This window comes from Cherax quadricarinatus, chromosome 24, assembly GCF_038502225.1.
Source record: "Cherax quadricarinatus isolate ZL_2023a chromosome 24, ASM3850222v1, whole genome shotgun sequence".
Classification (NCBI taxonomy): Eukaryota; Metazoa; Arthropoda; class Malacostraca; order Decapoda; family Parastacidae; genus Cherax; species Cherax quadricarinatus.
This window is the reverse complement of record NC_091315.1, coordinates 34,397,478-34,541,656: the sequence shown is the minus strand read 5'-3', so window position 1 is coordinate 34,541,656 and position 144,179 is coordinate 34,397,478. Positions and strand designations below refer to the sequence as shown.

Here is a 144,179-nt window from a genome sequence, read left to right as displayed (position 1 = left end):
GGGCCGCAGACGTGGCTTATATACTGTAGTGAGGTGACGTGAAGCAGATGGAGGCGGGGTCATAGTGGTACCATCCACTAGTCGAAGTAGGTCTTCGTCCAAAGGTTGAACAAGTGTTGAAGAATTCTTTGTAACAAGACCCCATGATGCTGCCGTGTCTGACAGTTGTGATGAATGGTTTGAAAAACCGACAAGTTGAAGATTGAGACACTTATGCAGCATATGGGAATCTTTATTCAGGAAACGTTTCGCCACACAGTGGCTTCATCAGTCCAATACAAAGAGGAAGGCGTAAGGAGAGGAGGAGAATGAGGTAATCAGTCCCTCAACCTGGAGTCGATGTGTTCAGTCCATCAATCTTGTAGAATGTACAGCATAGGGCCGCAGACGTGGCTTATATACTGTAGTGAGGTGACGTGAAGCAGATGGAGGCGGGGTCATAGTGGTACCATCCACTAGTCGAAGTAGGTCTTCGTCCAAAGGTTGAACAAGTGTTGAAGAATTCTTTGTAACAAGACCCCATGATGCTGCCGTCTCTGACAGTTGTGATGAATGGTTTGAAAAACCGACAAGTTGAAGATTGAGACACTTATGCAGCATATGGGAATCTTTATTCAGGAAACGTTTCGCCACACAGTGGCTTCATCAGTCCAATACAAAGAAGAAGGCGTAAGGAGAGGAGGAGAATGAGGTAATCAGTCCCTCAACCTGGAGTCGATGTGTTCAGTCCATCAATCTTGTAGAATGTACAGCATAGGGCCGCAGACGTGGCTTATATACTGTAGTGAGGTGACGTGAAGCAGATGGAGGCGGGGTCATAGTGGTACCATCCACTAGTCGAAGTAGGTCTTCGTCCAAAGGTTGAACAAGTGTTGAAGAATTCTTTGTAACAAGACCCCATGATGCTGCCGTGTCTGACAGTTGTGATGAATGGTTTGAAAAACCGACAAGTTGAAGATTGAGACACTTATGCAGCATATGGGAATCTTTATTCAGGAAGTTGAAAACCGATCAGTTGAGATTGAGACACTATGAACATATGAACTTTATTCGGAACGCGCCACACCAGTGGCTCAAGTCCAATCAAAGAGGAAGGCATTAGGAGCGAGAACTGAGGTAATCAGTCCTCAAACCCGAGCTCGCTTGTCAGTCCATCAATCTGAGAATGACAGATAGCCGCAGACGTGGCTTTATACTTGACCGTAGTGACCGTACGCGATGGAGCTGCGGGTCATAGTGGTACCATCCACTAGTCGGTAGGTTTCGCCAAAGGTTGAACAAGTTTTAAGAATCTTGATAAGATTCTCCAACTTCATGATGGGTTTGGACAGTTGTGACTAGGTTGAAAACTCTACTTGAAAATTGAGAAAAATCAGCATGACAGGACTTTTTCGAATCGTCCCAACAGTGGCTTCAGTAGTGCACAATACAACAGAAGGAATATTGAAGAGGTAGTAATGAGGAACAATCCCAACCTGAGTCATATGTTAGTCATCAATTCATGAATTGGGGTATTTGAAGACCTGCGTTCTAGCTTAGGATCAATGTCTCTACTTGCATGGTCTTAGAGTAAAACACACACATGAGGCCAGGAGCTGTGAATCGACCCTTGCAACCACAAATAGGTGAGTGCACACATGCACACCTTCTCAGAAGAATATCTTGAATAATGTATACTTGCAAACACAATTCAAACACTTATCACTATGTTGATGTTTGCTTGGTCAGATGACTCTGTGGTGACAAGTCATGGAGAAAAAGTTCCACTGAGGACGGTGGAGCACCATGCAAGTATCATCCAGCAGCTAAGACATGATGTCAGCCAGGGAGCACTGCAAGACTATTATGGCAGGTCACTGGGTGACTTCTACGCTCACAGGTTGGTGATCATTGCTTCTGCCTCACCGCACATTTATGTATCATAGATGATATTATGTGTCAGTTAGCATAGATGATATTGAATTTAATTCAGAGTAGGATTATTATTATTATTTATTTTTTATTACACATCGACTGTTTTTCACCAAGCCAGGGTGGCCCGAAAAAGAAGAAACACTCAATCATTATTCACTCCATCGCTGTCTTGCCAGAGGTGTGCCTACACTACAATTAAAAAACTGAAACATATCAAAACTCCTCCTTCAGAGTGCAGGCACTGTACTTCCCACCTCCAGGACTCAAGTCTGGCTAACTGGTTTCCCTGAATCCCTTCATAAATATTACTTTGTTCACACTCCAACAGCACATCAAGTCATAAAAATCATTTGTCTCCACTCGCTCTTATCACACTCACGCATGCTTGCTGGAAGTCCAAGCTCTTCACACACAAAACCTCCAACCTATCCTAGGATGACCCTTACCCACCTTCCTTCCACTACAGATTTATATGCCCTCCAAGTCATTTTATTCTGTTCCGTCCTCTCTAAATGTCCAAGCCACCTCAACAACCTTTCCTCTGCCTTATGGATAACACTTAGAAACCCTGCACCTTCTAATCTCCAAGCTACAGATTCTCTGTATTATATTCACAATGCACATTTCCCTCAAACACGATGTCTCCACTGCCACCAGCCTTTTCCTAGTTGCAACATTCACCACCCATGCTTCACATCCATATAAAAGCACTGGTACCACTGTATTCTCATACATTCCCCATTTTGCTTCTATGAATAATGTTCTTTGTCTCCACAGACTCCTCACTGCTCCACTCACCTTTTTCCCCTTATAAATTCTGTGATCCACCTCATCTTTCATAGACCTACTTGCTGACAAAGTCCACTCCCAAATATCTGAATACATTCACTTCCTCCATACTCCCTCCCTCCAATCTGATTTTCAGTCTTTCGTTACCTAATTTTTTTTATTCTCATCACCTTGCTCTCTCCTACATTCACTTTTAATTGCCTTTTTTTTACATACTCTTCTAAACTCGTTTGCCAACCTCTGCAACCTCTCTTCAGAATCTCCCAAAAGCATAGTGTTATCAGCAAAAAGCAACTGTGATAACTCCCACATATGTGAGATTATCTCATACCTCTTTCTAACACCCAAGCATTCACTTCTCTTACAACCTCATCTGTAAATATATTGAATAACCATGATGACATCACGCATCCCTGTCTAAGACCTACTTTTACTGGGAAATAATCTTCCTCTCTCCTACATACTCTAACCTGAACCCCACTATCCTCGTAAAAACCCTAAGACCTACTTTTACTGGGAAATAATCTCCCTCTCTCTTACATACTCTAACCTGAACCTCACTATTCTTGTAAAAACTCTTAACTGCTTTCAGTAACCTACCACCTATTCCATACATTTACAACATTTGCCACATTGCTGTCCTATGCCTTTCCTAAATCCATAAATACAATGAAAACCCCATTACCCTTATCTAAATACTGTTCACCTATATGCTTCACTGTAAACACTTGGTCTACAAACCCCCTACTCTTCCTAAAGCCTCCTTGTTCATCTACGATTCTGCTCTCCATCTTACTTTTAATTCTTTCAGTAATAACTCGACCATACACTCTACCAGGTATACTCAACAGGCTTATTTCCCTATAATTTTTACACTCTTTTGCTCCCTTTGCCTTTATACAAAGGAACTAAGCTTGCTTTCTCCCAGTCCCTACATACCTTTCCCTCTTCCATACATTTATTAAATAGAAGCACCAACTATTCCAAAACTATACCCCACCTGCTTTTAACATTTCTGTCTATTATTATTACTGAAAATTGCTAATCCTATAAGGGTCATGGGAGGCCATCAGGTTTGATGCAAGGGAAGCTCAAATTTTCTGAATCAAGAGCCCCTCACTGACATCAAGGGACCTCCCTTGAAGGCAAGAAAAATATAATTAAAGCAAGATTAAGGAGTTACTGAAATCTTTAATGTTATTTTTTCAGGTTTAAAGAGCTATGGAGTAGAGAGAGTGATGCAGATGACAGAAAAGCTTCAATGTATATCCTCCATCAGGTTAGTTTATCTCAACATATTTTTCTTATATAATTTCTACTACAGTAGAAGTATATCATTGTAGTAAGGCTGCTTAGAGATGTTCTTATGGAGTTGTAGAGATGCAGCAGTTTAAGACATTATCGCATGTGGGCCTACCCACATGTGACGTAAGTCAGGTCTTTTCCCACTATTACTTAATTACTAAAGCTAAGGCCCACCTTATGGGCTTGACCTACTTCAAATAGTGGAGCCCACCCATCTGTGATGATGTCTTCAGCTGTTGCACCACTCTTCTGTCTCAATTTGAATTTGAAGTACATAGGCTTCCCAAATACACTACATTAGATTTATCAAGGCTGAAGGACTGGACAGCTTTCAAGGCTGAGGGGCTGGACACTTAAAAATTACTTCTCCACTTCTTCCAGCATTTCCAGTGTTCTTTGTATTGGAGTGTGGCCTGTGGCAAAGCTCTCTTCACACGCTGAGGGTCTGGGTTTGATTCCCGGCAAAGGTGGAAAGATAGGGCTTGTTTCCTTACACCTGCTGTCCATGTTCACCCATCAGTAAAATGTGTAGGGTATTAGTTGGCTGGTGTGGGTTGCATCCTGGACAAAACTGACTTAATTTGCCTGAAATGCTCTGCATAACAAAGAACTTCTATGTATATAGTAGTATGTCATTGATGTCAGCTGCACCTGTATACCTTGTATATGAACTTGTAGAAATAAAGATGTTATTATTATTAAAAAAAATATTATTGAAAAAGCCACTGGTGGGCAAAACATTTCAACAGTAAGTGTCTTATTGATGAAACCTGTTGTGCAGACAAAACCTCTCAATAAAAATACACAGTTGTTGCATACATCTTATACATAAACTTCTTGCCTTAACATGAATGATAACCATAACTTTTTATCTTAATCTGATTGATAACCATGTCTTCTTACCTTAATATGAATGATAACATCAGACCTTATTTTTTTTTTTAAACATGCTGGCTATCTCCCAAGGCAGGGTGACATTAATATAAACAATAATTACTACTTTTGGCTTTAAAGTATATGATAACCATAACTACTTAACTAGTAACTCCTATTGTAATACTTTATAATGATAACCATTTCGTCTTATCTTAATATCAAGGGTGACTGCCCCAAAAGTTAAGATATATATTCCCACGTGTCAGCAACCTCGTTATCAAATTCCTGCAGGAAGTGAGCAACAAGTTTGGGGTGAACAGCTGGTTCAACATGTCTGCCAGAGATGCTGACAATTTCATCAGCCTTGGACAAGACTACACGTGGAAGGGTGGCATGGATGGTCTTATTCAGTACCTGATGGTGAGGCTCTGCTCCCTCTCTCTACTCTTAAGTCATATTCTTCCTTTCCTGTTTTATTTTTTACATAATAATACTATTATTAAATTCATGGGTAATCACTAAACCAGCAGGGGCCATACAACACCTGGGGAAATGGGAGGCACTCATGTTCAGTCCAAGAAAGGGGAAGCTAGGTCCAATTCCATGGATCAAGAACCCCTCACCGGCATCAAGAAACCTCTGGTGAGGAGTTTTAAAATTGTAGAAATGCTTCTTATGCCAACAATTTCTCCCTTTCTACTTATTTTACATCAGATTTTTCTCATATAAAAATACCAACACTGATTTGTTATATGGATGTACAGTACAGTATTACTGAGGATGTGTAAATATTATTTTATCATGACTTGGTAAATCAACAATGCTTTCACTTATTCATGTGCTAAAATTTATTCCTAGATATCCATCCTGCTCATATACCTCATCCCTTGTAATCACTACTCTTCAAGGACGAGATTCCTCAGCAGCAGGTACGACTGCTAAGTCCTGTGTGTAAAGTGTTCTGGGAGATATCTAGCAGGAAGAATATCCTGGTGGTGACAGCTGATGGTTCCTCATACCTCACTGACTACTTGATTGTCACCTTGCCTCTGGGTGTGCTCAGAGAAAGACATCTTGAAACCTTTGTACCTGCACTTCCCAATACTTTCTCCAGAGCCCTCCAGGTATGTTGGTCTCAGCTTTTTATGCATCTATTATTATTATTATATTTACAATTATTATTATTACCCATGGAAAAGTACTAAACAAATAGGAAACATAGAGAGTCTGGGAATGGGAAACAGGTTCAATCCAAGGAAAAGACAGGAATATTTCAAAAGCCTCTCACCAGCATTAAGACACCTTCTCAAGGGGATTAAATTCACAAAAGCATTCAACTTATGTGTCATACAGTGTTTTTGTATTTTTAATACTGTGTTTTACTCTTTCTTTTTACTTGTATATTTTTTAATATTCTTTTAATTCACCTAGTTAATAGTGTGTGTAAAGGTAGAAAGTTGAAAGTGAACATAGAAAAGAGTAAGGTGATGAAGGTATCAAATGATTTAGATAAAGAAAAATTGGATATCAAATTGGGGAGGAGGAGTATGGAAGAAGTGAATGTTTTCAGATATTTGGAAGTTGACGTGTCAGTGGATGGATTTATGAAGGATGAGGTTAATCATAGAACTGATGAAGGAAAAAAGGTGAGTGGTGCATTGAGGTATGTGTGGAGACAAAAAATGTTATCTATGGAGGCAAAGAAGGGAATGTATGAAAGTATAGTAGTACCAACACTCTTATATGGGTGTGAAGCTTGGGTTGTAAATGCTGCAGCGAGGAGGCGGTTGGAGGCAGTGGAGATGTCCTGTCTAAGGGCAATGTTAAAAAAAAAAAAAAAATAAGTACTGTACCTGTAGGTTTGTTTTGTGTTATGTCAATTGCCTATATTAGTGCTTGTATTTTTGGAGATGTGCTAAACCCATTAGTCATACAGTGCCTGGGAAGAGAGAAGTATTGTAACCAGGTTTGATCTGAGGGCAGGATAGCTCCAATTCCTTGGATAAAGAGAGCTTTACCAGCAACATATATCCCCATTCCTTGAAGAGTCTTTTCCCTGAGCCTTATTACAATCAAACTTTTGTAAGTCTTTGAAGACAATGACTTACAAAAATCACTTTGTCTCTATCATGGCCACTAGGTATCATGTGGTGGTCAATGGATACATAACAAAATTAATACATTGGAAATCAAAATGCTTTAAAAATTCCAGTCATGTGTTGATATTCAGGATACTTTATGCTATTGATATATACGTACATATTTTTTTGCCTTCACATAGTAATAAAACATTCTTGTAACTGTAATGGAAAGACGTCTTTAGTTTCTCGCTTATCTAGACTCTTCTGCAACAGTAAACATTAAATATAGTACTGTACTGTATCTAAATATCTAATCTTAAAACCAGGCTGTTACAAATTATAATTAACAGTAATTTATAATTTCATTGAAGGGTGTGCAGTCAGGTGCTGTCAACAGGATATCTTTGGGTTGGGTGATGCCGTGGTGGGGAAATAAGCCTTTTAGTATGCAGATCTTCTGGAAGGATTACTATTTTCCAAAGGAAATGGTAGGCATCAAATAATAATGTTAAATTTTTATTATCAAACACCCAAATGTCTTGTGCACATTTAACAAATCTATTACTTCTACTTGCACTTAGGTCACACTACACATACTTGTACATGTTTATTTATACACACTCATCTCATTTGATTTTATCTTAATAGTTCTTGGTCTTATTACTTTTCCTTTTATATCCATGGGGAAGTGGAATTAGAATCTTTCCTCCGTAAGCCATGCGTGTTGTAAAAGTCAACTAAAATGCCCGGAACAATGGGCTAGTAACCCCTTTTCCTGTAAAGATTACTAAAAAGAATAAGAAGAAAATTGTCAAAGTGGGAAGTCTGAATGTGCGTGGATGTTGTGCAAATGATAAGAAAGAGATGATTGTGGATGTTATGAATGAGAAGAAGCTGGATGTCCTGGCTTTAAGTGAAACAAAGCTGAAGGGGGTGGGAGAGTTTCAGTGGAGAGGAATAAATGGGATTAGGTCAGGGGTTTCAAATAGAGTTAGAGCTAAAGAAGGAGTAGCAATAATGTTGAAGGATAAGATATGGCAGGAAAAGAGGGACTATAAATGTATTAATTCAAGGATTATGTAGAGTAAAATAAAGGTTGGATGTGAAAAGTGGGTTATAGTAAGTGTATATGCACCTGGAGAAGAGAGAAGTGTAGAGGAGAGAGAGAGAGATTTTGGGAAATGTTGAGTGAATGCGTGGGGAGTTTTGAACCAAGTATGAGAGTACTTGTGGTTGGGGATTTCAATGCTAAAGTGGATAAAAATGTTGTGGAGGGAGTAGTAGGTAAATCTGGGGTGCCAGGGGTAAATGTAAATGGGGAGCCTTTAATTGAGCTATGTGTAGAAAGAGATTTGGTAATAAGTAATACATATTTTATGAAAAAGAGGATAAAGAAATATACAAGGTATGATGTAGCACATAATGAAAGTAGTTTGTTAGATTATGTATTGGTGGATAAAAGGTTAATGGGTAGGCTCCAGGATGTACATGTTTATAGAGGGGCAACTGATATATCGGATCATTATCTAGTTGTAGCTACAGTTAGAGTAAGAGGTAGATGGGACAAGAGGAAGGTGGCAACAACAAGTAGGAGGGAAGTGAAAGTGTATAAACTAAGGGAGGAGGAAGTTCGGGTGAGATATAAGCGACTATTGGCAGAAAGGTGGGCTAGTGCAAAGATGAGTAGTGGGGGGGGGTTGAAGAGGGCTGGATGAGTTTTAAAAATGCAGTATTAGAATGTGGGGCAGAAGTTTGTGGTTATAGGAGGGTGGGGGCAGGAGGAAAGAGGAGTGATTGGTGGAATGATGAAGTAAAGATGTGATAAAAGAGAAAAAGTTAGTTTATGAGAGATTTTTACAAAGCAGAAGTGTTATAAGAAGAGCAGAGTATATGGAGAGTAAAAGAAAGGTGAAGAGAGTGGTGAGAGAGTGCAAAAGGAGAGCAGATGATAGAGTGGGAGAGGCATTGTCAAGAAATTTTAATGAAAATAAGAAAAAATTTTGAAGTGAGTTAAGCAAGTTAAGAAAGCCTAGGGAACATATGGATTTGTCAGTTAAAAACAGAGTAGGGGAGTTAGTAGATGGGGAGAGGGAGGTATTGGGTAGATGGCGAGAATATTTTGAGGAACTTTTAAATGTTGAGGAAGAAAGGGAGGCGGTAATTTCATGCACTGGGCAGGGAGGTATACCATCTTTTAGGAGTGAAGAAGAGCAGAATGTAAGTGTGGGGGAGGTACGTGAGGCATTACGTAGAATGAAAGGGGGTAAAGCAGCTGGAACTGATGGGATCATGAAGAAATGTTAAAAGCAGGGGGGGATATAGTGTTGGAGTGGTTGGTACTTTTGTTTAATAAATGTATGAAAGAGGGGAAGGTACCTAGGGATTGGCAGAGAGCATGTATAGTCCCTTTATATAAAGGGAAGGGGGACAAAAGAGATTGTAAAAATTATAGAGGAATAAGTTTATTGAGTATACCAGGAAAAGTGTACGGTAGCGTTATTATTGAAAGAATTAGAGGTAAGACAGAATGTAGGATTGCGGATGAGCAAGGAGGTTTCAGAGTGGGTAGGGGATGTGTAGATCAAGTGTTTACATTGAAGCATATATGTGAACAGTATTTAGATAAAGGTAGGGAAGTTTTTATTACATTTATGGATTTAGAAAAGGCATATATGATAGAGTGGATAGGGGAGCAATGTGGCAGATGTTGCAAGTATATGGAATAGGTGGTAAGTTACTAAATGCTGTAAAGAGTTTTTATGAGGATAGTGAGGCTCAGGTTAGGGTGTGTTGAAGAGGGGGAGACTACTTCCTGGTAAAAGCAGGTCTTAGACAGGGATGTGTAATGTCACCATGGTTGTTCAATATATTTATAGATGGGGTTGTAAAAGAAGTAAATGCTAGGGTGTTCGGAAGAAGGGTGAGATTAAATTTTGGGGAATCAAATACAAAATGGGAATTGACACAGTTACTTTTTGCTGATGATACTGTGCTTGTGGGAGATTCTAAAGAAAAACTGCAAAGGTTAGTGGATGAGTTTGGGAGTGTGTGTAAAGGTAGAAAGTTGAAAGTGAACAAAGAAAAGAGTAAGGTGATGAGGGTATCAAATGATTTAGATAAAGAAAAATTGGATATCAAATTGGGGAGGAGGAGTATGGAAGAAGTGAATGTTTTCAGATACTTGGGAGTTGACGTGTCAGCGGATGGATTTATGAAGGATGAGGTTAATCATAGAATTGATGAAGGAAAAAAGGTGAGTGATGCGTTGAGGTACATGTGGAGTCAAAAAACGTTATCTATGGAGGCAAAGAAGGGAATGTATGAAAGTATAGTAGTACCAACACTCTTGTATGGGTGTGAAGCTTGGGCTATGAATGCAGCAGCGAGGAGGCGGTTGGAGGCAGTGGAGATGTCCTGACTAAGGGCAATGTGTGGTGTAAATATTATGCAGAAAATTCTGCGTGTGGAAATTAGGAGAAGGTGTGGAGTTAATAAAAGTATTAGTCAGAGGGCTGAAGAGGGGTTGTTGAGGTGGTTTGGTCATTTAGAGAGAATGGATCAAAGTAGAATGACATGGAGAGCATTTAAATCTGTAGGAGAAGGAAGGCGGGGTATGGGTCGTCCTCGAAAAGGTTGGAAGGGGTAAGGGAGGTTTTGTGGGCGAGGGGCTTGGACTTCCAGCAGGCGTGCATGAGCGTTTTCGATAGGAGTGAATGGAGACGAATGGTATTTGGGACCTGACGATCTGTTGGAGTGTGAGCAGGGTAATATTTAGTGAAGGGATTCAGGGAAACCAGTTGTTTTTATATAGCCGGACATGAGTCCTGGAAATGGGAAGCACAATGCCTGCACTCTAAAGGAGGGGTTTTGGGATATTAGCAGTTTGGGGGGATATGTTGTGTATCTTTATACGTATATGCTTCTAAACTGTTGTGTTCTGAGCACCTCTGCAAAAACAGTGATTATGTGTGAGTGAGGTGAAAGTGTTGAATGATGATGAAAGTATTTTCTTTTTGGGGATTTTCTTTCTTTTTGGGTCACCCTGCCTCGGTGGGAGACAGCCGACTTGTTGAAAAAAAAAAATTACGAAACATTCAATTACTCCAGTACTGTAGTTAACTTTTTACTTGATTGTCATATTTATAATTGATTATAGTCTTTGCAAGGTATTTTTATATACAGTATGTATGTTAGAGAATGATCAGTGTTTTAAACCACTGGTTACACAATTGAGTGTTTTGTTAGGAAAATAAATAGTTTTGTTATTTGGTATTCAAGGTTAATTTATAATAACAAATTATTAAAATTTTAAGCAAATGATTTGTTAACTTATCCTGCTAATCTTTGGGGACAATAACTCATTCAGGTGAGAGGACAATAAGCACCTTTGCTCTTACCAATTTCTGTACTGTATATGTACCAGAAATCCCTCATTTTATGTATACATATATTCCAGGGCCATGGTAGCTGTGCTAAGCTCATTCCAGTCATATACACTTAATTACACATAAAAAGAATTTTCAGTATGTTTTGCTAGCTGCACTGACCACATTGAGAATGTATATTGCACATACTGAATTACCAATAGAACAAGGACATTGCATAATAGTGAAGTTGAATAAAGCGAAGGACACTAGTACTGTACAGTACAGTAATTTTCAAAACAGTAACTCCATTGTTCATCAATCTTATCCCAGACATTTGGTGCTATTCAAGAATAAAAACTCCATAACTACAGTAATTTTAAAACTTACTGTAAATGTTGACTATGCTTAGCAAGCCGGAAGAAGCTTATTTAATACAAACATGCTTATATGAGGACTAGTTTGCAACTGTGCCATAAAAATGCACATACTATGTTTTTTCCAAATACAGGAATGGGTGTCAAGTATTGTGCAGATAAGGAGCTTGCCTCATCACCAGGGTCAACTGGAGATGACATTAACAGGGGAAGCCTCTTTGGTAATGGAGAAGCTGGATCCCGAGACTATCATCTCTCATCTGGTCACTTTTCTCAGGACCATAAACAGGGATTTTATTGTGCCACTCCCTCTATTTTTTCACAGGTCAGCACCAAGGCTCTTGCTACCTTAAAAAAACCTGTCAGTCAATTGAATTGTTATACACTTCATTGAAGAATGCTCCCACAAAAGTTGCCACTTTCATTCGATTGATTATACAGTTATGTCATACTAGGTACAGTATTATGTACAAAGGCAAATAAATACTGGTACCCTGCTCACACTCCAACAGCTTGCCAAATACCAAACACTGTCTATCGCCATTCATTTCTATGTAACACGTTCACACATGGACATACAGCAGGCATGTGTGAGCATGTCAGGAGTGATGGAGATGAATGGTTTTTGGGACTTGACAAGCTGTTGGAGTGTGAGTGGGGTAATATTTGGTGAAGGGATTCAGGAAAACCAGTTAGCCAGACTTGAGTCCTGGAGGTGGAAGGTACAGTGCCTGCACTTTAAAGGAGGGGTTTGGGATATTGGCTGTTTGAAGTGACATCTGAACTGTCGTTGGCCTGGATGTCACAGAGTTGCTCATTTTCACAGAATTACTAAACACCTCAAATGATGTAGTTGAAGTTTTGGCAGTAAAGATTGAAAACCAAAACCTTGTCATTGTGGTTGTATACAAGCCTCCTGATGCAACTTCCCAACAATTCCAGGAACAGTTTTTGAAAATTGACCACTGTCTGGAAAATCAATTAGTTCCTGCCAGAAATGGGGGGTCAACCCTCTCAAGGTATATTCCAGGTATCCAGGTATATTCTACAAAGACAGTGATTATGTGTGAATGCTGGTGAAAGTGTTGAAGGATGGTGAAAGTGTTTCTTTCTTTTTTTGGATCACCCTGCCTCGGTGGGAGGCAGCTGATGTGTTAAAAAAAAAAACTATATCAGTACAGCATTTAACTTTAATTCCAAGTATAGTGAAGGGTAGTGTATTTTCTTGTAGAGTGGGTTCGTTTAGTGTTGCCTGGTGTATTGTAGTTTTTCAATACTGTATACAATAAGTATTTTATACACCTTTATACAGGAAGTATAACAGGATATAATTTATAGCATTTTAAAAACAATATAGTGCATTGTTAGAAAAAGGAATGCATCAACATTATCTTTTCTAATGCAATAAATGCATTTGACAATTTGTTCATATTAATATTTAAGAAGACTTTTCATCACCACTTGAAGCAAGTACAAACATTATTAACAGGTCTCGCTGGTGTCACAACCTATGGTCACGTGGCTCCTACCAGTCCTTCATGACCAATACAGAAGCCTCACACCACCTCCAGGATCGTAGTGCTTTGACTCCAAAGCTCATCAATGCTAAAGGCCAGCAGGTGAGATTGGGCCAAGGAGGAAAATACATATACAATATTCAGTCTAGCCTAGGGTTGATGTGATGAAATATATACTATGCTCATGAGTTGGCTGTAAATGAGGTAACACACTGTCAAGTCTTGTCATTGCAGCAAATACTTTGAGTAGCACTATTATTATTACTTGTATTACCCTATAAACAGTATTAATAAGGAATGACAAACCAGGATGGATCATTCAGAATTGCGAGTAGCTTTAAAAATAAATCAAATATAACACACGAGCAAGAATGATTACTGCTTCTCTGTTTTCAGGCTAACAGTAAGATTTTGTATATAAAATAATGGAGTTCCGTTCTTAAGACCACGTCAGTAAACGAATTCATTGCTAAGTGAGGAGCATACTACAAATAATGGTAGTGGGTTTGTGTCAACTATCAATGATACTGTTTTAATGTCACCTTTGCACCATTTATAACATTTTTGGTATATTTTTATGTTTATACAGCAGTGTACTGTATTTTGTAATAAACAGAATAGAGAAAATCAACTCTAATATACATTATTTCGGTATGTATACTGGCCAGAGAGCCCGTCGTAAGTCCGAGTTGTTGGTAAATGCGTACGTTGCTACGTGAGGAGTGGCTGTACTTGTGTTTTGCTCCCAGCACTATGATATAAGGCTCTGATACAGTCTGTAGGGATATTATTATTATAATCAAAACCAAGCACTAAACCCACAAGTCATACACTGCTGCTCTGTAGGCATAGTGATGTACAATACTAGCATTAATTTCTTATTGTAATAAATTTAAAAGCTAAATCTGAAAGAGCTGTACAGCACTGCATTATTATTACATTCATGGAGGAGAATGAAACCTGTATGGGTTTAGCACTCCCCTGGGCAAATAGAAGGCATTCAGATTTGATTCAAAGAATTGTAGCACAGGTCTTATTTCTTAGATCAAAAGCCCCTAACCAGCATCAAGGAACCTCACTTGAGGGAATACAGTGCCACATGGAGGGATGTGCTCAAGCAGGAATGTGCAAAGGGGAGGAGTGAGGGAGGGGCAGGAGTGTGTAAGGATTAGAGTGAGTGAAGGTAGGAGATAGTGCTGGAGTAAAATTTAAATAAAAGTTGGTGCAATGGGTTAGCTTATTTTTTTTTTTTTTTTTTTTCAACAAGTCGGCCGTCTCCCACCGAGGCAGGGTGACCCAAAAAAGAAAGAAAATCCCCAAAAAGAAAATACTTTCATCATCATTCAACACTTTCACCACACTCGCACATTATCACTGTTTTTGCAGAGGTGCTCAGAATACAACAGTCTAGAAGCATAAACATATAAAGATACACAACATATCCCTCCAAACTGCCAATAGCTTATGCTGTATTTAAAAAAAAATAAAACAGAGATTGAGTCTTTCAAAGGTAGGACTTTCAGCAAGGAGGTCAGTCAGTGAAAGTGAATACAATACTAGAAAAAAATAGCTTAAAAGGTATTTATATTTGCTCAAATCCTTATTGCCTAGGAGTACCTAATTATTTTCAAGTACACCCAGTATATGGGAAAGTGTTAAAGGATTATACAGTGCCTGAGAGTGGGAAGTAATCAGGTTTAATCCAAGGAAAGAGAGGATAGCTACAATTGATTGAATCAAGAGCTCTTTGCCAGCACAGGGTGCCCCCCACTGAAGGGTTACGAATGTTAAAATTGTTAGATATACTGATCAACAAATTTAAATACAGTGGACCCCCGCTTTACGATCACCTCCCAATGAGACCAATTATGTAAGTGTATTTATGTAAGTGCGTTTGTACGTGTATGTTTGGGGGTCTGAAATGGACTAATTTAATTCACAATATTCCTTATGGGAACAAATTTGTTCAGTACTGGCACTTGAACATACTTCTGGAATGAAATAATATTGTAAACCGGGGGTCCACTGTATTTATTTGTTATACATACTAACAAACTCATTATGAATAAAACTCATATAGATGTGTCCGAGGTACACTACATAATTGGTCAATCTTGTAAATTATTCATAAATTTTTTGTCTTCGTCAGTCCCTGTTCTTCGGAGGTGAGCACTCATCAAGTGATCGATATGGAACTGTTGATGGAGCCTTGCTGTCAGGGGCACGAGCTGCTCACTGGGTGGTGGAAGAACATATCAGAAGATCCACTAAGGTATGGCAGTACAGGTCTCCCTCAACATTCGCGAGGGTTAGGGGATCAAGAGCCTTGCGAATGTTAAAAAACCGTGAATGTTTGGTGCCCCAATATATTGCAGGGAAATATATTACAATACTGCTTCCTTAACTTGTTGAACCATGAATAATCATAAAATACATGAAAATGTCGTAAATTGTACTAAATATATACATGTTATGCTTTAATAACATATGTTATTTAATAACATGTATGTTAATAACATGTATGTTATTAAATACCACAGACTCCACCACTGCCTCCACCACTGCGAGTCCGTACTACCCTCCCTACGACCCCCGCAACTGGCAGCCAGCCCTCCCACCACTCAGTGTGGTGAGTGTTTTGTTTGTTCATTATTTGCTATTAAACTACAGAATAAATAATGTAAACCCATTCATGACTGCATATTGGAATGGCTATTAGGAAAGGTATTAGACGGTGACATCATGTGTTTACTCTTGAACACAGCAAAGAATCGAACATTTCTGCTATTGCTAATAATAACAATAGTAATAATAATAATAATAATAATAATAAATACGATATAATTGAAGAAGGAAATTGTACAAAAATACGAGGGAGTGGTTGACACATCGTCAGTGTGACTTTGTTTATGCTGGAGTGAACATTAGTCTCCCTGCTCTTCCAAACATTTCACAATAATTCAGCGGTTGAGGCAGTGGTATTTAATAACATATATGTTATAAATAATAATAGTACATGTTATTATTAATAACATGTATTATTATTAACATGTATGTATTTAATAACATATCTGTTATAAATAATAATAGTACATATTATTAATAACATGTATTATTGTTAACATGTATGTTATTAAATACCAATGCCTCAATCACTGCCTCTACCACTCCAGTCACACTCAATCTACAAGCACCAAACACAATGAATTATTGTGAAATGTTTGGAAGAGCAGGGAGACTAATGTTCACTCCAGCATAAACAAAGTCACACTGACGATGTGTCAACCACTCCCTCGTATTTTTGTACAATTTCCTTCTTCAATTATATCATATTTATTATTATTATTATTATTATTATTACTATTGTTATTATTAGCTGTAGCAGAAATGTTTAATTCTTTGCAGTGTTCAAGAGTAAACATATGATGTCACCGTCTAATACCTGTCTGAATAGCCATTCCAATATGCAGTCATGAATGGGTTTACATTATTTATACTGTAGTTTAATAGCAAATAATGAACAAACAAAACACTCACCACACTGAGTGGTGGGAGGGGTGGCTGCCAGTTGCGGGGGTCGGAGGGAGGGTAGTAGGGACTCGCAGGTGGCGGGAAACTTAAATATGATTTGGCGGCTGGGAATTTGGTGGCTGGGAATTTGGCAGTTGGGAATTTGTGAATGTGTGAAGCCCGTGAAAGTTGAAAACGTGAATGTTGAGGGAGACCTGTACTGTACTTTGCTTTACTCTTTATTGTACTTCCAAACTGTAATGACAACTGTTGAGTTCTTGGCTAATTAGCAATGGCAGATGCGGAATATTGTAAGCTGTATTCAAAATCTCATATTTTGTGCATTTATGTCAACTTTGATTAACCAGAGTATATTATTAATAATGCTGGCTGGGTTTATGATGGAATGACAGACAAAGTACAGACTGATAGGATATAACAGAGGAGGAGGAGGAGGCTGGAAGAAATGGAGATGTTATGACTGCGGGCAATGTATAGTGTGAACCTTGTGGAGAAAATTTGGAGCTTGGAGATTAGAAAGATTGGGGTTACCAAAAATATTATTTAGAGGACTGAGGAGGGGATGTTGAGGTGGTTTGGACATTTTGAGAGAAGAGAGTAAATTAGGATGACTAGAGGTTATATAAACTCAGGGTAGATGGAAAGAGAGTGAAGGGTCATTCTAGGAAAGGTTGGAGAGAAGAGGTAAAGGCTTGTGTAAGCATGCTAGATAGGAATGTGTGGGGGCAAGTAGTTTTTGTGACTTGACCTACTGTTAGAGTGTGGGGAAGGTAACATGCATGAAGGTGTTCAGGAAAACCAGCCAGCTGGACTTGAGTCCTGGAGGTGGGAAGTACAGTACCTACACTCTGGGGATGCTGTGGTTTTGAAGTCATTTCAACTAAAATGTTAGCATGCTTCTGGCAACTGAATATAAACTTTATCAAGAGCTAAGAGAAAAATAAAATTAGAAGTGTTATATCCCATCACAGGGTGAGAAGAGTTACTGGGCATTTCATTGAGATTTTAACAAGGGATTAAGTGAGTAACAGTGAAAGTGTTTTCTTTTATCAGGTCACCCTGTCTTGATGGGAGACAACCAGGGTGTTATATACAAAAATGATGTTATTATGACAAGTGTTCAAGAACACTGATGTCAGTCCCCTGTATGACACCATCACACTTTGTGACACCTCTTGTCACTAACTGTGATAAGAGATATAAGTTAGAGTTGTATGTTTCTCTGCAAGACTTGATAACTCACCCTTGAGGAGAACACTGCCCAGTCTGAACTGGATTATGATCTAATGTAAAACCTAAAAAAATGGTAAAGCTTGAAGTACTGTGCTGTATATGCATAACTGATAGGAAATTTTTCTCAAATAATTTTCAAATTTTAGATTGGATATGATGACACATTCATTGGTGACTCACTGATCACATTTAATTTTATTATCTCCAGTTATATAGGGTGTCCACAAAGTCATTTTAATTTTTATAACAAAATGGTAACATATGAAATGCAGTTTTCTGCCTATGATAGCTGAGGTAAGTTGTATATAGCCAAACTATTGTTTGTTTTATTCCTATTTGTATATACTATTTTATATAGCTGTGTGTGTTGAGTGGCCTAGGTGGTCAATGTAAATGTCAAAATTAATACTACTACTACAGCTTGACAGTTGTCTTCTCTATGGAAGTGGATGAACACTACATGACAGTATGCTAAAAGAATTTATAAAATGCAGGGATATGTGCCCTTGTATCACTTGTGCCATTAAGGCACGACTAGTTAAAAAAAAAAATTGTGATCATGTACATTTTTTCTTAATTTTAATTTTTTGTATCTCATTGCTAGTTTTCTTTTTAAAACCTTTATCTTTTAACTTTCAGAAATTTAGAAAAGGAAGCAAAACAAGCAGAATTATTCCTCAAAATAATAAGCCAGTCAACTACTACGAAGTTTTCCAAAACTCTACCATGTTTTACCACTGGAATGGGACTTACTCTGACTCTGAATATACCAGTGAGAGACAAGATAAAAATAAAAATGCCAAGGTGAAAAGTAAAAAAATTAAACAAGAAAGAAGAAGAATAAAGAAGATAAAACAACAGATAAAACGTAGCCAGCAACTGTTCAAAGGCCAACAACATGAACCATTAAAGATGGCCCATCATAATGAAAAACATATTATTACACACGTGCCACAATATGTGAATTTTAATAATGGAAGCCAGTTGCTCACTATCTTGCCTATGAATCTTGTGAATGGAAAGTTAAATCAATCTGTGGATGACAAAAGTACAAAGACTACCATTGTCTATACTGATAAAGAAGCTAAAATTCCAGTTGAAGGAGACATTTCTCAGTTGTCAAGAATTATTGATGCTCTGAGGTTGGATGATGCAGAATCGAGAGGTAAAAGCAGTAGTGTGCCATCACCTGAAATAGATATTCAAACTCTTATAGACCACCTTAATCCTGAAGTTGATTCAAAAGACAAAAGACATAGACAAAGCAAAATTTGCACCTCAAACAAATGCAAAAGTCAAAGAAAAACTAGAAGAAATAAAAACAACAAAAAAAGTAAGAGAAAGAATAAAAACAAAAGTGAAACTAAGCAAAGGAGCAAGAAGAACAAAACTAAGAAAAAACAACAGGCATCAGAGCAAGAGCTCCCTTCCCTGCAAAAAAATAGCCATGAGCATTCACATCAAATTGCTGCTGGTGATATAAAATATTCAGCTCCATTTCGTGTTGACCCTAGTAATATTCACTTTTATCATTTATATAAAAATCCAAATCTTCATCATGGAATTCACTCATCTGAACTATTTAGTAATATGTATTCCAAAACTGGTTCTCCTGTACATATCTTTGAAGTAGCTGACACATCTAAATTACCCGATACTAAACCATCAGTTATAACAAGTGCTTATGTCAAGGCTGAAAATCTAAAATCACAACAACAAATATCAGGTTTTGATACATATTCCAGTCATCACAGTCTGAATTTGGACCCAGACAGAAGCCAATTCAACATTGCTTCCCTTTCACAGAGGATAAATGCTCCACAACATGGTTCAATTATCCAGTCTTTTTCTAGTCAGTTGACTCCCCATTTAACATCAAAGACAGATACATTTCCAAATCTCCAAAATTCTCAGGCACTAATTGATCATGACTCGGGGGTAAAAATACACCCAAATCAATTTACTCCATCTTACATTACTCCTAACCAGCAAGGCCCTCAAATGCACTCAACATCCAATCAACAAAGCTTGAGCATACAGCTAAATAATCCTCAAAACACAGCAAGGCCTCTGCATATAACACAAAATAGCAATAGCATAGGAAATAGCAATGTTTATAGTCAACAAAATCCAGACTTCAAAATGTCTCACATTCAAGCTTCTAATACAAAAATAACTGAAGGCCAAACTTCAGGTTTTACACAGCAACATAATCACCAAAACTTTGGACCTCCATCTGAAAATCGCATTTCAGGTGTCTTTTATGGTCAAATTGAAAAAAACAATCGGCAACATGTAGGACAGAATTCACACCAGACATTTGTGGATTCACTCGAAAAAAAAATTTATCCCACTGAACAATTAAACACAGATACAATGTATAATATTCAAAAACCAAGTTCCCTGGTTGAAGATCAAGGAAGTGAAAAATTTTCACCTGACAGTTTTTTTACAAACGAAAAATTTCCTCAGATATATTCTGGTCATGATAGTAAAAATGATAACATTAAAACACAACCTACACTTCCATTTTTGTACAGGATAAAACTTAAAAGACGACAAAATAAAAGGCGAAGAAATGAGATAAAAAAGAAAAGAAATAAGCAGAGAGGCAATACACTACATAAAAGAACAAAAGTTAAACCTAGTCAGCATAGATATATTAACAGTGACCAGCCTGCCCCTCACAGTAAGTCAGAGAAGGAAATGGATGATGTGGGCAAAGTAGAAAAATATAATGAAGAAAAATTAGCTAACTCCACTGTGTCACTAGATAATGTAGGTCAAAATCAGAAAGATTTAGAAAAGCGTGAATATATAGTGAAGAATTATCCTTCAAATATTCAACCATTACATCTTTACTCCCACTTTCCTGTTATACACCCATTGCCTTATACTGGATCCCTTGTAAAAAACTACAGTACTCTCTTAATTCCTCCCAGAAAAGTGGAGTTCAAAGAAGTTACTCATAAATATTCAGAAATGCTTAATGCTGAGAAACAGGAAGTGATCCCTGTATTAGAAGCTCACAACCATTCCCTCTCAGTTCCTCAGCAAGACAAAACTAAGGGTGATGATATCCGTACACGCCCATATTCTAAACTCCTTCAGGAATACAAGATAACAGCTTCTGAAATGCTGCCCTTAAAAGGGATAATAAATGGTCAACCTGTAGATGAAGTGGAAATTAAAAGTTTGCCAGGTAATAATACATCATTTACAGATATGCTGAAGGACAAAAATTCTTTGTCTGATAAAAACAAAGATGTAGAAGACAGGCAAAATTTGGATGCAACAGTAAAACCAGTTCAAGAAGAAACATAAATTGAGTTGTTTAAAGTACAATTAAACCTTATATGGGTACCAACATTGCTAACAGACTTTAAAAAATATACTTTAACTCATATTCAAGACGTCAGTGTGATTAGAGAATCATTAAAAACAGTTCATTACAGTCAGGATGACTACAATGAATGATTGTAGTTAATAAAATAATTAAGCCATGATCATCATTCATTCAACTGTTGTCTTTCCAAAAGTGTGCTGACATCACAATCATTATACCCTCCTACTGTAGTATTTCCACCCTCTTTCAGAGTGCAGGCACTATTTTATTATTATTATTATTATTAGTAGTAGTAGTAGTATTAAAGACAAGAGACTCAGAAGGCAGAATAAGCAAGTTGGGGTATTGCAAGTGGTTGAAAATGAAGCCTTGAATACTCTGATAAATGGGACAATCTAAAAGAAACATGCAATCCTTCATGTATATATTTATACCATATACATGCCCAGTAACCCCTTCCCTGCAACATGTACACTATCTGCTGAAGTGTGTTTCTAACTGAAGTTGAAATATAGATTTCTTTTTACCCGTGTTTAATTTTTCTTTCTCTGCAACATACACACTACTGAAGAGTGTTTCTAAGTGAAGTTGAAATATACATTTTTTTTATATGTACCTGTTAAATTTTTTAGTCTTGTTTATTTATTAAATCTTTTCTCATTATTTATGGTAAAATTTATAATCAAAACTGTTAATTAATTTTCTTACTGAATAAACTGCAGAAAGGAGTCTATACTTATTTTTTGCACAAAACTTTTTTTCATAACCACACAATAATGAATGACAATGTACAACTAGATTGCTAAACACAGTGAGCTGGTTGCTCCAAATGAAGTTTAATATAATTAAAGGATTACTTAATGACACCCCTAAACCAGGATCTATTTATTAAAATTCTGCTGAATTAAACAGAACTTAAGTATGCTATACTGTATGTAATACAAGGCTATGTATAAAGAACAAATTTACATAAAACACTAAAGTATTTATATACATACAGTACACTTTTTATAACATAATTTAATACTTTACATAAAACTATTTTCTGAGTAACTTAGCTTCTCTTTTTTCTTTTAGCTCGGCTAGTTGTTCTTCAACAACTGTTGAACGTTCCATAAGAAATTCTCCATATTCCTTTGGATCCAAATCCTTTACAACCTGGAAATAAAGTACAAATGTACTGCAGGCTACAGAAACTTTTATTTCTGTTGGAGGAAAAAAAAACTTTAGTAACATTTATCAAGTGTCAGTAAGTACAATGGTAGATAGTTTGATCACATGAAAGCATTAGAGAGGTAACCCCAGTCTATGCAGGTAAATTTCACTGAACATTAAGGGTTCATCTCTGAAAACCACATTGTTAAATGAAGAAATGTGTGTCTTATGTGCATTATCCAACTGAACCCATTATAAAAGTTTGGTCAGTTTTACTTGAAACTAATTAGTCGGCTATTTTGTATACAAACTGGCAAGGTGCATTGTAGAGTGTAAATTTAAATGCATGTTGGTTAATCAAGTGACCTATTTAACTTTATTGATGATGTTGAACAAATTGCTCATGAATATTTTTTTCCCCACTCAGCATTAGCAACAAGCTGTGATTTATATTATTTTTATTAAGTTAAAAATAATTCAGTAATATCTAATATATTTTTTTACATTAAAAACACTGCAGAATTTATTATGATTTAAATACTGAAACTAGCTCTTTAAACAAGATCATTAATGACAGCTGTAAAGAAACAATGAAATCACTTACACATACCTCAACACCACACGAATGAGCTGAACCAATGACTAACTCGCAGATTTGTTTAAGGGGTGTGAGGTGTAGTGGTGGGTCCTGCTGTTTGATCTTAGCTATTTCATAAACATGTTTAAGGGTTATTTTGCCACTCACTTCCTGACCTATAAAGAAATATTGCAAATTAATTCACAAATTATGGTAAAACATTATTTTGGGTTTTATGCAAATAAGGTACAGTACGTTTCCTTAAACAAGAATGTGGAAATTGTAAAAAAAAAAAAAAAAAAAAAAAAAAAATCCAATCATAACTAATCATAACTAACATACTGCAAAAAATCTAATCTTTTGTTCATACCAGCCTTCATTGCACCTCTTTGAATCCCAGCTGCTTGTTTAATAAAGTATGTTGAAGGAGGGTTGTGTATTACTAATTCATAGGATCTGTCAGGCCGAACTTTTACTCGGCACGGAAGGGGAACACCTTCTATATAGTGTGCAGTTCGAGTGTTAAAATCCTTACAGAAGGCTGCAATGTTTATACCACGCTGGGGAGAAAAAGGAAAGTGAAACATTATACAGTACAAGAGAATTACAGTACTATTGTGTGATGTGCTTTTTCTAAATTTACTGGGACCTCTAGGAATACAGCCCAACAAGTTTTAAGGAATCACTCTTTAATCACATGCACAGACATATCAGATAAAAAATAAAAATAATACAATAAAATTTTATTATCGTGTAGTTACCTGTCCTAACGTGGGTCCCAGGTGAGTTCCCGCCATGCCGGCAGGAATGGTGGTACGCATCACTTTTGAGTGCTTTACTTTCTCCATCATCTTATTCATCATTCGCATTTTACTTCCTGCCCGTGACATTGTTGCAAACCTAGAATAATTATGAGAATCTACATTAGAATAAGTAGAGAAAATAATGCAGCAAAATGTAGATTCAGCCAAAAGGAAAGTAAACAAATCTTACTTGTATTACCTCTCAAGGGAGGTTCCTTTGATGCTGGTGAGGTGCTCTTGATCTTGGGAATTGGATCTGTGCTGTGATCCCTGAAATGAGCCTGAATACCTTCTATCTCCCCCCATGCACTGTATAATCCTATGGGTTTAGCACTCCCCCATATTATAATAATAACAATTACATGTATTAACTACAGTCTTGTTTTAATTTAATAAACCAAATTGTCGGCAAAACATCAATGATGGTCCCATATAACGGCATTTGTGTGTTTTTACCAAAGTGTCTCGCATCAATGCATAATCTACCCACCTGTTATTCCTATTCAACTAGCAGTATGTAAGGTAAGATTTTATGGGGATTTTAAACCCAGAGGGTTAGCCACCAAGGATAACCCAATAAATTCAGCGCATCAATAAGGACTGTCCCTGTATGACCCTAGTGGGTTTAGCGCTTATTTCTCTTGTTGTCCTTTAATCTTGGCATCTAATATGACCCACATTATTATTATAATCAAGGGGAAGCGCTAAACCCGGAGGATTATACAGCGCCTGGGGGGGGGGGGGATGTGGAAGGCATTCAGGCTTAATTCGGGGAACTGGAGCACAGATCCAATTCCCTAAATCAAGGAACCTTCCTTGAGGGAAATATGACCCACAACAGTCAACACCCAGGAAATATGTCCATTTCCACCCATGCCAGGGATTGATCCCAGGATTGATGCCAGACCCTGAGTGTGTGAGCTGAGGACGCTACCAACCAAGCCATGAGCACCTGGGTGTTAGCCAACTGTTGTGGGTCATATAAAGGACCTCAATAAAAATAAATCCCACCCACTGACATTCATGGGTTATCCTGGAATAGTAATTCCCTGAGATAGCTAATAATTATTACCAGCATAAACCCTGCTTAATTTATTGTTACGTTCATAGGGAATGCCGAAGTTTGGGGAATGGGAAGCATTAAATCCACAGTGGTCATGCATGGTCTGGTGGAAGTGGAAAATGCAGGTTTGATGCAAAGGACAAGTCCTAATTCCTCGCATCAAGAGCCCCTTACCAGCATCAAGATGCCTTCCTCGAGGGACTAACGAATGAGAGGTAATAAACTTTGGAACCAAGGAAAAGGAGGGTAGCTCCAATTTTTGGTTTAAGAGCCCTACTCCGGTGTCAAACGACCTCTCTTGAGGGTTCAAAATAAGTACAAAAGGCTCTCTGGGAGACAGACAAGCAAAAAAAATCACCTTAAAACAAGCTTTAACACTCCTATTTGCTCGTGTTGTTGGGTTTATAAAGTCCACTAACAGCTTACAGGAGCCGGGAATAAAGGTTGCGAAGTTTTTTATTTTTTTTTTTTTATTTATTTCCAATTTGTGCACACATACAGAGGTACAAAAAAAATACAGATAAGAGCAGTATGCCAAAGCCACTTATACTATGCATAGCATTACGGGCTGGCTTAAAATTAACTTAAGATTAACTAAGCAATGATTATTATTATTATTATAATCAAAAAGAAGCGCTAAGCCACAAGGACTATACAGCGCTGCTACTAAGCAATGATGAAATCAGTGATAAAACATTAATGTAAACAGATAACTATAAAGCACAAGTGAGTATTACAAAGACAGGTCATATGGTTGCATTCAGTTAGGTAGTGATTCTGTTAGGTAGTGTATTTAAAAAATAATAAAGTTAGATTGGGTTTTAGGTTTAACATTTATGTGATATAATTGTGAGAAACATTTAAGATATACAATTTATAATGTTCAGTTATTCAGTATTTATTTGGTTTTGGGTGAGTAAGTAATCTTTGAGAAGAGACTTGAATTTATAAACAGGTTGTGTTTCTTTTATATTTACAGGTAATGAATTCCAGATTTTAGGGCCTTTTATGTGCATTGAGTTTTTGCATAGTGTGAGATGGACACGAGGAACATCAAAGAGTGATCTGTGCCTTGTGTTATGGTCATGTGTTCTGTTGAGGTTGGCAAGGAGATGTTTGAGGGGAGGGTTAATATCAGAGTTAAGTGTTCTATGTATGTAATAGGTGCAGTAATAAGTATGGATGTTTTGTATGGTGAGTAGGTTTAGTGTATTGAATATTGGTGGAGTGTGCTGCCTGTAGTGAGAATTTGTTATCATTCTAACTGCAGCCTTTTGTTGGGTAATTAGTGGTCTGAGATGGTTAATTGTTGTTGAGCCCCATGCACAAATTCCATAGGTGAGATAGGGGTAAATAAGAGAGTGATATAGGGCCAGGAGGGCTGACTGTGGAACATAGTACCGTATCTTCGATAGTATGCCTACAGTCTTGGAAATTTTCTTAGAAATTTGATGTATATGTGTATGAAATTTGAGTCTATTATCAAGGTGGATTCCTAAGAATTTTCCCTCTGTTAGTTTTGTGATAGGTGATCCATTTATCATTATGTTAAGAGGGACATCTGTAGCTCTGTTACCAAACTGAATGAAGTAGGTTTTGTCAATGTTTAGTGTAAGTTTGCTAGTCCTCATCCAGGTAGATATTTTCTGTAATTCGGTATTTACAGTATTGGCTAGCGTGACTGGGCTCGGGTGAGAGAAGACGTATGTAGTGTCATCTGCAAATAGTGTGGGTTTGAGTAATTGCGAAGCATTTGGAAGGTCATTTATGTATAGGAGAAAGAGAAGAGGGCCAAGGACACTTCCCTGTGGGACACCAACTGTAATTGGTTGTGCAGAAGAGTTTGCCCCATTTGCGTACACATATTGGCTTCTGTTGCTGAGGTAAGACTTGAGGTAGTTGAGGGAGTGCCCTCTTATACCATAGTGTGACAATTTTACGTGGAGCAAGTCATGGTCAACTGTATCAAAAGCTTCACGTAAGTCAATGAAGATCCCCAGTGGGACTTCTTTTTTCTCTATTGCAGTGTATATATGTTCTAGCATGTGTATAATAGCATCATTAGTATTTTTATTAGGCCTGAATCCAAATTGGCAGGGGTTGAGTATGTTTTGGGAGATAAGGTAGGAGTAGATTCGTTTATGAATTAATTTTTCGAAGATTTTTGAGAGAGGGTGTAAGTTGGATATTGGCCTATAGTTATTCAACTCTGTTTGGTCTCCTCCTTTGTGGATCGGGGTGACCCTTGCTATTTTGAGTACTGTAGGGAAGGTGGAGGATTCAATGGATTTGTTAAAGAGTGTTGCAATGATTGGTGATAGCACTTGTGACACTTTTTTGTATATAAGGGGTGGTAAGGTATTTAAATCTCCTGCCTTGTTTTTTAGTGCGTTGATAATAAGGGAGACTTCGTATGGGTTAGTCGGAGCTAGGAACAGTGTGTTCGGGTAGTTGCCGGTGAGGTAGTCATTTGGTGGGGTATCTGAGCTTGGGATTTTATTGGCAAGGTTTTGTCCTATAGTGGAGAAGAAATCATTGAGTCTGTTTGCTGTTTCTGTTGGTGGGAGTTGGGGTTCATCTGTTTTTGCTAATTTTATTTCGCTATTTCGTGATATCTTTTTTGTTCCCAGAATTTCTGATAGGGTTTTCCAGGTCTTTTTTATATCACCTCGTAAGTTGGATAATCTGTTCTCATAATACAATTTTTTTGCCCTTCTTATCAGGCTGGTTAGGATTGACGAGTAACGTTTTGTTTGGTCTCTGGTTATGTGACCCATTCTGTACTGTTTTTCATATTGGTGTTTTGTATTTATGGATTTGAGAATGCTGGGTGTTAGCCAGGGACTGTTCAGTCTCTTTGCTGTCATCTGTTTAGTTTTTTTAGGGCAGTGCTTGTTATAGAGGTATTGGGTTTTTTTTTAGAAAATTATTAATACATTCGTCAATATCTGTATAGGTTTCTAGCTCAGTGTGCCAATCAATGTTTGCTATTGCTGTTGTGAAGTTATTAATGGCTGCCTCATTGTGAAGTCTGAAGGTGACTTTAGTAGTGTCTTGGGGTAGTTTACCAAGAGTTGTTATGAGGAAAGTAGGGTAGTGGTCTGTGGTATTATCTGTAATTATGCCTGATTTTAAAGGGGATATGGTGTTGGTCCAGATGTGGTCAAGTAGGGAAGAAAACCTTGGGAGGGACATAAGTTTGTTTTTGTTTGGATTTTTAACCCTGGAGGGTTAGCCACCCAGGCAGTGCGTCATCGAGGGACTTTCTTGGGTGGCTAACCCTCCAGGGTTAAAAATCCGAACAAAATCTTATCTTACAAGGCATAATATCAGGCCCCTCTGAGAGTATACAGAGCCAGCACTAAACCCATGTTTGATAAAGCACGTTAAGAAGATTGGGAAAGTGCAAAGATTTGCGACGAGATTAGTCCCACGGTGTAAAGGTATGAGCTATGAGGAGAGACTAGAAAATAGTCCCTATGTTCGACTCAACCTGAGTAAAAACTCGATGTACCTAAAATGGAGATGTATCGGATGTGAAAATTTAGATATCCGCAGATGTGTATGACGATGTCTTACTTATTTTGCGGATGTGGATGCATATACGGATATCTGTTTACAGTGAAATGCGGATGTGGATGTAAGAAACTGTGCGGATGTTCCGCGGAACTTTGGGGCCCAGTACATGACTCGAAATCGTAATGACACGATTGCAAACAAACTATACCACGACTCGACTTGACTCAAGAAATCGTAATGACACGATTGCAAACCCGCGGTCAGAGAGTCTCAAAACGCGACGGTCTGGAGTTTTGAGACTCTCTGACCGCGGGTTCAAATCCCGCCCGTGGTATGGTTTGGGGCCCAGTCCTTGGACCCATTATGTACCTCTGTTATCTTTTGGCTACCGCCCACAGAATGGGTATGGGGTATATAATAAACATTAAACTAACTAAAGGTTTGTCAGGAAGCGGACCCCCGCAGCAAGCAGCAACAAGGCTGCTCCTATATCTTGCCGTCCCCTGGGCCTATCCGAACTCCAGTGATGGCCAAATTGCAAGTACTGCTGCAACAACATGCAAGGAACCTATAGTGACATGAAAACTGACGATGACGACAACGAAATGGACTAAATAGGACAAAAGAGGGACCGGCATTCAAGTACCAGACCTGCTGCCAGACGTGAACCAGACATGAGACGTTCTCCACTACAATAAAATAACTGACCTCCATATCAACTGCACCAGTATTCAACGGGAAGACAACATGGCAGAAAACCTGATCAACAAAACTCCAAGGAAATGACAGGTCTGTAGGACTTTTTTCCCTAGTGTCAAACGAGGGAAAGAATTGAGCATTTAAACATGGCATAACACCAGCCACAAACATCTCTATGACATTCCCCGTGTCCGACTAAACCTTTACAAAAATTCAATGTATGTCAAAGGCCCTAAAATCTTGAACACCCTCCCTGAAAACTCTAGAACTGCAGACACACTCATCACCTTCAAAACTACAGTTAGAAAACATCTTATCTCCCTGATACACCCCGGCAACTAATTACATGAATACCACCTGGTGGTTCACACTTACACTCACCCATTTGACCATAAACACAGAAATATCAATCTTAATCTTAAAATAATTAATCCTAACTAGTCATAAGTTGGCCTGTGATACTCCAATACTGAAACTATGTATTGTGCGAAAACAAAAGCATTCACATTGCTAAACTCACAAACTAGTATTTAGTCACTTAGCCATAATACCAACTTACCTCATAATTTGTAATATTTTAAATTATTATTATTATAATCAAAAAGAAGCGCTAGTAATATTTTAAAGTTAAGAATTAATTTAAGTCTGCCCGAAATGGTGGCCCGGTGGTCTGGTGGCTAAAACTCCCGCTTCACACACGGAGGGCCCGGGTTCGATTCCCGGCGGGTGGAAATTCCGACACGTTTCCTTACACCTATTGTCCTGTTCACCTAGCAGCAAATAGGTACCTGGGTGTTAGTCGACTGGTGTGGGTCGCATCCTGGGGGACAAGATTAAGGACCCCAATGGAAATAAGTTAGACAGTCCTCGATGACGCACTGACTTTCTTGGGTTATCCTGGGTGGCTAACCCTCCGGGGTTAAAAATCCGAACGAAATCTTATCTTATCTCTTAATGCCTAGCCATGCTAGGTGTTCTAGTGGTACACTCTGTAATTAGTATTTTACTACATGTAAACCACACAATATCCAAATTCTGTAAACCCAGCATTGTAATCCTTATAGAGAATAAACTTGATTTGATTTGATATACCTTTGGATGCCGCCTCTCTTAGCTATAATATATATCTTTATTTCTACAAGTATATGTACAAGGTATACAGTCCTAGCTGACATCAATGACATACTACTATATACAAAGCCGCTTGTTATGCAGAGCATTTCGGGCAGATTAAGTCAGTTTTGTCCCAGGATGCGACCCACACCAGTCCACTACCACCCAGGTACCTATTATTACTGATGTGTGAACATAGACAACCGGTGTAAGGAAACACGTCCCATGTTTCCACCCCTTCGCCGGGAATCGAACCCGGGCTCTCACAGTTAAGAAACATATTATTTGTAATATACATTGTAATACAATTTTAAAAATTTAATTAAATTTATTGATAATATAGTGACATAAATCTGTCGTGTTAAACAGTATTTATTATATAATAAATATCGACATACTTATCTCAATTGTCTATAAGTTTGTAATGTTACAAACAATATTTATTGTATTATAAATTACATTAAATTTTTATATCATATAAAAATATATTGTTATGCTTATTATTGTAATATATGTGAATGGTGCTAGTGTTAAGACATTGTCTAAAACAGCCTAAATCCAATGATTACTCATTACGTATTTGGTAAAAATTAATATAATTTCACATTAAATATATACTATTTTATACTCAAAAGTCGATAATATTTATATTTTATTATTTAGGTATATAATATAGTGAGAAGTTAAGGTTAAATATAAGAGGGAGAGTGAGTATGGTACTCGTGTGTGGATCGTCTGCTCTGGTCGGCTCTCACTCTCCACACACTTCTTATTTTGCTGAATATTTGTGTTCTTGAGAAACACTGAGGCCTCACCACTACCTGGTAGTCAACATTTACTTCTGAGTTTTCTAGTTAGCAGCAAGAGACATGGCGCAGCAGATGGCAAACCTCTTTACAAGGATTGGACAAATTGGCTTTGGTGTAGCAGTAGTGGGAGGCGTTGTGAACTCTGCGCTCTATAATGGTGGGTTTATAAGTAATAATCTCACTGCTGGGGGAAGGGGATACCTTGATGAAGGTCAGTAGCTCTTGATCCAATGAGTTGTAGCTACCTCTCTTCCTTGGAACAACCTTGATTATCATAATCCCCCCCTCCCCCCAACCCCTCCAAAGACCCAATGGAAAAAATGTCATTTTGTTGGAATTCATTAAGTTATTCTCTCCAGGAAGGTTCCTTGATGCTGCTGAAGGGCTCTTGATCCAAGGAATTAGACCTTGGAGCCATCCTTTTCAAAGACCTAAACCTACTCACTGTACAAAAATATTCACTTGTACTACTGTGCCACCAACATTTACAGAATCAATTCTAATATAAATCCCGACCTGAAGTTCCTTCTTGACAGTTGTAATAGGACCCATGGACACAATACTAGGCACAAAAATCTCTGAGATTCCCTGTGTCAGGCTAAATTTGTTCAAAAACTCAATGTACATAAAAGGACCCAAAATCTGGAAGTCTCGGCCAGAAGTCTCCAGAACCACTGTCTCGGCTAGTATTTTTAAAACTACAGTTAGAAAACACCTTATCACATCCCAGCCCATCATAAATAAATATGTTAAAACTGTATGTGCATTTTCTCAATATCAAGAATTTATTAAAACATTGTAATCAATATATACTTACTCACAATATCTATAATCCTCTCAAATGTAAATCATTCCATTGTGCCCACCTTAGGTTAATAATCAAAACCATAATTCTTGTCTACAAAACTAATAGAATATTCAGTTTTCATGTATTCATTGTAACTCGCCTAATGACCATATGTATAATTACTGCACTGTTATTGCCTTATTAAGCTTAAGTTAGTCTTAAGTTTGCCCAAAATGTTCTGCATATAAAGGGACTTTTGGCATGTACAACCAGTTGTAATACTCCTTTGTAAAAACATGCATCATGCTAAAATAATTTCATCATCATTCATCATCATTAGTTCCCATTCTCCATCAGGTGCTGTATGATCCCAAAACATGATATTATTGGTAAATTGCATATTTTATTTTTCACAGTTGATGCAGGCCACCGAGCTGTCATCTTTGATAGGTTTGCTGGAGTTAAGGACACAGTTATTGGTGAGGGTACTCACTTCTTCATCCCCTGGGTACAACGACCAGTTATATTTGATGCTAGGACTCGACCCAGGAATGTCCCTGTAAACACTGGCAGTAAAGGTTGGTTATGATGATTTTACAGAAAGTGAAAAATAATATCATGAAAATATAGTAGGTTCTCCAGTGGTTTACCTGATCTCAAATTAAATTTCCATATTTTGGCTAAATGGAGGTTTTGTGTGCAAGGGGCTAGGACTTCCAGCAAGCATGCGTGAGCATGTTAGATAGCGAATGGAGACAAATGGTTTTTAATACTTGATGTGCTGTTGGAGTGTAAGCAAGGTAACATTTATGAAGGGATTCAGGGAAGCCGGCAGGCCGGACTTGATTCCTTGAGATGAGAAGTACAGTGCCAGCACTCTGAAGGAGGGGTGTTAATGTTGCAGTTTTATAACTGTAGTGTAAGCATGCCTCTGGCAAGACACTGATGGAGTGAATGATGATTAAAGTTTTTTTTTTTTCTGGCCACCCTGCTTTGGTGGGAAACACCCGATGTGTTAATAAAAAAGAATAACTAACACCAATGGTTAAGTATACAAAATGTGTTTTACTTTTGCATCCTGCTGCATTAACCTATTCACTGTATAGTCATGTTTCATGTAACTTCATTTTGCCTAGTGTAATGTTGTTTAGCAAAATATGATACATTGGAGAAGACACATTCAAAGACAATCTTCTCCCCATTAACCTATAAATATTGTAGTAGCTTGCCCCAGATAGGCAGAGGTAGGCAGATCCATGGATACAGGCCGTCTTTCTAGTTAAGTGCTGATCAGATGAAGTAAAGTAAACTTGTTGTCTAGTCATTCTTAATGTAGCATTGTATCTGTGTGGACATAGCTTAAGTTCTGTTTCATCATTCCAGTATTAGATTTTGCATAATCCAAATTGAGTCACAGATGGAATCGGGTATTAAAGTTAAAAAGAAAGGCCAAAACTTTTGACACCATCATGGATATTTTATGCCTGATTGATGCTGGTGAGTCACCAGTTTTGCTTTTTAAGTGTAGTAATTTATATAGGAGAAGGGGTTACTAGCCCCTTGCTACCAGCATTTCAGTCGCCCCTTACGACACACATTATTTACGGAGGAAGAATTTTTTTCCACTTACCCATGGAGATAATAGGAAATAAAGAAGAACAAGAACTACTTAAAATATAGAAGAAAACCCAGATGCATTTATAGTGGAAAAAATAACTTTTTGCTTTATGACAATTTCTGCCATATCCTGGAACCTAACCTGCTATATAAGTGTGGCCATACTGTACCTAATTTTGAGGCTTCTATTAAAAGAATTAAAAGAAAGCTTAATGTTTAGGTATGGATAGCCTCTGGGTAGGAGATTTGACTTAGAAAGATTGAAATGTTAAAAATTTGCTGGATTTTGAGGCATTTTTTCACATTTAAATTTTTAAGTACAATATGTATATAAATAGAGCAAGGGGCCAGTAACCCCTTCTCCTGTATAAATTACTGAATGTAGAAAGAAAAACTTAAGAGTTTTTCGTTTTAGGTCACCCTGCCTCAGTGGGAAATAGCTGGTGTGTTAAAAAATGTATATAAATAACAAAAATGTTATGTTCTGTAACATAAATTATTGAGGTTTACTGCTTCATGACAATAAGATATTGCTCAGTTTTTTTATTGCAGTGATAGAAGCAGCTGATGCTGTGTATAAGGATGTTTTGAACAAATCATAGAGTAGATAAATTTAATGTGAAAGGACTAAAAGTTTTTCTTTTGCAACAGATTTGCAAACTGTGAACATCACGTTACGAGTACTTTTCCATCCAATGAGTCAAGAACTTCCCAGGATCTTCACAACTCTAGGCATTGATTATGAGGATCGTGTCCTCCCTTCTATCACAAATGAAGTACTTAAAGCTGTTGTGGTATGTATGTACGTTTTTTTCTCCACTTCAGATTCAATAAATACAGACGTAGGTTGAAGATTGCTTCTTTACAAGATTCAGCGAAAAAATGAAATTTGGAGGTGATGTGGGGTTGTTGAGGTGGTTTGGTCATTTGGAGAGAATGGAACAAAGTAGAATGACTAGGAGAGCGTATAAATCTGTAGGGGAAGGAAGGCGGGGTAGGGGTGTCCTCGAAAAGGTTGGAGGTAGGGGGTAAAGGAGGTTCTGTGGGCGAGGGGCTTGGACTTCCAGCAAGTGTGCATGAGTATATTAGATAGGAGTGAATGGAGACAAATGGTTTTAGGGACCTGACGAGCTATTTGAGTGTGGGCAGGGCAATATTTTGTGAAGGGATTCAGGGAAATTGGTTATTTTTATATAGCCAGACTTGAGTACTGGAAATGGGAAGTACAATGCTTGCACATTACAGGAGAGGTTTGGGATATTGGCAGTTTGGAGGGACATCTAAACTGTTGTATCTGAGTGCCTCTGCAAAAACAGTGATAATGTATGAGTGATGGTGAAAGTCTTGAATGATGAAAGCTTTTTCTTTCTTTTTGAGTCACCCTGCCTCGGTGGGAAACGGCCGACATGTTAAAAAATGGATAGTCATAAATCTTTTAAACATTTTGTGTATGGCACAGTACAATGAGAGGAAAACAGGAGAAAGAGAAAAGGGGACTTTTGGCTATAAAGGTAAAAATTATAATAAGATATATTGCAATAAGTGATTGGGGATCCCCTCTATCATCTTAATGAGAGTGAATCATATTATGTGAAGCTTTCCTAATATTCAGTGACTTCTGATTGAGATAAGCTAATAAAAGTCTTGTTTTCACAGGCTCAGTATGATGCTGGAGAACTCATCACCCATCGAGAAAAAGTTTCACGCAATGTCAGTGAACAGCTTACAGAACGTTCAGCCCAATTTGGATTAATCCTTGATGATATATCTATTGTGAGTGAAAAGTAACTAATATATATGTACTCAGTGTGAAATGGCCGATGTTTTAAAAAAATGTATATATGTATAAATGGGCATTAGGGAGGCACATGCAAGAACCCTGTGCCTGTTTTAATTCACTTTTATTATCCAGTTTTATTTGTTATAGAGTATATTTTTAAAACAAAATTTTCTCTATATTGCATACAAATTCTGTATTGGTTAATTACTTTCATTCTAAATAAGTGTTTTAAGTAGACTGAGCCTAAACCATGTGCTGTTTTGAATAACCCATGTGGTTGTAGCTCTTCACATAATATAATATTTTCATACTTCTTTAGTTATCACTCCATTTTCTTTGGTTAGTGTTTTTAATTGTAAGTTATTAATGTGGAAAAATAATAAAATTTATCTTTGCTGCAGACTCATCTGACCTTCGGCAAGGAATTTACTCAAGCTGTTGAGCTTAAGCAGGTGGCTCAGCAGGAAGCAGAGAGAGCAAAATTCTTAGTAGAAAAGGTTTGTGGTGATTCCTATTTGAATGGACATAGTTGATATCTCTGAAGAAGAATACATTACTGTACTTATTAAAAGAACATGTACAAAATACGTTGCATTTGACAAAACATTAACCAAGAAAAATTATCTTTATAATTTGACCTTCAGAATTGTAAATATTAAGAATATAGTTCTTGACCAGTTGTCTTTCTTTTTGTATGTTAATTATTATTTTATAAATTTTAAAGAAAAAATCTAATACTGTATTACAAATATATAAATTTTGCCATATATCCCTTCGGTTTCAGCAGTCTTAACCCTTTCAGTGTCGGTTCCATAATATTACAGCTTAAGAGACATTGTTGGTCCCGTAATTATTATTATTAACACACTGGCCGATTCCCACCAAGGCAGGGTGGCCCGAAAAAGAAAAACTTTCACCATCATTCACTCCATCACTTTCTTGCCAGAGGGGTGCTTTACACTACAGTTTATAAAACTGGAACATTAACACCCCTCCTTCAGAGTGCAGGCACTGTACTTCCCATCTCCAGGACTCAAGTCCAGCCTGCCGGTTTCCCTGAATCCCTTCATAAATGTTACTTTGCTCACGCTCCAACAGCACGTCAAGTATTAAAAACCATTCGTCTCCATTCACTCCTATCAAACACGCTCACGCATGCTTGCTGGAAATCCAAGCCCCTCGCACACAAAACTTCCTTTACCCCCTCCCTCCAACCTTTCCCAGGCTGACCCCTACCCCACCTTCCTTCCACTACAGATTGATACACTCTTGAAGTAATTCTGTTTCGTTCCATTCTCTCTACATGTCCAAACCACCTCAACAACCCTTCCTCAGCCCTCTGGACAACAGTTTTGGCAATCCCGCACCTCTTCCTAACTTCCAAACTATGAATTCTCTGCATTATATTCACACCACACATGACATCTCCACTGCCTCCAGCCTCTTCCTTGCTGCAACATTCATCACCCATGCTTCGCACCCATATAAGAGCGTTGGTAAAACTATACTCTCATACATTCCCCTCTTTGCTTCCAAGGACAAAGTTCTTTGTCTCCACATACTCCTAAGTGCACCGCTCACCCTTTTCCCCTCATCAATTTATGATTCACCTCATCTTTCATAGACCCATCCGCTGACACGTCCACTCCCAAATATCAGAATACATTCACCTCCTCCATACTCTCTCCCTCCAATCTGATATCGAATCTTTCATCACCTAATCTTTTTGTTATCCTCATAACCTTACTCTTTCCTGTATTCACTTATAATTTTTTTCTTTTGCACACCCTACCAAATTCATCCACCAACCTCTGCAACTTCTCTTCAGAATCTCCCAAGAGCACAGTGTCATCAGCAAAAAGCAACTGTGACAACTCCCACTTTATGTGTGATTCTTTATCTTTTAACTCCACGCCTCTTGCCAAGACCCTTGCATTTACTTCTCTTACAACCCCATCTATAAATATATTGAACAACCACGGTGACATCACACATCTTTGTCTAAGGCCTGCTTTTACTGGGAAATAATCTCCCTCTTTCCTACATACTCTAACTTGAGCCTCACTATCCTCGTAAAATATTACGCCAAAATTCTAGCAGTTTCAGATATAGCAGGAGAAAGCTGGTAGGCCTGCATGTAAGAGAATGGATCTGCGTGGTCAGTGTGTGCAGCATAAAAAAAATCTTGGAGCCATTGGTGGGAACGCCATTTCAGTAGACCTTGTTTACCATGCCTCGCGGTAAGAAATACCTCACTCTCCGGCGAATTGCGACTTCTTTTTCCAAGTGACAGTTCAGACACAGTTGGAAGTGTTGAAGATGAATTTCATGGTTTTGAGGAGTTTGTGACCGAAAGGAATGCCCAGGAAACCAGAAGGAAGAAAGGAAGGAAGGAAGAGATGAGAGGAAGGTAGATAGGTAGGTAAGAAGGAAGGTAGGAAGGAAGGTAGGTAGGAAGGAAGGTAGGTAGGAAGGAAGGAAAGAAGGAAAGAAGGAAGGAAGGAAGGATGACCCAGATGGCCATCAACCTAGGACAACCCAAAAAAGTCAGTGTCTGACATGTCTAACATGCTCACGCACGCTTGCTGTAAGTCTTGAAGTCATTCTATTTTGTTCCATCCTCTCTACATGTCCAAAACAACCTCAACAACCCCTCCTCAGCCCTCTGGATAATAGTTTTGGTAATCCCACACCTCCTCCTAATCTCCAAACTGTGGATTCTTTGCATTATATTCACACCACACATTGCCCTCAGACATGACGTCGCTACTGCCTCCAGCCTTCTCCTTGTTGCAACATTCACAACTCATGCCTCACACCCATACATTCCCCTCTTTGATTTTATGGATAAGGTTCTTTGTCTCCACAAACTCCTCAGTTCGCCACTCGCCTTTTTCCCCTCGTCAATTCTATGATTCACCTCATGTTTGGGTGTTGGCAAGAGGTGTGGAGTTAAAAGATAAAGAATCTAACACAAAGTGGGAGTTGTCACAGTTGCCCTTTGCTGATGACACTGTGCTTTTGGGAGATCCTGAAGAGAAGTTGCAGAGGTTGGTTGATGAGTTTGGTAGGGAAGGACATTAAAAGTGAATATAGGAAAGAGTAAGGTGATGAGGATAAAAAAAAATTAGGTAAGGGAAGATTGGATATCAGATTAGAGGGCGAGAGTATGGAGGAGGTGAATTTTTTTTTTTTTTTTTTTTCCCAACAAGTCGGCCGTCTCCCACCGAGGCAGGGTGACCCAAAAAAGAAAGAAAATCCCCAAAAAGAAAATACTTTCATCATCATTCAACACTTTCACCACACTCACACATTATCACTGTTTTTGCAGAGGTGCTCAGAATACAACAGTTTAGAAGCATATACGTATAAAGATACACAACATATCACTCCAAACTGCCAATATCCCAAACCCCTCCTTTAAAGTGCAGGCATTGTACTTCCCATTTCCAGGACTCAAGTCCGACTATATGAAAATAACCGGTTTCCCTTAATCCCTTCGCTAAATATTACCCTGCTCACACTCCAACAGATCGTCAGGTCCCAAGTACCATTCGTCTCCATTCACTCCTATCTAGCACGCTCACGCACGCTTGCTGGAAGTCCAAGCCCCTCGCCCACAAAACCTCCTTTACCCCCTCTCTCCAACCCTTTCAAGGACGACCCCTACCCCTCCTTCCTTACCCTATAGATTTATATGCTTTCCATGTCATTCTACTTTGATCCATTCTCTCTAAATGACCAAACCACCTCAACAACCCCTCTTCTGCCCTCTGACTAATGCTTTTATTAACTCCACACCTTCTCCTAATTTCCACACTCCAAATTTTCTGCATAATATTTACACCACACATTGCCCTTAGACAGGACATCTCCACTGCCTCCAACCGTCTCCTCGCTGCTGCATTTACCACCCAAGCTTAACATCCATTTAAGAGTGTTGGTACTACTATACTTTCATACATTCCCTTCTTTGCCTCCATAGATAACGTTTTTTGACTCCACACATACCTCAACGCACCACTCACCTTTTTTCCTTCGTCAATTCTATGATTAACCTCATCCTTCATAAATCCATCCGCCGACACGTCATCTCCCAAGTATCTGAAAACATTCACTTCTTCCATACTCCTCCCCAATTTGATATTCAATTTTTCTTTATCTAAATCATTTGATACCCTCATCACCTTACTCTTTTCTATGTTCACTTTCAACTTTCTACCTTTACACACACTCCTAAACTCATCCACTAACCTTTGCAATTTTTCTTTAGAATCACCCATAAGCACAGTATCATCAGCAAAAAGTAACTGTGTCAATTCCCATTTTTAATTCCCCATAATTTAATCCCACCCCTCTCCCGAACATCTTAGCATTTACTTCTTTTACAACCCCATCTATAAATATATTAAACAACCATGGTGACATTACACATCCCTGTCTAAGACCTACTTTTACCGGGAAGTATTCTCCCTGTCTTCTACACAACCTAACCTGAGCCTCACTATCCTTATAAAAACTCTTAACAGCAGATATTTGGGAGTGGACATGTCAGTAGATGGGTCTATGAAGAATTATTGTAATAATTGTATAAATAATGTCAGCGCATTCCCTAACACGTATTAGACCGACCAGTTGGATGTGTATTGGATGAGTGACATAATTTGTGTACTCTGGAATATTGGCAAAAATCGAACATTTCCTTTAGTTTGAGCTCAGTTTCAAGCTACTTTCAGTCCTAAAACGAATAAAAATGATCTCTTTTTCTGTAATGTATTTTTCCATTCTGTCAAATGAGACCAAGAAACCGAGAATACAACCATAAAAACCATGCGAAAATGCACTGCAGAGTCTATTTTAAACCAAAAAGCATCATGCACTGTGCGCTGTAGGATTTTTTTTATATGGTGCACACTTACCATATAGACCCATTCTCTCTTATCTAGGCTCAAATTTCCTACCCACAGCTTATCTGAAAGAGCTGAGTTCATCACATAGTACAGCAGCACCAACTCACACTTCAAAGCAGTAGTACTACAGCACCCACCCTCAAAGGGTTAAAGGATAGTTAAGAGTTGTGATTCTTAAGTACAGTGGTACCTCGAATTTCGAACAGCTCCCAACTCGAACAATTATGTAAGTGTATTTTGGGGGGTCTGACATGGACTAATCTAATTTACATTATTCCTTATGGGAACAAATTTGATTGGTAATGGCACTCGAACAGCCTTCTGGAACGAATTAAGGCCGAAATTCGAGGTACAGTGGACCCTCGTTTTTCGTAATTATAATCCGTTCCAGAGAGTGTGACTGTTATCGAAATTGACGATTTGGGAATCCATTTTCCCCATTTTCCTGTAGGAGGGAGGGATTGGATTAGTTACTGTTTGGAAGGGGAATCCCCTGCCATCAAGACTTCAGGTACCAAGTGCTTTCCTGGGGTTACCTCCCTTCTTTGTTTTTTAATGCCACTAGAACCAGCTTGAGAGTCACTGCACACTTGTGGTCCCTTGCTGTTCCAGCTGAAGCTCTTGCAGTTCTGCAGTGGTTAGCTCTTCATTGTGGTCCTCCACCAACTCTTCCACTTCCTCCAAGCTCACATCCAACCCCATGGAATTCCCCAATGCCATAATAGATTGCACAACTGCCATAGGCTCCTCAAGGTCAGCCCCAAACCCTTCAAAATCCCTCTTGTGGACACAATCTGGCCACAATTTTCTCCAAACAGAGTTCAAAGTCCTGGTAGTCACTCCCTCCCAAGACTTACCTCTAAGGCTTATGCAATGGAGGATACTAAAATGATCTTTCCAAAACTCTTAGGGTCAAGTGAGTGTCTGTGGTCACATTAAAGCACCTTTGAAACATTGCTTTAGTGTAGAGTTTTTTAAAGTTTGAAATGATCTGCTAGTCCATGGGCTGGAGGAGAGGAGTGCTATTAGGGGGCAAGAACTTCACTGTGACGAACCCAAACTCCTCCAGAATTAGGTCATCCATGTTTGGAGGATGAGCAGGTGCATTGTCCTTTAGCAGGAGGCACTTGAGATCCAATTTCTTTTCCAGGAGGTAATTCTTCACTCTGGGGCCAAACACTTCGTGGAACCACTCGAGGAAAATTTCCCTCGTGACCCATGGCTTATTATTAGCTTTACAAAAAACAGTTTATTCTTCATGACCTTGTTTTTCTTGAACACTGGGATTTTCAGAATGGTACACTAGTAATGGCTTCACTTTGAAATCCCCACTAGCATTACTACAAAACATGAGAGTTAGCCTGTCTTTCATAGGCTTGTGTCCTGGCAGTGCCTTTTCCTCCTGAGTAATGTAGGTCCTGTTTGGCATTTTCTTCCAAAAGAGGCCTGTTTTGTCACAATTGAACACTTGTTGTGGTTTTAATTGTTCAGTCTGTATGTACTCCTGGAATTCACTTACAAATTTTGTAGCTGCATTTTTGTCAACTGGCAGCCTCACCATGCCTTATCACACTGTGTATGCCACTACGGTTCTTAAATCTCTCAGACCAAACTTTGCTGGCCTTAAATTCACAAATATCAGTACTCGTTGCAGGCAATTTCTTTACGAGATCGTCAGGCAACTGCCTTGCCTTTTCACAAATAAGTGGCTGCGTAAGACTCTCCTGCTAATTGTTTCTTGTTGATCCACACCAACAATAACTTCTTGCCATCTTCGAGTACTGGCTATCTCATTTTTGTCAGCACATTTACCCCCTTTGCAACAACAGCTTCCTTGATTTCCTTTTTCTTGGCCACAATGGCAGCTATGGTTGTATGGGGTTTCTTATACATCCTGGCAAGCTCTGCCACATGTATGCCACTTTCATATTGTTCAATGATGTTTTTCTTGAATTCAGTCATATTTCTCACCTTCTTTACCAAAGGCATGGCACTAGGAGCTTTCTTTGGAGCGATGGTAGTTTATTTAGCAGTTGCAAGCACTAAAATGAATGGAATATTATGAAATATTTCATATGAACATGTGAAGGGATGGTCACTCGCTGGTAAACAGTGGCACACTGGCTGGGAATGGAGTGTGAGGCGCCTTGGGGCCGTGCGTACGCATCCGAGATGAATGACTATTTGTGAGTCAAATGGCGATTCACGAGTCAATGTTTTGATGAAAAAAAGTTATGATTTCCGAAAATTATGACTTTTGAGCCTTACGAAAAACGAGGGTTCACTGTACCACTATATATAAAATTATAATTTAAATACACCTACCATCCGACTTACGACCTGCTCGACTTACGACCACTCGACTTACGACTGTGTTTTTTTTTTTTTTTGCCAAATTTCTGGGAAATAAACAACTATTTGTGTTGTACACAGTGTTTATCCTAAACCTTACAGTATAAAATACAGTACTAACAGCATAAAAAGTAAAGTAAAACATGAAATACCAAAATAAAACAATAAAATAAAGTCATTACAAAAATGTGATGTTGATATTCAGTGGTAAAGTTCGACCTACGTCCATTTCGACTTACGACCGGTTTCTCGGAACCGAACTCGGTCGTAAGTTGGATGGTAGGTGTATTTATAAAGATTACAATTTGTATTTGAGTCTTTTGTCTGCTTTTATTTAACTGCTCTAGTTTGATAGTTCTTTGTGGTATTCCCTACATTTTACAGCCAATGTATAAGCAAACTTATGCTACTTTGAGCTCATTTTCAAGCTACTTTCAGTCGTGAAACCGATAAAAATCGCATAGTGTATCTTCCATTCTGCTGAATGAGACTAAGAAATCGAGAATATAGCCATAAAAACCATATGAAAATACACTGCGAAGTCGCTGTTTTAAACCAAAAACACGGTCACAGTTTGTTCCCTTCATGTATTGTGTGCTGTAGGAGTTTATTTAATTGATTTGCTTTTGTTTTTAGGCAGAGCAAGAAAAAAAGGCAGCAATTATTAGTGCTGATGGTGATGCTTCAGCTGCTACATTACTAGCCAAGTCATTTGGTGAGGCTGGAGAGGGTCTTGTGGAACTCAGGAGAATTGAAGCTGCTGAGGACATTGCTTACAGGTGAGGAATGAGGATTTTAGCTTGTTGAGATTTGAGTGAATTTTAGGCAAGAGTTAATAACTAAAGTTAAATTTGTTTTGTGACATTTTATATTAAGTTTTGGCTAGTTTCAATTATAATCTTTAGATTTTGTAAGTGCAGTTAGGTATGTAGTTTTTGCAATCCATAATGCAATAGGATTCCAAATTTCCAGTGCAATGAAAAGGAGGATAAAGGTGATTTATGTTAATATTAATAGTAATAACAGTAATCTTGAACAGTAATATCATCCTTGCATTTTAGGTTGGCAAAGAACCGTAATGTGGCTTATCTACCAAGCAACCAGACCACCCTTTTGTCTCTTCCTCAGTGAGAATATTCTGAGATTTATGATACACCATAATGAAATCCAGAGTTCAGTGACGTATTGTGTGGTATAGGTATTGGAATCACAATAAAAGTCAAAGGAATTTGTGGAAGGATATTATTTGTCCTTGAATTTTCACATTGTAGTAGTTGCCATTATTACAGCAATTATTTTTTTATAGCTGCTTACTAGTAGTGGGAAAGGAGCAGCTTTTTGTTTGTTTTTCTTAGTTTTTCGAAAAGCACAATAAGCAGTTATTTGTTAGGTGGGAGAAAACAATATTCAACTGTTGAATTAATGCTCCCCAAGTATAAAGTTTTGTTTAAATGTAAAACAAGATTTCAGTAATTCTGTTATAATGTATCTTGTTAAGTGACTGTAGTTATTAAAGCTTGCATTCCACTTCTACTCTACTAATATGTTTCCAACAAAATTAACGAGAGTTTAGTAACAATTTAATTTACTTTTTAAGTGAAGGACTTGTAGCAGTTAAACATCATGTGGGCATTTAGGAAATTGTGCTAACCAGTAAAGACAGGTACTAACAATCTGTTATGTATAAAGAAATGTTCAAATTGTAATTACCATTTTGTAAAGAAAGTTAAATGATTATTTTTTTATTGTTTTCTTTCCCAGTGTCAGTGCTTTAAAGATTCTCTATGATGTGCAGAAGGTAGGTTCAACATAATTGCATTCAAACTAACTTAATGGATGATGGTGTTTATAAGAAGGCCATCATGAGGGTATAACCCCTTTATGGAAGTTCCTTTGTGCCAGTGAGGGGCTCTTGGTCCAATGAATTGAACTGGGCTTCCCTTCCTTGGAACGAACCAGATTGCCTCTCATTTTCTGAGACACTGTACGACTCCATTGGGTTTAGCACTCCTCATGACTAATATTAATTCTTACCGAGAATTTGTAATTTTGAGAGAAAGCATTTTATAAATTGCAAAATCATGGCTGAATGTACGATAAGAGAAAATGCATGTTTTACTATGCATAGCAGCACTGTATAACCCATGTGGGTTTAGTGCTTAGTTATGATTATAATAATAATTTGCTGTGCATATAAGCACAAAACATTCCTATGAAAAATGTGCTAAGAGCATATTGTATTAGTGAGAGATACAAGAAGTTTAAAGCAGGCCTGGTTCCACTGTGAAGATTATCAGTTTCTGATAGTCAATAGCTCTTGAATGAGTGTCCCATTCATTGGAGAGAAGGGCAAATTCATTTCAGATGCTCTTTTTAACATTCTGATATGCTTACTTTGTCTACCCTCTTTTTCTTTCTGTAATTCTCAATATCTCTACCATTTCCTCTGCCATCTATTTCACTTCTCCCATGATTAATGCTGAATGATCTTTACAGGTCTAGTGCTTTTCTTGAATATAATATGAAATGTTCCTTGCACATTATGCTCACCTTCCACACTTCTGCCCTCCCACATCAGCCCTTGGTTGTGCACTGTTGAAGGACCCACATAGGAATTTCAGAATATAATACTGGACAACAATTTACAGTGTCGGCTTTGTGGCTATTATGTAGCCCCCTTATAGTTATTTGTTGTCTGTCCTTGCAATCCAAAATAAATATGGAAGATGCAGAGATAAAGGGTGGCATCTGCATCTATGCAATTTTGTGCATCTCTTCAAAGATTGTTGTAACACCCTTCATTATTCTAACCATGTTTGATCATCCACAGCACTACATTTGTGAATTTAGTGCAATTTTAGGAACAAGGAAAGTCAACTTCTCAAGGGCTCTTGATCTGTAAAATTGGAGCTGATACCCCTCAAATGAAACTCAGGATAGAGTATGTAGGAGAGAAGGAGATTATTTCCCAGTAAAAGTAGGCCTTAAACAAGGATGTGTGATGTCATCATGGTTGTTCAATATATTTATAGATGGAGTCGTAAGAGAAGTGAGTGCCCGGGTGTTGGCAAGAGGTGTGGGGTTAAAAGATAAAGAATCTAAGACAAAGCAGGAGTTGTCACAGTTGCTCTTTGCTGATGACACTGCTTTTGGGAGATTCTGAAGAGAAGTTGCAGAGGTTGGTGGATGAGTTTGGTAGGGTATGTAAAAGAAAATTGAAAGTAAATATAGGAAAGAGTAAGGTGATAAGGATAAAAAAATTAGGTGACCAAAGACTGGATATCGAATTGGAGGGAGAGAGTATGAAGGAGGTGAATGTATTCAGATATTTAGGAGTGGACATGTCAGCAGATGTGTCAATGAAAGATGAGGTGAATCATAGAACTGATGAGGTAGGTAGTAGGTTGGTAGACAGCAACCACCCAGGGAAGTACTACCGTCCTGCCAGATGACTGTGAAACAGAAACCTGTAACTGTTTTGCATGATGGTAGGACTGCTGGTGCCTTTTTCTGTCTCATAAACACGCTAGATAACAGGGATATCTTGCTACTCCAACTTACACTTTGGTCACACTTCACAGACATGCACATGCATATATATATATATACATACATCTAGGTTTTTCTCCTTTTTCTACATAGCTCTTTTTCTTCTTTATTTCTTCTATTGTCCATGGGGAAGTGGAAAAGAATCTTTCCTCCGTAAGCCATGCGTGTCGTATGAGGTGACTAAAATGCCGGGAGCAATGGGCTTGTAACCCCTTCTCCTGTAGACATTTACTAAAAAAGAGAAGAAGAAAAACTTTATAAAACTTGGATGCTTGAATGTGCGTGGATGTAGTGCAGATGACAAGAAACAGATGATTGCTGATGTTATGAATGAAAAGAAGTTGGATGTCCTGGCCCTAAGCGAAACAAAGCTGAAGGGGGTAGGGGAGTTTTGGTGGGGGAAATAAATGGGATTAAATCTGGAGTATCTGAGAGAGTTAGAGCAAAGGAAGGGGTAGCAGTAATGTTGAATGATCAGTTATGGAAGGAGAAAAGAGAATATGAATGTGTAAATGCAAGAATTATGTGGATTAAAGTAAAGGTTGGATGCGAGAAGTGGGTCATAATAAGCGTGTATGCACCTGGAGAAGAGAGGAATGCAGAGGAGAGAGAGATTTTGGGAGATGTTAAGTGAATGTATAGGAGCCTTTGAACCAAGTGAGAGAGTAATTGTGGTAGGGGACCTGAATGCTAAAGTAGGAGAAACTTTTAGAGAGGGTGTGGTAGATAAGTTTGGGGTGCCAGGTGTAAATGATAATGGGAGCCCTTTGATTGAACTTTGTATAGAAAGGGGTTTAGTTATAGGTAATACATATTTTAAGAAAAAGAGGATAAATAAGTATACAAGATATGATGTAGGGCAAAATGACAGTAGTTTGTTGGATTATGTATTGGTAGATAAAAGACTGTTGAGTAGACTTCAGGATGTACATGTTTATAGAGGGGCCACAGATATATCAGATCACTTTCTAGTTGTAGCTACACTGAGAGTAAAAGGTAGATGGGATACAAGGAGAATAGAAGCATCAGGGAAGAGAGAGGTGAAGGTTTATAAAGTAAAAGAGGAGGCAGTTAGGGAAAGATATAAACAGCTATTGGAGGATAGATGGGCTAATGAGAGCATAGGCAATGGGGTCGAAGAGGTATGGGGTAGGTTTAAAAATGTAGTGTTAGAGTGTTCAGCAGAAGTTTGTGGTTACAGGAAAGTGGGTGCGGGAGGGAAGAGGAGCGATTGGTGGAATGATGATGTAAAGAGAGTAGTAAGGGAGAAAAAGTTAGCATATGAGAAGTTTTTACAAAGTAGAAGTGATGCAAGGAGGGAAGAGTATATGGAGAAAAAGAGAGAGGTTAAGAGAGTGGTGAAGCAATGTAAAAAGAGAGCAAATGAGAGAGTGGGTGAGATGTTATCAACAAATTTTGTTGAAAATAAGAAAAAGTTTTGGAGTGAGATTAACAAGTTAAGGAAGCCTAGAGAACAAATGGATTTGTCAGTTAAAAATAGGAGAGGAGAGTTATTAAATGGAGAGTTAGAGGTATTGGGAAGATGGAGGGAATATTTTGAGGAATTGTTAAATGTTGATGAAGATAGGGAAGCTGTGATTTCGTGTATAGGGCAAGGAGGAATAACATCTTGTAGGAGTGAGGAAGAGCCAGTTGTGAGTGTGGGGGAAGTTCGTGAGGCAGTAGGTAAAATGAAAGGGGGTAAGGCAGCCGGGATTGATGGGATAAAGATAGAAATGTTAAAAGCAGGTGGGGATATAGTTTTGGAGTGGTTGGTGCAATTATTTAATAAATGCATGGAAGAGGGTAAGGTACCTAGGGATTGGCAGAGAGCATGCATAGTTCCTTTGTATAAAGGCAAAGGGGACAAAAGAGACTGCAAAAATTATAGAGGGATAAGTCTGTTGAGTATACCTGGTAAAGCGTATGGTAGAGTTATTATTGAAAGAATTAAAAGTAAGACGGAGAATAGGATAGCAGATGAACAAGGAGGCTTTAGGAAAGGTAGGGGGTGTGTGGACCAGGTGTTTACAGTGAAACATATAAGTGAACAGTATTTAGATAAGGCTAAAGAGGTCTTTGTGGCATTTATGGATTTGGAAAAGGCGTATGACAGGGTGGATAGGGGGGCAATGTGGCAGATGTTGCAGGTGTATGGTGTAGGAGGTAGGTTACTGAAAGCAGTGAAGAGTTTTTACGAGGATAGTGAGGCTCAAGTTAGAGTACATAGGAAAGAGGGAAATTATTTCCCAGTAAAAGTAGGCCTTAGACAAGGATGTGTGATGTCACCGTGGTTGTTTAATATATTTATAGATGGGGTTGTAAGAGAAGTAAATGCAAAGGTCTTGACAAGAGGCGTGGAGTTAAAAGATAAAGAATCATACATAAAGTGGGAGTTGTCACAGTTGCTCTTTGCTGATGACACTGTGCTCTTGGGAGATTCTGAAGAGAAGTTGCAGAGATTGGTGGATGAATTTGGTAGGGTGTGCAAGAGAAGAAAATTAAAAGTGAATACAGGAAAGAGTAAGGTTATGAGGATAAAAATAGGTGATGAAAGATTGGATATCAGATTGGAGGGAGAGAGTATGGAGGAGGTGAATGTATTCAGATATTTGGGAGTGGACATGTCAGCGGATGGGTCTATGAAGGATGAGGTGAATCATAGAATTGATGAGGGGAAAAGGGTGAGTGGTGCACTTAGGAGTCTGTGGAGACAAAGAACTTTGTCCTTGGAGGTAAAGAGGGGAATGTATGAGAGTATAGTTTTACCAACACTCTTATATGGGTGTGAAGCATGGGTGATGAATGTTGCAGCGAGGAGAAGGCTGGAGGCAGTGGAGATGTCATGTCTGAGGGCAATGTGTGGTGTGAATATAATGCAGAGAATTCGTAGTTTGGAAGTTAGGAGGAGGTGCGGGATTACCAAAACTGTTGTTCAGAGGGCTGAGGAAGGGTTGTTGAGGTGGTTTGGACATGTAGAGAGAATGGAGCGAAACAGAATGACTTCAAGAGTGTATCAGTCTGTAGTGGAAGGAAGGCGGGGTAGGGGTCGGCCTAGGAAAGGTTGGAGGGAGGGGGTAAAGGAGGTTTTGTGTGTGAGGGGCTTGGATTTCCAGCAGGCGTGCGTGAGTGTGTTTGATAGGAGTGAATGGAGACGAATGGTTTTTAATACTTGACGTGCTGTTGGAGTATGAGCAAAGTAACATTTATGAAGGGGTTCAGGGAAACCGGCAGGCCGGACTTGAGTCCTGGAGATGGGAAGTACAGTGCCTGCACTCTGAAGGAGGGGTGTTAATGCTGCAGTTTCAAAACTGTAGTGTAAAGCACCCTTCTGGCAAGACAGTGATGGAGTGAATGATGGTGAAAGTTTTTCTTTTTCGGGCCACCCTGCCTTGGTGGGAATCGGCCAGTGTGATAATAAATAAAAAAAAAATAATGAAAAAGGTGAGTGGTGCACTTAGGAGTCTGTGGAGACAAAGAACTGTATCCATAGAAGCAAAGAGGGGAATGTATGAGAATATAGTTATACCAACGCTCTTGTATGGGTGTGAAACTTGGGTCGTGAATGTTGCAACAAGGAGGAGGCTGGAGGCAGTGGAGATGGCATGTCTGAGAGCAATGTGTAGTGTGAATATAATGCAGAGAATTCGTAGTTTGGAAATTAAGAGGAGGTGCAGGATTACCAAAATTATTACCAGAGGGCTGAGGAGGGGTTGTTTAGGTGGTTCAGACATGTAGAGAGGATGGAGCAAAATAGAATGATTTTGAGAGTGTATAAATCTGTAGTGGAGGGAAGGCAGGGTAGGGGTCGGCCTAGGAAAGGTTGGAGGGAGGTGGTAAAGGAGGTTTTGTGTGAGAGGGGCTTGGACTTCCAGCAAGCATGCATGAGCATGTTAAATAGGAGCGAATGGAGACAAATAGTTTTTAGGACTTGAAGTGCTGTTGGAGTGTGAGCAAGGTAACATTTATGAAGGGATTCAGGGGAAACCAACAGGCTGGACCTGTGTCCTGGAGGTAGGAAGTACAGTGTCTGCACTCTGAAGGAGGGGTGTTAATCTTGCAGTTTTATAACTGTAGTGTAAGTGCGCCTCAGGTAAGACAGTGATGGAGTGAATAATGAAAGTTTTTCTTTTTCGGGTCACCCTGCCTTGGTGGGAGACGGCCGATATGTTAATAATAAAAAAAAAAAACTCAAAAATGGTTCCTTGGCGCTGGTGAGGGTCTCTTGATCTAGGGAAATGGATCTGTGCTCCAGTTCCCTGAATTGAGCCTGAATGCCTTCCAACCATCCTCACAGGCGCTGTAAAATCCTACGGGTTTAGCGCTTCCCATTATTATAATAATAATTAGAGCTGATTTTATCCCTTTTTTTCCTCAGATCAAAGCTGACTACCTCTGCTCTAGCTCCCCTCAAGGAAGGTTCCTTGATGTTGGTGAGGGGCTCTTGATTTAGGGAATTGGATCTGTGCTCCAGTTCCCCGAATTAAGCCTGAATGCCTTCCACATCCCCCCCCAGGCGCTGTATAATCCTCCGGGTTTAGCGCTTCCCCTTGATTATAATAATAATAATCTGCTCTAGCTTTTTTTTAATTTATTACGACCTGTCCATCCTATATGCCTTGATGCTGGGGAATTTGAACCATGGAAGTGGCCTTACCCTCCCCTTCCTTGGATCACCTTGCCCTTCCCTTTCTTGGATCACCTTACACTACCCTTTCTTGGATCATCTTACCCTTCTCTTTCCTGGATCACCTTACCCTTCACTTTCTTGGATCATCGTACCCTTCCCTTCCCTTCCCTTCCCTTCCCTTGGTTCACCTAGCCCTTCCCTTTCTTGGATCATCTTACCCTTCCCTTCCTTGGATCAGACTTGACCATTGTGTGTTTGGTGACTAGTTATGATTATAATAATAATAACAATAATAGACTATTGCTTTAGATTCCCAGGAATTGTATGACACTTCTTTGCTCACAGGACGAGCATAGGGTTCACAATAAACTAGCCACTCAGGCGGTACAATTTAAAACCCAGGGATGCCAAGCCCATGATGACACTCTTCAGATCGCTACTTCTATCTAGGCTGGAATATTGCTGCACCCTAACAGAACCTTCACGGCACGCATAACTGAAATAAAACACCTCAATTACTGGGAATGCTGGAAGTTCCTACACCTGTACTCCCTAGAACGCAGGCGGGAGAGATACATGATTATATACACTTGGAGAATCGTAGAGGGATTAGTACCAAACTTGAACAAGTAAATCACTCCCTACGAAAGCGAAAGACTAGGCAGACGATGCAACATCCCCCCAATGAAAAGCAGGGGTGCCACTAGCACGTTCAAAAAAACAAAATAAGTATTAGGGGCCCAAGACTGTTCAACTGCCTCCCACCATACCAGCATACATAAGGGGGATTACCGATAGACCCCTGGCTGTCTTCAAGCAGGTACTGGACAGGCACCTGTCCAGTACCTGGACAGGTGCCAGCCCGGCTGGTCAGTACCTGACCAGCCGGGCTGTGGTTCGTATGTTGGAGTTGGATTGCGTGCGGCCAGCAGTAACAGCCTGGTTGATCAGGCCCTGATCCACCATGAGGCCTGGTCACAGACCGGGCCGCGGGGGCGTTGAACCCCGGAACGCTCTCCAGGTAAACTCCAGGTATATATGTAATAATAATAATAATACAAGTCCTCGTTTTAACACTTCATGCTAGTCATCCTGCATAAAATTGGACATTTTATTACACTGTGTCAACTTTTTCAAGGTCTCTCCCTTCAAGGGAGAGACCTTCAAGGGTTTGTGCTAAAAAACCCTGTTTAAATAATAATTTAGTTGGTTAGTGTATCTGTGGACAGCGATTATTGGTGAAGGAGGAGGTAGGTGGTTAGGTAGTGGTGGGTAAGGGAGGGAGATTTGGGTGGTGTCACTGTGGTAGTAGTAGGTGTGGGATGAGTGAGATGGGAATCAGTGGTGGTGAGGGAAGGGAGGGTAGGGATGTTACGTTGGTGGAGATGTGTGATGGAGGGTGTGTCACCCTGAAGCCTCACATCACCAGACAACGTCAGCCTGGCCGGGTGCATCTCTGTCCTTCAGTTCTAAAGTGTAAGTATTCTAACTTTTCTTCCTTTGAGGGAGAACGACTTCACGCCGTGCAAGAGTTCTTGAGTCAAGGAATTAGAGCTACTTTTCCTTGGATCAAACCTGATTACCTCCCATAACCCACATACTGTTAAGTGCCTGGGGCTTAGTTTACCAAGGTTTGCCTTGACAAGATAATCAATAGAAAAAGGTTCTTCTGTATTTTCAGTTTGTGCTAAATTCCCGAGAGAATTTTTTTTTTTTTTTTTTTTTTTTTTTTTTTTAAGATTCGCCGGTACACTCTTGGCCCGGGCCTTTTCTAAGTGGTGGCCCGGCCTTGGCTCTCTGTCTAGGGAGTGACTGAGACGTAAGTCTCCCATGGGAGGAGATACAAGTACCTGGAGTTTACCTGGAGAGAGTTCCGGGGGTCAACGCCCCCGCGGCCCGGTCTGTGACCAGGCCTCCTGGTGGATCAGAGCCTGATCAACCAGGCTGTTGCTGCTGGCTGCACGCAAACCACCCCTCAAGGAAGGTTCCTTGATGTTGGTGAGGGGCTCTTGATTTAGGGAATTGGATCTGTGCTCCAGTTCCCCGAATTAAGCCTGAATGCCTTCCACATCCCCCCCCAGGCGCTGTATAATCCTCCGGGTTTAGCGCTTCCCCCTTGATTTTAATAATAATAATAATGCACGCAAACCAACGTACGAGCCACAGCCCGGCTGATCAGGAACTGACTTTAGGTGCTTGTCCAGTGCCAGCTTGAAGACTGCCAGGGGTCTGTTGGTAATCCCCCTTATGTGTGCTGGGAGGCAGTTGAACAGTCTCGGGCCCCTGACACTTATTGTATGGTCTCTTAACGTGCTAGTGACACCCCTGCTTTTCATTGGGGGGATGGTGCATCGTCTGCCAAGTCTTTTGCTTTCGTAGTGAGTGATTTTCGTGTGCAAGTTCGGTACTAGTCCCTCTAGGATTTTCCAGGTGTATATAATCATGTATCTCTCCCTCCTGCGTTCCAGGGAATACAGGTTTAGGAACCTCAAGCGCTCCCAGTAATTGAGGTGTTTTATCTCCGTTATGCGCGCCGTGAAAGTTCTCTGTACATTTTCTAGGTCGGCAATTTCACCTGCCTTGAAAGGTGCTGTTAGTGTGCAGCAATATTCCAGCCTAGATAGAACAAGTGACCTGAAGAGTGTCATCATGGGCTTGGCCTCCCTAGTTTTGAAGGTTCTCATTATCCATCCTGTCATTTTTCTAGCAGATGCGATTGATACAATGTTATGGTCCTTGAAGGTGAGATCCTCCGACATGATCACTCCCAGGTCTTTGACGTTGGTGTTTCGCTCTATTTTGTGGCCAGAATTTGTTTTGTACTCTGATGAAGATTTAATTTCCTCATGTTTACCATATCTGAGTAATTGAAATTTCTCATCGTTGAACTTCATATTGTTTTCTGCAGCCCACTGAAAGATTTGGTTGATGTCCGCCTGGAGCTTTGCAGTGTCTGCAATGGAAGACACTGTCATGCAGATTCGGGTGTCATCTGCAAAGGAAGACACGGTGCTGTGGCTGACATCCTTGTCTATGTCGGATATGAGGATGAACAAGATGGGAGCGAGTACTGTGCCTTGTGGAACAGAGCTTTTCACCGTAGCTGCCTCGGACTTTACTCTGTTGATGACTACTCTCTGTGTTCTGTTAGTGAGGAAATTATAGATCCATCGACCGACTTTTCCTGTTATTCCTTTAGCACGCATTTTGTGCGCTATTACGCCATGGTCACACTTGTCGAAGGCTTTTGCAAAGTCTGTATATATTACATCTGCATTCTTTTTGTCTTCTAGTGTATTTAGGACCTTGTCATAGTGATCCAATAGTTGAGACAGACAGGAGCGACCTGTTCTAAACCCATGTTGCCATGGGTTGTGTAACTGATGGGTTTCTAGATGGGTGGTGATCTTGCTTCTTAGGACCCTTTCAAAGATTTTTATGATATGGGATGTTAGTGCTATTGGTCTGTAGTTCTTTGCTGTTGCTTTACTGCCCCCTTTGTGGAGTGGGGCTATGTCTGTTGTTTTTAGTAACTGTGGGACGACCCCCGTGTCCATGCTTCCTCTCCATAGGATGGAAAAGGCTCGTGATAGGGGCTTCTTGCAGTTCTTGATGAACACGGAGTTCCATGAGTCTGGCCCTGGGGCAGAGTGCATGGGCATGTCATTTATCGCCTGTTCGAAGTCATTTGGCGTCAGGATAACATCGGATAGGCTTATGTTAATCAAATTTTGTGGCTCTCTCATAAAAAATTCATTTTGATCTTCGACTCTCAGTCTGGTTAGCGGCTTGCTAAAAACTGAGTCATATTGGGACTTGAGTAGCTCACTCATTTCCTTGCTGTCATCTGTGTAGGACCCATCTTGTTTAAGTAGGGGCCCAATACTGGACGTTGTTCTCGATTTTGATTTGGCATAGGAGAAGAAATACTTTGGGTTTCTTTCGATTTCATTTATGGCTTTTAGTTCTTCCCGCGATTCCTGACTCCTAAAGGATTCTTTTAGCTTAAGTTCGATGCTTGCTATTTCTCTGACCAGTGTCTCCCTACGCATTTCAGATATATTGACCTCTTTTAGCCGCTCTGTTATTCTTTTCCGTCGCCTGTAAAGGGAGCGCCCGTCTCTTTCTATTTTACATCTACTCCTCCTTTTTCTTAGAGGAATAAGCCTTGTGCATACATCGAGTGCCACCGAGTTAATCTGTTCTAGGCATAAGTTGGGGTCTGTGTTGCTTAGTATATCTTCCCAGCTTATATCGGTTAGGACTTGGTTTACTTGGTCCCACTTTATGTTTTTGTTATTGAAGTTGAATTTGGTGAATGCTCCCTCGTGACTAGTCTCATTATGTCGGTCTGGGGCTCCACGCATACATGTCTGAACCTCAATTATGTTGTGATCTGAGTATATTGTTTTTGATATGGTGACATTTCTTATCAGATCATCATTGTTAGTGAAGATGAGGTCTAGTGTATTCTCCAGTCTAGTAGGCTCTATTATTTGCTGGTTTAAATTGAATTTTGTGCAGAGATTTAAAAGCTCGTGTGAGTGTGAGTTTTCATCAGAGCTGCCTCCTGGTGTTATTACTGCAACAATATTATTTGCTATATTCCTCCATTTTAGGTGCCTTAAGTTGAAATCCCCCAGGAGCAAGATGTTGGGTGCAGGAGCTGGAAGATTTTCCAGACAGTGGTCAATTTTTAACAGCTGTTCCTGGAATTGCTGGGATGTTGCATCCGGAGGCTTGTAGACTACCACAATGACTAGGTTTTGGTTCTCGACCTTTACTGCTAAAACTTCCACTACATCATTTGAGGCATTAAGCAGTTCTGTGCAAACAAGTGACTCTGCAATGTACAGGCCAACCCCCCCCCCCCCTTTTGCCTGTTCACTCTGTCACATCTGTATAGGTTGTAACCTGGGATCCATATTTCGTTGTCCAAGTGATCCTTTATGTGGGTCTCAGTGAAAGCCGCGAACATTGCCTTTGCCTCTGCAAGCAGTCCACGGATGAAAGGTATTTTGTTGTTTGTTGCTGGCTTTAGACCCTGTATATTTGCAAAGAAGAATGTTATCGGACTGGTGGTATTGTTGGTACTGGGGGGGGGGATTTTTTTTCCGGCATTAGTATCTGTATCTGTTGGTTTGGAGTGGAGGCCATCGACTGTGGTTCCACTCCAGGAATGACTGGATTTGGTGTACGATTTCTGCCATTTCCTGCCAGTTTTTTTTCCTTCCTGGCACTAAAAAACCTCTCCCTCTTGAGTGGCTGTGGCTACCCAGGTTTTTCCATGGCCTGGATGTTTTGTATCTTTTTGTCCCCTTTAGATGGTATGCCTGACAATTTAAGTTATAGCACACTCTTTCCTGTACTAAAGAGGTACACAGTTCAGGGTGAAAAAGCTTACAGGAAGGGAGTTTGCATTTTCCTGTTGTCATATGGGCATGGCATTTTCTAGGGTGGTCATAGTTGCACGTCCCATCTGTTTTTCCAGATTTCCCATACCAGCAGATACCAAATGCATAGTATGTGCACAGGCTTGGTTTCCGTTTGCCTTGGGTTTCTGTGACTGTATTCCCTGTTGGTGCATGTTTCCCTGTCTTACTTCTATCCTCCCTAGCACCAACAACGGAGCTCCCACCAGTTGTTTTTGGTAATATATCCTCACAATTGCTAGTGGAGTCCTCTTGTTTGCTATTTCCTGCGGTATTTCTAGTTTGCAATATTGGTTTTATCTTATCTTTGACTACACTTGTTTCCCTACTATGGCTCCTGTCCCCTATGAGGTCATTTATATGTATTCCTTCCTGCGTATAATTCCCGACTACCTGGACAAAATCTCCAGCTTCACCATTACTGTCTCCCAGGACAGCATCTCCAGCTTCACCATTACTGTCTCCCAGGACAGCACCTCCAGCTTCACCATTACTGTCTCCCAGGACAGCACCTCCAGCTTCACCATTACTGTCTCCCAGGACAGCACTATCAGCCCCACATTTACTGACTACCAGGACTTCATCTCCAGCCTTACAGTTTCTGACTACATGGCCAGTATCAAGGGCAGTACCATTCAGCCCAGACTTTTTATGTTCCCATTTGTTGTAGAAAGCTTCCAGGTTTTCTATGAAAGCAGCTTTGATGTTGTCCTCTTTTAATACCCTTGTGATTTTAGTCCACAGATTTATCTCATTTGGGCATACCCAAAAACACTTCCCTGTTTTAACACTGCTTGTAGCTAGTTCTTGGATATCTGCACAAGGGGCGTGACACCAATTTCCACAAAAATGACAATTTACCCATGTGGAAGCCCGTTTGTTTGACTGACCACAGACTACACACAGCTTCATAATGATTTGAATGGTTGATTTACTGCAATTCTACTAGCAACATCTTGAATATTCTATTAATAACCTCCTTAAATGAAGCTCTAGCTATTTGTATTTCTGTTTCTAACTGTTTTTGTATATTGGACAGCTTACCGTGCACGTTCCTGATTTATATTTAATGTTTGTGTTTATAAGGGCACCTACAACCCCATCCGTTTACAGTCTGCTTTATTGTCCAACGAAACCGTTTGAAATCAGTCAAGGGTTCGGACCAGTCGATCTGATCTGATCAGTGGGTCACTTATTTAAAACATACTGGTCGGTGATTTGAGCTAACACATGAAGGATCTACTGGAAATTATCTACCCGAGTAATATGTGATTTGATTGATACAAAAGTATAACTTGCGTGTTGAAGAAACCGGTGACTGCTGGCAACTCCTACAATGACGAACGGTCGACCTCAACCCTTGTTTATCAATCGCTGTATCTAGCTTTTCTATTTTTTTTTCTGTCTCCACCACAATAAATGCTATATTATCACTATAGTTGACTGGTGGAAATTTTGGAGGAAGGACGCTTTTTCTGTAGTAATAATTGCTTCTCGTTGTGTATATTGCGACCGCTGGTAACTACAGGTTATATGAAATTCACAGTATACGTCATCTTTGGGACCAACTGTCCCCAGGCCTAGCCACAAGCTAGGCCCCTCTGGTCTGCTATCCCCGCCCCAAGGGGGTTATTGGGAATGACAGTCTTGTGAGCTGCAAGCTCTGGCTCAGGCACCTACCCTGCCCTAGAAGAGTTAGGCATGGTGTCGATGAGAGAGATTTTAAACTTGCGAATGTTTTGTTTAAAATAACCTAAATAAATAAAATGAGTCATTAAATACGTATGTAACCGCAGATACCGCTGTATGCCCCTTGTAGGTTTAGCGCTTCTTTTTATAATAATAATAATAATAATAATAATAATAATAATAATAATAATAATAATAATATCTTTATTTCTACAAGTACATGTACAAGGTATACAGTCCTAGCTGACATTAATGACATACTACTATATAGAAAGCCGCTTGTTTTGCAGAGCATTTCGGGCAAATTAGGTCAGTTTTGTCCCAGGATGCGACCCACACCAGTCCACTAACACCCAGGTACCCATTATTACTGATGGGTGAATATAGATAACTAGTGTAAGGAAACACCCAATGTTTCTACCCTCGCCTGGAATCGAACCCGGATCCTCACCGTGTGAAGCGAGAGCTTTAGCCACGTATGTAACCGCAGATGCAGTTACATACGTATGTAATCAGAGAATTTTAAATATAAATATAAAGAATCTTAAATATAATATAAATATAGATAATCTTAAAATGTACAGAGAACCTTCACGGCGAGCATAACGGAGATAAAACACCTCAGCTTGAAGTTCCTGAACCTGTATTCCCTGGAACGCAGGAGGGAGAGATACATGATTATATTCACCTGGAAAATCCTAGAGGGACTAGTACCGAACTTGCACACGAAAATCACTCACTACGAAAGCAAAAGACTCGGCAGACGATGCACCATCCCCCCAATGAAAAGTAGGGGTGTTACTAGCACGTTAAGAGACCATACAATAAGTGTCAGGGGCCCGAGATTGTTCAACTGCCTCCCAGCATACAAAAGGGGGGATTACCAATAGACCCCTGGCAGTCTTCAAGCTGGCACTGGACAAGCACCTAAAGTCGGTACCTGACCAGCCGGGCTGTGGCTCGTGCGTTGGATTGCGTGCAGCCAGCAGTAACAGCCAGGTTGATCAGGCTCTGATGCACCATGAAGCCTGGTCACAGACCGGGCCGTGGGGCATTGACCCCCAAACTCTCTCCAGGTAAACTCCAGGTAATAATATAACCAGGTACGTAGAACTAAGAAATAGTGAAAATTAATTTTTCTCTTGTAATTTTAAGTTTCTCCTCTGTACTGAACATTAAATATATTTTCGAACGGCTTCGCTCCTCTCTGAGAGAATTGTCAGGTTCCAGTATCTGTTAGCCACATTCTGTTGGACTGTCCACTCTTTCAACGAGCACGCAGAATTTACCTCCAACGTCGTCTCGGTTCTGCTGCACTTTCTTTACCTTCCCTTCTTGCTGATGGATCCTCCTTTAATCCAGACTCTCTGACTGACTTTTTGACAGCGACTGATTTGAAGATTGAGTCACTTATGCAACATATGGGAATCTTTATTTAGGAAACGTTTCGCCACACAGTGGCTTCATCAGTCCAACACAAAGCAGAAAGGTGTAAGGAGAGGAGGAGTTTGAGGTAATCAGTCCCTCACCCTGGAGCCGATGTGTTCAGTCCATCAATCTTGTTGATTCCCATATGTTGCATAAGTGTCTCAATCTTCAACTTGTCAGTTTTCAAAACCATTCATCACAGCGACTGATTTACTACACAAACTCTGATGATGATGCCTCTAGCACTCTTCTCCGTCCTTTCTACCTTAATCTCTTGCTACTCTCTACCCCCCTGCACTGCCCCGCTTCACTCCATACCCTAATAATCATCCCTCTCCCTCTTGCCACCCATTTCCCCCTGCATCCTTCCTTGCCCTGCTGCGCTGTATAACCCTTGTGGGTTAGCGCTTCTTTTGATTATAATAATAATTCGAACGGCTTCATTCTTAAGCCGGTCATGTACTCGGGTTATGAAATACATACAGTCCCCTCAAGGGAGATTCCCTAAGTTGGCGAGGGGCTCTTGATCCAAGGAATGGACCTGACTTCTCTTTCCTTGGATAAAGCCTGAATGTCTCCCATTTCCCCAGGCGCTGTATGACCCCTATGGGTTTAGCACTTTCCTATATAGGTAGAGTGGTTGCTTATGTACTAAGTGGATAACTTTCTTGGATCATTGAAATAGAGTGGATGCTTATGTTCTTGGATCGAGCAGCGACTTCGAAATGAAAATGTTTTATATCATGCACGTAACGAATACCCCCAGGCACTTCCAGGTAACAGAGGTAGGGTTGAGAGCATTATTCTGCCAGGGGAAAACATTTTAACGTGTCTTAGTAATGTGATGGTCCACAATTGCGCTTCTGCAAGCTAACCCAGATCAAGGTCAAATAAGGTAAAATAATATTTGGTTCGAATTTTTAACCCGAAGGGTTAACTACCCAGGATAACCCGATAAAGTCAGTGCGTCATCGAGGGCTCTGTCTTGTTTACACTGGGATCCTTTAATCTAATACCCAGTTACCTACTTACTGCTAGGTGAACAGGGGTGGCAGGTGTAAGGAAACATGCCCAACGTTTCACTCGTGCCGAGGATCGATCCCGGTCCCTTAAGCTATAGGCTGAGGACACTTCTTAGTTGTTCTAATATAAGCATCCCTCGAATTGTCTCGATGTCTTACCCTTTAAGGAAGGTGTCTGAATACAGGTGAAGGGCTCTTGACTCGAGAACGCAGTCAGACCCGTATGGATTTTTCTCTGAATATAATTACCTTCATCCAGTTCACTGGAGATCTTATTCCCCAAGCAGTATTTGCTTCCACTAAATATAATAGCCGTCAGTGTAGCATGAAAACGTGAAATCAGTAATAATAGAAGAGGGAAAACATGGAGTATAACCAGGCTACCACTTATCTCACTTAAAATAACTTATTATTCACAGAATAAATCACATTTACAGAGGAAACTTGAAATGACGTTTAAGTCTCGTTTTTATAGACTTAAAGACCATAAAAATGTTCGCCTTATTGGCACTAACAATTCTCATTTCAGAGATCATAGCCAGCCATCCTATAAATTGATCCTCTGCTAAAATTATATATCCTCCTAACCTTCTCAGACCCTGTCATGATGAATCGGCTCTGAGACACAACATTCCCAACATGAATCTTATTCCCGGATTTGTTTCTGTATGTGCCTGCCTTCCTCTAAATACTGTCAAATGATCTAATCATCGAGACACTCGTGACTAGACATGACCTTTGTCTTCTTAACTTTTCTCTTGGCTTGTCTTCTGTATTTTCTTTTCTGTCTTCTGAATTTATCTTTACTTCTTACCTAGCGTTAGGCCTGCAGTTCTTTTCTTTATTTTCTTTGTCCTTAATGAATTCTTTGGGGTGCGTGTGTTAGAGTGAACCTCAATGAAAATAAGTCACTTTGACTTTTTTTGGGGGTTATCCTAGGTAAATTACACATACGTTACTATGTGCACCTAAAGTCGGTACCTGACCAGCCGGGCTGTGGCTCGTACATTGGATTGCGTGCAGCCAGCAGTAACAGCCTGGTTGATCAGGCTCTGATCCACCATGAGGCCTGGTCATAGACCGGGCCGCGGGGGCGTTGACCCCCGGAACTCTCTCCGGGTAAACTCCAGGTACCTAAATATACTTACTAATAACAGATTGTATATGTATGCTGACAGTCTGTATTTACTAAAGACGAATTCCAGTTATTACCGAAATTTTTTTATTATATAGAGTGTGGTTACCTGTTTTTCCATGTTATAATTGATCCTATTAGTAAACTACTACAACTTTCATTCCTTCTATCATTACTACCTCAACTACTGTTAATACTACCACCTAAACCTTCCTACTTCCCGAGGTGTCTGCTGGTCTGCTCTGCTTTCTCTCGCTTAGCTGTGACCTGAGACTGGTCCATGACGGACCGAAACATCATCTAGTTTATGTAAGGATTGTTCCAAGCACTGTGTTGTGACTTGCATTCTTAACCTGCTGTCTCTTGAGAATTGTTTCAGCCACTGCATTGTGACATGCATGATTAACTCACCGTTATCTGTCCGTATGTCACAACCGTCAACCATGACCTGCGACCGCGTTACTCGATATGTTTATTGAATGGCGTTCATATCAGGTGCTTACCTCACTATCTCGTTAACCTGTCTCTATATCTGTTACTTCACTTGGAAGGTCGACTCATTCCAGTTACTAATCAACATACTTCACCAGTCAACACCATGATAGAACTGATTTTATTTTAGTTATGTGCTTAGGTTGGAATGGATTTTATTCTCGTGTCCGTCATGGAAGATAAGTTGATGTTAATGTAGGGATCTTGATTTAAGAAATGTGAGCTACGCTTTCCGTCTTTGGGTCAAATTTCTTGTATAGTGATATATACATGTACCTATCATTGCAATATTCATGTGCCTATTATTATGGTCTAATCCTCTCATTAATGTTAATATAAATAATTCAGTTTATCTTATTCCTAGTATACCTCATTTTCACATAGCTGTTTTAACCTTCAAAAATTAAATAATAGTAGTAGACACTGTGTTTCTAAAGGAACTTCAGTCGGGCATTCGTTTTTTTCACATGTTTCCTATCAATTCCCCGGGCATGCATGGGTCGGAATTTAAATATTTACTGATGAAACAAAGTGATGGGCCCCCATTACAATGAAATTATTTACCCTTCTCGTTTATTTTTCGCCAAAGAAATGGCTTCTTTTTTCCAGGTAATGATAGTTTGTTTTTCCCAAACCTTTTTGCAGGACTCCAGTTCATGAAAAAATTAGCAAATCTTTGGGTTTTACTGACACTAACTGGCCGCATCATACAGTAGGGTTTGATTGAAATGATAGGGGATATCAAATAACATAAGAATAATAGGGGCCCAGAATACTGGGGCTCCCTATTATGGGTTTGGGGGTTTTGATTCTGTTTTTTTTGATCTTTACATTTGTCTCCCATTTCTGGTAGGACAAACCAGTCTAGGAACCCCGATGCCAAAATTTATTACATAATATATTGTGGTTGAAGATGGGGGCCTTTTTCAGGTCTAAGGTTTCCTACCTAGAGGGGTTCCCCCTTGAATTTAGTTCTCAGGTAACCATCAGATTAATTTAAAGGGGGGGTGTTTGTGAGTAGGGCTTCTAAAGCCGATTGATAGCTTGGGGAAATTTTTTTAAATTAACTCCGAGAATACAGCCCCCTCTAAATTTTAGAATTATATATATACTAACGGCCCATATTGCCACAGACCTCTATTTTTTTGAAGATAAGAATCTGGCCTCCTTTGAACCGCCCCTTTTGTATTATGGGGATTGATAGATTTATTATTTAGCAATAGGGGTTTACAGTTCAAAACACCCTCTTTAGGAAATTAGACGGGGTGTTATCAGGGGCCCGGCTTTGTTGGGGTTTTGACCCTGTATATTTAAAAAAGAATGTTTTCGGACTGGTATTTTGGATGGGGGGATTTTTTTTCCCGGGAAAGATCTATCGTTGGTTTGGGGGGAGGCACGATTGGGTTTCCCGGAATATCCTAGAATTTGCTTATTCCTTTTGCATAGCCCGTTATTTTGCTGCTGAAAACAGATATTGAAGTCGCCCAGTATTATTGTCTCGCAATTGTTTTCAACTCCGGACAAGACTCTGGAAAAGTCTTCTAAGAACTGGTCCTGAGTAGGAGGGCGGTAACTAGTTCCTATTAAGATGGGTTTGGTCTTAGGAAGCAGCACTTCAAACCATAGAATCTCCAGTTTATTGTTATTTAAATCAGGTCTTGGGTTGTAAGCGTGCCATCAGCACGGGTTTATTGCTTCTCCATAAGTAATAATAATAATAATAATAATAATAATAATAATAATAATAATAATAATAATAATAGCAACAGCAATCAACACACCATCGTAAGGATAAATGTTATCAATTATACAGTGTTTGATTACATTCTTGTCAGGTGAAAACACAATGTCACATGCATCAGACACAAGGGTAAAGTTTATTACTTTGTAAAGGTTACAATGTGTAATTACAATTTTGATTTACTAAGTACAAAGATAGCCACTATCATGCCCAGGCATTTCGGGCAAACTAATCCTAATATATAGTAACTAATTAAAACTAGATAAGATAATAGTACGTAGCAACTATACTTAAAACTAGACAAGTAATAGTGGCTAGCAGTTTTACAATCTTATTTAAACTTAATACAATCTTATTTAAACTTAGTACAAGTGAGTATGGTTCGGTAAAATAAGCTTGAAATTGCACACAAAATCTACCTTACAAGTAATGATATATGTGTTTTATCACAAACTTGGTGAACGTATTATTATTTAGTTTAGTAAATCTTTCATGGAGGATGTCTTGATGCTAGTGCAGGGCTCTTGATTAAAAAAAATTGGAGCTACGCTTCCTCAGATCATACTTGATTACCAGTCATTCCCTAGGCGCTACATTACTCTAACTGGTTTAGTGCTTCCTCGTTTAGAATTTATGTATATAGTATATATATATATATATATATATATATATATATATATATATATATATATATATATATATATATATATATATATATATATATATATATATATATATATATATATATATATATATATATATATATATATACACTAATCACAAGTGAATAATAACAGCTCTTGGATTTCTTGAGGGGACTTAAGCTTTTGCTACCTGTCTCTTAAGTACTTGGGGTGCAGTACTTGGTCTTTTGTGTACATTATAATACAGGTGACTGTGGTCAAGGTAAATGGGGGAAATACCATTCAAAGATCGAGCAGAGATTGCTACTCGCCTAGCTTCGTGTCTGTCTCGTGTGTGGAAACTGAGTATATGCTGTATTACCTGGAGGTGCCTACCTTCCTGGAGGGTATTCCGGGGATCAACGCCCCCGTCGCCCGGTCCATGACCAGGCCTGATAAGCATGTCTTCTTATCATTGTTCACCACTTATAATCCCTTATCAAATAATTCAATATCTCTGTAAGCAACAACTTGTGAAACTGTTGAAATTTGCTGATAAAATTATGTTCGTCAGGGTGATTTTGAGTTACATTATAAGGACTAATGAATAGGTAAACAGTGTAATGGGCCTACTAGTTCTGTGATTGATTTCCATGAGTACATTGAGGAGGTCAAGTTTATCATGTGATAATTCGAAGCTAAGAGCATAAATCCCGTCGTGTAACAGGCTTTACATTGATTATTTTCTCCATCTCAGGCACGATGCTCATGTTCAATTATTCATTAGATAATCACGTTAATGATTTACAAAGTTCCTTCTTCTGTCATTCACTACATAGACCACTGTTGAAAGTATAGAACTCTACGCACTTTTCCTTACTGTTACTAGCACGAATGGAAAATGTAACAGTGCATCAACAATACTTATCTTCATACTCTGTCTACTAAGTGCATTTTTAATCATAGGAAGATGAGTAAGCTTGTTAGTGGTCACGAGGTGGTGGTGATGAGTGATGAGTGGCTGGCCAGGTTGGGCAAGGAACAACAACTCTACAAGGAAGGTATGGTCAAACTGATGCCCGACGGATGGCTACTTCCCGCTGCATTCACCAGAATTGCAGACAAGATATACAACTTCAAGGTACATATGAAATTAAGTTAGTATTAAAGCATATATATGAATCTTAGAGGATATTGTTAATAGTTTTATATATTTTTAAGATACTTTATTCAGTAACTGTGTGTACGTGACCCAATTGTAACATGAAAATGGAGAAAGATTAGGCTGTAAATTACTGCCTCTATTTCTTCTTTTTGTCTCCAAGTGGACATCTCTGTTTCAGCTGAATAGTATTCATGACACTACCAACATTGTATCATGCATTACATTTTTTTTATAGCTCAGGCCCAGCGACGTAATTTTGATGGGGATGCCCAAGTCTGGTACAACCTGGCTTCAGGAGGTCCTCTGGACGATGTTGAACAACCCTGACCTGAACAACGATAAAACTGACACACCAACACCAATGAGATCACCACAAATAGAGTATGAGAATATATATTTTAAATCTAACATTTCTTCTGTGTTCTCTGACAGCCAGACTTAACATATAGTAACTTTAATAAGTACATACTATATATTTACCTTCTCAACTAAACTCTAATTTACAACATTGCTGTAGGTAAATATTATCATAATAAATACGTATAAATTCTAGATTTGACGCACTGGCGGATAGCAACGCATGGGATAAAATGATGGTAGATTTTGGCGAACTTCCTCAATCTTTTCAAGATATGGCTGCAGAATTTTCATTCAAAGAAATGAAGTCAGAAGATGGTGTTTTCCTGAAGATGTGTGAAGCTTTACCTGACCGTCGTGTTATGAAGACTCATCTTCCATTCTGTCTCCTGCCTCCATATCTTCTTAACTCAGCTAAGGTTATCTTAGTAGAGTATTATTACTACTACTGTAACATTGTTATACTTTACTTAAATCATTTTCCAAGACTTATATTTCAGCGCTCGAATTCCATAAACAAATCACGTTTGGAGAGTTATATAAACAAATTTCTAGTGAAATTAATTGCACGAGTTTAACTTGGGATTTTTATATTACTTCAGTGTGTTTAACTTCGGATTATTTGTACTTAAGTATTTTCTGACGTGAGGAATTTAGTATACGTAAAATTCTAGGGTAAAAAGAGCATATCCTACAAATATTTTCTTTCAGGTATTGTGATATGTGTTTTTCTACAAGTGTTTTGCACTATTGTAAGAATACACAAATAACCCGCACAGAGAAGAGACGAGCTTACGACGACGTTTCGGTCCAAGTCGGACCGAAACGTTGTCGTAAGCTCCTCTCTTCTATGTGCGGGTTATTTGTGTATCGTTCCAGTCACGGTATTGTGCCTTTTTTTTTGTTATCTACTGTAAGAACTATTGCAGATCAATGGTTGTGTTGTTACGATGCTTCTTTAATTATTTTTCACGTTAATTCTCAGAGTTTGGCAATTCTTGGTTAAATATATGTCATATTTTCAATGGAATCAGTCAGTTGTTTCTGTCCTTTCTGCGACCTAAGTTCTCTCCCTCACCTCTTTATACAACTATTGTTCTAGGTGGTGTATGCAGTTAGGAATCCCAAGGATGTGGTGGTGTCCTTGTACCACCACTTCAAAAATTTCCAATTCCACTCCTACACCGGCACCTTCGACAACTTCGTGAAGCTGTTCATGGAGGATGATTGTAAGTAATGAAGTCTTTTTTAATGGCATATGGATGCGTGGTGTCGTACATGTGTGCATCAGTCAGTTAGGTTAAGCATTATTGGGTCTGACCATTAAGTGGATGAGTGCAACGATATCGTTGGCCAGGGGAATCTCAAGTCAAAACATTATGACATCTTCACTAACAGCCTACTCACTGAGCCTCATAGAACAGCTCTGACATCTTACCAGCCAGATTTTAAACTATTAACTACAAAAATGAAGATTCAGTCTTCAACGAGCAGAAATTTAACATATTCTGCTGTGGTGAAGAGGACTACTATACACTTGTATTTTCTATTATTTATAAATACAAATTTTAAATATTTTCTGTGGATCTTGCACATTATAAACAAGAAGGCCTGAGCTTGCTACCACCAGCAGCTCACAGGACTACCATCCCCACGAGCCACTTTGGGGCGCGGCAGATGGCAGACTAGAGGCCCAGCTTCTCCCTACGAGCCCCGTGAGGGCGGGGACTGTGGCTAGACCTGGGGACACTTGGTCCCAAAGATGAGGGGGTACTTGTACCTCCTCCCATGGGAGACACAGATCTCGAGATACTCCCCAGAGAGGGAGCCAAGGCCGGGTCATCACTACTTGGAAAAGACCCGGGCCGGGAGAATACCGGCGAATAAAAAAAAAACATAGTATAGTATAGTTCTTCCTATCGAAGAACTTGCTCACCCCTGGCCTATACAAAAGTGACCAGAGGGCACCTGCCCATGTCAATAGTTGCATTAATTTTTCCATAGCTATAGAACACTAGCGTTGAAAATTTGAAGCCGATCGGATAAGGCATTTTCAAGTTATAAACGAAAACCTTTTAGGAAAAAAAATTAACAAGTAGCACCATGAACTGCAGTTTGGTTTTTTCATCACTAATCAGAAGTAGTAAAGAGTGTATATTCTTGTTGCAAGCATAACTTGAATTTAATGGCCAAGTAGAACTACAACAGTTAGTTTAACATGTTTATTATGCACCACATACCCATCCTGTGGGCGGTAGTCAAAAGATTACAGAGGTACATAATGGGTCCAGGAACTGGACCCCAAAATTTTGATAGCTGAATAAGTTATAGGTAGATCTGGTCACAATCATGACAAGTTACAAAGGTATTTACAGATTACAGAGGTACATAATGGATCAACATACTAAACAGTTGGGTTAAATATGATCATCTTGTTCATCTTGTATTATTGTATATGATGTAAATAGGGTAATCACTATATTATGATCATATAACACTATACAATCCCTAATTTATCAGTTAATTTACATACTGTAAGGCATAATATTAGCGGTGACTGGTCTTACAAGCAAATGATAAGATGGGAGCTTGAAGTGTGGAGGGAGTCGGGGATAATTTTTGTTACTCAAGGTTATCAATATTTAACTGCTACTGCCTGCTTGATGCTTAGTATGTGCCATACAACACAATACCGTGACCTTTGTTCTTTCTACTTGACCCTTGTAGGTTTAGCTCTTCTTTTTTATAATAATAATAATAATAATAATAATAATAATGTTCTTTCTCCTTCCTGCTTAATAAACTAAAATTTCAACAGATAAGTGTTTGCAGGTAACACACATTTAATCGGCAGTTTCTATTATTACCACTAATTATTATATGTTATTTATTTTAAATGTTGAGGAAGAAAGGGAGGCGGTAATTTCATGCACTGGCCAGGGAGGTATACCATCTTTTAGGAGTGAAGAAGAGCAGAATGTAAGTGTGGTGGAGGTACGTGAGGCATTACGTAGAATGAAAAGGGGTAAAGCAGCTGGAACTGATGGGATCATGACAGAAATGTTAAAAGCAGGGGGGGATATAGTGTTGGAGTGGTTGGTACTTTTGTTTAATAAATGTATGAAAGAGGGGAAGGTACCTAGGGATTGGCGGAGAGCATGTATAGTCCCTTTATATAAAGGGAAAGGGGACAAAAGAGATTGTAAAAATTATAGAGGAATAAGTTTACTGAGTATACCAGGAAAAGTATACGGTAGGGTTATAATTGAAAGAATTAGAGGTAAGACAGAATGTAGAATTGCGGATGAGCAAGGAGGCTTTAGAGTGGGTAGGGGATGTGTAGATCAAGTGTTTACATTGAAGCATATATGTGAACAGTATTTAGATAAAGGTAGGGAAGTTTTTATTGCATTTATGGATTTAGAAAAGGCATATGATAGAGTGGATAGAGGAGCAATGTGGCAGATGTTGCAAGTTTATGGAATAGGTGGTAAGTTACTAAATGCTGTAAAGAGCTTTTATGAGGATAGTGAGGCTCAGGTTAGGGTGTGTAGAAGAGAGGGAGAATACTTCCCGGTAAAAGTAGGTCTTAGACAGGGATGTGTAATGTCACCATGGTTGTTTAATATATTTATAGATGGGGTTGTAAAAGAAGTAAATGGTAGGGTGTTCGGGAGAGGGGTGGGATTAAATTATGGGGAATCAATTTCAAAATGGGAATTGACACAGTTACTTTTTGCTGATGATACTGTGCTTATGGGAGATTCTAAAGAAAAATTGCAAAGGTTAGTGGATGAGTTTGAGAATGTGTGTAAAGGTAGAAAGTTGAAAGTGAACATAGAAAAGAGTAAGGTGATGAGGGTATCAAATGATTTAGATAAAGAAAAATTGGATATCAAATTGGGGAGGAGGAGTATGGAAGAAGTGAATGTTTTCAGATACTTGGGAGTTGACGTGTCGGCGGATGGATTTATGAAGGATGAAGTTAATCATAGAATTGATGAGGGAAAAAAGGTGAGTGGTGCGTTGAGATATATGTGGAGTCAAAAAACGTTATCTATGGAGGCAAAGAAGGGAATGTATGAAAGTATAGTAGTACCAACACTCTTATATGGATGTGAAGCTTGGGTGGTAAATGCAGCAGCGAGGAGACGGTTGGAGGCAGTGGAGATGTCCTGTCTAAGGGCAATATGTGGTGTAAATATTATGCAGAAAATTCGGAGTGTGGAAATTAGGAGAAGGTGTGGAGTTAATAAAAGCATTAGTCAGAGGGCAGAAAAGGGGTTGTTGAGGTGGTTTGGTCATTTAGAGAGACTGGATCAAAGTAGAATGACATGGAAAGCATAAAATCTATAGGGGAAGGAAGGAGGGGTAGGGGTCGTCCTCGAAAGGGTTGGAAAGAGGGGGTAAAGGAGGTTTTGTGGGCGAGGGGCTTGGACTTCCAGCAAGCGTGCATGAACGTGTTAGATAGGAGTGAATGGAGACAAATGATACTTGGGACCTGACGATCTGTTGGAGTGTGAGCAGGGTAATATTTAGTGAAGGGATTCAGGGAAACCGGTTATTTTCATATAGTCAGACTTGAGTCCTGGAAATGGTAAGTACAATGCCTGCACTTTAAAGTGTTATAACAGTGGTGGCAGCGGTGGGATGGTACATGCATTCAGTTTCCTGTAATCGATAACAGGGCGCCAGGTTCCGTCTTTCTTGGGAACCAGAATAAGGGGAGCATTCCATGGGGAAGTGGACTCCTCAATAACTTCATCACGGAGCATCCGTGTAATGAGTTCTTCGGCGAAGACTCTTTGCGCATGTAGCAGGCGATACGCAGGTACATAAATGGGTTTAGTACCTTTGTCAAGTGGAATACGGCGAGAGATCAGTGGGGTCAAACCCATTGACTCACCATCTAGTGCGACTGCAGAACGTTCACGATTGAGAACCTGGAGAAGTTTTGGGACCTCTTCAGGATAATCCGTCAAAGCTAGATCATCTTCCTGCACTGGCCGGGTGTTGGAAGAGTCAGCAGCAGATTAGCCTGGGAGAACTCCACTCACGAGGAAGTCAGCTGGGGCTTCACCCTCCACTCTCACCGGGAGAGGGAATCTGACAAGGTCGACAAGTGAGGTATTCTTCTGCAGGGGAAATTCTCGACTATGCATGTTGACAACAAGGACTTGCAACTTACCACGTTGCACTGTGTGCAAGGATGGTTCAAGGGAGAGGCCCTTGACTCGGCACGTGTCGTTGTCAACCAGCACATGGTCTCCTTCAAAAGCTCTGCTCACATACACCATAACAGGAGTGAGCGAGTTAGCTGACAAAGTGACGTCATACCTTGTACAAGCAGTAACTCTGCTCGCTGATGCCATGACACGAGTCAGACAGCCGCCTGCCGACAGGGATACTGCAGCTTGACAACTGCTGGTCTCTACAACAGCGTCAGAGTTAGAGTGAAGGTTAGACTGGGCGTCCCCAGACTAGGTTTCACTGGTAACTAAGCGCTGATGGCCAGGAGGTGACGGGCAACGAGCTCTACTACGAGGTCGATCAGGGCAAGAGACTGACCCCGGGGAGAATGTGCTATGGAAACCACCGGTTTCCAACGATTCTAAGCACTGTGCATACTCTGAGACAGAGTAGCACGTAGTGGATCCTAAGCGCACGCCCCAGAAGGGCACATCCACTCCGTTGAATTCTGCTTTCCACTCAGCTGGATCTAAGCGGATCCTAAGGTCTGCCATGGTTTTGAACCCTATGAGCAGGTCACCATGGAAAACAATACCATCTACGACTAAGAATTTTGCGGACAGCTTGTGACCCTGGACCGCAAATTCTAATGTTGTACGACCACGAACCGTCAGCGGATTACCTGAGACTCCTCTCAAGGTCTGAATGGCAGACGGCTCTGTCAACATGGCCGCGTGAAGACCAATGTCTCGGAAAAAAGTGGAGCGGACAATGTTAACCACCGAACCTGTATCTAGGAAAAGCTGGACAGGCTTATGGTGGACAGTGGACTTGATGAGCGGTCCACACGGGTTGTCATACCAAACATGAAGGCATGACAGACCGACGAAATCCCCGGAGTCACAGCTGCTCGAGGCTCGACGCTTGTTGACGAGGCTCGACCTGGAAGGTACGGTACGAGTCTCGGCAACAACGTCAAGACACTCTGTTTCCTCACTGTCGGCAAGCGTATCACTGCCCAGGGCGGCGAATGCATTGCGGACAGGGACGGAATACAGCGACTCCGACAGGGTTACTATGTCTTTCGCTGGTTTTGCGGACGCGCCTCTTCCCCCGAACTAGTGGAAGGGCTTCTACGAGCACGTGCATTGCGCGACGACTGCTTGCTCCACTCAGCTGACAGCATACTTCGCAGCTTGTTACACTCATGGGAGGTATGACTGGAAGTATTGTGGTACATACAGACTCCCTCGCGAGGCTGAGCATGGGGACGGTGACGGTTACCTTGATACTGAGCATGGGGACGGTTACGGCTACTTTGATACTGAGCATGGGGACGGTTACGGTTACTGGGATACTGAGCGTGGGGACTGTGACGGTTACTTTGCGGGGACTTAGGTTTGTAACACTCCGATCGGTAGTGCCCACGTTTGCCACAGTTGAAACAAGTCACTACATGCTTAGCAGGTGAGGTTGGGGGTGGTGTTTGCTGGCGACGTTTCGCCTTGGTCCAGGAATTCGATGACTGCCTTTTTGTATGAGACTGACTGTTGTTACTGTGGTCAATATTTTTACTTAGGCGCGTGTTAGTGGGACTGTGGGCTGGCTGTCTGACAGCAGCGGCAAAAGTGACTTCCGGCTGCGACCGCGGGGTCACTGTGGACGGCGCCGGAAGGATGGGTAGGGGATCATCCGCAAAGCGGCAAACCTTGCCTTGCTCGGAAGGCGGCTTGAGCGAGTCGATGGCATCATATGCACCCAGGACGTCGTGTTGAGGGCCGAGTCCTAGCGCATCAATGGCAACCCAGAGGTTAGGGGGGCATCCCTCCGCATGATGCCGACAGCCAGCATGGGGATGATGTCTTTAGCATCAATACGGCCGTCACCATCCACCCACTTAGTGGAGCTGATGGCATCAGTAAAGTCCGTGGCGGCTTGCTCGAACTGGCAAATGCAAGCCAGGGGGCTTTCGTGCCGGTATTGACATTCAGCCAAGATGCTGGTAACGATGTCAATGTAATGGCGTTGGCGACTACGCCGAAAATAACGCCTAAATTCCTCCTTAAGTTTGTCCCAAGACTGAATCTTACAAATGCGCTTGAGCTGCACAAAGGCACCTATATCATCCTGGGTGAGATCCACTTCTGCAACAGCAGCACGAATGTATTGTGTATCCGTGGGACTATCAAATAGAGCCTGAACAGTCGTCTCGACTGACTGCAGCCATGGCTCTAAACTATTTGAACGACCGTCAAAAATAAGGGTCGGGTATGGACGATGAGCCGGCCCACTGGTGGTCGAGGCTTGAGCCACAAGTTGACCAACTGTCGCGGGGGTTCTAAACTGTTCTATTCTGAGCACCTCTGCAAAAGCAGTGATAATGTGTGAGTGTGGTGAAAGTGTTGAATGATGATGAAAGTATTTTCTTTTTGGGGATTTTCTTTCTTTTTTGGGTCACCCTGCCTCGGTGGGAGACGACCGACTTGTTGAAAAGAAAAAAAAAAAATTCAAGTTGTCATATAATACTCTTTCTTACTAGGCATTACATTATAAGCTGCACCTCTTCTACATTTTATGAGGGAGTTTTTATAGAGAAACGGGTAGAGGTTTTCACTAGATGCTTCAAGTTGCTTTGTCTTGGCAGTGTTGTTCAGTCCATACTGGCCCCATCTGAGGTCTTCATGGAAGATGAAGGATCATCCCAGCGTACATTTCGTCTTTTATGAGGACATGAAGACTGACACTATGGCAGAACTAAGGAAGCTCAATGAATTCCTTGGCGCTAACCTCACCCCACAACAGCTCAGTAATGTAAGTGTCTATTGAATTTTGCTAGGCAGCTAAAAGTAGGTGAGGGGAATGCGAAAGGCTGACTACATACCTTGCTTATATCAAATATAATCATATATTATCTTATCATTCACCACGTAAGCTATAAATATCACTTGAGTGTAGAGGATGTTGCATTATCTCTTGTACAGTAGTTGTCAGCAAGTTTTATCTCATGAACATTTTTTAAAATTTGCTGGAGAGCGAGCCTCAGTGTGTGGATTCGTTGTATCATTGATCAAAGTAATCTGATAATGCACCAAGTCATATTCTTAATGAAAACAGTGGAGGAAACCCAGTAACAGGTGGCTTATATTTAGAAATGGTAAACCTAGCTCATAAAAATCCCCACCTGGGGAGTCACCGCAAGAGAGAAGAAGTCACCCTCCAACCGGAGGGCCCCAAGAAAGATGACAAAAGAAAGAAGACGAACGACACCCCCCACCCGGGGGGCCACCGCCGGGTCGCCATCTGGAGAAAACCCGGGCCGGAAGTACCGGCAAACTAACATCAATCAATCAATCATAAACCTAATATAATCATATGACAAAATCAGATGGATTGCATCTCACTTTTGTCAAGTGAAGAGTAATTGATCCGTCAACATAGCTTGAATCCTGGACTTATTTGTTTTATTTATGACAGGATTTGATGAAATTTCTTGCCACAAGCCTGGTGCTCCGGGATATGAGAGTGACCGTCTAGTTTGATGCAGACTGTACAGGTTCGAATCCTCCTGTGGACTGAGAGATAATGGATGTGTGTATATATATATATATATATATATATATATATATATATATATATATATATATATATATATATATATATATATATATATATATATATATATATATATATATATATATATATATATATATGTCGTGCCGAATAGGCAGAACTTGCGATCTTGGCTTAAATAGCAACGATCATCTTGCCATATAGGACAAGTGAAAATTTGTATATGCAATAATTTCGCCAAAACCATTCTGAACTTAACGAAAAAAATATATTTGATTGTGTTTGTTTAGTACTAAATTACTGTAAACGAATTTAAAATATATTTAGTTGGGTTAGGCTAAAATAAATTGTTCTTGTTATAATAAGGTTAGGTAAGTTTTCTAAGATTCTTTTGGTGCAAAATTAAAAATTTTTACATTAACATTAATGAAAAAAATATATCTTTAAACGTATAAGAGAAAATTTCAGAAAAGACTTAATTTTAAATGAGTTCTTGCTAATTGACCAGTTTTACATATTCGGCACGACATATATATATATATATATATATATATATATATATATATATATATATATATATATATATATATATATATATATATATATATATATATATATATATATATATATGTCGTGCCGAATATGTAAAACTGGTCAATTAGCAAGAACTCATTTAAAATTAAGTTCTTTCTAAAATTTTCTCTTATACGTTTAAAGATATATTTTTTTCATTAATGTTGATGTAAAAATTTATAATTTTGCACCAAAAGGAACTTAAAAAACTTACCTAACCTTATTATATCAAGAACAATTTATTTTAGCATAACCCAACTAAATATATTTTAGATTTGTTTACAATAATTTAATACTAAATAAACGCAGTGAAATATATTTTTTTCGTTAGGTTCAGAATGATTTTGGCGAAATTACTGCATACACAAATTTTCACTTGTCCTATATGGCAAGATGAGCATTGCTATTTAAGCCAAGATCGCAAGTTCTGCCTATTCGGCACGACATATATATATATATATATATATATATATATATATATATATATATATATATATATATATATATATATATATATATATATATATAATGTCGTGCCGAATATGTAAAACTGGTCAATTAGCAAGAACTCATTTAAAATTAAGTCCTTTCGAAAAATTTCTCTTATACGATTAAAGATACATTTTTTTCATTAATGTTAATGTAAAAAATTTTAATTTTGCAACAAAAGAATCTTAGAAAACTTACCTAACCTTATTACAACAAGATCAATTTATTTTAGCTTAACCCAGCTAAATATATTTTAGATTTGTTTACAGTAATTTAATACTAAGCAAACACAGTGAAACATATTTTTTTCGTTAGGTTCAGAATGATTTTGGCGAAATTATTGCATACACAAATTTTCACTTGTCCTATATGTCAAGATGAGCGTTGCTATTTAAGCCAAGATCGCAAATTCTGCCTATTCGGCACGACATATAGCCCGAGACTGTTCAACTGCCTCCCAGCACACATAAGGGGGATTACCAACAGACCCCTGGCAGTCTTCAAGCTGGCACTGGACAAGCACCTAAAGTCGGTTCCTGATCAGCCGGGCTGTGGCTCGTACGTTGGTTTGCGTGCAGCCAGCAGTAACAGCCTGGTTGATCAGGCTCTGATCCACCAGGAGGCCTGGTCACAGACTGGGCCGCGGGGGCGTTGACCCCCGGAACTCTCTCCAGGTAAACTCCAGGTAATATAGGGAGGTACCACCTCTAGAACTGTTATAGGGACCCTCATCCTCAGAGAAAAGAATAAACTTGCTTCAGGGAAAACTCAAGGTTCTCCTGAAGCTGTTTGAGAATTTTCTCCTACCACCCCCTATATTTTATATATATTTTATTTAAAGACAAAATACATTGACAAAACATTCACAAAAATACGATAGAAAGTAAAACAACATAGGTAACTCAGAGCTACATCTCGAATACTTCGTCCAGCTCCCCGGCGGTGGGCCGCGTGCCCAGAATGCTGCAGGCATTTCCTCTCTGGATCGCAACACTGAGTCTCTGAAAGATGAAGCTGGTCGCCCTGTGGTCCTTGGTTTCTGTGATGAGCTTTTCACCCAGCTCTATTAGGAACTTTAGAGCACACTTGCCCCATGCTCCAAGGGTCTCCGACCCTATTGGGATGAAGTTATAGCAAGGGGGAAGGTCTTCATATTTGCGGATCTTCTGGGTCCCCCTGTGGCTGGCAGCTCCACCCCCTTCCACTACGGAGTATGGCATTTAGGTGTCTGCCAATGTGGCGGCACATGTGTAGTCCCAGGCAATCTGCTTTCCATCCTTCCAAGGTAGCATAGTGGCTCCATCAGGACGCTTTTGACTTCCGTCAGACCTCTGCACTTGGGGTTCCCGTTGAGCTGGGCAACGGGCCATGGCGAGGCTTCTCTTTATGATGTCATTGACCTCCTCATGCCTGGCATACTTCCCTTCTGCTGTGTGACACACGAGACCATGAAGTCCGAATTGATCAGCTGTCGCCCTGCCGCAAATACACCTATGTTCGGTGAGGATGGGGGCGGCTAGGCGAAGAGCAACACCAATCCGAATGGCCTGTGGGTCTAGTCGAGTGCCCAAGGAGGAATTGAGAACAGCTAACAGGAAATCTCCTGAGTGTGGTGCCTTCACTGCCAGGAGACGAGTTTTGTCCTTTCCTGAGGCGTTGGAGAGCATTGTGTTGGCGATTTTTTCCATGATCGGTTTGCCCCAGTGGGACTGTTTGTGTTCTTTGGGAGGAGCTGGTCTACTGGAGGAATCTGTAAGGGTGTCCCACCGAATCGCTGCTTCAGTAAACCTGGGGTCTTGAGCTCCTACCACATCTCTCAAGCGTTCGGGAACAATCTTCTTGACTAATGCACTGGAAGCCAAACACGAAGACAGAAAAGCAGGTAAAGCAACACGCGTTGCTTTGCGCACCCCTATACCTCCCAGTCGCACTGGGAGGGTTGCCTGATCCCATTGCTGATTCTCTAGTGACAGGTTCAGTGCCTTCTTAGGGGTTGACCTCAGGTGTGCGTCATATTCGTCAAGTGTTGGGTTGTCAAAGGAGTGTACACACCTCAGGAAGTAAACCATACCCCCGGCCGGGATTGAACCCGCGGTCAAAGAGTCTCAAAACTCCAGCCCATCGCGTTAGCTAACGCGACGGGCTGGAGTTTTGAGACTCTATGACCGCGGGTTCAATCCCGGCTGGGGGTATGGTTTGTTTGCAATCGTGTCATTACGATTTCTTGAGTCATGTTGACTCAGGAAGTAAGTGAGTCTTGGAATAGTAAGGCACCTTGTGAGGAGATACAGACTGTGTCGATGACCTGGTGACCCAGCGGTGCTCCCAAGAGGGTACTGTTGGACAGAGTGGTAGTAGAGACTTCTGGGAGGATTCTTCGCACAGCATTGATTATTTCCTGGTTCGCTGTGATGATTTCACACTTGGAGGGATTGAGGATGAGTCCCAAGTCTTCTCCCTGTGTTTTCACCAGTTGTAGGTACCCTACGAGGGACTCTTCAGTACCTGCCAGAGTTCCATCATCCAGGTACCAGATGTTGAGCTCGCTGCGTAGGCTGGAAGTTAGTTCCCTTACTGCCAAGCAGAAGAGAAGTGGAGCTAGTGGGTCACCCTGCTGAACACCTTCTGATGAGAGAATTTCATGTTCTCGAAACAAAAGAATTGAGGGTTTGCTGTAGCCGGCTGAAATGAAGGGAAAAAGACTGGAGAAGCGATCCCGAACAGCTGGCAAGACAGCATCTCTCTTTACCATATTAAAGGCATTTCTAAAATCAAGTTTGACTACGGCCTTGTCTTCTGGTAGGTCCCTGATGTAGGCCCTTGCCGCATGAGCTGCAGCTTCACTGCCTTGAGGGACCCCAAAGCCCAGTTGGTGTGGCTGGAGTAAACTGGCAGCTTCTAGGCGAATGTTTCTTACTGCTGCTTTGGCAACGAGACGGCGAAGAGTGTTTCCAACCGTAATGGGTCTGATTCCCCCATCCTTCTTCTTCAACGCACACCAAAAAGGTTTAATTTCTTCTGGGATTCGCCCAGCCAGGCAGTTGTTGGCGAAAGTTGTTAACTCGGTGAGAAGAAGTGATGCAGATGCACCGAGTACTGGATTTATCATCTCCTTGAGGTGCTGAGGTCGAATTCCAGTGTAACCTCCTGCAGATCCTGCAGGAAATGACACAATCGCCTTATAGACTTCCGATTCAGGCAAAATTAATTGTTCAGTGATGGGGTCTTCCTCAGGGTTGTTGATGGCTATGGTGTCCCTGGTTGGATGCTTGTCTCTTAGTGCTTGGGCTGTGATCTCATCGTTGGGGGCTACAGTGTCGTCACTTGTAATTATTCGGATGGCTCCCACTGTGTTACCTTCTTCAATTTTTTTTTTGCTAACCTGTGCGCAAATTTTCTCGTTTTCAGTGGGACTTTTCTTGGGTCTACCTTTGTATATATATATAAATGCTAGGGTGTTCGGGAGAGGGGTGGGATTAAATTATGGGGAATCAAATTCAAAATGGGAACTGACACAGTTACTTTTTGCTGATGATACTGTGCTTATGGGAGATTCTAAAGAAAAATTGCAAAGGTTAGTGGATGAGTTTGAGAATGTGTGTAAAGGTAGAAAGTTGAAAGTGAACATAGAAAAGAGTAAGGTGATGAGGGTATCAAATGATTTAGATAAAGAAAAATTGGATATCAAATTGGGGAGGAGGAGTATGGAAGAAGTGAATGTTTTCAGATACTTGGGAGTTGACGTGTCGGTGGATGGGTTTATGAAGGATGAGGTTAATCATAGAATTGATGAGGGAAAAAAGGTGAGTGGTGCGTTGAGGTATATGTGGAGTCAAAAAACGTTATCTATGGAGTCAAAGAAGGGAATGTATGAAAGTATAGTAATACCAACACTCTTATATGGATGTGAAGCTTGGGTGGTAAATGCAGCAGCGAGGAGACGGTTGGAGGCAGTGGAGATGTCCTGTCTAAGGGCAATGTGTGGTGTAAATATTATGCAGAAAATTCGGAGTGTGGAAATTAGGAGAAGGTGTGGAGTTAATAAAAGCATTAGTCAGAGGGCAGAAGAGGGGTTGTTGAGGTGGTTTGGTCATTTAGAGAGAATGGATCAAAGTAGAATGACATGGAAAGCATATAAATCTATAGGGGAAGGAAGGAGGGGTAGGGGTCGTCCTCGAAAGGGTTGGAAAGAGGGGGTAAAGGAGGTTTTGTGGGCAAGGGGCTTGGACTTCCAGCAAGCGTGCATGAGCGTGTTAGATAGGAGTGAATGGAGACGAATGATACTTGGGACCTGACGATCTGTTGGAGTGTGAGCAGGGTAATATTTAGTGAAGGGATTCAGGGAAACCGGTTATTTTCATATAGTCGGACTTGAGTACTGGAAATGGGAAGTACAATGCCTGCACTTTAAAGGAGGGGTTTGGGATATTGGCAGTTTGGAGGGATATGTTGTGTATCTTTATACGTATATGCTTCTAAACTGTTATATTCTGACCACCTCTGCAAAAGCAGTGATAATGTGTGTGTGGTGAAAGTGTTGAATGATGATGAAAGTATTTTCTTTTTGGGGATTTTCTTTCTTTTTTGGGTCACCCTGCCTCGGTGGGAGACGGCCGACTTGTCGAGAAAAAATATATATATATATATATATATATATATATATATATATATATATATATATATATATATATATATATATATATATACACAAACGCTGATCTCTGGCTGAAGGAGACTTGAACCTACGAACCTTAGGACAAGGTACGCAGTGCTTTACCAATCTACCCACACTGGACAATACCTTGGCGTGTAGCTTGCGTTTGATCCAAGGCAGCCAGCTTTCAAGGAGAAGGCTTACAGCTTTTCATCTCATCCCCTGCATGCATCACCCTTACTAGAGAAATTAACAATACAAGGAATTCGCGAGAGCAGGCGAAATATACACAAACACTGTATATTTGCATTGTTAAAATCTCTAGTAAGGGTGATGCATGCAGGGGATGAGATGAAAAGCTGTAAGCCTTCTCCCTGAAAGCTGGCTGCCTTGGATCAAACGTGTAGCGCAAGCTACACGCCAAGGTATTGTCCAGTGTGGGTAGATTGGTAAAGCACTGCGTACCTTGTCCTAAGGTTCGTAGGTTCGAGTCTCCTTCAGCCAGAGATCAGTGTTTGTGTATATTTCGCCTGCTCTCGCGAATTCCTTGTATATATATATATATATATATATATATATATATATATATATATATATATATATATATATATGTATGTATATATATATATATATATATATATATATATATATATATATATATATATATATATATATATATATATATATATATATATATATATATATCGGTAAAACTGGTCAATTAGCAAGAAGTCATTAAAATTCAGTCCTTTCTAAAAAATTACTTGCTGTAGCACGATTCGTAGTGAATTTATGTACAAATGTCCTTTTCGTAATCTTCAGTCTGGATATGATCCTGGATGGTAAAGGTTTGGAGGGTGTTAGTACTAACCACTTCGTGTCCGAAGTGTTTGCACTTGTCCTCTCATAGCGTTCCGATACCTCAGTAAGGAATCGTTCAAGACACTGTACACCATGTACGTCAGGCCCATACTGGAGTATGCAGCACCAATTTGGAACCCACACCTGGTCAAGAACGTTAAGAAATTAGAGAAAGTGCAAATGTTTGCAACAAGGATAGTTCCAGAGCTAAGGGGAATGTCCTACGAAGAAAGGTTAAGGGAAATCGACCTGACGACACTGCAGGACAGGAGGATCAGGGGAGACATGATAACGACATACAGAATACTGCGAGGAATAGATAAGGTGGGCAGAGACAGGATGTTACAGAGATGGGACACAGAAACAAGGGGTCGCAATTGGAAGTTGAAGACTCAGGTTAGTCAAAGGAATGTTAATAAGTATTTCTTCAGTCACAGAGTTGTCAGGATGTGGAATAGTCTAGCAAGTAATGTAGTGGAGGCAGGAACCATACATAGCTTTAAGACGAGGTATGATAAAACTCATAGAGCAGGGAGAGAGAGGACCTAGTAGCAATCAGTGAAGAGGCCGGGCCAGGAGCTGAGTCAGGACCCCTGTAACCACAAATAGGCGAGTACATATACATATATATTCTGTATATTAACCTTTTGCTTCCTTTCAGGTCGTTGAACACACATCGTTCTCTTCAATGAAGTCTCGTTTAGTGGAATTCGAAGGAAAGGCTTTTAAAAGTGATGCCGAGAAGAATGAAGGGTTCTTTAGAAAAGGTACATGATATATAATGTACTGAAATTTATTTATAAAAATAAATATATTGTCCTGTTTTCCTGTATGCATGATTGTGCCATGCAGTTATATGATCAGTGTATAATATTACCCGCACAGGAACGGATTAATATCGTAAGGCGGGGGTCCACTGTACCTCAAAATATTTGTCATCTTAATGTTGGGTGAGAGGAGAGTACAGTGAAACCCCAATTTTTGCTTTTAATTCGTTCGTTAAGACCATATAGAATGAAAGATGATTAAAAATGTAATTATATTAATTATATTCAAGCTCCATTTTTTGGTTTGTAAATTATATGTTAATTTTCAGGCGTAATAGGGGACTGGAAGAACCACTTCTCACCAGAGTTGGAGAAACAGATGAATCACTGGATCGAAAATAATACTGCCAACACTAATATTATCTTTAAGGGTAATTAATGGTAATTTTCATGTATATGACATGAAAAGTAATCACAAAATTAGTGACGTTGAGAATGCTGTATTTTTCACAAATTTACAGATCTATGTTTAAAATTTAGTTAGTGATGAAGTTACTAATGTATTTTCCACTTAAATATTTTGTACAGTATTTTACACTAATGTACCTACAGACCATGACATGTTTTGTTGTTGAATCTGTCAGGGAATATCATGACACTACAGTAAAGTTCGTTCGTCGGGAGCCAAGACTTGCGTCTCATGACACAGATCTTTCCTTTAGCGTAATTGCTTAAGCAAGAATGAAGGAATATTGCAGTAGGTCTACTGGCCCGTGCTAGGCATGTCTAAGGCCCACTCACATCCACTCTTATCCCTCCAACAAATATTTGAAGGTACCCAAAATACCTAGTAGTAGGTAGGTAGGTATAATGTTCGTCAGGAAACAGGACAAGTGTTTCCTGACGCGGGTCTTAGTCATATGATGACCCACAGCTGGAGCTTTCGGTCATCTGATCGAGGCCTTCCTCTGGCTTACCGGTCCACCCCTTTAAAAATCATGGTTATGATTATAATCATTAGTGTTTTTTAATCACCTGTTATTATCATTATCACAACTTCATTGCCGCTACAATAATTATTGTAACAGAGATTTTAGATAATTAACATTACAAGCACCTAAAGTCAGTTCCTGATCAGCCGGGCTGTGGCTCGTACGTTGGTTTGCGTGCAGCCAGCAGCAACAGCCTGGTTGATCAGGCGCTGATCCACCAGGAGGCCTGGTCACAGACCGGGCCGCGGGGGCGTTGACCCCCGAAACTCTCTCCAGGTAAACTCCAGGTTACCTTTTGCAGGTCCTTCATAAATATAATAAAACTATAATGACCTAAATTGTGAATCATTACTCTTATATAATTGTATTTATAATTGAGGAACTTTGTGTAAAGGTTGTTGATTACGTTCATTGTCTGGGCTTGACACTTGTTCATTGTCTGGGCTTGACACTTGTTCATTGTCTGGGCTTGACACTTGTTCATTGTCTGGGCTTGACACTTGTTCATTGTCTGGGCTTGACACTTGTTCATTGTCTGGGCTTGACACTTGTTCATTGTCTGGGCTTGACACTTGTTCATTGTCTGGGCTTGACACTTGTTCATTGTCTGGGCTTGACACTTGTTCATTGTCTGGGCTTGACACTTGTTCATTGTCTGGGCTTGACACTTGTTCATTGTCTGGGCTTGACACTTGTTCATTGTCTGGGCTTGACACTTGTTCATTGTCTGGGCTTGACACTTGTTCATTGTCTGCGCTTGACACTTGTTCATTGTCTGGGCTTGACACTTGTTCATTGTCTGGGCTTGACACTTGTTCATTGTCTGGGCTTGACACTTGTTCAATGTCTGGGCTTGACGCTTGTTCATTGTATGGTCTTGACACTTGTTCATTGTCTGGGCTTGACACTTGTTCATTGTCTGGGCTTGACACTTGTTCATTGTCTGGGCTTGACACTTGTTCATTGTCTGGGCTTGACACTTGTTCATTGTCTGGGCTTGACACTTGTTCATTGTCTGGGCTTGACACTTGTTCATTGTCTGGGCTTGACACTTGTTCATTGTCTGGGCTTGACACTTGTTCATTGTCTGGGCTTGACACTTGTTCATTGTCTGGGCTTGACACTTGTTCATTGTCTGGGCTTGACACTTGTTCATTGTCTGCGCTTGACACTTGTTCATTGTCTGGGCTTGACACTTGTTCATTGTCTGGGCTTGACACTTGTTCATTGTCTGGGCTTGACACTTGTTCATTGTCTGGGCTTGACACTTGTTCATTGTCTGGGCTTGACACTTGTTCATTGTCTGGGCTTGACACTTGTTCATTGTCTGGGCTTGACACTTGTTCATTGTCTGGGCTTGACACTTGTTCATTGTCTGGGCTTGACACTTGTTCATTGTCTGGGCTTGACACTTGTTCATTGTCTGGGCTTGACACTTGTTCATTGTCTGGGCTTGACACTTGTTCATTGTCTGGGCTTGACACTTGTTCACTGTCTGGGCTTGACACTTGTTCATTGTCTGGGCTTGACACTTGTTCATTGTCTGGGCTTGACACTTGTTCATTGTCTGGGCTTGACACTTGTTCATTGTCTGGGCTTGACACTTGTTCATTGTCTGGGCTTGACACTTGTTCATTGTCTGCGCTTGACACTTGTTCATTGTCTGGGCTTGACACTTGTTCATTGTCTGGGCTTGACATTGTCGTTCAGTGTCTGGGCTTGACACTTGTTCATTGTCTGGGCTTGACATTGTCGTTCAGTGTCTGGGCTTGACACTTGTTCATTGTCTCGGCTTGACATTGTCGTTCAGTGTCTGGGCTTGACACTTGTTCATTGTCTGGGCTTGACACTTGTTCATTGTCTGGGCCTGACATTGTCGTTCAGTGTCTGGGCTTGACACTTGTTCATTGTCTGGGCTTGACATTGTCGTTCAGTGTCTGGGCTTGACACTTGTTCATTGTCTGGGCTTGACACTTGTTCATTGTCTGGGCTTGACATTGTCGTTCAGTGTCTGGGCTTGACACTTGTTCATTGTCTGGGCTTGACATTATCGTTCAATGTCTGGGCTTGACACAGTCGTTCAATGTCTGGGCTTGACACTGTCGTTCAATGTCTGGGCCTGACACTGTCGTTCAGTGTCTGGGCTTGACACTGTCGTTCAATGTCTGGGCCTGACACTGTCGTTCAGTGTCTGGGCTTGACACTGTCGTTCAATGTCTGAGCTTGACACTTGTTCATTGTCTGGGCTTGACACTGTCGTTCAATGTCTGGGCTTGACACTATCGTTCAATGTCTGGGCTTGACACTGTCGTTCAATGTCTGGGCTTGACACTGTCGTTCAATGTCTGGGATTAACATTTGTTCATTGTCTGGGCTTGACACTGTCTCTCAATGTCTGGGCTTGACACTTGTTCATTGTCTGGGCTTGACACTGTTGTTCAATGTCTGGGCTTGACACTGTCGTTCAATGTCTGGGATTGACACTGTCGTTCAGTGTCTGGGCTTGACACTGTCGTTCAATGTCTGGACTTGACACTGTCGTTCAATGTCTGGGCTTGACACTATCGTTCAATGTCTGGGTTTGACACTGTCGTTCAATGTCTGGGCCTGACACTGTCGTTCAGTGTCTGGGCTTGACACTTATTCATTGTCTGGGCTTGACACTGTCGTTCAATGTCTGGGCTTGACACTGTAGTTCAATGTCTGGGATTGACACTTGTTCATTGTCTGGGCTTGACATTGTCGTTCAATGTCTGGGCTTGACACTGTCGTTCAATGTCTGGGCTTGACACTATCGTTCAATGTCTGGGCTTGTCACTTGTTAATTGTCTGGGCTTGACACTGTCGTTCAATGTCTGGGCTTGACACTGTCGTTCAATGTCTGGGCTTGACACTGTCGTTCAATGTCTGGGCTTGACACTGTCGTTCAGTGTCAGGTCTTGGCACTGTCGTTCAATGTCTGGGCTTGACGCTATCGTTCAATGTCTGGGCTTGACACTGTAGTTCAATGTCTGGGCTTGACACTGTCGTTCAGTGTCTGGTCTTGACACTGTCGTTCAATGTCTGGGCTTTACACTGTCGTTCAATGTTTGAGCTTGACACTTGTTCATTGTCTGGGCTTGACACTGTCGTTCAATGTCTGGGCCTGACACTGTCGTTCAATGTCTGGGCTTGACACTGTCGTTCAATGTCTGGGATTAACACTTGTTCATTGTCTGGGCTTGACACTGTTGTTCAATGTCTGGACTTCACACTGTCGTTCAATGTCTGGGATTAACACTTGTTCATTGTCTGGGCTTGACACTGTCGTTCAATGTCTGGGCTTGATACTTGTTCATTGTCTGGGCTTGACACTGTTGTTCAATGTCTGGACTTGACACTGTCGTTCAATGTCTGGGATTGACACTGTCGTTCAGTGTCTGGGCTTGACACTGTCGTTTAATGTCTGGACTTGACACTGTCGTTCAATGTCTGGGCTTGACACTATCGTTCAATGTCTGGGCTTGACACTGTCGTTCAATGTCTGGGCCTGACACTGTCGTTCAGTGTCTGGACCTGACACTTATTCATTGTCTGGGCTTGACACTGTCGTTCAATATCTGGGCTTGACACTGTCGTTCAATGTCTGGGATTGACACTTGTTCAATGTCTGGGCTTGACATTGTCGTTCAATGTCTGGGCTTGACACTATCGTTCAATGTCTGGGCTTGACACTATCGTTCAATGTCTGGGCTTGACACTTGTTAATTGTCTGGGCTTGACACTGTCGTTCAATGTCTGGGCTTGACACTGTCGTTCAGTGTCAGGTCTTGGCACTGTCGTTCAATGTCTGGGCTTGACGCTATCGTTCAATGTCTGGGCTTGACACTGTCGTTCAATGTCTGGGCTTGACACTGTCGTTCAGTGTCTGGTTTTGGCACTGTCGTTCAATGTCTGGGCCTGACACTGTCGTTCAATGTTTGGGCTTGACACTTGTTCATTGTCTGGGCTTGACACTGTCGTTCAATGTCTGGGCTTGACACTGTCGTTCAATGTCTGGGCTTGACACTGTCGTTCAATGTCTGGACCTGACACTGTCGTTCAATGTCTGGGCTTGACACTGTCGTTCAATGTCTGGGATTAACACTTGTTCATTGTCTGGGCTTGACACTGTTGTTCAATGTCTGGACTTGACACTGTCGTTCAATGTCTGGGATTAACACTTGTTCATTGTCTGGGCTTGACACTGTCGTTCAATGTCTGGGCTTGACACTTGTTCATTGTCTGGGCTTGACACTGTCGTTCAATGTCTGGGCTTGACACTTGTTCATTGTCTGGGCTTGACACTGTTGTTCACTGTCTGGACTTGACACTGTCGTTCAATGTCTGGGATTGACACTGTCGTTCAGTGTCTGGGCTTGACACTGTCGTTCAATGTCTGGACTTTACACTGTCGTTCAATGTCTGGGCTTGACACTATCGTTCAATGTCTGGGCCTGACACTGTCGTTCAGTGTCTGGACCTGACACTTATTCATTGTCTGGGCTTGACACTGTCGTTCAATGTCTGGGCTTGACACTGTCGTTCAATGTCTGGGCTTGACACTGTCGTTCAATGTCTGGGCTTGACACTGTCGTTTGATGTCTGGGCTTGACACTGTCGTTCAATGTCTGGGCTTGACACTGTCGTTCAGTGTCTGGTCTTGTCACTGTCGTTCAATGTCTGGGCTTGACACTGTCGTTCAATGTTTGGGCTTGACACTTGTTCATTGTCTGGGCTTGACACTGTCGTTCAATGTCTGGGCTTGACACTGTCGTTCAATGTCTGGGCTTGACACTCGTTCAATGTCTGGGCTTGACACTGTCGTTCAATGTTTGGGCTTGACACTGTCGTTCAATGTCTGGGCTTGACACTGTCGTTCAATGTCTGGGCTTGACACTGTCGTTCAATGTTTGGGCTTGACACTTGTTCATTGTCTGGGCTTGACACTGTCGTTCAATGTCTGGGCTTGACACTGTCGTTCATTGTCTGGGCTTGACACTGTCGTTCAATGCCTGGGCTTGACACTGTCGTTCAGTGTCTGGTCTTGACACTGTCGTTCAATGTCTGGGCTTGACACTGTCGTTCAATGTTTGGGCTTGACACTTGTTCATTGTCTGGGCTTGACACTGTCGTTCAGTGTCTGGTCTTGACACCTGATTACCTCCTGGTGCACACAAGGTAGTATACAGAATCAAAGCCTCTTAATAAAGATACGTAATTAATAATAAATAACTGACATTGCTATCTTAGTGAAGTTTGGACTAAAGAGAAATTTTTTCAAATCCTGGTGTGGTGATGCGAGAACCTGAGAACCTGGTCTTGTGACGTTACAACGACCAACACTGCTACAGGACAGTGTTTTAATGATACTGAATTACTGTTTTATTCAACGAGGAAGACCTAAACCAGTAAAGGGTAATATGACGTCTGGGGAACGTGAGGTAATCAGGTTCAATCCAATTCCTTCGATCAATAGGTTTTTCACTGGGATTTAAAGGACTGTGTAATTTTATAATTTTATTTATCACTTATCATGCAAAAATTTAATACTAAACAGTTATTTGGATCAACCAAAAAATCGACAACCCAAGAAAACAACACAAGATTAGTTATGCAAATTCTTATATCAGGTAAATAGACTTATTTTAAATATACGTAAATTTCAGAAAGGCTAGACTAGGCAGCTGCGTTAGTTTTACTGCTATAATTAGCATATATTATTATTATAAACAAAAAGAAGCGCTAAGCCACAAGGGCTATACAGCAATTAGCATATAAATAACCTGCAAAATAAATGTTTGCTTTTAGTTTAAGTGTCTATTCTTAAGTTAAACATCAGAAAAAATACATTTTTCCGAAGAAAATGTTGATACTGACCCAGTGGCGAAGCACTACAAGTGTCTTCAAACTAAAGAACTTGTGATGTGGCAATAATTTGCACAAATCCTCATATATCATTATTTTTGTTAGTTACAATGCTTTTCACTCTTTCATGGTTTCTTGGTACATGACATGTGCAGTGCTGTTGCTGGTGGTGCAGCGGTGGGGAGACAGTGCTGCTGGGGGTGCAGAGGTGTGGAGAGTGTTGCTGGTGGTGTCGAGGTGTGGAGACAGTGCTGCTGGTGGTGCAGAGGTGTGGAGACAGTGCTGCTGGTGGTGCAGAGGTGTGGAGAGTGTTGTTGGGGGTGTAGAGGTGTGGAGACAGAGCTGATGGTGTTGCAGAGGTGTGGAGAGTGTTGTTGGTGGTGTAGAGGTGTGGAGACAGTGCTGCTGGTGGTGCAGAGGTGTGGAGACAGTGCTGCTGGTGGTGCAGAGGTGTGGAGACAGTGCTGCTGCTGGTGCAGAGGTGTGGAGACAGTGCTGCTGGTGGTGCAGAGATGTGGAGACAGTGCTGGTGGTGGTGCAGAGGTGTGGAGAGTGTTGCTGGTGGTGTAGAGGTGTGGAGACAGTGCTGCTGGTGATGCAGAGGTGTGGAGAGTGTTGCTGGTGGTGTAGAGGTGTGGGGACAGTGCTGCTGGTGGTGCAGAGGTGTGGAGACAGTGCTACTGCTGGTGCAGAGGTGTGGAGACAGTGCTGCTGCTGGTGCAGAGGTGTGGAGACAGTGCTGCTGGTGGTGCAGAGGTGTGGAGACAGTGCTGCTGGTGGTGCAGAGGTGTGGAGACAGTGCTGCTGGTGGTGCAGAGGTGTGGAGACAGTGCTGCTGGTGGTGCAGAGGTGTGGAGACAGTGCTGCTGGTGGTGCAGAGGTGTTTAGACAGTGCTGCTGGTGGTGCAGAGGTGTGGAGAGTGTTGCTGGTGGTGTAGAGGTGTGGATACAGTGCTGCTGGTGGTGCAGAGGTGTGGAGACAGTGCTGCTGGTAGTGCAGAGGTGTGGAGTGTTGCTGGTGGTGTAGAGGTGTGGAGACAGTGCTGCTGCTGGTGCAGAGGTGTGGAGAGTGTTGTGGTGGTGCAGCAGTGTGGAGAGTGTTGCTAGTGGTGTAGAGGTGTGGAGACAGTACTGCTGGTGGTGCAGAGGTGTGGAGAGTGTTGCTGGTGGTGCAGCGGTGTCGAGAGTGTTGCTAGTGGTGTAGAGGTGTGGAGACAGTGCTGCTGGTGGTGCAGCAGTGTGGAGAGTGTTGCTAGTGGTGTAGAGGTGTGGAGACAGTGCTGCTTGTGGTGCAGAGGTGTGGAGAGTGTTGCTGGTGGTGCAGCGGTGTCGAGAGTGTTGCTAGTGGTGTAGAGGTGCGGAGACAGTGCTGCTGGTGGTACAGAGGTGTCGAGAGTGTTGCTAGTGGTGTAGAGGTGCGGAGACAGTGCTGCTGGTGGTGCAGCAGTGTGGAGAGTGTTGCTAGTGGTGTAGAGGTGTGGAGACAGTGCTGCTGGTGGTGCAGAGGTGTCGAGAGTGTTGCTAGTGGTGTAGAGGTGCGGAGACAGTGCTGCTGGTGGTACAGAGGTGTGGAGACAGTGCTGCTGGTAGTGTAGAGGTGTGGAAATAATGTTGCTGGTGGAGCAGAGGTCGGCATATAGTGCTGTGTGTTGTCAGTAGTTTACTTGAAGGTAATGCCAATCTCAGAAGCATGTTTCTCAATCCACTGGTTCATTTCCTGCTCCAGTTCTGGTGTGAAGTGGTTCTTCCAGTCACCTACGATACCTGCAACACAAAGTTTAGTTTACATTATGACCACACTATCTAAGTGGTAGAGTTTCGGCTCTCACCCGAAACAATCTGGGGTTCACTTCTCGAGACTTGTGGTCGTCTCTGTACACCTGCTGCCCCTGTTCACTAGCAGTAAACAAGTACGTATACGTGTTAGTAGAATTTTGAGTGCGGCATCCTGGGAAAGAGAGGTATAGTATATCTTAGAAAGGGTTAGGCTTTAACATGAGCTGAGGTACAACAAAATGTGGAAACAAAAGAAAAAATATACGATGGCTGCAGCTTAAGTTCTCTTCATACCCTGACTGGTGTGATGCCTGGCATTACAACATCCAGGTCACTGATGCCGTATAGTGTAATTTTTTTATATACTAATAATTAGCTCGTCAGCTAGATATATTTCGATCTCTGCACGATCCGAAAAAGGTATCCCCGTGTTACATCACAGCAGTTCCCTGTATCTCAGTGCACTCGAAAGGCATAGTGCAGAGTGCAGCTCAAGTTTGTAATGCAACAAAATATTAGCGTTGACGATTTCAGCGAAAGAAGCATTTACAAATCATTACATGGAAACAACTAATATAACAGTTTAATAAATATTGACAAATTAGGACATGCACAGCCCAACACAAATTCAAATTTTCCACCAAGAGAAACCAGCTTTAAGAATTTAAAACCAAACTGAAGAGGCGTTCTGTGGTTATGTCATTTAGACCAATATCCCATGATACACTAAGTTTGAAGCCGCTCACAAGTTGTATTATCAATTTATCGAGTTTTTTTTTTTATATTTTATTTAAAACTCAGGTACAATATATGGGTACATAATCAATATGTAACAAGATACAGGCAGTGAACAATAATCAACTGTGACTACACAGTACTGAAGAAGCACAGCCCCTCAAGGAAGGTTCCTTGATGTTGGTGAGGGGCTCTTGATTTAGGGAATTGGATCTGTGCTCCAGTTCCCCGAATTAAGCCTGAATGCCTTCCACATCCCCCCCCCCCAGGCGCTGTATAATCCTCCGGGTTTAGCGCTTCCCCCTTGATTATAATAATAATGAAGAAGCACATATATAATGACAGAACTGGCTGCTGCACTCAAATCAAACACCGCTTGTACGTACTGTGCTTCACATGAAAAGGTGGTCATATAAAAAAGCGATAGAACCTACCCAGTAATGCTTACACTCCCCCCCCCTCCATGAAAAGTGCCACTTTCACCTTAGATACACAGTGACAAATCTCTTATACTTATACATTTGTAAAAGCATTAAAAACTTCAATGACAATATATATAAACACAATCCAGCCAGCTAAACGGCTGACACTATAATACAAGGAATGTCTGAACCTGATGGCTCACATCCACCATAGAACACAATCCACCCTACCTTCATATACCCTATGGTAATAATTAATATCGTGCACGGTGGTGGGTTTGAGACACTACCGCTGACACTTCAACCCCCCCCCCCCACATGCCTAGTAACTGTGTCTGCCGTCACCACTCATAACCACCAACAGTCATTGATGGTAATTAGCGTCTTATAATATATCACCCTAAAAACACGCTACACACATAAACCTACCACAATAATAAATAAATTTACACATTATTCCCTCCTGCAGACAGATTATTTACACTGTCGGAGATAATCTATACATCACATCCTACAGAGAATGGACAACATTAGACATCTAAAATAATATGACATGTGTATCACATGACCTGCTATTGCAGAGATTACTTAAACTCCTACCCCCCCCCCAAGTAAAAAAAACTGACCAGTTTCACCTGGCTATACACAAAATCAAAAACTCATTCACTTGAACATATATAATGAAAATGTGAAAAAACATCTGTAACAATATATAAGCAAAAACACCCCAGGCAAGATCTTACATTATATACAATACCAAAACGTTCCACTAGTTAAAAAACAGGTATGAAACCTCATTATTATGACAAGTTACATTGCTCATATATAGGTAGACATGTATAATTACAGGTTAAAATATGCTTATATACTAACATGCTTATGTACATCCTTACAAAACATGAAGGAATCCTTAGATAAATTATAATCATCGGTGTTCATAATAACACCAACATTGATATCACCTCAACATCCTTTCCTCACACAATGCCACACACACACCATCGACCTCTGCAACACACACCCCCCCCTGGGAAGGCCAGCCCGTTCATTCCCCTGACCACTTATAAAGACCATAAATCCCTCAAAAGAAAGTCCCTGTAGCCCTCCGAGAAATCCCTCTCCCACCTCCTACCATATATTTCCCTGTTGCGACACTTTGTTCTATAAAAGGATGCTGCTATGGCCATCCTACGTTCCTCCGCCCCTTTGTCTCTCATTGCCCATGATATATACACAAAATCAACCATTAAGTAAGCCACTGCCCTTTGAACCTTTACCCCAACCCCACCTACATCTAAACTGAGCGCTCTCAAAACCGACAACCCTTTCCCCCCCACATACCGGATTACTTTCCCTAACCATTCCCGCACAATCCCTAGGCTTTCACAAAAATAAACTACATGAAAAGCTGATTCATCTACCCCACAAACCTGACACTTCCTACCCTCCCTTATTCGCCTATTTCGTAAAACAACCCCAGACGGCAATATTCCGTGAAGAAACCTATACATTACCTCCCTCATGCGTGGCCGGATGCGTAACCCTTTTAATCGACCCCAAATGTCTTCCCATGCGTACATCGGGTACACTCCTTCCGTTGCCACTACCACCCTAGGCCATAACTTCCTCTCCATGGACCCTACCCGCATGTTTCTCGGCTCTCTGACCATCATCAATAGACGCAACAACTCCTCACCATCTCTCAAATCTTGTCCCTTCCACCATCTCCGAAGATCTCCCTGCAACATCCCCAACCCTCCACTCCCTTCCCCCCGAGCCCTTAGCAACCCATGTTTCACATATACACACTTCAACCTTCTTTCCAAATGAATTAACCCCAGCCCTCCCAAGGCCACCGGAAGTGTTACCACCTCCCTTTTCAACCAATCGCATCCCGAACCCCAGATAAAACGGAAAACTCTGCTCAACAATCTCCGGACATCCCCATTCACCAAAGGGTACAAAGCTGCCACATGCCATATTTTACTGTACAAAAGCACATTGACCACAATGACCCTCTGGTGTAGCGTAAGATGTGTGGGCCTCAATCCTGACAATCTTCCCAATACCCTATCTACCACACCCTTTGAATTATTCTCCCTCGCCATCTGAGCATTACCCATATACACAACTCCACAAATTTTCACCTGGTCCACGACACTCCACCTCACCCCCCCACCTCCGCCCTCCTGCCCATCCCATTCACCTAATCTCATGAGCTTTGATTTATGCACATTCACTGCCATACCTGTTGCCATCCCAAAAACATCTATAACTCTCTCCAGACCCTCCAATCCCTCCCTCCCACTCACTAGGACAGTTGTATCATCAACGTAACCTATGATACTGGGACTCCCACCTCGTATGTCCTCCCTTACCCCCTCCTGTATGCACCTTTCCACTGCCCTATAAAACGGATTCTGTAAACATGCAAATAATATTTGTGACAACGGGTAACCTTGCCTCAATCCCCTGCCCATTTTCACATGCAACCCCACCCTCCCATTTATCTGTACACACATCCCAGCTCCCCGATATAAAGTACGTGCCCAATTCACAATGTCCTCCCCGAACCCCTGCCACTCCATGATTCTCCACAGAGCCTCCCTCTCGACACTGTCATATGCCGTTCTCCAATCCAACGCCAATACCCCTCGTTCCCCCTCTTGCGGACCCTCAATAAACCTTCTAATAACCCCATGCCCCTCATACATTGATCTCCCCGGAATCCCATATTGACCCCTCACTATTACCTTTCCAATGACCTTTTTTATACGATTTCCCAAAATTTTTGCAAAAAGTTTGTAGTCTGCACGCACGAGTGATATCATCCGGTAATCTCTCACTGTGCACTGACTTTCACCCTTTGGCACCAAAACTACTAGTGCTGTTGCCTGCAAAGGTCCCAACGCACCCCTCACTTTTATATTAAATAATTGCACCAAAAAATCTTTTAATACTCCCCAATGCTGTATGTAAAACTCCGCAGGCAGCCCATCTATCCCCGGTGCCTTACCCCTGCTCATACTCATTAAAGCCGTCCACACCTCTTCCTCCACAATAGGCCCCTGTAACTGTTCCCTGTCGTCCCTGTCCAGCACACTCCGCACCCATACCCCTGTCTCTCTTAAAGCCCCCTCTCTCACACCCACACTCCTCATATGTGCACTAAGCCAAGCATCAACATACCCTCCCATCCCCTCCGTCGTCACCAAATCTTGTCCCTCCCTATACCCCTCGATGTCCTCAAGAACTCTCAAACCCACCATTTCCATTGCAATGCGCCGGCGCCCCTGCCCTCGCAGGACACACGCCGATGGTCTATCACCCCACATGACCTCCTCCAACCCCCCTAAAACCCTTGCCGCATCAAACCTCTCATTTTGCACTTCCATTAGGCGTTCCTTCACTCCCTCTATGTCAGCCACAGTGGCTCCCATCCCCCCCCTTCCTCTCTCATAATACTCCCTTAACTGCCCCTCAAGATACCTAATAAGCCCATAAGCCAACTGATTCTTGTGCCTTCCCTGTCGGACATAGAACTCTCGAATCCTCGTCTTCGCCGTCACATCCCACCATCTCAACACATCCCCATTGACCTCCATCCCTTCCCATAAGCCTTTCCACCATTGTGCAAATAGGACCCTCCCCTCAACATCTTGAAGCAACCGAACATTCAATTTCCAGTAACTCTTATACCTGTTCGGCCGACCCTCCCATCCCAAATCCACCAAAACACCTCTATGATCAGAAAAAAAGACATCCAAAACCCTTACACTCCGCACCACCTTGTCACGTATATCCTGTCCAGCCGTGCAGCATACCCTTGCCTCACAAAGGTGTGCTGCACCTCCCACGCTGCCCCCCCCTCCACATCCACCAACCCCACCCCGGTTAACAGGTCCCTCAGAACGCCAGAACAATATCCTGCTCCCCTAGGTTCCACATCCTTGCGGCGTATAATGCAAGTCCCCTCCCACCACAGCTAATGCTGGAAGCGACCTTAAGTGATACACCAACACTTCACGTACAAACTCATTCTTCACTCGACTGTCCCCCTCCGCCGGACCATAAACACACACAAAAGACATCTTATCTCTTCCCTATGTCCCATCCACTCTTATAACCCTCCCCTCACCCCCCTCCTCACAATGATGTACAGTAAACGGGCTAGCCTCCCTCACCAAAATAGCCACTCCTCCTCTCAATCTCGTTGAGTGTGCCACATATACAGTATACCCCTCAATCATCAACATACAACCCGGCTTGTGGTTGTGCTCTTGCACAAACACTACATCTACACCATACCTAATGAGCATCTCATGAAACCATTCACACTTCCTAGAATTTTTCAGACCATTAACATTTATAGAGAGACTCTTGAATTTGTCAATGGAGGTTTTCCTTTACGTATTGCACCACCTTTATCCCCCTTCCCCTTTATACGCCCTTGATCTTCAATCACCATTCTGTGATCTGCTTTCACATGCCCCTTGCCCCTGGACCCCCCAGGTCCATGCTCAACCACTTCAGCCCAAACCTTTTTGCCCAAACGCTGTGCCGGAGTGAGCACATCCACATCGTCCACGTCCGAGGGCACTGCCGCTCTCTTCCGTGACACTCCAGCCTTTCTCCCCGCCTCCACCCGGAAGCCATCCCCGTGCACTTCCACCACCACCGTGCCAATTTGCAACCCAGCCTCAACCTGGGTCTCTGACATGCCTCCCCCCCTCTCACCACCTGGAACCCCAGCAGCATCCAGGGCACCCACAAGCCCCTCAACTGTGACCTCTCCTGGGGTCCCTAACAGGTCGTGGAGGACTGAATTAATGGTAGCCTCCACGGCCCTGTCCTCACCCAGTGACACCACATCTTTGGTCTCCGGTGCCTGCCCGGCAGTGCATGTCTCTCTCGGAAGTTACACACTCTTCCTCCCTCAAGGCCTCCTCGACCTCCACACTCCAAGCCTTGTTCAAGGAAACCGACTCAGGTCGTGCCAAATTCAACGTCTCAAGGTCCTCTGATGCCTCCTTATGCTGCTCCTTCGCCTGTGTACCCTGTTGTTTAACACACTGTGCAGCAATGTGATCATAGGCACCGCATAATCGACATGTACGTTGTTGCCCTGCGTAAGTCACCATTACTTGAGTCCTGAAGTCTTCTAGGAAAATATAGGAAGGAATAGGATGCCTCAATGTCATTTTTAAGGAAAAACTTCCTTCAGGCATCCCAGAATACGATCCTTCCTTCCATTTCCCCAATGTCGCCATATGAACAGTCCCAAACTTCTCGAAGACGGCACGTAGGTCTGCCTCATTAGCCTCAAAGGGTACATTTCTGATCTTCACCCACGTATAATGGCGGGACACATCATGTAGCCTTACCGTCACTGCAGGATTCACTGGTACACAAAGATCTTGGAACCTGGCGACTATGTCCTGGTATACACTTGCATTGAGAAATTTCACAAAAATTCTATATGCCCCGTTCAAGGCTACACCATACAGCTCTTCGTTGGCAATGCCGTATGTGTCCTTGATGATGGCAGGTAATAAAACTTGAGCTGAGTGGGCATGCACAGCCCCATGCACCACTTCTATGCCGACAGTGTTTACCCTTCTTCTTGCCTGCTGCGCCATTTTGAGAAAACTAAGTTGTCACCGGCTGACAGCAGAGGGCAGGCTCAGCTCACGTCCGCTCGTCCCAGAGGTTGAGCGACGAATGAGTTTATCGAGTTATAGGTTTGAAACCAGTCTGATAAGGAACTCACAAATTATCTTATCAAAACAATATTTAAATTTTCCCAATTTCTTGAATAAAAATGGCAATTTGGAATTTATACAGGCCAAAATCAATCCAAACTTTCTTCTAAGTAAGACTGACCAGCAATTAAGGTTTAGTAACTTTTAATTAGGCTTTTGATACGAAAAAAAAATTAGTTACAATTGCTTTCCCCTCAAGGAAGGTTCCTTGATGTTGGTGAGGGGCTCTTGATTTAGGGAATTGGATCTGTGCTCCAGTTCCCCGAATTAAGCCTGAATGCCTTCCACATCCCCCCCCCAGGCGCTGTATAATCCTCCGGGTTTAGCGCTTCCCTCTTGATTATAATAATAATAATAATACAATTGCTTTGAGAGCACAAAGATGTCACGGGTACATAAATATTATATAATATGGGGATAACCTAGGATAGCCCAATAAAGTCACTGACTTCTGATCAGGAGAGATATTCTCCAGTTATTTCATTAAGCACAATTTGTTTAAAAAAATAGCAACTAAACTTCCCATGAGAAAAACAACACAGTACTACAAGCTTAAAACAAGAGATGGCCAGTAGCTGAGACTCGACCCTGAAGTCACAAAGAAGTGAATATAAACTGTGGAAATTTTTTAATTTTCCTCAATTCAGCAGGAGTAAATATGACTAATATATCATAGTTGTTTATTAAAATGTGACGTTGATTTCACCATTCAAGAAATTTTGAAGAAGTGTGCAGCGTCCGCGGAGTGATACAGGAGGGGGAGAGGACGCCATAGTGAATTAATGTGTGAGCATTGGTTGTGGTAGATCGTCACGTAATCTGGCGTCATCGAGGCCATAATTAGTTGTCTCGGTCCAAATTTGTAATAGGAACCCGTGTTTAATGTCCCCTGCTGAAGAATTGGGACAGGAAATTTGCGGGACCTCCAGAATTACGTGTGGATGGTGGAAATAAGGAGACTATGCCATCACTCATACAGGGAAGAAGTACGCCATTGTCCTCTTGTTTAGATTTCTCGCTGGGTAGTGTAGGTTTCTATAAGAGTGGTGGAGTGGGAATCAAAGGAGTGAAAGTCCTGTGACCTACTGTGACTAAGTCCCACTTACCTCACCCAAATTACTTACATGTAATAATTCAGGTAATACCCTGTAAACCTCGTGCAGGTAATTTCTCACATAATTAGGTTAGGTCACACACACACACACACACACACACACACACACACACACACACACACACACACACACACACACACACACACACACACACACACACACACACCGAACATGTCTCCGGAAGCACACATCAATCAGATAACTGCTGCAGCATATGGGCGCCTGGCAAACCTGAGAACAGCGTTCCGATACCTTAGTAAGGAATCGTTCAAGACACTGTACACCGTGTATGTCAGGCCCATACTGGAGTGTGCAGCACCTGTTTGGAACCCGCACTTGATAAAGCACGTCAAGAAACTAGAGAAAGTACAAAGGTTTGTGACAAGGTTAGTGCCAGAGCTAAGGGGAATGTCCTATGAAGAAAGATTAATGGAAATCGTCCTGACGACACTGGAGGACAGGAGGGTCAGGGGAGACATGATAACGACATATAAAATACTGTGTGGAATAGACAAGGTGGACAAAGACAGGATGTTCCAGGGAGGGGACACAGAAACAAGAGGCCACAACTGGAAGTTGAAGACACAAATGAGTCAGAGAGATATTAGGAAGTATTTCTTCAGTCATAGAGTTGTAAGGCAGTGGAATAGCCTAGAAAATGACGTAGTGGAGGCAGGAACCATACACAGTTTTAAGACGAGGTTTGATAAAGCTCATGGAGCGGGGAGAGAGAGGGCCCAGTAGCAACCGGTGAAGAGGCGGGGCCAGGAGCTAAGACTTGACCCCTGCAACCACAAATAGGTGAGTACAAATAGGTGAGTACACACACACACACACACACACACACACACGTACCTTTCCTGAAGTATCCTCCAAACTTCTTGTGCTTATCAGGGATAAATGCTTCCATATCCTTGATGGGTTCCCCTCGCTCTTTCATGGAGTTGAAGGAGCTTTGGTGAGCAACCTGTGGTCACATGTTCACATATCAGAACCATAGTAAACAAAATAGATGCTTACATATTATAGTTTATAACTTTTTATGATTACATATATTATTAGTATTATTACTATTGACTATGCCACTGAGTATAAAAATAGTATGATCCTGGATTTGTTCTAAGGTACAGTATTGTCTTAAAATTTCGTAGGTGTCCCGTAGCTGGATTGCTAGCACATTCACCTCACCCACTGAGGTCCGGGGGTCGATTCCCGGTAAGGGTGGAAAGCGTTAGGATGTGTTTTCTCAATAAGGCACCTGCTGTCCATGTTCACCTATCAGTAAAATAGGTACCTAGGTGTTATTGGGCTGGTGTGGGTCGCATCCTGGGACAAAACTGACCTAATTTGCCCGAAATGCTCTGCATAACAAGCGGTTTTCTATATAGTAGTATGTCACTGATGTCACCTATGCCTGTATACCATGTACATGTACGTGTAGAAATAAAGATTATTATTATTATTATTATTAGTTTATTATTATTATAAGACGGCGAGTGAAAAATACAACCTATGGGCCATATCCAGTACATCACTGTCTTTCTATATTGTTTTCTAAATTGCTGTTTCCAATTTAACACATAATTTATTTCGAGTTGAGTCTATCCTTATCAAGAGCGGGTGTTTTGTCAGTCACCGCATCAAGAGCTGGTAATACTTGACGCACCGAATTTAACTGCAGACTTAGGCCTGGGGGAAAGCATGTCAGCGCCATCTGTGTTCCAGAGTTCGAAATTCTATTTATTGTCCTTGCTTCTCTTGTTTTTTTATTTACTTGTGTCCGAGGAAGACATGAGGTCATTTCATCTGCCCTGTCGAAACACAGGATGTATATACCTCGCGCAGTCGATAAGTTTGAAACCCCTCCATTAACCATATAACTTGAGCTACTTCACCTGCAGTCTTCCAACTGTAAGTACCTCGTCTTGTGTAAGATTGTTTTGTTAATATAAACTTCGTCAAAAATGCTTTCACATGAAGTTAACCTATGTTTAGTGGTTCTCTCACTTGATGTTTTTCGTACACTTCCATAAACTTATGTATTCTAATTTTGCTTCTCTTTCTACCATCACTCCTATCGTGTCATTATAATTTCGTGAGTCACTCCTACGTCAGTAATAATGCAGAAATTTTAGAGGATTAAATGACCGAGTTTATATATATATATATATATATATATATATATATATATATATATATATATATATATATATATATATATATATATATATATTAACTTATCTAAAATATATTAAGTTGAATTTGGCTAAATTAAATCGCGCTTGTTGTAATAAGGTCAGGTAAGTTTTCTAAGGTTCTTTTGGTACAAAATTATTAATTTTTGCATGAACATATATGAAAAAATATATCTTTAAACGGGTAAGGGAAATTTAAAAAAAAATCATTTTAAATGAGTTCTTGCTAACTGACCAGTTACACTTACATTGTCAAGTTGCTTCTGAGTGAGATTTAAACCTAAGAAGTCATTGAGTCGACGTAGCTGTGTCATGATGTCTGACTTCATCTCTTCATAGAAGACAAAGTACATGTTGGGATGATCCCTCCTCTGCCAGGCCTGCTTCACGTGTGGCCAGTACGGGGTGTAGATTACTGAAAATAATAAACACTGATAGAACAATAATCAAACGACCTTAAACGTTCTGTTCCCTATGTGTCTTTGTAATATCAAAATATAGAAAGTTTTTGTTTATAAATAAGCTGAAGCCGAATAAAACCACTTAGCTTGTAAGATAAATGCAGGAACTGAATCGGAGTTCTGTAAAATACTTAATTGGAGAAAAAGATTTACATACACCTTTTATGTTACTACGCAGTACGCTGTATAGCCCTTGTGGCTTAGCGCTTCATTTTTGATTATAATAATAATACGCAGTAAATTATCTAGCCTAGTTTCTTGATGTACACAGTATTTTGTTCTCGTGTTATTAAGAGGGATGTGTATATTGTCGTATGAGTGGATAAAATCGTGCTTATTATATGAAAATAGTTTTTCGCCAGGGAGAAATGTCTATTTTGATGTGTTATTCAGGAGCTGGTCAGTGTTTTATCTTATGTGTAGCAATGAATTATAGACAAAAAGACTTTATGGTGCCCCATGGCCTGGTAGGCAACGCTCTCGCTTCACACACTGTCTGGAGAAAATTAAATTTACCTGGATGTAACTCATAAGATACATACCAGTAAATGGTAACAAAGATAATTATTCTTTATCAAGGTTACAGAGACAAGTAGGAATTTTAGGACACCTAGGTCGCAAAAAATGTCCCCCTTCGATACCTACCATAATCTCTCTCCACCTATATTAATTGCAAATGAAATATACATCACCAGGAATTCTGGTAAAAACATTAATATAACTATGTGGACTGTATATTAAATTTAAAATGTGAATACATATACATTGAAGGAGAATATATAGTAATAAGACTCGCCAATTAGTCTGGAGATTACGGTGTGTCATACCAACCCCCCTGCCTAAATTTATGAAGAAAATACTGGCCAGAATTCGAACATAAATAGACATGACTTAGCTGGGATTCCTGGACCGTCCTGGCCACTCGCCTAATGTTCACGTTATGCAGGACTGCAAATCCAACAATTTCGGCTCCTATTTGAGAGGTTTTAAGCCCAATATAACTCCTAGAACGACGAAAATTCTTCCGATTTTCATTAACGTTTGTCTCGGTCAATTGAAAACATGGTGACTCCTTCCCTGCTCGTCAGCGCAGGCGCAGAGCTTCCCTGTCGGTTCACTTCTTTAAAATACACTTTAGAGCAATAGTAATGTATTAATCAGGTATATTTACATTATAAAAATTATACAGCATAATTTTGGGAAATTATTTTCCACAGTGTCATTGGTTTGATCCCCGGCAAGGGTGAAAACATTGGGCCTGTTTCCTTACACCTGTTGTCCTGTTCACCTAGCAAGCAAGTAGGTACCTGGGTGTTAGTCGGCTAGTGTGGGTCGCATCCTGGGGGACAAGACTGAGAACCATCGATGACTCGCTGCCTTTCTTGGGTTATACTGGGTGGCTAACCCTCCGGGGTTAAAAATCCGAACACAATCTTATATCTAGTATCGTGTTAAAACACTGGTATGTAACCACAGGTGACTACAATATAATGTATAAATTACTGTCTGTAAATTTGAAGGTGTTTGAGGAGAAAACAGTCATCACGAGCCAGGAGTCAAGCACACTTTTGATGTATGTTGAAATGTATATTTTTATGGTTGGTAAAATCCGTAGGATACAGTTAGGAAGGATTTGTGTCTGTCTGTGTCTGTCTGTGTCTGTCTGTGTCTGTCTGTGTCTGTCTGTGTCTGTGTCTGTCTGTCTGTGTCTGTCTGTCTGTGTCTGTCTCTGTCTCTGTCTCTGTCTCTGTCTCTGTCTCTCTCTCTCTCTCTCTCTCTCTCTGTCTCTCTCTGTCTCTCTCTCTCTCTCTCTCTCTCTGTCTCTCTCTCTCTCTCTCTCTCTCTCTCTCTCTCTCTCTCTCTCTCTCTCTCTCTCTCTCTCTCTCTCTCTCTCTCTCTAGACTGTCCAACTCTCTAAGTACCAGCAGCAGGGTCACCCTTGAGTTGATAACTTTAACGAGTAGGTGTTAACGAGTAGGTGTGTAGTTCATGGTTTGTGTTTTTATTTTTGTGTTTCTGAGCTGCTGGCGAGTTATTTAAGTTTTCCTTGTGTCAACTTTAGCACTTTTTTTTCTGTTAGGAGCTTCATGAAAAATCGAGTGTTGTAACTGTACGGTCCGCCAGGCCTGTGCACTTTGCACGTGTCCGAGTAGAAATAAACATTTGTATTATGTTGACAGTCTAGCGTGTCACTTAATTTTCTGGGTAGCACTATATTTTCTTTATGCTAGACCTATCATTATTCTACTGTGATTCTTTGTCATGTTTTTTTATTTGTATATTGAATTGCTCGCTTATGCATTACTGTTAGTCAGAAATATCTCTTTAGGATTCTTCACTGTAGGTAATGTCATTACATCTCTTCTGGGAGTCATTTCATCAGCCAGTTGAAGCTGTTAATATGACGCAGATTAAGGGAAGCTGTATCAGGAAAGTCTAGACTGTAATTTATTGAATATCACGTTCACTGAAGGTGGTGTTGCTAGTATGTAATGGCCTACATAAATGTATTTATTATTTCGCTAGGTAACGTACGATTTTAAGTCCTGATCCTTATAATTTCATTATTATATAACTACATTAGAATTTGTGGTATCTTGTGTCTGCGTTTTTACATTGATTATGCTCGGTGTCAGGTATGTGTGAAAATAGTTACATTGCACCATTAATGAATAAATGCGTAACGGGTTTTTCTTAGTATATATCTGGGCTGGAGTTTTGAGACTGACCGCGGGTTCAATCCCGGCCGGGGTATGGTTTATCTGTTGAGTTTATTAAAACTTTTTTTTTTTTTTTTTTGGTCAGGTATGCATTATCTATTTTTTGTCAAAAAAGGCGGATATTCAAATCTTTACTTTAAAATTAGGAGGCGTAACTAATACATTTTTTGTGTATTTTATTAGGTTAGGTAAGGTAAAGTTTGTCAGAAAACAGGACTACCCACATCTGGAGTTTGTGGTCATCTGACTTACCGGTCCACCCCTTAAAATTATGGTTATGATTATAACCATTTGGGTTGTGTTTGATAAGATGTGTTTTTTTATGTATAAAGGATTTGTGTGCCCATTGCATTAAAGTATTTTGTTTAATATCATGAATATGAATAATCATGGCAGTGGATCTTGAGACAGGTTGAGAACTCGACCGAAAATGACAAACTAAATCTTAGTCTTTTTATGATGCTCCCAGTTAGACTAGAAGAGAGGAAGGTAGTGTCTGCTACGCGTACACAACCACTTGCTATCCTAAGAACCAAGAAAGTTAAGTCTTTCTCTTCTCGCCCATATTTCTTTTATTTCCTGTACGTATCTGGATAAATACTGTATTTTACATTTATGGGCGCCTCTGGTGTCTGTGTTATTTGAGACCAGGTTGTGGCACCAAATCTTAAATTTAACTTTAATTTATATTGCCATGTACATATATTTCTTCAATAATTAAATTATTTAGCTGGCCTTATTCCGGTTTGTTACACTGTTAGTAATGGAGGGACGGATTGGTTGTTCTGGTTTGTCACACTGTTAGTAATGGAGGGACGGATTGGTTGTTCTGGTTTGTTACACTGTTAGTAATGGAGGGACGGATTGGTTGTTCCGGTTTGTCACACTGTTAGTAATGGAGGGACGGATTGGTTGTTCCGGTTTGTCACACTGTTAGTAATGGAGGGACGGATTGGTTGTTCCGGTTTGTCACACTGTTAGTAATGGAGGGACGGATTGGTTGTTCTGGTTTGTCACACTGTTAGTAATGGAGGGACGGATTGGTTGTTCCGGTTTGTCACACTGTTAGTAATGGAGGGACGGATTGGTTGTTCTGGTTTGTCACACTGTTAGTAATGGAGGGACGGATTGGTTGTTCCGGTTTGTCACACTGTTAGTAATGGAGGGACGGATTGGTTGTTCTGGTTTGTCACACTGTTAGTAATGGAGGGACGGATTGGTTGTTCCGGTTTGTCACACTGTTAGTAATGGAGGGACGGATTGGTTGTTCCGGTTTGTCACACTGTTAGTAATGGAGGGACGGATTGGTTGTTCCGGTTTGTCACACTGTTAGTAATTGAGGGACGGATTGGTTGTTCCGGCTTGTCACACTGTTAGTAATTGAGGGACGGATTGGTTGTATCCGCTACAGCGCTTTTTTTACACATTTAGCCTCAGTGCTACCTGATTTTTTTTTTTTTTTGTATTCGGACATTTTCGCTCAGATGGTCCAACGTACGTTTAGACTTAATAATACAATAAATATTTAAGGTACAACCCTATACACCATTCAAAAAAGGAAACTAGACAGGTTCCTGAAAGCCGTGCCTGAGCAGTCAGGGAATGATGACTAAGCTTGCGGACTGCAAGCAACAATAACTTGATTTGCTCAGACATTTCTCAAGGAAGGATGTCTGCAGGGGTAGGTAGACTAGATATTAGCGACAGGTGTGCTTATGATTTACAATCATTATTCATGAAATGCTTCACGAAGCTCTCGAAGGTGCCGGTGTAAGTGAAGAGCTTCATCACGCGGAAGAAATAGTAGTAGGACACCACCACGTCCTTGGGGCTCCTGGCCACGTAAATCACCTGCGGAACACACAGCATTAGTAATGGCTTCATTCTGGCTGCGTCTTTGGGATTCTAGGCTACGAACACCATTTTAGGAACTAAACATTTATTTACACTAGCCACGTTCTTCGAGTTAATGATAACGTACTTGGGGCTTCTGGCAACGTATATATTATCCAAGGTACATTATACAATAATACACAGACCTTGTGCTTGTTGCTCTGTGACCCTGGTTAACAATATACTCCATGTACACTACTGAAAGATTTGGATTTCTCGCTAAGGACGCCCCACTAACAGTCAAGGTGGAGGAAATTAAGATGTGTGTGTGTGATGAATGGTTTGAAAAACCGACAAGTTGAAGATTGAGACACTTATGCAACATATGGGAATCTTTATTCAGGAAACGTTTCGCCACACAGTGGCTTCTTCAGTCCAATACAATACGCCTTCCTCTTTGTTTTGGACTGATGAAGCCACTATGTGGCGAAACGTTTCCTGAATAAAGATTCCCATATGCTGCATAAGTGTCTCAATCGAAATAAAGATATCAATACAGACATATACTCTTAAGATGTTGTAGAGCATCTTGGGTAGAGTATTAAAGCACCTACTAATAAAGTGAGGCGAAATTTTTGCTAATATGAAAGCAATTTGTGAAATTACAGAAGAGTAGAAAACTGAAGTGTTTTGAACTAAGGCGAATTCAGATTAATTATTATTCAGCTGAACAGTGCAACACGCTGGGTAAAAAAATGATGATATATTTTGAAAATGACACTGACATTACAGGGTGTTCCTGAAAGGAAAAAAATGGTTTCATTAAATACCTGTGTAATTCATACATTCCACCTAAATATTAACGTCAACTATATTTTTAATCCCGAGAAAATGAAATGGTGTAGTGATAAGGCCTATTAATTTAAGAGTTCGTTGTTTACTTTAGTTTCTTACCAAATGATTTAAATACGTTGCTACATAACTACAACAAAAAGATTGCTCGATTTTTTTTTCTGAAGGAAAAGAATTAATTTTATGATTTGAAAAACGCTGGATTTGAGAAACTATTCAGCGCCCTGATCAAAAGGACACCAATATAGTTACATTTACTGTTAATGTCACGTGAGGATTCGTGCTCTCTCTCTCCGTCCCACTAAAAACATTTTTAAACATATTTTTTTTTATTATCACACTGGCCGATTCCCATCAAGGCAGGGTGGCTCGAAAAAGAAAAACTTTCACCATCATTCACTCCATCACTGTCTTGCCAGAAGGGTGCTTTACACTACAGTTTTTAAACTGCAACATTAACACCCCTCCTTCAGAGTGCAGGCACTGTACTTCCCATCTCCAGGACTCAAGTCCGGCCTACCGGTTTCCCTGAACCCCTTCATAAATGTTACTTTGCTCACACTCCAACAGCACGTCAAGTATTAAAAACCATTTGTCTCCATTCACTCCTATCAAACACGCTCACGCATGCCTGCTGGAAGTCCAAGCCCCTGGCACACAAAACCTCCTTTACCCCCTCCCTCCCTTTCCTAGGCCGACCCCTACCCCGCCTTCCTTCCACTACAGACTGATACACTCTTGAAGTTATTCTGTTTCGCTCCATTCTCTCCACATGTCCGAACCACCTCAACAACCCTTCCTCAGCCCTCTGGACAACAGTTTTGGTAATCTCGCACCTCCTCCTAACTTCCAAACTACGAATTCTCTGCATTATATTCACACCACACATTGCTCTTAGACATGACATCTCCACTGCCTCCAGCCTTCTCCTCGCTGCAACATTCATCACCCATGCTTCACACCCATATAAGAGCGTTGGTAAAACTATACTCTCATACATTCCCCTCTTTGCCTCCAAGGACAAAGTTCTTTGTCTCCACAGACTCCTAAGTGCACCACTCACTCTTTTTCCCTCATCAATTCTGATTCACCTCATCTTTCATAGACCCATCCGCTGACACGTCCACTCCCAAATATCTGAATACATTCACCTCCTCCATACTCTCTCCCTCCAATCTGATATCCAATCTTTCATCACCTAATCTTTATGTTATCCTCATACAGTACCTAAAAAAAACTGGGTTGAGTTAGGCAAATTAACTTACAATCCGTAAAATAAAAAAAAAATGTCTTTGGAAAAAATCTACATCAGTTTAGGTTACTGCTGTGGGAAAAGGGGTGATTCCGTCCTTAATAAGATGGCGCAGCTTTAGAGAAGCCACTCGCATTATATGCAGGTGAGTATATCGTGCGTGTGTGTATATTGAAAGCAACATTGCTGTACACTTAGGGTGTTAGCTATAATTCTTAGACTGCTGGTTGAAATACATGTAACTGATGATGAACAGGTGTTGACTAATATCCCGTTGTTTAATCGATAGGCTTCAAACCTAATAAACCAACAAAACAATTCAGGCGGACTGACCTTCGTCTGTTCGAGGATATGAGGAGTGAGAAGAGCGAAGGGAAGATGAGATTTCATAACCCGCGGGTCAGGCATTAACTCACACATCTGGAAAGCCATCCCGTCTTCAATCTTTCTCCCTGGACACACTTCGTGGAAGGCTTTTATAAAGTGGTCAATACTCACACCCTCCAGACCTTTACCATCGAGGATCATATCCAGGCTGAAGATTACAAAAAGGACATCTGTACATAAATTTACTACGGATCGTGCTATAGCAAGTATTTACAAAAATTACGGTGAGCTCTATATTCGCAACAGTATAGCATTATGCTTGAAATATATAAGTATGTCACAATATTCACCATTGTCAAATCATGTATGAATGTGTAATAAATTCTTATCAACAATTAGAGTTAAGCATGCAAATGCACGTTAAATACTTGTTAATTAATGGTATTGCACAAAAGTGTTGCGAGAGGCTACCGATACTGCTGTACAATTTCAAGGAAGAGTTGCTCATGCAAGAAACATCAGAGGTGAAACGAAAAGTAGTTGTAGGAGATTCTTAACACACCCCATCTCCCTTCTCCCCGCATGCCGGGAACTGGGTAAAAAAAAAATAGAGCTGTCATCAGTATTTGCAGGAGTGTGTAGAGGAAAACTTGATCTACGTTTAAATAGCTGTGGTTCGTACTTCGGTTTACGTGCGGCCAGCAATAAATACCTGGTTGATCAGTCTCTGACCCACCACGAGGCCTGGTCACGGACCGCGCCGCGGGGGCTTATCCCCTCGAAACCTCCTCCAGGTATGGATGGTACCTGCTCTCTTGCTTGAACCAAATCTGAATGCCTCTCATTCCTTCATTCCCTCACAGGTTTAACGCTTTCCCATGAATGTGTAATATTTGTAGAAGAAAATGCCAGTGGCTTATAGGGGAAATGAACTATGGTTTGTATGGGAAAGATGGTGTAAGGGGAATATGGGATGGTTTGTATGGGATGCAACGGTTTATAGGAAGGAGGGTCAATGGTTTATAGGAAAGAGGGGCAATGGTTTGTAGAGTTTGAGTCACCCACCAAGGTAGGGTTACTGAGAGAAGAAACCGTCATCATACATTCATTCGGTTCCTGTTTTGCCAAAAATTTGTGATAAAACACAGCTCAAATGAGACTCCGTCTTTTTACGTTCCCATCCCTCCAAAGATAAACAAAAATTAAACCCAGTCTATTAGATAGCTATGACAGTTTTTTTTATATTCAGCTATCATGATGAAATATAAAAAAATGTGGTGTATCAACACGCGGCTAATGGCAGGAGCTTGTCAAAGATATTCATACTCAATTTCCGGAGAGCGGTGATAGATGGGTTCACCAGCGAGTGGATGGTTAAGGTCTGGGTTGTGAAGCATCGTCCACACCACCTCCTGCATCCATGTCGTCCCAGACTTAGGCATCGTCATCACCACCACATCGCTGGACCTGAACTGATAGTACGAGAAGATTGGATTACAAATATACAAGGTGCCGAGATCAACTGATGTACCGAGAGTCGGCTGATTTTCGGTACATCTCTGATATATTGAAGTTAGTTTAATAGTTTTATTATGCACCATAAATGCATTCTGTGGGCGGTAGTTGAAACATTTGAAGCATATAATGGGTCCAGGGGACTGGGCATCAATGTTAGGGTAGTTAAGTTGCGGTGGTAATGAACTATTTAAAAGTTTACCATCTGGTTACAATTATAACGAGCTGTGTACACAGGCATTAATTCATTCTCAAAAACATTGATATATTGAGTAATGGGGAAATAAGCATGTACCTTGAAGTTATATATTCTTTCAGCATATTCTGTGAAGAGTGTAGGATAGAGCCAGCCGTCGGGCAGGAGGCGTACCATGCCATTGTTATAGAGTGTCTGGTCTTGACCCATCCTAGCCAGCCACTCCTCGCTCATGTGGACCACCTCGTGGCCACTAGCCAGCCGTGTGCTACTCATCTGCTCCATACACGCTTCTCTACACCTGTAAAAATTATTTTCATGAGGAAGGGCTGACCCCGACGGGGGTCATACAGCTCCTGGAAAATGAGAGATAATAAAGTTTGACCCATGAAAAAGGAGGGTAGGTCCAATTACTTTGATCAGGTACATTTCACCAGCATCAAGAAGACTGAAAATTGAAGGCGAGAAAAAAGTGTGTGCCTCGTAACACCTTGAATCAGGATGTTTATCATCAGTTACTGAAGAACAGTTGTCTGTCACGCAGTTTCCCTTCAAGGTGGGTCGTTGGTGCTGTAAGGTTACTTTATACAAGCAGATGAAGTAATGCTCCCCTTCCTCGAAACAAACCTAGTTACCTTCCATTCTCCAGCTGTTGACCCTTATAGGGTTTAGTGCTTCGTAAATCAATAAGAGCTATAAAAATAATATCGCTCGATTAGCTAGTATCTTAAGTGATTAACAGTCGTAATAGTTTTAACTTTGACGCTATACATTGCCCTAATATGACACACTAATTCGGTATCGAAGCACCGTTCCATGGTGGTGGAGTGAACATGGTAGACACAGCTACATGTGCGTTAAATGAGATACCAAGAACCCTTAACGAATTCGCTGGGGAAGCATGACGTCAGACCGTCACATTCACGTTTAAAACACGTAACACTAAGCACATCAGGTGCAGACCGAAATGTTAAGTTCTCTACATTTATTTTGTTGAATTAGACACATGTGCAACTCTTGGGTATCTTTATTGAAGAAACGTTTCGCCACACAGTGGCTTCATCAGTCCATACAAAGGAGAAACTTGAAGAACAGGAGGAGAATGAGGTAATCAGTCCCTCAGCCTTGAGTCGATGTGGTCAGTCCATCAATCTTGAATAGAATACGGCATATGAGCGGAGAAGCAGCTTATAAACCGTGGACAGGTGAGAGGCAGCAGTCGTAGGTGGTGTCACATTTGTCCAATGTGGAAGTAGGTCGTGCCCAAGGGTTAGGCAAGTGAAGAATTCCCAAGTATTAAGATCCCAAGAAGTTGCAGTGTCTGACAGGATTGATGGACTGACCACATCGACTCAAGGCTGAGGGACTGATTACCTCATTCTCCTCCTGTTCTTCAAGTTTCTCCTTTGTATGGACTGATGAAGCCACCGTGTGGCGAAACGTTTCCTCAATAAAGATACCCAAGAGTTGCACATGTGTCTAATTCAACAACATGTCAATAACAAAATCCCCCCAACAAACACAGAATACAACCTCGTTCATATTTGCTAATATACAGGGCCTTAAGCCATCCACCAACAACAAAATACCTTTTATCAGTGGACTTCTAGTGGAGTCTAATGCAATGTTTGCAGCCTTCACAGAGACTCACACAAAAGATCACTTTGACAGTGAAATGTGGATAAGTGGTTACAACCTTTTTAGATGCGACAGAAAAAACAGGCAACAAGGGGGGGTTGGCCTGTACGTCAAAGAGTCCCTTATCTGCACGGAGTTGCTGAACACCACAAATGAGGTAGTTGAAGTTCTATCAATAAAGATCGAGAACCAAAACCTAGTCATTGTGGTTGTATACAAGCCACCAGATGCAACCTCCCAACAGTTCAAGGAACAGCTACTGAAAATCGATTACTGTTTGGAAAACCTTCCAGCTCCATCCCCAAACATCTTACTGCTTGGTGATTTCAACCTAAGGCATACAAAATGGAAGAATGTAGCAAATAATGTTATAGCTGAAACAATCCCCGGAGGTAGCGCAGATGAAAGGTCACACATGAGCTACTAAGTCTCAGCGAAAAACACACCTTAAGCCAGCAGATAGTGGAGCCAACAAGACTAGAAAACACACTTGACCTTATCTTCACAAATAATGAGGACCTGATAAGAGACATAAGAATATCAAAAACAACTAATTCCGATCACAATCTAATCGAAGTCCAGACGTACATGCATAGGGGTCCTGAACAGCAGAATGCATGTACCTGTGAAGGTGTCTTCACAAAATACAATTTCAACAACAAGAACATCAACTGGGACCAGGTAAACCATGTCCTAAACGAAACATGTTGGGAAGATGTCTTAAATGACATGGATCCAAACCAGTGCCTTGAAAGGATCAACTTCCTGGTAGCCGAAGCATGTTCTAGGCATATTCCCCTAAGAAAGAAGAAGAGCAGGAGTAAACTGGAGAGAAAAAGACGCTCCCTCTACAGAAGACGACGAAGAGTCACTGAGCTCCTCAGGAGTGCTAGAATATCTGATACACGAAAGGAGGCGCTGACCAGGGAAGTGGAAACTATCGAACTTAAGCTAAATGACTCTTACAGGAACCAGGAGAGGCAGGAGGAGCTTAAAGCTATTAGTGAAATTGAAAGAAATTCAAAATATTTCTTTTCATATGCCAAAAACAAGGCAAATACCACATCTAGTATCGGGCCCTTACTCAGACAGGATGGGACTTACACAGACGACAACAAGGAAATGAGTGAAATATTGAAATCCCAGTACGACTCTGTGTTTAGTGAACCACTAATCGGTCTGAGGATCGACGACCCAAATGATTTCTTCATGAATGAGCCTCAAAACTCCATAAATGTATGCCAGATTTCCGACATTACCCTAACCCCGATAGATTTCGAAAAAGCCATTGACAACATGCCTATGCACTCAGCCCCGGGCCCAGACTCGTGGAACTCTGTTTTCATTAAGAACTGCAAGAAACCCCTCTCGCGTGCCCTAAGTACACTATGGAGGAGGAGCTTGGACATGGGTGAAATTCCACAGTCACTTAAAACAACGGATATAGCCCCGCTCCATAAAGGTGGCAGCAAAGCATTAGCTAAGAACTATAGACCAATAGCTCTGACGTCCCACATCATAAAAATCTTTGAAAGAGTGCTAAGAAGCAGGATTGCAAATCACCTGGATTCCCAAAATCTGCACAATCCAGGGCAACATGGGTTCAGGGCAGGTCACTCCTGCCTCTCACAACTACTGGATCACTATGACATGGCCTTGGATGCACTGGAAGAAAATCAGAATGCAGATGTAATATACACAGACTTTGCAAAAGCATTTGACAAATGCGATCATGGCGTAATAGCCCATAAAATACGTGCTAAAGGAATAACTGGGAAAGTGGGGAGATGGATCTTCAACTTCCTAACAAATCGAACACAAAGAGTAGTGGTCAACAGAGTTAAATCGGAGGCTGCCATAGTGAAGAGCTCTGTTCCACAAGGCACAGTACTCGCCCCCATCTTATTCCTTATCCTCATATCAGACATAAACAGAGATAAGATTTAAGATTTCGTTCGGATTTTTAACCCCGGAGGGTTAGCCACCCAGGATAACCCAAGAAAGTCAGTGCGTCATCGAGGACTGTCTAACTTATTTCCATTGGGGTTCTTAATCTTGTCCCCCAGGATGCGACCCACACCAGTCGACTAACACCCAGGTACCTATTTGCTGCTAGGTGAACAGGACAACAGGTGTAAGGAAACGTGTCGAAATGTTTCCACCCGCCGGGAATCGAACCCGGGCCCTCCGTGTGTGAAGCGGGAGCTTTAGCCACCAGGCCACCGGGCCACCACAGCACCGTATCATCCTTTGCAGATGATACTAGGATCTGCATGAGGCTGTCATCTGCTGAGAACGCGGTTAACCTCCAAGAAGATATAAACAAAGTTTTCCAGTGGGCAACGATAAACAATATGATGTTCAATGAGGACAAATTCCAACTACTCCGTTATGGAAAACTGGAGGAGATAATAACTAGAACAGAGTATACTACTGACTCCGGCCATACAATAGAGCAGAAAAATAATGTAAGGGACCTGGGAGTAGTAATGTCTGAGGATCTCACTTTCAAGGATCACAACAGTGCCACGATCGCACGTGCAAAGAAAATGATAGGATGGATAATGAGAACTTTCAAAACGAGAGATGCCAAGCCCATGATGATCCTTTTCAAATCACTTGTTCTCTCTAGGCTGGAATACTGCTGTACATTAACATCTCCATACAAAGCAGGTGAAATCGCAGATCTAGAGAGTGTACAGAGATCCTTTACTGCACGTATAAGTTCTGTCAAGCACCTTGACTACTGGGAACGCTTGGAAGCACTTGACTTGTACTCGTTGGAACGCAGGAGGGAGAGATATATCATAATCTACACTTGGAAAATCTTGGAAGGAATGGTCCCAAATCTGCACACAGAAATCACTCCGTACGAAAGTAAAAGACTGGGCAGGCGATGCAAAATGCCCCCAATCAAAAGTAGGGGCGTCATTGGTACACTAAGAGAAAACACCATAAGTGTCCGGGGCCCAAAACTGTTCAACAGCCTCCCATCAAGCATTAGGGGAATTGCCAATAAACCCCTGGCTGCCTTCAAGAGAGAGCTGGACAGATACCTAAAGTCAGTGCCGGATCAGCCGGGCTGTGGCTCGTACGTTGGACTGCGTGCGGCCAGCAGTAACAGCCTAGTTGATCAGGCCCTGATCCATCGGGAGGCCTGGTCATGGACCGGGCCGCGGGGGCGTTGATCCCCGGAATAACCTCCAGGTAACCTCCAGGTACGTCGGTTCTCTGAACCATTCATCTACAATCATGTCGGTGAGGGTGGGGGGGGGGTTGATTCAAGAAGACCTGTTGTACCTTCCCCTGGATCGAACCTAGGCTTACGTTTAGCTCATCCTTTTGATTATAATAATGGATCAAACCTGATTGCTTCTATTCCCCCAAAGCGCCGTGTGATTCCTTACGGTTTTAACAATCTTACCGTGAACCTAATACTGAAATAACATTAATAAGTATCCGCTGTAAGCTTCGCCATCTAAACTTATCTCCCCTTATGTGTAGAAAATTTGCATTAAAATACGTAAACTATTTTATCATTTTGTTATCAACACCTGGGGATTTTATTGACAAAAACAGCAGCAGCAACAGCAGCAGCAACAACAGCAGCAGCAACAACAGCAGCAGCAACAACAGCAGCAGCAACAACAGCAGCAGCAACAGCAGCAACAGCAGCAGCAACAGCAGCAACAGCAGCAGCAGCAACAGCAGCAGCAACAATAACAGCAGCAGCAACAACAGCAGCAGCAACAACAGCAGAAGCAACAACAGCAGCAGCAACAACAGCAGCAGCAACAACAGCAGCAGCAACAATAATAATAGCAGTATTGGAGATGTAAAGATGGTGTAATCAGTTGCGAAGATGTAGGTTCGAGGTGGTCAGTCCGGCAGCCTGGAAAAGTGTTCCGCTCCATATACTGAAACAGTGTGAATACCAAATTTTCTACTGTCTCCAGTGTTGTAGTCGACTGAAGTCTGCTATGCAGGAGAAACGTTTTGGCAGTAAAGATACCCAAGTGTATACCTGGAGAAGGTTTCGGGGGTCAACGCTCCCGCGGCCCAGTCTGTGACCAGGCTTCTCGGTGGAGCAGGGCCTGATCAACTAGGCTATTGCTGTTGGCCGCACGCAAACCGACGTACGAATCACAGCCCAACTGATCAGGTACTGACTTTATGTGCCTGTCCAGCTCCTCCTTGAAGACAGCCAGGGGTCGGTATCAATTACCATGATTTATATCATAAACTAGCTTTGATATACAAAGCAATCAATTAAAATATTCCTTAGCGTAGTAGGAGACAGACGAAGCTGGCAAGTACGATAACCAAAGATCAAGTGTGACTACAATGAACTACTTTAAGTAAGGGTAACAGCTCTTAACGTGTACATATGAAAACGAAAACAAAATCACTGATTCACAAGAATTGGGTCACGACTGGGAAGTCGTCTGGAAACTAATTTACTACAATCGGTTCCTGAGCAGCAGTGCTGTGGTGCTGACATTGGACTGAATGTGATCGGTAACAGCCTGATTAATCTGGTCTTGATTCGCCAGAAGGCCTGATCTGTGATCAGGCCGCAGGAGCGTTGCCTCCAGAAATATCCTCCTGGTAAAAGATTGAAGGTTCTGAACCGCTAAACGTGCCAAGGAATCGGCACATTCATTGCATTAATGATGAAACAAAATTCTCCGTCGTACAGTAGAGCGTTCGCCTCCACCGTTAATCATATTTATATATTAGGTTTGGAGCAGAGAGGAGAGTTTTGGAATTTCAAAAACACCAGCCACTTAATTATTCAGAGCTCCATACATACCTGGAGGGTAATTTAGAAGGACAAGTGAGAAAACACTAGGATATTCGAAAACGTTTCGGTCCTGGTTTTGATTTGATTTGATCGATTCGTCAGGAACTACGTCCTGACACGGGTCTTAATGCTAAGATGACCCGTCTGAAGGAGATGTCGAAATAATTCAGTGCTGTTCTGTGGCCAAGTTCAGGGTCTTGATATAGTTTCAGTGCGTTCCACGGCAAAATATTTTATGTTCAACAACTGGCTGAGGCCATCAGGCCCCCCATCATTGTCTCTGGGTCCTGTGTTGGGTGATAGGGTAAATTTGCCAATAAACACATGGATTGTTTTGTCCGTCATGCCTGTATTACGAAGGTCTTCGCAATAGTTCTGAATGTCTCTTTGTGTTCTTCTGAGTCTGTCAGTTCGCATATGATATCGATGAAGCACGTGTTAATCTACATCATTTGATGGCTCAAGGGTAATGTGGGATGTCCTGCAATGCTCTCTTTGGGTATAGTGCTTGTCACTTGTAACCGTTGTGGTGCTAGGGTTGACGCATTGGCTGCAGTCTGTTCCTGCAGCATGGGGGCTGCTGGCTCCCATTGTTGGGTGAGAGCTTGAATAGGAGAATCGCAAGCTGGCTGAGGAAGGGCGTGACCCCGTTGCTGATGTTTCCTCGGCTTCCTTCGTCGGGTATGGCCGGGGAAGTGGCACTGCAAGTATTACTGTAGCCTCCTCTGGACGAGGTTGCTGCTTAGTGGTGAGGGCTCTACTTGATGTTGGAGGCTGGACAACTGGAGTTTACCATGTTGCCTTGACACGGCGGAGCCTCTCCGGCCAGTGTAGGTTCTAAGCATGATGTTTCTTGCTGCAGTTAGGACATCGAGGTTCCGTAGCTTCACCTCTCTTGAATCTACTCAAGCAGTCCTTGGTTGGGTGAGGCCCGCTGCAGATGCCGCATACTTCTTTAAATTATTATTATAATAAAAAAAAAGCGCTAAACCGACAAGGCTTCTTTAAATTGACATTGGGCGCTGAGGTGGTTATACCCGTGGCACCTGAAGCACCTCACAGGCTCTGGTTTGTACACCCTAACCGGGTATGTTTCCCAGTAACCGAGATCCAATTGAGTTGGGAGAGGTCCTTTATGTTGGAGCAAGACCTGCCTCGCAGGTAGTTGCCGTCCTTCCTGGCTCTGAGTCGCTCAGCTTTCAGGATGTTGTTTCTGTGGATTGCATCGAGAAGCATGTCTAGCAGATAGCGCATTAATACGCCTTTTGTCACCCGTTCTGTGGATTTTAGTTCTGTGAGAACGAGTGGTGATTCGAGGTCGTTCACTCTCTGCAGTACCTCATAGGGCTCTGTTTCGGGGAGTGAGAATAAACTATTTCGTCAGGTTTGGGGATACTGATATCTTCAGGCCGTATTTTCTCTCCATGTGAATTATAGTACCATGATGTGTCCGTTGTTGATGAGTCTGAATTTGTTGTCTGCGGATGGTTTAGTTTGACTGGTCTGCAGGGAAACACTGTGCCTTCCCTTGCACTTCGAAGATCGTACTTCCTGCCAACCTTCAGCATACGGTATTTCTGTGGTTAGGATGGGCATTTCTTCATTCATACTTATCTCACTGTCCAGGCTAATTTCACTTGTATCGTTGTCCCAGTCCAGAGAGTAGTCTCGCAGCTGCTTCGCCAAAACTGCTACCCACATTTTCAAATCCGAATCCTCTGTTGAGTTCTTGGAAGATCGTGACCTCTTCCTTTCGGAAGCAGCCATGAGTTTCCGTCTGATTGTCTCATCTTCGGTGTACCAGCCGATGAACTACTACTGTATGTATAATGTTCGTCAAGACCGTAGTCCTGGCACGGGGCAGTATATATAGGTGGAGAGTGAGGTGTGAGTGACGCATGGTGACCTGAAGAATGCCATATTGAGATAAGGACAGGTAAACAATGTGATCACGTGACTCCTGTGTTGTTAGGCAGGTAGTGCTTTGCCTGGCTGACTAACATGTATGCTAATGTTTTAGAAATTTTGTAGTTTACAGTGTTATGTTCTATGGTATCGGTGACGGCTATTAGCGAGGCTTCCAGACATCGTCGGCGTCTAAGGTCTTGTTTGGTGAGGACGAGCTGTCTTTCATCCCAATTCATCAAATGTCTCGTGTCGTCCCTATGGACGACACGGGAACTGCATGGGGTCACTCACATCTCACTCTCCGCCTCTATATACTGTCTTTTTAACCTCTGTATGTTAGGTCCCAGGACAGAAACGTTTTCTAATATGACCTAGTGTTCGCTTAAGTGTCTTGCTCAACCAACTTGTCGGTATTAATTGCCAAAGTTTATACCGTACCTGGAGGGTGTTCCTGGGGTCAGCGCCCCCGGAACACCCACCAGGTATATCAGGTTTACATTTTCACAAATAATAAAAGTACATTAAAGAAGCTTAACTATTTTACACCTCGCACATATAACCAAAATTATTAAAGAACGGTCCTGCAAGCCACAAGACCAGATCATAATAATACTTTTAAGTGCTTGTACTCTAGGCTGGAATATATTGATGTACGCGAGCAGTCCGAGCAGTCTTTAAGGCAGACGAAATTGCAGACCTCGAAGATTTGAAGAGATGTTTCACTGTTAGTAATAAATTAGTGAGCTGTATGACTTTTGTAGGTGTAGCGCTTCTTTAAGATTATAATAATTAAATTAGTGACAGCGTAAATTATTGAGAATATCTAAAATTGTAAATTAATTAATGGAACGAAGGCAAGAAAGATGTATCGTACTTTACACTTGGAAAGTAATGAATAATTAAAATTTACAACTCGTATCTAGTTGTAAGTAGTGTGTAAACATTATGGATTAGTCTTCCCGAAATGCTCAGGTATGTTAGTGGTTTTCTTTGTGCCTAACATTCTATAAAATGTAAATCACACATTGTAACCTTTGCACTCCTCATGGGAGGTTCCTTGACGCTGGTGAGGGGCTCTTGATCTAGGGAATTGGATTTGTGCTCCAGCTCCCTGAATTAAGCCTGAATACCTTTCATATCCCCCCCCCCAGGCGCTGTGTAATCCTACGGGCTTAGCGCTTCTCCCTTAATTATAATAATGTAACCTTTGCAAAGAAATAAAAATTGTACTGAAAGAGCCGCAGGTGTACCTTGGAAAGCTCACCCCAACAGAAGCGTCAGGACCACTTGCAGAAAGACGCCTTATCAAGTACTGGAGGTGGTGGTCTTGTGAGTGCCACAAGAAGTTACCACAAGTCATGATTTACTGGCATCCACCCAGTGTTACCAACTCAGCGAGTGAGCTGCCCTTTCTTTTTTATATTCTTATGTCACAAAAAACAACTAGAATAACCATAGAAGAAATTTAGGCACATTAATCACATAGGGAAGAGTTAATAAAATGCTTCGGCTAATTAACTCTGTTATACTTCGGACAAGTGAAGGAAAACTGCTGTTATCATCATGTTTTTAACATCGTCCTAAATTAATTCTGAGGAGTTACTTGTTGCTTCTCTTAACCTGCTGGAGACGAAGGATATGCTGCCCGCTTAATATAATTATTTCTTCAGGTACATGTACAAGGTATACAGACCATAGTTGACATCAATGACATATTACTATATAGAAAGCCGCTTGTTATGCAGGGCATTTCGGGCAAACTAGGTCAGTTTTGTCCCAGGATGCGACCCACACCAGTCGACTAAAACCCAGGTACCCACTATACTGATGGGTGAACAGGGACAACCGGTGTAAAGAAACGCGCCCAATATTATATGTTTCTACCCTCGTCGGGAATAGAACCCGGACGCTTGCCGTGGGGAGCTCTCGCTTCGCGCGGCGAGGATGTCGTCCTTACTTACACTAGTCACACTCAGGGTTGCCGGAAACCTGTCAGAGCTGCTCTTGTGGGAACATGAACAGGAATTGAACAGTTTGTACATTGAATCTTTGTCTCTTGAGCAATTTACAGTGACCGTGGTTTACACGTGAAAGCACTGAGCCCACTTTTACGAATTATGTTCATGGGGAAGCACTAAACTCATAGGGGTTAGTGCCTGGGGAATGCGTGCAAATCAGCTTCGATCCAAAGGTGGGGTGTGGCTCCAATTCTTTGGATTAAGAGCGCTTTAGTGATATAAAGGCACACCTATTGAAGGAAGTAGAGTAGCAATATTGTTAATTGTATTATTTCAATTATTATTAAGTTTTTTTACTGAAAAGCGTTAAACTCGATGGGTCAAATTGAGAGCATTAGCAGACTGGCGTGACCAGTTTGCAGGGATGACTGGGATTCTCTCTCTCATCTGCGGTTGCGGCTAAATTTTTCACACAAGTTTTCCGTCTGGTGCACCGATGTGTGCACCGTGAGTTGTATATCTCTCAGGTATACGTTCTAAGAATTTACTTTAATCTCTTTAAAGTAAAGATTAAAGTGTATACTCTTGACGGGTCGTGATCAGGTCACGTGACCTTCGTGTATCTGATAGGCTTCAATCCCCGTTAACCTGTTGGTGCCCATCAGATAGTGATTTGTATAAAGTGTGTTGAGTATATTTCGTGTGTCTGCACTGAGGGAGCTGTATAGCCCTTGTGGCTTAGCGCTTCTTTTTGATTATAATAATGCACTGAGGGAAAGTGTATACAAGGCACAGTACTAGCTCCCATCTTGTTCCTCATCCTCATATCCGACATAGACAAGGATGTCAGCCACAGCACCGTGTCTTCCTTTGCAGATGACACCCGAATCTGCATGACAGTGTCTTCCATTGCAGACACTGCAAGGCTCCAGGCGGACATCAACTAAATCTTTCAGTGGGCTGCAGAAAACAATATGAAGTTCAACGATGAGAAATTTCAATTACTCAGATATGATAAACATGAGGAAATTAAATCTTCATCAGAGTAAAAAACAAATTCTGGCCACAAAATAGAGCGAAACACCAACGTCAAAGACCTGGGAGTGATTATGTCGGAGGATCTCACCTTCAAGGACCATAACATTGTATCAATCGCATCTGCTAGAAAAATGACAGGATGGATAATGAGAACCTTCAAAACTAGGGAGGCCAAGCCCATGATGACACTCTTCAGGTCACTTGTTCTATCTAGGCTGGAATATTGCTGCACTCTAACAGCACCTTTCAAGGCAGGTGAAATTGCCGACCTAGAAAATGTACAGAGAACTTTCACGGCGCGCATAACGGAGATAAAACACCTCAATTACTGGGAGCGCTTGAGGTTTCTAAACCTGTATTCCCTGGAACGCAGGAGGGAGAGATACATGATTATATACACCTGGAAAATCCTAGAGGGACTAGTACCGAACTTGCACACGAAAATCACTCACTACGAAAGCAAAAGACTTGGCAGACGATGCACCATCCCCCCAATGAAAAGCAGGGGTGTCACTAGCACGTTAAGAGACCATACAATAAGTGTCAGGGGCCCGAGACTGTTCAACTGCCTCCCAGCACACATAAGGGGGATTACCAACAGACCCCTGGCAGTCTTCAAGCTGGCACTGGACAAGCACCTAAAGTCAGTTCCTGATCAGCCGGGCTGTGGCTCGTACGTTGGTTTGCGTGCAGCCAGCAGCAACAGCCTGGTTGATCAGGCTCTGATCCACCAGGAGGCCTGGTCACAGACCGGGCCGCGGGGGCGTTGACCCCCGAAACTCTCTCCAGGTAAACTCCAGGTATATCAGTATGTATATTTAAGGATTACAGTATTATATCCTTCATGCATGTCGTCAATAAACCCCTGGTTGCCTTCAAGAGAGAGCTGGACAGCTACCTAAAGTCAGTGCCGGATCAGCCGGGCTGTGGCTCGTACGTTGGACTGCGTGCGGCCAGCAGTAACAGCCTGGTTGATCAGGCCCTGATCCACCGGGAGGCCTGGTCATGGACCGGGCCGCGGGGGCGTTGATCTCCGGAATAACCTCCAGGTAACCTGACATAAACATATATAGCAACTTAGTTTTCTGATTACACACAGGTTCCTCCTTCAAACTGTACCAAAATTCAACAGTCATACAGTATTTTTCTTATCGAAGTTTATGTAAAATTAACAGCCATTCATTCGCATTTTTATGCTAAAATATTGATTTTGTCCCCGCCTGGAAAAGTGAACAGGTCCTGTTATGTCTCACTATTAAGGGATTTCATGATATAAACTATAACTGATTAAAATAATTTTGATAAAAAGACAATTGACCAAACACTAGAACATATTTATTAGAAAATCTTTTGATAAATATATCCTAGTGTTTGTGTCTTCTTTTAACCAGGAATTTCATATCCTTTGTATACAGTTTGGAATGTCATTGTTTTCTTCTTTCTTTGTACTGTTTTCACCGTGATTATCACTTGTGTTTGTGGGTGTCTCGGTCATCCTTTATTTGATCTTTCCATTCATAGCCGTTAAATTTTAGTTTTTGTTGGTAAAAGTGTAAGATTAATATGTATCATGTTAATGACATCTGATTCAGGAACTGAGGGAGATGAAGATCTATGATCAACGCCAGAATAACCCAAAGCCGTTTTGCCAATGGTTGAAATTTATATTTTCAGTGGATGATTGGTTGAACTCGTATTTGGTGAATGATATATCTCATTTTGCCATTGGAGTGCAGATCTAATTGGTACTGATTAATGTGGCTGTTCACATGAGTGATAGTTGTGCAGGTCGAGTCAGAAGCCACCTGTGAGGAAAAAAATATTTGCATTGACAAGCATTATGAACACTGAAAAAGCTCTTAATTGCACATTACCTACTGTATTCTCTATTGTATTTTACTTTTCATAGTTTGACATTAAAGTAAACTAGGAATGGATCCTTAACGCCACAGACCTGAACAGCAAGATTCTCAGTATATAAATTCATCACATGAGTTGACAAAAGCCATATCCTGACAACAGACTCGCGTATATATGCAGCAGACGATGGCGTAGAAACAAGCTGTAAGGGCAAAGATGGTGCCAGGGAAGACTTCAAGTGTAGTGTTGTAAATCACTACCACGGAGAATATGGCGCCCAGCTCCTCCTCGGGTACCAGCTTAGAAAGCGGCTCTCGGGATGAGCCGAAGCTCATGTTGACGCAGCATGACGCCAGTGCCGCTGTAAACAGCATGAAAACACTAATTAATGTTTTCACCCTGTATTAACAAAACTCCGTGTGTTCTGTTGTCAAGTCACTAAATTGGGCTTTATTCAACAGGTTCAGACTACTGGTTTCCTGTTAAACCTCTGAAAAATAAAAACTGAGACTTACTGCTTTCCAATGAGAAACGGAAAACAATATGATATGGAAAACTGGAGGAAATAATAGCCAGAACGGAGTAGACTACAAACTCTAACCACACTGTAGAGAAAACAAATAGTGGGAAGGACTCAGATTCCGGGGGTGGTGGCCGAAGGAGGTATGCTTATGGTGGATATCCGGCCGCCCTCTCTTTTGTCCACCGAGGTAGCTCGGCAGATGTGAGGTTGCTATCCCGGATTGCTGGTTTACTGGCATGAAGGGTAGGGTATGGCACAGGTTCCATGCTGCATCTGCGCTACTAGCGGTGCTGAGGTCCTCTTGGGTGCTCCGGCCCTTTCATTCCTCCTGGGAACTATTCCTCCCCGCTCCCCCCTTTTTTTATTCTTTTTTTTATTTTTATTTTCTTCTTTTTTTTCTTAAAAACAAAAAGCAAAGGAGTAACCTAACCATGGAGAACCCAATCCATGAACCCACTACCCCCGGGCCCCTTCTTGATACTGCACCCCATTCTGACCCTGCCTTGTGTTTAGACCACTCTTCGGACACTCCTGATGCTCCTGTACCTCTTGCTGGTGCTGTTTCCTCACCCGCTTCAGATACCGGGGCTTCGACTGACTCCTTCGATTTGTCTGAACTCCGCTCTCCTTTGACTATGCTTCCAGCTTCTCCCTCTACGGTACGACAATTTTCGAATCGCCCGCCCATTTCACGCCGGACCAACTCCGGTCCTACTCCTAAATGCCAACGTCAATCTCCTGATGATGCTCCTTCGTTACCTTCCCATTCTACTCGGAAAAGACTGACACGTCAAGCACTCCCTCTCCACGCTCAGTTTCGGACCACACAATGGACTAAATTCTTTACTTTAAGACCGACTTCTTCTGCCTACCTTTCTGACCATAGTATATTGGCAAAGCGCTCCTGCGTCATGTTGGTAGAGATATTTCATTTCATGCTCTCAAGAGCGGTACGTGCATTGTCACTGTCCAGAATGCTACCCAAGCTCATGATCTTTCCTTTCGCATATAGATACTACTCCTATCACTATTGAAAAACATCTTTCTCTCAATTCTTGTAGTGGTACTGTCATTCTGCCCCATACCATAGTCCAACAGAATTTCCAGTCATGTGGCAATGACATTCTTGAACAGCTAGAACTCCAGGATCTCCCAATCCTCAAAGTAGACACTTATGTCCTTCCTGCCCAGGGGCGGAGACGTTACCCTTGCAATGTGGCTCGTTTAACTTTTGACAGCCGAGAACTCCCGTCCTCTGTATATGTCGCGGGACATCGGTTACAAGTTCGAAAGGTGATACCTACACCGCAACAGTGTAGAAATTGCTGGCGTTTTGGTCACCCAGCGAAATATTGCAGATCTATGGCCGAATGCCCAGTCTGTGGTACCAACGACCATTCTAATACATCTTGCAGTCAACCTCCATCTTGCCTTAATTGTAATGAAGCTCACCCTTCGTACTCCCACCGTTGCCAGGTCTACTTAAATGAACGTGAAATCCGTTGCCTCAAAGAGGCAGAAGGTCTCCCTTATGCTATGGCAGTTACTCATCTCCGCCTCCAATGGAGACTACCCCGTGTTTCTTATTCTCGTGTTTCCAAACATCCCCCCACTTCTGGGGTCCCATCTTCTGCAGCCTCCTCTGTTGTTACCCCTCCCATAGCCACTCCGGCATCTAATCCTTTTGCTGTCCTTGGCTCTGACGTCCCGACTACAACTCAGTCTGTTCTCACATCTTCGCGTCCTTCCTCACAAGCCCCAGTATCGACAAGACCTTGTACGACACCTAATACCAATCGCCCCTCTACTTCTCAGAAGTTCAAAAAATCCACATTGCTCAAATCTTCTTTGCCCCTTCCTTCCCATCTTCCACCTCCACACTTTACCTTTCCAGTCTCTGTACCTAGTTCTTCCCCCCTCTCTCTGGCTCTATTACAAGTGTGGAGATTCACCCTCCTCCTCTTACTATGCCTTCCACCCCCGTCCCCTCCCAAGTTTCTCCCTCTTCTGCCACCTCCCAGGTTTCTGCCTCTTCTGTCCCCCCCCCACACTTCATCTCCAGTCCCTTACACTCTTCCCTTCCCCTCTACTTTGGTACAGTCCATTACTGTCCCAATCTTTACTCACCCTCCTCCTATCTCCAATATGGTCTCCCATACATCTTTGAATTCAGAAACACTTGAAGCCACTTCAGAATATATTGCAGAGACTAAACCTTCAGTGGACACTGATTCACTTCCTGTTCCTTCTCTTCCCTCTCCTCCATCTTCACCACCCCATTCTTCGCAACGCTCCATTCCTTCGCTGCTTGAACGTCTTCCAATCCCACCACACGTTGACTTTTCTAACCCCTCTAGTCCGTAGGTGCCTTTACCTTCAGATTCCTGGTATTTTCTTCATCGCCAATCATGGCCTATTTACAGTGGAATATCTGCGGCCTCAGGGGTAATCGGGGTGAGCTTTAGAGTTGCTTTCCAGGTTTTTCCCTGTTGGCGCTTGCTTACAAGAACCAAAATTACACTCGGCTGTTTTCCAACCTATCTCAGGCTATAATTTATTGTATTCTTTGGATCCTTTCTCAGATGGGACCTTTAATGAAAGTGCCCTTCTTCTACGCAATGATATTCCGTACTGTCAACTATTTGTCCATACCTCGCTGCATTACACTGCAGCCCGTATCCACTTGAATAAGTGGTTTACAATATGTTCTTTATATCTCTCTAATTCTCGAGCATTTTCTATCCCAGACTTTGCCTTTCTTGTTTCATCCTTACCACCACCACTTCTGTTACTTGGTGATTTTAATGCCCACCATTTCCTCTGGGGGGGGGGGTCTCATTGTGACTCACGTGGCATCCAGTTGGAGGCTTTTCTCGCCTCTCACCCCCTCCATGTTTTAAATACGGGTACTCCCACCCATTTTGATCCTCGTACTCATACTCTCTCTTGCATCGATCTATCAGTCTGCTCTTCCTCCACTGCACTAGACTTCACCTGGTCTGTTCTACTGGGCTTACATGACAGCGATCATTTTCCAATCATTCATACTTCTTCCTATTCATCACCTTTCCGTAGCCCTCGCTGGCAATTTGATTGGGCAAATTGGGATCTTTACTCACACCTCACTGCTTTTAGTGAGGTTCCTTCTTCATCCTCAATTGATGAGCTCCTACACCTCTTCTCGACGTCAGTTTATACCGCAGCTTCTCATTCTATACCCCAAACCTCAGGCAGGCATTCTCAGAAGTGCGTGCCTTGGTGGTCTCCTGCTTGTGCTCGTGCAGTACATTTGAAACGCGCTGCATGGGGCAGGTACCGGTACAATAGAACCGCTGAGAGACTTCTTGATTTTAAGCAGAAGCGTGCGATCGCTCGCCGTGTGATCCGTGAAGCTAAATGCACTTGTTGGCAAGACTATGTTTCCACCATCACCTCTGCTTCTTCTATGAGTGCAGTCTGGAAAAAAGTGAGGAAATTGAGTGGTAAATACTCTCCTGACCCGGCTCCTGTTCTACGGGTCGCTGGTGTTGATATAGCAAACCCTCTCGACGTTGCCATTGAACTTGGCACACATCTGGTCCGTAATTCCCGGGGGCTCCATTTATGCCCCTCGTTTCTTTCCTCAAAGTGCCAGAGAGCTAGTACCCTTGGACTTTTCTTCTCTCAGAGAAGAACAGTATAATGTGCCTTTTACACTTCAAGAACTAGAGGAAACGCTCTCAGCTTGCCGATCATCGGCAGCTGGGCCTGACGACATTCATATTCGTATGTTACAACATTTACATCGGTCAGCCCTTGTAGTCCTCTTACACCTCTTCAATCTTATTTGGGCACAAGGAGTTCTTCCCCAGCTGTGGAAATCTGCCATTGTTCTCCCTTTCCGCAAACCGGGTACTACAGGACATGATGCCTCCCACTATCGTCCCATCGCTCTTACTAGTGCAGTTTGCAAAGTGATGGAACGTCTCGTAAATCGACGTTTAATGTGGTATTTAGAGACACACAACAGTCTCTCCGCTAGTCAATATGGCTTTCGTAAGGGTCGTTCTACCATAGACCCCTTACTACGCTTGGATACGTATGTTCGTAATGCCTTTGCGAATAACCACTCGGTTATTGCCATATTTTTTGACCTTGAGAAGGCATATGACACAACTTGGAGGTATAATATTTTGGCCCAGGCCCATTCCTTAGGCCTCCGAGGCAATCTACCATCCTTCCTTAAGAACTTTTTAACTGACAGACATTTCCGTGTTCGAGTCAATAATGTTCTTTCCCCGGACTTCGTCCAAGCTGAAGGTGTCCCTCAGGGATGTGTTCTAAGCACAACACTTTTTCTCCTTGCTATAAATGATTTGGCCTCTGTTCTTCCACCCAATATTTGGTCATCACTCTATGTTGATGACTTCGCTATTGCTTGTGCAGGCGCTGACTGTCATCTCATTGCAGTTTCTCTCCAGCATGCGGTCGACCGTGTTTCCACTTGGGCCACCACGCATGGGTTTAAATTTTCAAGTACCAAAACTCACCAAATTACTTTCACTAGACGCTCTGTTATCTCCGATCATCCTTTGTATCTCTATGGCTCCCGTATCCCCAAACGTGATACAGTCAGGTTTCTAGGCCTTCTCTTTGACCGTAGGTTATCCTGGAAACCTCGCATTACCTCTCTGAAGGCAACTTGTCACAGCCGGCTAAACCTTCTTAAAACCCTTGCTCATCTTTCCTGGGGAGCTGATCGTCGAACTCTGCTTCGCCTACATTCAGCCCTCGTTTTATCGAAACTCGATTATGGTGACCAGATTTATTCCACGGCCTCTCCTGCTACTCTCTCTAGCCTTAACTCTATCCATCACCAAGGATTACGTTTGTGCCTTGGTGCTTTTTGCTCTTCCCCTGTTGAGAGCCTCTATGCAGAAGCGAATGTTCCATCCTTGTCTGATCGCCGTGATGCCCATTGCCTTCGCTACTATGTACGCTCTCACAATCTCCACAATCCTTCCATTTATAGAATGGTCACCGATATTAGTAGACATTCTTTATTCGTTCGCCGCCCCTGTTTGCTCCGTCCCTTTTCTCTTCGCCTACATTCACTCTTGTCTTCCCTTCAGTTACCACCTTTATATGTTCATGTAGCATCTCACTTTTCCCTACCCCCCTGGGAAGTTCCAGCTGTTCAGGTCTGTTCTTTCTCACTCCCTTGCTCGAAAGCTCAACTGCCTATGGTGGCTTCCCACTCTTTTTCTTGATCACTTCCACTCCCATTCTCATGCCACTGCTGTGTACACAGATGGCTCTACGTCTTCAGATGGTGTTGGATTCGCAGCAGTGCTTCCGGACACCGTCATGCAGGGGCATTTACTATCTTCGGCTAACATTTTTACTGCTGAACTGTATGCCATTCTTGCAGCACTTATTCGTATCGCATCTATGCCTGTGTCATCATTTGTGGTAGTCTCAGACTTTCCTTAGTGCTCTACAGGCTATACAAAAATTTGATACATCTCACCCCCTAGTTCTCCATATCCAACTTTGGCTACGCCATATCTCTACGAAGCATAAAGATATTATTTTTTGTTGGGTCCCTGGTGTTGTGATAGAAACACAGGCCTTATCTCTAGGCTTTATTGAACATAGAATCTTCATAGTACTTCTGCAACAACAAAATATAATGACTAGTACATCTAATAACGGCTTCTACAGGGATGGTGATGTCTTGCATATGTCAAGAGAAAAGTTATAACTACAGGCCACATATTTAAACTCACCATGTAATCTGCATCACTAATATAGGGATAGAAGAGAAGAGAATCACACACCATGTGTTGGCGCCCATGACACACACCAAACTGTTGTTGTTGTTAAGGGCCCTGAGAGGTGGTGCAGTATTATCCTGCTGCTGCTCCCCACAGGAGCAGATCACTACAATCTCCCCCTTCTAAAATATCAGAGACAGTAATCTCCCAAACTGTTAGGTGGGCGACGTACACGTCCCGACCTTCATAGCCCTTGAGCCTCTTCACCAGGTTCAATAATTTCCAGCGGGGTTTGACTAACTGCTGGAGCAGAATCCTCTATTTCCGTAGGGGTAGTCTCAAGGGGCTTTCCAGGAGAAAACGAAGCATCTTTCACATCTATTGGTGTATCTTGAGATTCCACACTAATGGGGATTTCAACTGGGGCTAAATGTCTTGTAGATACTGTAGTCTCTTCACCAGTTTGGTAGCGAATGTGGGCATAATGTGGATTAGCTTGCAGGAGCTCTACCTCTTCCACTAAAGGATCCATCTTGTTCATCCTACGGTGACTCTTCAGGAGAACGGGTCCAGGATGACATAACCAAGTGGGCACGGAGGCTCCCGTAGAGGAACGACGTGAATAGTTGAGTCTTTCATGAGGGGTTGCATTAGTAGCTGTGCACAGCAATGATCTAATAGAGTGAAGAGCATCAGGTAGGACAGTTTGCAAGTGTTGAACAGGTAGATTGCGCGACTTCATTGTCATTGTAACTGCCTTCCATATAGTACCATTGAACCGCTCCACTTGACCATTGCCTTGAGGGTTGTAGCTTGTTGTTCTGCTGCAGGCAATACCTTTGCTAGACAAAAACTCCTGAAGTTCGTTACTCATGAACGAGGATCCCCTGTCTGAATGGATATAGCTGGCATACCAAAAATAGAGAACAACTGTGAAAGACAACTAATAACAGTTGAAGCAGTCATATTTGCACAGGGGAATACAAAGGGAAACCTTGAATATTCATCTACTATGTTAAGGAAATACCTGTTCTGATTTGTGCTTGGTAGAGGTCCTTTGAAATCTATATTCAGTCTCTCAAAGGGCTGGGTGGATTTTATGAGACGAGTCTTCTCTGGCTGATGAAAGTTTGGCTTGCACTCTGCACATACTCTGCATGCTCTGATCACTTGTCGCACATCTTCCACTGAGTAGGGCATGTTCTTTGATTTGACAAAATGGTTCAGGCGTGTAACTCCTGGGTGACACAAAGCCTTGTGGAGCGCTGAGAGTGATTGCAAATCATGACATGCTGCTCCACAGTGGGACCTAGAGAATGCATCAGGTGAGATGTTCTCTTGACCCGGTCGGTACAGAATATCAAAGTCATAACACGATAGTTCCATCCTCCAGCGTAATATCTTGTCATTCTTTATCCTACTTTTGTGCTTCTTGTCGAACATATACATCACGGACCATTGGTCAGTCCTTATGGTGAAATGTCTACCAGTTAAATAATGCCTCCAGTGGCGAACTGCTTCTATGATGGCCTGGGCTTCCTTTTCTACAGCAGCGAAACATTTCTCTGATCCTTGAAAAGTTCTCGAAAAGAAGGCTACTGGTCGTCCTGCCTGAGATAAGACTGCAGCAATGGCAATGTCAGATGCATCCGTTTCCACTTCGAATGGTAGGGACTCGTCAATGGCTTGAACTACTGAGTTTTCAATGTCCTGTTTGAGAGTATGGAAAGCGGCTTCTGCTTCCTTTGTCACAGGAAATGTGGTAGCACTCAATGGGCGGACTTCACTTGAATAGTTGTAGATCCATTGTGAGTAATAAGCAAAGAGACAAGAGTTCTTCGGAGTGACTTTTTGTCTTGAGGCATTGGAAGTTCCCGTAGAGGGAATATTGAACCTCCTTCCACTACATAACCAAGGATGCTAAGCCTTTTAGTTGAAAAAGTGCACTTTTCCTCATTGTAACTGATATTTTTCTTCTTGGCGGCTTCCAAAAACTTATCAAGGTTTGCATCATGTTCCTCCTGGGTCTTGCCACAAATGGTAACATTATCTAAATACGCATAAGTTCCCATGAGTTGCTCTTCCTGAATGAGTGAATCCATAATTCGTTGGAAGCAGGCTACCCCATTGGTGACTCCAAAAGGGAGTCTGGTAAACTGATACAGGCCATCACTAGCCTGAAATGCTGTGTATGGTTTATCTTCATTCCTTATAGGGACTTGATGATATGCACTCTGTAGATCAATTGTGCAATTATGTTCACTGTATCATCAATTCGAGGTAGAGGGTACCCATCAAGAAGTGTAAATTTGTTGATTGTCTCAGAGTAATCGATAGCCAGTCTCCGTTTCCTATAATCATCTTTAACAACAACAACCTGTGCACGCCAAGGGGAATTACTCGGTTCTATAATACCCTCCTTCAGCAGCCTCTGAGTTTTTCTCAATGAACATCCGATCCTCATAAGAATAGCGGCGTGACTTAGCTGATATAGGATGGCAATCCGCGGTAAGATTTGCAAACAGCTTTGGTGGGTCTACCCTTAAAGTGCTAAGTCCACAGACAACAAGAGGAGGCAGTTCACCTCCATATGTTAAGGTGACACTACCATGCAGCTTCTGAAAGTCCTGACCAAGGATAACATCAGAGCACAGTTGTGGCAGAATAGCTAAATGTACATCTTGATAATCCTTTCCATTAACTCTGAGATTTACCTTACAAAACCCTAAGGTCTGAATAGAGAGAGATGTTGATGCCATGGAAACGGTACCTGATGAGTGATGTACAGTCAAGGAGTGGAGTTTAACTAAGTCAAGATTGATGAAACTCTCTGAGCTGCCACTATCAATAAGACCATCTACTTCTGTTCCTTTGATGAATACTTTCACAACTGCCTTTGGCAGTGAATTTGGAGTAGCTGCAGAAGTCACTGTTGCTAGTGTCGCATGATCACTGGAATGTGTGGAGGCACTAGCTCTTGTTGATGCATTAGCACAACATACTTTAGCAAAGTGACCTTTCTTGTGGCATTTACGGCACATTGCTTCACGAGCAGGACACTTTGGACGTGGATGTCTTGAAAAACCACAAAAGAAACACACCGTACCTGCTGCTGCTGTCACTGAGGCAGGTTCCACAGTAACTTCATTGCAAGAGTCTTGGTCAGGAATTGCAGCACTTACCACTCGAGAAGGCTGAGTGGTACTGTATACTTCAGAATTCTTCTGGGCTGAATCTAGAGCTCTTGCCTGGTCAAAGGCAGCGGCTAAGTCGAGAGTTTTATTCTCCAATAAACGCTGCCTTATTATTGGTGATTGCAGGCCACTGATAAAAGCATCCCTGATGGACTCTTCACAATACTGAGCAGCTGTCACTGCTTGGAAGTGACAGTCCTTACCTAAAATTTTCAGTGCTTGAAGGTATTCCTCTAAGGATTCATCAATCCGCTGGCGGCGAGTTGCAAGGCGATAGCGTGCAAAGATTTCATTTGTAGGTTTAATATACTGAGACTTGAGGGTTTTGATAGTATCTTCGTAGGTATTACACTCAGAAATAGCCTCATATATCTTAGGTGACACAAAATTGATGAGCAGACTTAGTTTATCTAGATCTTCTTTAGGAAGGGCTCCCAAAAAGTTTTCGAAAGTCTTAAACCAGTGCTTCCATTCCTGAGCAGCCGTTGATAAGTTGGGGTCACAGTCTAGCCTCTCAGGTTTCAGTAAACGCTCCATGTTGTGATGTAGTCTAGCGCAGGATCACCACCAGGTAGCCCAGGATTCTATGTTCAATAAATTGTTGTGATAGAAACACAGGCCTTATCTCTAGGCTTTATTGAACATAGAATCTTCATAGTACTTCTGCAACAACAAAATATAATGACTAGTACATCTAATAACGGCTTCTACAGGGATGGTGATGTCTTGCATATGTCAAGAGAAAAGTTATAACTACACCTGGAGTTTACCTGGAGAGAGTTCCGGGGGTCAACGCCCCCGCGGCCCGGTCTGTGACCAGGCCTCCTGGTGGATCAGAGCCTGATCAACCAGGCTGTTGCTGCTGGCTGCACGCAAACCAACGTACGAGCCACAGCCCGGCTGATCAGGAACTGACTTTAGGTGCTTGTCCAGTGCCAGCTTGAAGACTGCCAGGGGTCTGTTGGTAATCCCCCTTATGTATGCTGGGAGGCAGTTGAACAGTCTCGGGCCCCTGACACTTATTGTATGGTCTCTTAACGTGCTAGTGACACCCCTGCTTTTCATTGGGAGGATGGTGCATCGTCTGCCAAGTCTTTTGCTTTCGTAGTGAGTGATTTTCGTGTGCAAGTTCGGTACTAGTCCCTCTAGGATTTTCCAGGTGTATATAATCGTGTATCTCTCCCTCCTGCGTTCCAGGGAATACAGGTTTAGGAACCTCAAGCGCTCCCAGTAATTGAGGTGTTTTATCTCCGTATGCGCGCCGTGAAAGTTCTCTGTACATTTTCTAGGTCGGCAATTTCACCTGCCTTGAAAGGTGCTGTTAGTGTGCAGCAATATTCCAGCCTCGATATTTAAACTCACCATGTAATCTGCATCACTAATATAGGGATAGAAGAGAAAAGAATCACACACCATGTGTTGGCGCCCATGACACACACCAAACTGTTGTTGTTGTTAAGGGCCCCGAGAGGTGGTGCAGTATTACCCTGCTGCTGCTCCCCACAGGAGCAGTATCACTACACCTGGTCATGTCGACGTACAGGGCAATGAACAGGCAGACATTGCTGCACGGTCAGCAGTACATGACCTACCAATTTCCTATAGAGGTGTTCCATTTCTGGACTATTTTGCTGCAATAGCTACCCACCTTCATGCCCATTGGAAACAACGTTGGTCAACTCTGCTTGGTAACAAACCATTCTATTAAACCGAGCATAGGTTACTGGCCGTCTTCTTGTCATCAGTGCCGTGGTTGGGAGACCACTCTCTCCCGTCTTCGCATTGGCCACACTCGTCTTACTCACGGGTATCTCATGGAGAGGCACCCTGTACCTCTCTGTGAACAGTGTCAAGTTCCAGTATCGATTAGCCACATTCTGTTAGACTGCCCTCTCTATCAACGAGCACGCAGAATTTACCTCCAACGCCGTCTTCGTTCTACTACTCTCTCTTTACCTTCCCTTCTTGCTGATGGACCCTCCTTTAATCCTGACTCTCTCATTGACTTCTTGACAACGACTGATTTACTCCACAAACTCTGATGATGATACCTTATGCACTCCCCTCAGCCCTTTCTAGCTCAGTCTCTTGCTACCCTTTCACCATCCACTGCTCAGCTGTTATCCGTAACCTATTACTCATCCACCTCCCTTTTGCCACCTGATGCCCTCGCTTCCTGCCCTGCAGCGCTGTACAGCCCTTGTGGCTTAGCGCTTCTTTTTAATTATAATAATACTAGGATCAAAGCACTTCCCTTGAAGGTATAAGGAAGTAAAATTTAATAAGTTTCCATTGTGTCTGTCAATTTTTATTATTTCTATTGTGATTAGAATTAACTTCAGGGAGGAGGAAGTTTGATCCAACGAAATGGAGGGTATAAAATACCGACAACATCAAAGTTAAGACACATGTGCAACATCTGGATATCTTTATTGTAGACGTTTCGCCATCCAGTGGCTTTATCAATACAGATTCTAGGACAAAATTAGAAGACAGTAGAACTATATACAAAAGATGAGGTAATTAGTCCCTCAGCCTTGGAGTTAGTGTTCACAGCATCGTGGTGGTGGAGAATCTGGAGCAAAGGCAAGAAGTCTGGCGGTTATATAGGCTGAGGGACTGATTACCTCATCTTTTGTATATAGTCCAGGTAAACTCCAGTCCTACTGTCTTCTAATTATGTCCTAGAATCTGTAATGATAAAGCCACTGGATGGCGAAACGTCTACAATAAAAATATCCAGATGTTGCACATGTGTCTTGACTTTCATATTGTCGGTATTTTATACCTTTCTTGCACAACATGTGTTTACAACTTCAGTGTTCCCCATGAATGTAAAATACGAGGCAGCGGAGCCTCAGAGAAATGAGGGATTCAGGTTAAAAAAAAAAAAACTTCATACACATTTTTTATTATTTTTCATAGTCCATTCCCCCAAAATTTAAGACTACGAGAGTTAGTTAGTTAGTTTAATATGTTTATTATGCACCCCATACCCATCCTGTGGGCGGTAGTCAAAAGATTACAGAGGTACATAATTGGTCCAGGGACTGGACTCCAAAGTTTTGATAGCTGAGCAAGTTACAGAGGTAATGAACTCACAATTTACAAAGGTAATGAACTCACAATTTACAAAGGTAATGAACTCACAATTTACAAAGGTAATGAACTCACAATTTACAAAGGTAATGAACTCACAATTTACAAAGGTAATGAACTCCAGGTAAGTCTGGTCACAATCATGACAAGTTACAAAGGTATTTACAGATTACAGAGGTACGTAATGGGTCCAGGGACTGGGCCCCCAAAGTTTTGATAGCTGAACTAGGTACAAAGGTAATGAGCTCACAAGTTACAAAGGTAATGAATTCTGTAGAATGGTTACTTACGTTTATACTTTGGCTACAATCATGAACAAATTATAGACTACGAGAGAAGAGCACTTTACTCTTTGTAAATTTTAAGAGCTGGTCTCTCTTTCGTCTATATGAAGCAGAACTTCGCGTAGGAATAACTAACCTAGACTCACGAAATCGTAATAACACGATTGTGAACAAACCAGGGTACAGGTGAGGACTGAACTCGCGGCTAGTGAGTGGTAAAACTCCAGGCCAGCACGTAAGCCGCTGGGCCAGGTGGTTACAATAAGATCCATTCAAGTAAAAACTTGTATTTGTGGTCACAGTGGGACCCATGCTAACCTCCCTGTGGTGTATAAATATACCTAGTTGGGTGAATCTTATTGTAGCCAGCTGGTCCAGTGGCTTACGCACTGCCCTTGAGTTTTACGACTCACTTGCCGCGAGTTCAAGCCCTCACCCATACCGTGGTTTAACTTACCTAGAGTTCGCACAGCTGACATGGTTATGCTGAAGATGGTGTTGGTGTAGTAATCCCAGCCGAACATCTTCCTCGTGTACAGAAACAAAAATCCCCCAACGCCAGTCATGGAAGGCCATAAGCCGGGTCACCATATGGAGAAGACCCGGGCCGGAAGTACCGGCGAACCTCTAATGAATGGAAGGCCATAAGTTTACAAATAATATTCCCCATTAATCGTGAGGAAGAGAAGTGTTAAAGCCCTAATGGTCATACAACGCCTGGGGAATGGGAGGTGAGCAGGTTTGAAAAATATGGGGGATAGTACCAACTCTTTGGATCAAGACCTCTTCAGCATCAAAGTAACCCCCCCCCCTTCCCCTCGGTTTCCCTTCCTTGAAGGGATTATACTGCATAGTATAAGTGGATAGTGTAGGGCAAATTACGGGAATAATGAGCAGTTTGAGGTGATTAGATATTAAAATATTTCAAGACTGACATGAGTGCACTATAGTACTCTACATATGAGCATATTGCCATAAAGCATTATAATATGTATTTCTACAAGTACATGTACAAGGTATATAGGCCTAGCTGACATCAATGACATACAACTATATAGAAAACCGCTTGTTATGCAGAGCATTTCAGGCAAATTAAGTCAGTTTTGTCCCAGGATGCGACCCACACTAGTCGACTAACATCCAGGTACCCATTATTACTGATGGGTGAACATGGACAACCGGTGTAAGGAAACGAAGCCCAATGTTTCAGCCCGGGAATCGAACCCGGACCCTCAGCGTGTGAAGCGAGTTCTTTTGCCACCAAGCAACGGGGCACCTTTCATGATGCCATTTAAATTCCGATTAGGAAATCAAATCAAATCAAAATTTATTCTCTATAAGGATTACAATGCAGGGTTTACAGATTTTGGTTATCGTGTGGTTTACATGTAATAAAATACTAATTACAGAGGGGGCCACTAGAGCACCTAGCATGGCTAGGTATTTCGGGCAAACTTAGAATAATTCTTAACCCTAAATTATTACAAATTGTGGAGTAAGTTGACTAAATACTAGTTTGTGAGTTTAGCAATGTGATTATTATTATTATAATCAAGGGGGAAGCGCTAAACCCGGAGGATTATACAGCGCCTGGGGGGGGATGTGGAAGGCATTCAGGCTTAATTCGGGGAACTGGAGCACAGATCCAATTCCCTAAATCAAGAGCCCCTCACCAACATCAAGGAACCTTCCTTGAGGGGTTAGCAATGTGAATGCTTTTGTTTTGGACCCCTCAAGGAAGGTTCCTTGATGTTGGTGAGGGGCTCTTGATTTAGGGAATTGGATCTGTGCTCCAGTTCCCCGAATTAAGCCTGAATGCCTTCCACCCCCCCCCCAGGCGCTATATAATCCTCCGGGTTTAGCGCTTCCCCCTTGATTATAATAATATTGTTTTGGCACAATACATAGTTTCTATATTGGAGTATCATAGGCAAAATTGTGACTAGTTAGCTGTATAGCCCTTGTGGCTTAGCGCTTCTTTTTGATTATAATAATAATGTGACTAGTTAGGAATCATTATTTTAAGATTAAGATACGTATTTCTGTACTTATAGTCAAATGGGTGAGCGAGTGAGTGTGTGAACCACCAGGTGGTTTTTATGTAGTTGACGGGGTGTATCAGGGAGATGTTTTCTAACGGTAGTTTTGAAGGTGATGAATGTGTCTGCAGTTCTAGAGTTTTCAGGTAGGGTATTCCAGATTTTAGGTCCTTTGACATACATTGAATTTTTGTAAAGGTTTTGTCGGACACTGGGAATGTCGTAGACATGTTTGTGTCTGGTGTTATGCTTGTGGGTCCTGTCACAACTATCAAGGAAACGTATAATACGACACACTTAAAAATATTAGTGTATTCTTGCCATTGTCAAACAAATGGAGCCAAAAGATAATGACATTGCAGATTCATTCATTCATTAGAGATTTGCCGGTACTTCGGCCCGGGTCTTCTCCAGATGGTGACCCGGCGGACATTGCAGATGATCTGCGCTCGTTCACCTCTCGTTTCTTGAGGACCACAGACGCTGACTTCGCGATGCTGTCCGGCGACACCACCTCCCACATGCTACTGCTGCCTCCTGGTTCCAGCCTCATCTGTAGCGACTGGGTACCTGGTCACTTCTTTAATCGGGCTGTGATATATAGCATGCAAACAAAACACAACATTGCTTCTCCTCCGAAAACGAAGTTGTACCCATAATTTCATATAAGAGCGAACCGAAGGCATTGCCAGTGGGTATGCCAATGGCTGTTTTGACATTCAGTATAGTTATTCGGCTGGTGCGAGATCTTCGAGATGTGATATCACTTAATAGACACTGCAACCTAGGTGCGCTCCAATTATACCACCAAGTCCAGCTGGAACATATGCCAACAAGATATACCCAGGGGTCAAATCCCACCAAAAGCAGTTGATTAGGATTCCCACAGATTTCAATTAAAGTCCAAATATGAGCAAGAAAATTGGGACTTTGCGTCCACGTGTCACTCCAAGTATTAGCACTACAAGAACAGCAGGCAAATTTTAGATCCCCCTGACCGTACACTGAATTCATTTTGTCTTCTGTTTTCTGCACGGCGTACTGCTCTGCTGGGTAATCGCCCAAGTCCAAATTCAAACAGACCTCTTGGCTGTAGTTAAGGTGCTAGCAATCCTTGTCCACCAAAAGGTTGACCAGGAAAACCGCATCAATGCTGATGCACATAGAAGAAACAAGGGTTACAGGCTCGACGGTAATCTGGCTGAGAACTCGGCATAGACTTAAGGCTGTTTGTTTCCAGCTGTCAGAGCCTCCTTCACTCACTCTTCAAGAGAAGAGGAGGGGCTTCTGTTATTTTCTTCATTTCTTAATATGATAAGCGTCAGATCTATAATTCTGCATTTATTTCCACCTTTAAATTTGTTTCGTTGTATTTCGTGAAGTGACGTTAGTTATAAAAATGTGTACTCTAGTTAACGAGGAGTATTTCTGATCTGTGACTCTTCAACTTTCATGAATAGCGCTCTAATGACTACACAGCATGCAGTCTCACCACTATTAACTAGGCTTTCAAGGAATTAACTCTCCACTTCGAATAAGTGTGTGTACACATACATACATATAGACGAGATAACATAGGAATTCGATTGTCAGGGAGATCACGTAGAAGACAATAAGAGAATCATCTACATACGCCCTCACCAACTTCAGAAGTTGATATGCACGCGAATATATTGAATATGAATATATATATATATATATATATATATATATATATATATATATATATATATATATATATATATATATATATATATATATATAATTATATATATTTATATATATTTATATATGTCGTGCCATTGTCGTGCCATTGGGGTCCTTAATCTTGTCCCCCAGGATGCGACCCACACCAGTCGACTAACACCCAGGTACCTGTTCACCTAGCAGCAAATAGGTACCTGGGTGTTAGTCGACTGGTGTGGGTCGCATCCTGGGGGACAAGATTAAGGACCCCAATGAAAATAAGTTAGACAGTCCTCGATGACGCACTGACTTTCTTGGGTTATCCTGGGTGGCTAACCCTCCGGGGTTAAAAATCCGAACGAAATCTTATCTTATCTTATCTTAATAAGCAGAATTTGCGATCTTGGCTTAAATAGCAACGCTCATCTTGCCATATAGGACAAGTGAAAATTTGTGTATACAATAATTTCGCCAAAATCATTCTGAACCTAACGAAAAAAATATATTTCACTGTGTTTGTTTAGTATTAAATTATTGTATTCAAATCTAAAATATATTTAGTTGGGTTAGGCTAAAATAAATTTTTCTTGTTATAATAAGGTTAGGTAAATTTTCTAAGATTCTTTTGGAGCAAAATTAAATTTTTTTTACATTAACATTAATGAAAAAAACATATCTTTAAACGTATAAAAGAAAATTTTAGAAAGGACTTAATTTTAAAAGAGTTCTTGCTAATTGACCAGTTTTATATATTCGGCACGACATATATATATTCAACAAGTTGGCTGTCTCCCACCGAGGCAGGGTGACCCAGAAAGAAAGAAAATCCCCAAACAGAAAATACTTTCATCATTCAACACTTTCACCTCACTCAAAATAATCACTGTTTTTGCAGAGGCGCCCAGATACAACAGTTTAGAAGCATATATAAAGACATATAACACATCCCTCCAAACTACCAATATCCCGAACCCCTCCTTTAAAGTGCAGGCATTGTACTTCCCATTTCCAGTACTCCAGTCCGGCTATATAAAAATAACCGGTTTCCCTGAATCCCTTCACTAAATATTACCCTGCTCACACTCCAACAGCTCCTCAGATCCCAAAAACCATTCGTCTCCATTCACTCTTATATATGTCCTATGTATGTCATGCCAAATAGGTAAAACTGGTCAGTTACTAGAACTCGTTTAAAATTAAGTCCTTTCCAAAAATTTATCTTATACGTTTGAAAATGTATTTTCTTTATATTAATGTAAAGATTAATAATTTTGTACCCGAAGAACCTTAGAAAACTTACCTAACCTTATTATAACAAGTGCAGTTTAATTTAGCCTAATTCAGCTAAATATATTTAAGATAAGTTTACAATAATTTAATAATAAACACAATGAAATATATTTTCTTCGTAAGGCTAAGAATGATTTTTACGAAATTATTGCATACACAAATTTTTGCTTGCCTTATTTGGCAAGAAGAGCATTGCTATTTAAGCCAAAATCGCAGTTTTACCTATCGGCCCTCTTCAAGGGGGGCTCCTTGATGCAGCAAAGAGGCTCCTGGTCTAAGGAATTAATCCCTTTGGTCTCCTTCTTCAGACCAAACCTAAGTACCCCCAGTTTCCCCCCTTCCCTATCCCATCCTCCCCATCTCCTCCCTTTTTTTCCCTTTCCTCCCCTTCCCTTTCCCCATCCCAGTTGTAGTCTCGGGTCCTGTCCTCTGGCATTACGGTTTCTAGGTAGGGGGTAGTGTGCCAGGGTTCATCCCACTCCGTGGGGTCCCTCAGGGGTGGTCTAGTTTGCTGTGGAATCTGAATTGTCTGGAGGTGCTCTGCTCCCTTCCCGGATTTCCAAGAAGTGGGCGGGGTGACCAGCAGATGATGGGGTGCATCTCCAGAGGCTGCCTGTCGGTTCTGGGAGGTGACAGCCGAAAGAGGTATGGTTTCCAACCGCTCTTTCTTTCGTCTGCTGAGGTGGCTCGATAGATGTGAAGTTGCTATCCTGGAGTGCTGGTTTACTTGCGTGAATCTGTGCTCCAGTTCCCCGAATTAAGCCTGAATGCCTTCCACATCCCCCCCCCCAGGCGCTGTATAATCCTCCGGGTTTAGCGCTTCCCCCTTGATTATAATAATAATAATACTTGCGTGAATGGTAGGGTATGGCACGGGTTTCATGCTGCATCTGCACTGCTCGTAGGCTCGAGGCCCTCTCGGATGAGAGGATGAACTTATGGCCCTTCCATGCCTTATAATGACTGTCCCTCTTTCTTTTCTTCACTTTTTTTTTCTTTAAAATAACAAGAAAAAAGCACCACTGTCATGGAGTCTTCGTTCTGTGATAACCCTCCTCCTCCCAGACCCCCTTTCTGTTCCCACATCCTGTTCTGACCCGGCTTCGTTATTGAACCATTCTCTAGACTTCTCATACCCCTGCACCTTCTGCTGGTGACGCTTTGTTACCTGCTCCAGGTGCTGAGTCACCACCCATTTCTGTTAATACCTCTGCCTCTTGCACGCCTTTAACAATGCGTCCAACTTCCCTGAATAAGGTGTGAAGGTTTTTGGATTGCCCACCTCCCTTAGGTCGGACCGCCCATGGTACTACTACTAAACGTTCCAGACCACCTACTGACAACGGTTTTTCGATGTCTACCCAAAAACAACTTACATGACACCCACTTCCTTTGCGCACCATGTTAACAAGTACGCAGTGGACTAAATTCTTTCCCTACAACTGACGTCTCCAACTGATTATCTTTCTGACCATAGTATTGGTAAAGCTCTTTTACGACACATGGGCCAAAATATCTCCTTTCATGCTCTTTGAAGTGGTATGTGTGTCATTACAGTTAAGAATAAGCTCATGATCTTTCCCATATTACTTCCATAGATAACATTCCAATCACAGTTCATAAACATGCTACTCTCAGTTCTTGCAGTGGTATGGTGGTTTTACTGCGTACCATTGTACAGAATGATTTTCTGGCTTGCGGCATCTTTGAGTAGTACAGCTGATGGTGGTGGAGCAACAGCTGACCGTGGTATGATAGTATTTTGATAGTACATGTATTTCGATAGTATTTCTCACCCTTTTTACCACAGGGTTGGCACTAGAAGCTTTCGTTGGGCCCATGGTGGCTTGTTTAGCAGTTACAAGCACTAAAAACAATGGAATAATACAAAATTGATCGAATATATGCAAGGAACCATCCACCCTGGCTGGTAAACAAAGATGGTTGGGCAGCTGAGGCACTCAGGCTGGACGGACAGGTTCGGGATGAATCGTGTTGGTCGAGTTTTTCATCGTTGGTCGGGCCAAAATTTTTACGCTCAAATGCTTCATTGGACAAATTTATTGTTAAGTGATGCCTTCTTTGGCCAAGGGTCCACTGTATATTTACATGGCTTACATATTCCAGAATGTGATATGGCCAAGCTTCTTGGCCTTCTCTTTGATCACTGGTTGACATGGAAACCTCACACTTTCTTGTTGAAAGCAGTTTGCCATGGTTGGCTGAATCCCCTTAAAATTCTTGCGCATCGTTCATGGGGAGCAGATCGTTGGACTCTCCTCCATTTGCATTCCACCTTAGTCTTGTCCAAGCTGGATAATGGCGACCAAGTCTATTCTGCAGCCTCTCCTACCGCTCTTTATAGGTTAGATCCCCTTCACCATCAGGGTCTACGTTTATGCCTTGGTGCCTTTCATTCATCCCCTGTCGAAAGCCTCTATGCTGAGACGAATGTTCCTTCCTTAGCTGATCGTTGGGATGCTCATTGCCTTCATTATTTTGTCCATTCTCATGATCTTCGTGTTCTGTCTACGTATAGGTTGATCTCAGATGTTAGTAGAAGCCCCTGCTTACTCCAACCATTTTCTCTGTCTTCACTCACTCCAGTCTTCTCTCCAGTTGCCTCCCTTGTATGTTCATTTAGTGTCTGCCTTTTCCCTTTCCCCTTGGGAGGTTCCAACGATTTGTCTGTTCTCCCCTACTGCTGTACACCAAAGCTCTCCAACCTACAACTGCTTCTTGCCCTCTCTTTCTTGATCACCTCCAGTCACATGCTCATGTCATTGCTGTTTATACAGATGGTTCTAAATCTCCTGATGGTGTTGGGTTCACAGCGGTGTTCCCTGATGATGTTGTCCAAGGTCACTTGTTAGACTCGGCTAGTATTTTTACTGCAGAGTTATATGCCATCCTCATAGCTCTTCTCCATATGACATACATATCTTCTTCAACATTTGTGATCATTTCAGATTCTCTCAGTGCTTTACATGCCATTAAACAATTTGATTCCCCTCATCCATTAGTCCTACGTATTCAACTATGGTTGCACAGTGTGCCTAGAAAAAACAAGGACGTCGTTTTCTGTTGGGTCCCTGGACACGTTGATATGCAGGGCAATGAACAAGCAGATGCTGCTGCATGGTCAGCTGTGCATGATCTTCCAAGTAATCTGTTAGCTG

At 41.6% G+C, this 144,179-nt stretch overlaps 5 protein-coding genes and 1 pseudogene across 15 annotated transcripts in view; 3 read left to right on the top strand and 3 right to left on the bottom strand.

Moving 5' to 3' along the window:
• LOC128690764 (peroxisomal N(1)-acetyl-spermine/spermidine oxidase) overlaps window positions 1-23,495 on the top strand; it is a 41,333-nt gene extending 17,838 nt beyond the window's left edge. For 3 of the 4 annotated variants that reach the window (XM_070088330.1, XM_070088329.1, XM_070088328.1), the window contains 9 exons: window positions 1,729-1,879; window positions 3,913-3,982; window positions 5,176-5,304; window positions 5,793-6,008; window positions 7,337-7,453; window positions 11,841-12,031; window positions 13,196-13,325; window positions 15,373-15,495; window positions 18,627-22,062. In XM_070088330.1, the coding sequence (XP_069944431.1) occupies window positions 1,729-1,879; window positions 3,913-3,982; window positions 5,176-5,304; window positions 5,793-6,008; window positions 7,337-7,453; window positions 11,841-12,031; window positions 13,196-13,325; window positions 15,373-15,495; window positions 18,627-21,311 (3,812 nt within the window). In that variant the 3' untranslated portion in view covers window positions 21,312-22,062. Of the gene's footprint in view, window positions 1-1,728; window positions 1,880-3,912; window positions 3,983-5,175; window positions 5,305-5,792; window positions 6,009-7,336; window positions 7,454-11,840; window positions 12,032-13,195; window positions 13,326-15,372; window positions 15,496-18,626; window positions 22,063-22,410 lie in introns of those variants that run through there. The other variant, XM_070088331.1, reaches the window with a different exon arrangement.
• Window positions 22,207-25,379, bottom strand: mRpL11 (mitochondrial ribosomal protein L11). Of its 7 annotated transcripts, none has more exons than XM_070088339.1 (6): window positions 25,290-25,354; window positions 24,059-24,138; window positions 23,827-23,965; window positions 23,436-23,625; window positions 23,099-23,241; window positions 22,207-22,491 (listed from the first exon to the last, which is right to left on the bottom strand). In XM_070088339.1, exons 3-6 carry the CDS (start codon window positions 23,953-23,955, stop codon window positions 22,372-22,374), a joined length of 582 nt encoding a protein of 193 aa, XP_069944440.1. In that variant the 5' UTR covers window positions 23,956-23,965; window positions 24,059-24,138; window positions 25,290-25,354; the 3' UTR covers window positions 22,207-22,371. The 7 variants fall into 7 exon arrangements, with proteins under 7 accessions (XP_069944440.1, XP_069944442.1, XP_069944438.1 ...); XM_070088341.1 differs by having other exon boundaries at window positions 24,068-24,138; XM_070088337.1 differs by lacking the exon at window positions 25,290-25,354 and adding an exon at window positions 25,106-25,166 and having other exon boundaries at window positions 24,068-24,138.
• A 5,603-nt stretch (window positions 25,380-30,982) lies between these two features.
• On the top strand, window positions 30,983-44,257 carry Phb1 (prohibitin l(2)37Cc). Its single transcript, XM_070088327.1, has 7 exons — window positions 30,983-31,228; window positions 32,275-32,436; window positions 34,127-34,269; window positions 35,132-35,248; window positions 35,657-35,752; window positions 43,154-43,296; window positions 43,579-44,257. Exons 1-7 carry the CDS (start codon window positions 31,132-31,134, stop codon window positions 43,646-43,648), a joined length of 828 nt encoding a protein of 275 aa, XP_069944428.1. The 5' UTR covers window positions 30,983-31,131; the 3' UTR covers window positions 43,649-44,257.
• Window positions 44,258-52,037: 7,780 nt separating this feature from the next.
• On the top strand, window positions 52,038-82,813 carry LOC128690761 (sulfotransferase 1C4). Its single transcript, XM_070088326.1, has 8 exons — window positions 52,038-52,172; window positions 65,225-65,399; window positions 65,659-65,804; window positions 65,977-66,199; window positions 66,883-67,009; window positions 73,615-73,781; window positions 81,779-81,884; window positions 82,214-82,813. Exons 2-8 carry the CDS (start codon window positions 65,229-65,231, stop codon window positions 82,321-82,323), a joined length of 1,050 nt encoding a protein of 349 aa, XP_069944427.1. The 5' UTR covers window positions 52,038-52,172; window positions 65,225-65,228; the 3' UTR covers window positions 82,324-82,813.
• Window positions 82,814-89,119: 6,306 nt separating this feature from the next.
• On the bottom strand, window positions 89,120-119,623 carry LOC128690912 (sulfotransferase 1A1). 2 transcript variants are annotated; one of them, XM_070088325.1, is made up of 8 exons: window positions 119,538-119,623; window positions 110,023-110,224; window positions 109,539-109,684; window positions 108,219-108,420; window positions 105,673-105,799; window positions 101,016-101,182; window positions 99,428-99,539; window positions 89,120-90,526 (listed from the first exon to the last, which is right to left on the bottom strand). In XM_070088325.1, exons 2-8 carry the CDS (start codon window positions 110,206-110,208, stop codon window positions 90,423-90,425), a joined length of 1,044 nt encoding a protein of 347 aa, XP_069944426.1. In that variant the 5' UTR covers window positions 110,209-110,224; window positions 119,538-119,623; the 3' UTR covers window positions 89,120-90,422. The 2 variants fall into 2 exon arrangements, with proteins under 2 accessions (XP_069944426.1, XP_069944425.1); XM_070088324.1 differs by having other exon boundaries at window positions 89,121-90,526; window positions 119,524-119,617.
• A 3,411-nt stretch (window positions 119,624-123,034) lies between these two features.
• LOC128706007 (uncharacterized) lies at window positions 123,035-143,249 on the bottom strand (annotated as a pseudogene).
• Window positions 143,250-144,179: the final 930 nt, after the last annotated feature.

Excerpts from the sequence above, each read along its gene's own strand:
- LOC128690912 (XM_070088325.1), bottom strand. The coding sequence starts at position 110,208 with ATGGAGCAGATGAGTAGCACACGGCTGGCTAGTGGCCACGAGGTGGTC. Across the intron at positions 105,800-108,218 it reads ATATCCTCGAACAGACGAAG|GTGATTTACGTGGCCAGGAG; the intron begins GTCAGTCCGCCT and ends TGTGTTCCGCAG. Across the intron at positions 99,540-101,015 it reads CTCAGAAGCAACTTGACAAT|GTTGCTCACCAAAGCTCCTT; the intron begins GTAAGTGTAACT and ends ATGTGACCACAG.
- Phb1 (XM_070088327.1), top strand. The coding sequence starts at position 31,132 with ATGGCGCAGCAGATGGCAAACCTCTTTACAAGGATTGGACAAATTGGC. Across the intron at positions 34,270-35,131 it reads AAGTACTTAAAGCTGTTGTG|GCTCAGTATGATGCTGGAGA; the intron begins GTATGTATGTAC and ends TTGTTTTCACAG. Across the intron at positions 43,297-43,578 it reads GCTGAGGACATTGCTTACAG|GTTGGCAAAGAACCGTAATG; the intron begins GTGAGGAATGAG and ends CTTGCATTTTAG.
- mRpL11 (XM_070088337.1), bottom strand. Across the intron at positions 23,626-23,826 it reads TGGGACCCACGTTAGGACAG|CGTGGTATAAACATTGCAGC; the intron begins GTAACTACACGA and ends TTTTCTCCCCAG. Across the intron at positions 23,242-23,435 it reads AAGAGGTGCAATGAAGGCTG|GTCAGGAAGTGAGTGGCAAA; the intron begins GTATGAACAAAA and ends ATTTCTTTATAG.
- LOC128690761 (XM_070088326.1), top strand. The coding sequence starts at position 65,229 with ATGAGTAAGCTTGTTAGTGGTCACGAGGTGGTGGTGATGAGTGATGAG. Across the intron at positions 66,200-66,882 it reads ATCTTCTTAACTCAGCTAAG|GTGGTGTATGCAGTTAGGAA; the intron begins GTTATCTTAGTA and ends CTATTGTTCTAG. Across the intron at positions 81,885-82,213 it reads TGAAGGGTTCTTTAGAAAAG|GCGTAATAGGGGACTGGAAG; the intron begins GTACATGATATA and ends GTTAATTTTCAG.